The sequence below is a fragment of the Cupressus sempervirens genome, chromosome 6, assembly GCF_028749045.1.
Source record: "Cupressus sempervirens isolate cs-2001-9-10 chromosome 6, ASM2874904v1, whole genome shotgun sequence".
Lineage (NCBI taxonomy): Eukaryota > Viridiplantae > Streptophyta > Pinopsida > Cupressales > Cupressaceae > Cupressus > Cupressus sempervirens.
Window position 1 is genome coordinate 336,857,607 of NC_143123.1, and position 144,179 is coordinate 337,001,785.

The 144,179-nt window shown below is 35.8% G+C and overlaps 1 protein-coding gene across 1 annotated transcript; it reads left to right on the forward strand.

The window, feature by feature from the left end:
• Positions 1-23,204: 23,204 nt before the first annotated feature.
• On the forward strand, positions 23,205-106,589 carry LOC149552522 (syntaxin-22-like). Its single transcript, XM_089788107.1, has 7 exons — positions 23,205-23,689; positions 61,702-61,795; positions 62,617-62,756; positions 62,977-63,051; positions 105,588-105,745; positions 105,838-105,938; positions 106,033-106,589. The coding sequence occupies exons 1-7, from the start codon at positions 23,502-23,504 to the stop codon at positions 106,096-106,098; spliced, it is 822 nt and encodes a 273-aa protein (XP_089644233.1). The 5' UTR covers positions 23,205-23,501; the 3' UTR covers positions 106,099-106,589.
• The last annotated feature ends 37,590 nt before the right edge of the window (positions 106,590-144,179 follow it).

Consider the following 144,179-nt stretch of genomic DNA (forward strand, 5'->3'; position numbering starts at 1 on the left):
AAAAACTAGTTTAATGTGATATTTGCCCATTCTTGTTTCTGTTAACTTGAGAGTCTTCTCCATTTCTTTGAGCTTGTTGATATGATTATTTGTAGACTCCCTATTATTAGGAACAAAAATATCAGTGGACTTGAGCATGTTACATGTGTAACTAGTATTAGCAGGTATAGTAACTTCTAATCCTCGAAATGGAAACTTGACACATTGATGGTATGTTGAAGGTACTACTTGCATTTCATGAAGCCATGGTCTCCCTAACATTATATTGTATGTTAAAGGAATATCAAGGACCTAACAAGTAAGATCTCTTTCTATAGGACCAACTCAAAGAGGCAACACAACAAGACCTAAGGATTTGTGTTATACTTCATCATAAGCTTTGATGGTTATTTTGCAATGAGGACCAATAGACTCTTCATCATAACCAAATTATTTGAGAAAAGTAGCATAATCAATATTAAGACCAACTCCTTTGTCTATAAGCAAGTGATGAACAACTTTTTGATTTATCATGACTTCAATATGCAACAATTAATTATAAGGATGACTCAATGAATTATCATCCTCTTTAGAAAAGGAAAAATAATGAGGTGAGGTAAACTAACCTACCATAGATTTGAACCTATCAAGATTAATATCTTCAAGTGTGCTTGCCTCATTGAGGGCTTTTTCAAGAATCTACCTATGAGTAGGCAAGATTTTAAGTAGTTCAAATATTGTTATTTGAGCATTAATTCGTTGCAATTATTCAAGGATACTATAGTTTGCATCTATAGAGGATGTTGTGATTTTCGTATTTTTAGTAGATGGACCAGCAATAGGTTTATCTTTATGTTGATCTACCTCAGGAGATGAAGGTGCATGACCTTTGAATACTATCTTGGCATGAGAACATGTAACAACATTGGCACAAGATTGCAACTATCCGTGATCAAATCTAAAAGATCTAAAACATCTTTAGACAAATGGAGTCTTATATTTCATATTGTTGTGTTTTCCTTTAATTGTGATAACATCACAATGTTCAAAGTCTAAATTTTTATCACAATGTTCAAAATCCATAGGTTCAACCATGTTGATTATGTCATCATCATTGGTATATGTATAGTTGACCTTGTTACTATTTTTTTGTTTAGAGATTCCCCCCTTGTCATAATGTGGAAATAGTTCCTTAAAAGCTTTATGATCTGAATTCTTATTATGTCCACCCACAACTATTTCACCATCATCAATGAGTTCGTGAACCTTATGACGTAGGTTAATACAATTTTTTGTTTTATGAACCTTGATGGTACTCACAATATGCATTCTCATTCCACCATGTGGGTCGTTGTTATGGATCATAAGGACGAGAATTATCAAGTGGAGTAATAATATGATTTTGAAGCAAAGTTTTATAGACCACATTTAGAGGTTCAACCAAGGGTGTGTATTCACATTTGGGTCGAGTAACCCATGATGAGTTCTTTTCTTTGTTTCCAAATGTCTTATTATGTGAAGTATATTTTTAGTGGTTTTAGATGCATTGATGTTATTGTTTAGATTAAAAGCCACCTTAGAAGGCTTGGAAGTGATATTATCAACCACTCCAATGTGTACTACCTCTCAATTTTTATTAACATACTTGGATTTGTCTTTGCTAGAGGTAGACCCTTGTTTGATTTCTTTTTGAAGGGTTAATTCACCTTTCTTTATCATAAACTCTTCTATTCAGATACCTTGTACAATCATGTCCTCAAAGGTATGTGGACCTTGAAGTTGTATTTTGTACCCAAAATCAAGTAAAATATTATGCATGAAGATATCAGTTTTTTTAGTTTTGGGAATTTTACGTGAGTATTTGGTATAAAATTATCGTCATCTTTGGAGAAACGTTAGGAAAGGTTCTCCAATTCTTTGTTTAAGGTTACACAAATCTTGTATGTTTGACTAGATGTTGTATATTGTGTGACTACTGATGAATAACCATATTAGCAATCTCATCAAATGTTTTAATTCTAGTAGGTAATCTTGAAACCATTCCATGGCTTGACCACCTAGACTCTATGGGAACAAATGCATAAGATATGTTTAATTATGCATGAATTCCATAGAAAAAGCAATGAACTTCCTCAAGTGATCCTGGGGATTAGATGTTCCTAAGTATTTTTTATTTGGGTAACTCAAATCCTCTAGTAAAAGGAGCCATATACAAATCCTTGTCAAAAGGAAATGGACAAATAGTGTCTAACATGTATAGTTTAGTTGGTTTATCTTTGTCTTTCAACATTTGGGCTAATTTCTCTTACATGACCTCAAGTTGTTTTTGTAATTTGGAGGTTTCAATTTCCTCTTCTTGTGTGATAGTTATTTTAACATTGAAGTGTTGAGGTAGTTTTGCTCCTTCTTGAGCAAGTTTGAGGAAATATTTTTCTTTCTCATCATGAAGTAAGATTTCCATCATTTTCTAGAAGTTTTTATTGTTATGACATTTCTTTATGGCTTCTAGGGGTATCTCTTAAGCATCCCCATAATCATTTGTATAAGGATCCTTCATCCTTTCATTTCTTTGGGAGTCTTCTTGGTATTGTCTCCTACTATTTTCCCCTATTTGTTGATCTTGATCTATCATTCTAGGGATGTATAAGTTTTATGTTTGTTTAGGTTGTATGGGTGTTTAAAAAGGAAGTTTAGTTATTTTGTTTAGAGACACAAGTGTCTTGTTAATGTTCAGATGTTCTTGGAATAATGGATTCCTAACTTGTTGCAAGTTTATGGAAAAGACTCTTCAAACACTAGTTGGACCAATAGGTGAAAGAGATTGTGAGGACCCTTCACTATACTTGGACTATATATAAACCTAGGAATGACCTCTACCATGATATCTACCTATATCTCTACCTCGTTTTAGCCTATGGGGAGGAAACACATTTCCACTCCTAGTTGCAATAGTCATAGATAATGACTTATGACAAAGTTTGAACAGGGATCACACTAGAACATTATCTCAAAGTAGGTAAGATTTAGTAAGTGTGAAAAATGGAGGACATATTACAAAAATAGTTACTGAAAAATTTCTTCTTGTTTAAGATTTAATGATACAAAGATTTGACAAGGCATTGTCTTATATGCGATGAAGCCCTAAAGTTTATCTCATCAGGGTAACATCTAAGCAATGGAATGGAACCCATGCATAGGAATAAGCTTTTTTGGTCTTTGAATTGAACCATTTGGACTTCTCTAGAGTTATACTAATGAAGTCACTAATATTGAGGAAACCTACACTAATAACATGTAGATGAACCATAGTGGGAGAACAATCAGAATAACATATCTGATAAGTTACACAAGAGCAAAAATGTAAACTATCAACAAGATATACATTGATAATGGAATAAATAGACAAAAATTTTAAATTGAAAAAACATACACTGATGGACTCAATGGAATATCACAACACTATCAGAGAAATAAATTTGAATTCATAAAGGCTCTTGATGGATCAATAAGAATAGATTATACTTGTGGATAACCCAAATGAGAAAGTAAGATCATTGGAAAAAGTCTTCTTGATAATAAATATTACAATAGCTAATGAAGTTGACTAGATAAAATAAACATCTCTGTAATACCTAATGTAATCACCGAAAATGGTCATCTAGACTATTAGCTCCCTTCTCAGCATTTTGGCTAAATTAATTAATTATTTACCTAGGCCAAATTTTTAAAAATCAACATATTTAATTTTAACCTATGGTTTGACTATAATATTCTAAGTCCACATTTGATTAAAAGAACATGTCCCCTTTTAATTAAATAAAAGACCCCATTCTTATAACCCACTTGATGTGCACACATAAAGTTCTATTCATATTTACAAATTAAAAGAAAAGGCTTTTGTCTTGCATGAAAAGTCAACTCTTTGAATTGGTTGACTTGCTCTTACATATGGATCATGCCAAATTTCAACCCCCACCCTTGATCATCCACGTCTTGATCTTGATCTCAACCATCTATACACCTTTAAAAGAGAGAGCTCTCTCCCTCTCTAAGGATCCTGATTTTGAGCTAATGTTATGATGCAAGTTTCTCGAGAGACATTCTTAGAGATTTGTGGAGAACTTCTTGCTTCTTGTCTCATTCTCTCATCATCATCCTCATTCTAGTTTATATGCATTTGCAGTATCTTATCTTTTCTATTCACATTAGCATAGATCAAATAACTTAATAAAAATGGTTGTAATATGTTCATCTTGCTTAGTTTAGTTGCATTCTAGCATAGATCATTCTTGAATTACATGTTTGAGAGATCTTTTGGACATTTACACTCTTTCTCTTGTCTAAAGAATCTCCCATTGCATGGTTTACTAGAAAAGGTTGTGTCTATAAGGCTCAGTTGAGAGCTCTGCATATGCACAGGCACATACCTTTGCACTCCATGGATAGGGAGCTCTAAGCTGACATTCAAGTATTCCAATCTATGGAATACCTTGGCTAGAATATTTAGAGGATTGCACAAACTAAGTGTATATTTTTGGTGCCCATCATGGGGTAGAAAGTCTTGTTTTTACCTCTCAATTTGCACTTTTTTCTTACATTTTCCGCTTGTTCTATCTTTTTTTCTTTGCAGTCATGATTATCATGTGATACTTTATCAGTAGCATACAATAGTTCTCAGTACTATAGTGTGATACTTTACTAGTTAAATTATCATACACCTATACAAAATTCTATCACACTAGTCTATAAAACTCTATCGCTCGATTATAGTGTGAAGTATCGCACATATCGGAAGTATCATCCCACTATACTAAAAAGTATCATACGATATTCTATCAGTAAAAAACTATCACCCAACCTGGAACTTATTTTTGTTTGAGTTCTTTAGTCAAATTTGGTCTTTGACAGGCTTCTTTTCAGGTTTTTCAAAATTATTACTATCTGACAAAGGTTTTACTGCAAGTTTTTACCTTGTTTTGAGACTAACCCCTTGTTGGACTAACATTTCTGCTTGTAGGGTTTCTCTAAACACTTGTAAAGTTTCTCTAAAAAGAGTGCATGTAAAATATTCAAATGAAAAAAAGCTATTAATGGTTGTTTTTAGGGTTGTCTAAAAGCATAAAAATCAAAAAAACAAGTGTGCTTTATTTCCCTTATTTTTGTGTGTGGCAATATTACTAGTTGTTCATCTTTCATAGGCACATAAAACTTGCAATTGGGATCTCTTGGTGGTAGAAAAGTATTCTCTTCACCCTTATGGTGAATCAAAAATCTTGACCCACTTTTAGATTTCAAAAGTAAGGGGCTAATTGAGTTTCTTGGTGTGTTTGGGGGAAACGATTGGAATAGGAGAGTATGCTCTTCACCCCTGTGGTGAATCAGAAATCTTGACCTCCAAAAGTGGATCCATTTTGTGTAGTTTAGAATCCTTCAAAGGGCCTTCTCTTGAGAAATCAAGAGGAACAACCCAAGTGGGGACAAGTGAACTTGACTATTCTAACCCACTATAAACACAAGTCTATCAATGACACAAAACCTTGGTACACATAGTACTTGTCTTCGCTTAGTGTGAGTGTTGTGGGATTAGGACCATGAGGAAAATGCTAGGAAAGAATGCTTAAGGTACTCTTGTGGCCGCAAGGTTCATTACTTGCTACAAGGTAAGGTATCCCGTATTGGGAGCAAGGGGAGTACTATGAATGAAAGCCCTATCTAAACACCCTAGGTTAGAAGCTACCTTATTTTGTCACTCAACATCTTGGTGCAAGAACCGATCCTAGTGGATTACCCAAATTACCCCAATATTTTACACTCACCATTTATGTCCCCTTGGTTATGCTAATGGAATCTCCATGACAAAGCCAATATATCTCATGTGTAACCACTTGGTGTGAGGCAAAGGGGCATCAAGCATGGGCCAAGTTGTTGAGTAATGAACTGTGACCTTAGGTAGTATTGCTTGACATGTGTCTTTGAATGTGAATAGACACGTGGAAACATTCTTCAACATCAAACAATCTCATTAGCATTCATAAAAATTTCTTTTGATATCACAATTGCATGTTGGCAAGGTTACTTTGTCCCTTGTCTAACTGTTTTGTGAATTACCCTTACTATTTTCAAACCATGTTGTTTTTTGCTATAAATTGAGGTCCTATACTATCTACAATACACTCTAGTCTAAAACACTCAACAAATCAACTTGAAACATAGAATTTTTAGGTCTTAAACTACATTTTTCACAGTTCATTGGCCCTTTATTGCACAACCTTATGAGAAATGGAGGACTCAATCTCACATTCAATCTGAACCATAAACTTGGTTTAATCTTGACTGTTGATCGGGTCCAAGATTCTATTGAAAGAGACCCCCGACCTCTGATTTGAGAAGGATGCGCATGAAAACTATCAAATCATTGTTGGATTGATCACTCAAGTGCTTTGCATTTGAATCTGTTTTTCTTTATATGCTCATCATTTAGACTAAATAATTATCTCAACATTATTTTCCTAATTAATTAAATAATTAGTTTCAAAAATTATGATGAGCATATTAGATTTAATCAATATATTTAATTCCCTTTTCATATGAGATGAATTAAGAAAGAATATTGATCCATTCAAACATGACCTCATAATAGAATATCTAATTAATTAAATAATTAGTTTCAACACTTATGATATGTATATTTAATTAAATTAATGTATTTTAATTCCTCTTTTTATGTGTATTAGTTAAAGAGGGTGGATTTAATTTAATTAAAGTACTTAAGACTTATAATTAAATTAACTCAATTAGGAGATTAATTTAGCTAATTTCAACCAATATTTAGGAATTAAATAAAGTATGTGATTAATATAGATTAGTGATTTTCTACATTCTACACTTAGGTCAAGTGGAGATTATCAAAATTAGAAATGCCAAGTACAATAGGACTTAAATTTGATCAACAAATAAATGTTTTAAGATTGAGACACTGAAATTGGTTCAAAATACCAATTTGCCAATTTAGGGGTATTACAAGGAATAGACCTAGAGGGACCAACATGATCCACTAGAGAAAATTGCAAACCAAAATCATCAAACCCTAGACTAGACTCATCATTTACATTTGGTTGGGAAGCATAGGCATGGATGACATTCACTCCTAACTCACAACATGCATCTGAGAGAGATTCCCATCCATATTCACCAAAATCTATACTCTGGATATGAGCTATCAAGTGAGCAATGTTTTCTCTTATCCTTTCTCTCTTTAGATCTCCATGGTCAGATTCATCAAGTTCATGTTGTCTAGAGGTGGAAGCCTCAACATCATTATGGGTGACCATTGATTCTCCCCCTAAAGGAGAGAATTAGGAGGCATAAAATCCTCTTCTTGGAGAACAATAATAGCAAAGGGTGGATCATCATTCCATATTCACCAGAATCTATACTCTAGATCTGGGCTATCAAGTGAGCAATGTTTTCTCTTATCCTTCCTCTCTTCAGATCTCCATGGTCAGATTTATCAAGTTCATGTTGTCTAGAGGTGGAAGCCTCAACATCATTATGGGTGACCATTGATTCTCTCCCTAAAGGAGAGAAGTAGGAGGCATAAAATCCTCTTCTTGAAGAACAATAATAGAAAAGGGTGGATCATCATTCTCTGAGTCACTAGTCATAGGAGTTCTTTTATCAAACCTTGGTGATTCATCTTTGAGGCCAAAGCCTAGTCCAAAAATGTCTCTATTTTTCATCCTCAGTATGACTTAAGGGTTCTACAAGAGCTTTCTTGTCTCCAATGTTTTTCAAAAAAAATTAGCCTTTTCCATAATGCTTCGAAGAAATAGGAGTAGTGACTGTAACCTCCTCAACCTCTTCCTCTTCCCTATAAATCCAATATCTTATAGCTTGACCTTCTTTTTCTTCTTCTAATGGAATAGAGGATTAAACAAAGGTCCCAAAAACAATCATAGTAGAAGCCAAGGGCTTCAATTTATTAAAAGGTTTCCTGTAAGATCTAGGAGAAACCAAAAAAGCAATAATAGATTCTTGAGTGTACTTCCCCATACCGAGACTCATTATTTTCAATTTTTGTCACACTCTTTGAGGGATGGTTTAATCTCATGGGAAGAGTGATTGTGGGGAACTAACATTTTAGCAATAGACAACATGTTGATAGACATTGAATTGTCCCCTGGAATAACTATTTTGATTCCATTGAAAGGGAACTTTATGCACTACTAGTACATTGATGGCATCGCTTGCATGTCATGGATCCATGGTCTTCTTAGCAACATATTATATGCTAGTGGTATGTCTAAAACATGAAATATTGCATCTTTTTCAATAGGACCTACATGGATCTCGATAGCATAATAAGACCTTTAGAAGGACATTCAACCTCATTGTAGTCTTTGATGGTGACTTTATGCCTAGGGATCGATAGCAAATTAACACATGCCTAACTATTGAATAACATTGAAGGAGATCATGTTTAACCCAACACCATTGTGTACCAAGACTCGATGAACGCGAGTATAGAAGATTTGGACTTCAATGTGTAAAGTTAGGTTATGGGGAAGACTAAGTGATTTGTCATCTTCTTAATAGAATGTGAGGTAGTGTGGTGAGGAGATATGGTTCACCATAGCTTGGGATTGCTCAACATCAATATCTATGGGAATATTGGCTTTGCATAAAGATTTGTCAAGAATTTTCTTGTGCAAAGGAGATAGTTCTAGCAACTCAAAGATGGATATTTATATAGAGACTCATTGCAGTTGACTAACAAGATCATAGCTAGATATATCTAGGATAGCCGCTTGTTTGGATGAGGAAGCATTCTTGGGATCATTTACAACTTTGACGACAACCTTGGATTGCCCCTAGTGACAACATTTACTATCTCACCATGCGAAGAGGAGGATTTTACCACCTTAAGAACTACCTTCGGCCTAGTGTCCCTATGATTTTGTTGAGCATTGCATGTTTTTAGGACTACCTTGGGACTTTCATCATCCATGCCATAATTGGGTTCTTGGTCAAATTTAGGACCCATCATGCAAAGATGTTCAACAGGTTCAAGCATGTTTATGGCATTGTTTGCGTTAGTGTAGGTATAATTGATCTTTGCATCATGACTTTTCTTGTTAGCACGGGATGATTCCCCTTTTTCATATTCAAGTAATGGTTGTTTGAAGGCTTTATGATTAGAGTTTTTTACTAATCCATCTGTTACAACTTTTCCTCCATCAATGAGGTCTTGGATAACATATTTGATTTTGAAGCAAATTTCTATATTATGGCCCTTGCTCCTGTGATAGTTGCAAAAATGATCATCTTTCCACCAATCGGGTTTGACGAGTGGGTCATAAGGTCGAGAGTTGTCTAGAAGTGTGACAAGTTTATTTGCGAGCAAGGTCTTTAAGAACACTTTGGATGCTGAGTCATTCATAGGTTGAGTTACAACATTATAGATATAGTAGATGCCAACCATCAAACACTTTAGGTGCCGAGTAAATAGTTTTGGACATAGTTGTTTGTAATGACACAAAATTATATGTAAACTATTTTTGAGCTAACTTAATGATTGTTTTGTGATTCTAGATGATAAGGATGAATCTCTATTGTGGATCCCTATGCAGTGCATGAAACCAATTAGAAAAAGGGATGGATTAAATGACAAAATGGGTGAATCATAATCATTAATTAATACATAACCCTAAGTCTTAGCAATGATCTTGTGCTTTGGCACTCTACTACTAGATAATAGATCACCTCTTTCCTAATGTTTATTTGATCCTCTCTGATTAGATGTATCACATCTATCTTCTAAATCCTTTCCTCTATTCTCCTCTAACTGATTCTAATATGTATCTCAATTCACAACTCATTAGTCCTCATGACATCCTTCGTACTCCCATCCTAGCCTATACTAGCACTAGAGACATGGGCAAGGAAAAATAATGACTCTAATTAATTCATTTTACTCTCATTTAATGTAGTGTTATCACTTATTAGAACAACCTACAATGGGTTACCCCTCAACCTAAGATTCTACCATAGGTGTATAAACATGCTTTGGCTTAGAAAATTATTTGGTTTTATCAAATGTTTGAGACTTTGAAGTTTCTTGTTTTTTTGTAGCATAAATGGCATTAGAAAAGTTGAAGGTTAATTCCTTGGTCTTAGGAGCATCCACTACTCCATTATTGACAACATATTTGTTCTTATTCCAAGGTTTATTTTTGTCTTTTCCATTCCCATTGCCATTTTTGTCTTTGTTCAACACAATGACACCTTTTCTAATAGCAACATCCTCAATACAGTATGCACTTTCAATCATATCATTAAAGGAGGTGAATAGTTGTTTTCTATGATCATAGTAGAGTTCAACTACAAGTGTATTGAAAAAAATGTCAATCTTCTCGATCTCAAGAATCTATCAAGGGTACCTAATGTGTAACCTCCATCGTTGGAGGTATGTAGCAAAGGGTTCACCTTGTTTTTGTTGTATATTGCAAAAGTCCAACATAATAATATGATGTTGAATATTATAATAATATTGTTGGATGAAGCATTATGCAAGTTCATCAAATGACTTGAGAGGAGGTGACAACTTTGTGAACCATTCCATAGCTTTTCCCCTCAAGCTCCTAGGAAATGACCTCATAAGATAAGTGTATTCATGTATAAAGTCCATTCTAAGAGAATAGAAGTGCCTTACATGGTCGTGAGAATCACCATTTCCATCATATTTAGGAACCTCTATATCCCTAGGAAATGGGACCATGTAAAGACTTCTATCGAAAGGAAGAGAACATATTGATTCAACAAAAGAGGTCGTGGGTTGTTCCTTGGAAACTTATAAGTGGGTGAGTTGATTTTTGAGTTCTCCCATTTCCTCTCTCAAGATCTTAGCTTCAATAGGTTCTCATTTTTGGATGATTCTTTGCACATCAAAATCAATAGGGAGTTTCCATCCCTTAGTTTTCATGCATTGAAAATATTGGTAACCATTTTGTTCCAAGGCTTTTAGCATTTGCCTTTGGGCAACCTCGTCTTGTTGAAATCTCACAATGTCTTCACTAGTGATTTCATCATTGTTCTCACTTTCATGATGTGACTATGAGTTACTAGGTGGTGATGGACATCCTCCAACATTTATTCTAGGAGTTATAGGAGGTGCGTTGTTTCCATCATTGCCATCGAGAGGGATGTTATCAAAGGGATCGCTACGGCAACCATGTTTATTTTTAGCATTATGAGCATCAACATCAGCAACAACATCAACCTTAGCTTGATGATATAATATTTCTCTATCAATCATGTGTATGGCTTTTAGGCATTCTTGTTATTTTAAGTAGTGTTTCCTATCTTCAAGAGTCATGGTGAGTGACACATATCGAATAAATTCTCAAAGCTATAGAGTGAGTTATGCCGAGTGTTAACCTCTTGTGGCTTATCAAAGATAGGCTCCTCCACACAAGGCTGTCCAAGAGGATGCCTAGTTGGAGTTTCCAATTATTCAAAGGTGAAATAAGGATGACTCCCTTTACTAACTTGGAACCTAGTCATGACCAGCATGTAAGGGTATGTCTTTATCTAATAAGATGAGGTAAAGCATTTCAAATTTCAAGCTCGTAAGGTCAAGACCGATCACTCAAGTCAAAAATACAAAAAAGTGAGGTGGCTTATCAAGAGTGTTCAAGAATTTATAGCACTAATGACTCAAGCCAAGAGAGTGAGCAAGAAGCTTGATAGCAAGTAGCTAGCGTGGAGAGGTAACCAAATATTGACAAGTAACCATTAGCGATGTTTTTGAGCTTACATTTGATGAACTAGACCCATCTTTTCAACTTAGAACAATACCTAACATGGAGATTTCAAACCAGACTTGGGTAGGATGAAGTGACAACCCCTAAATTAGTTATGACACAAATTTGACTCTATTTTGGAAGCAATAAAAATAGTTGGACGATATTTCTCAACGAAGAAGGCAATATTTGGTTAGCACAAATTATTGTACAATAGATTCTACAATAGTTGGGCGATAGTTTTCTCTTGAGTGATAGACTTCCTCAAACACTGCGATAGAATTCACTACTAGCAAGCAATATAGTTTATAATAGCTACACGATACTTTGACTAATACGGAATATCGTACAATATTTCTCATAAGGTTGTGCAATAAAGGGCCAATGAATTGTGAAAAATGTAATTTAAGCCCTGAAAATTCTATGTTTCAGGTTGATTTGTTGAGTGTTTTAGACTAGAGTGTATTGTAGATAGTATAGGACCTCAATTTATAGCAAAAAACAGCATGGTTTGAAAATAGTAAGGGTAATTCACAAAATAGTTGGACAAGGGACAAAGTAACCTTGCCAACATGCAATTGTGATATCAAAAGAAAATTCTATGAATGCTAATGAGATTGTTTGATGTTGAAGAATGTTTACACGAGTCTATTCACATTCAAAGACACATGTCAAGCAATACTACCTAAGGTCACAGTTCATTACTCAACAACTTGGCCCATGCTTGATGCCCCTTTGCCTCACACCAAGTGGTTACACATGAGAGATATTGGCTTTGTCATGGAGCTACCATTAGCATAACCAAGGGGACATAAATGGTGAGTGTAAAATATTGGGGTGATTTGGGTAATCCACTCGGATCGGTTCTTGCACCAAGATGTTGAGTGACAAAATAAGGTAGCTTCTGACCTAGGGTGTTTAGATAGGGCTTTCATTCATAGTACTCCCCTTGCTCCCAATATGAGATACTTTATGTTGTAGCAAGTAACGAACCTTGCGGCCACAAGAGTACCTTAAGCATTCTTTCCTAGCATTTTCCTCATGGTCCTAATCCCACAACACTCACACTAAGCGAAGACAAGTACTATGTGTACCAAGGTTTTGTGTCATTGATAGACTTGAGTTTATAGTGGGTTAGAATAGTCAAGTTCACTTGTCCCCACTTGGGTTGTTCCTCTTGATTGCTCAAGAGAAGGCCCTTTGAAGGATTCTAAACTACACAAAATGGATCCACTTTTGGAGGTCAAGATTTCTGATTCACCATAGGGGTGAAGAGCATACTCTCCTATTCCAATCGTTTCCCCCAAACACACCAAGAAACTCAATTAGCCCCTTACTTTTGAAATCTAAAAGTGGGTCAAGATTTTTGATTCACAATAAGGGTGAAGAGAATACTTTTCTACCACCAAGAGATCCCAATTGCAAGTTTTATGTGCCTATGAAAGATGAACAACTAGTAATATTGCCACACACAAAAATAAGGGAAATAAAGCACACTTGTTTGTTTGATTTTTATGCTTTTAGACAACCCTGCAAACAACCATTAATAGCTTTTTTGCATTTGAATCTTTTACATGCACTCTTTTTAGAGAAACTTTACGAGTGTTGAGAGAAACCCTACAAGCAGAAATGTTAGTCCAACAAGGGGTTAGTCTCAATACAAGGTAAACACTTGCAATAAAACCTCTGTTAGATAGTAATAATTTTGAAAAACCTGAAAAGAAGCATGTCAAAGACCAAATTTGACTAAAGAACTCAAACAAAAATAAGTTCTAGGCTGGGTGATAGTTTTCTACTGATAGAATAGCGTATGATACTTTTTAGTATAGTGGGATGATACTTCCGATATGTGCGATACTTCACACTATACTCGAGTGATAGAGTTTTATAGACTAGTGTGATAGAATTTTGTATAGGTGTATGATAATTTAACTAGTAAAGTATCACACTATAGTACTGAGAACTATTATATGCTACTGATAAAGTATCGCACGATAATCATGACTGCAAAGAAAAAAAGATAGAACAAGCGAAAAATGTAAGAAAAAAGTGCAGATTGAGAGGTAAAAACAAGAATTTCTACCCCATGATGGGCACCAAAAATATACACTTAGTTTGTGCACTCCTCTAAATATTCTATCCAAGGTATTCCATAGATTGGAATGCTTGAATGTCAGCTTAGAGCTCCCTATCCATGGAGTGCAAAGGTGTGTGCCTGTGCATATGCAGAGCTCTCAATTGAGCCTTATAGACACAACCTTTTCTAGTAAACCATGCAATGGGAGATTCTTTAGACAAGAGAAAGAGTGTAAATGTCCAAAAGATCTCTCAAACATGTAATGCAAGAATGATCTATGCTAGAATGCAACTAAACTAAGTAAGATGAACATATTACAACCATTTTTATTAAGTTATCTAATCTATGCTAATGTGAATAGAAAAGATAAGATACTGCAAATGCATCTAAACTAGAATGAGGATGATGATGAGAGAATGAGACAAGAAGCAAGAAGTCCTCCACAAATCTCTAAGAAAGTCTATCAAGAAACCTGCATCATAACATTAGCTCAAAATTAGGATCCTTAAAGAGGGAGAGAGCTCTCTCTTTTAAAGGTGTACAAATGGTTAAGATCAAGATCAAGACGTGGATGATCAAGGGTGGGGGTTGAAATTTGGCATGATCCATGTGTAAGAGAAAGTCAACCAATTCAAAGAGTTGACTTTTCATGCAAGATAAAAGCCTTTTCTTTTAATTTGTAAATATGAATAGAACTTTATGTGTGCACATCAAGTGGGTTATAAGAATGGGGTCTTTTCTTTAATTAAAAGGGGACATGTTCTTTTATGCAAATGTGGACTTAGAATATTATAGTCAAACCATAGGTTAAAATCAAATATGTTGATTTTAAAATTTTTGGCCTAGGTAAATAATTAATTAATTTAGCCAAAATGCTGAGAAGGGAGCTAATAGTCTAGATGCCCATTTTCGATGATTACATCAGGTATTACAAAGATGTTTATTTTATCTAGTCAACTTCATTAGCTATTGTAATATTTATTATCAAGGAGACTTTTTCCAATGATCTTACTTTCTCATTTGGGTTATCCGCAAGTATAATTTATTCTTATTGATCCATCAAGAGCCTTTATGAATTCAAATTTATTTCTCTGATAGTGTTGTGATATTCCATTGAGTCCATCAGTGTATGCTTTTTCAATGTAAAATTTTTGTCTACTTATTCCATTATCAATGTATATCTTGTTGATAGTTTACATTTTTGCTCTTGTGTAACTTATCAGATATGTTATTCTGATTGTTCTCCCACTATGGTTCATCTACATGTTATTAGTGTAGGTTTCCTCAATATTAGTGACTTCATTAGTATAACTCTAGAGAAGTCCAAATGGTTTGATTCAAAGACCAAAAAGGCTTATTCCTATGCATGGGTTCCATTCCATTGCTTAGATGTTACCCTGATGAGATAAACTTTAGGGCTTCACTGCATATAAGACAATGCCTTGTCAAATCTTTGTATCATTCAATCTTAAACAAGAAGAAATTTTGCAGTAACTATTTTTATAATAATGATACCAATCCAATGTTAGAGTAATTAGATATTTCCTAATTAACTCTAGTTTTCTTAAGCTAAACTTTAGGGCTTCACCACATATAAAGACAATGCCTTGTCAAACCTTTGTATCATTCAATCTTAGACAAGGAGAAATTTTGCAGTAACTATTTTTTATAATAATGATACCAATCTATTATTAGAGTAATTAGATATTTCCTAATTAACTCTAGTTTGCTTAAGCTAAACTTTAGGCATCTAATAATTAATTCTTTTATTAACTATTATGATGCAACCTAGGTTAGACCTTTTTAGGGTTTTGATCTCCTTTATAAGGATGATCTCTTTGTAATTATTAATTTATTCACTTTTGATAATAGCAATCTCTCTTTTTTCTCATCAAGAATGTCCCATTTGTGGATCTAGCAATTCTAGCCTCCATAGCTTTTGCTTCTCTCTTTCTGTGACAGGTGTTTGCATGTAGGTGATTCTTGGGAGCTATGGGGTTGATCTTTCATCAACTTCAACATGGTATTAGAGCTCTAGATCTTCATGCCCCTATTTTGTTTATGAGAGGTCTAGCTTGGCTTCCAGATCTATGCTTTTCTTTTAGAGGGTTTCATTTTCTAGAGGTATTTTGTATTGAATATGGGGGTCACTAGTTTTTGGGTCACTTTGAGCCCAAATAGACATCACTGTTGAGCTTTGAGTATCCCAAAACCCCTATTTTCATATAAAATTTGTCCAATTTGGACACAGTTGAAATTAGAGGCAAAATTATATTGCTTTTAGCTTGGGCACATTTCCCGAGGTGGCAATTTTCTAATTTTTAACATGCAGATCAAGATTTTTCGACATGAAATTTGAGATTTTGGTGCAAAAATAAAGATTGTTGGTATGAAAATCAAGATTTTTGGGCTCACAAATTGAGATTTTTTGATGCACAAATTGAGAATTTTTGCATGTGGGCTGAATTTTTTAGCACACAAATCGAGTCAGTTTTGGTACAAAACTAGCATGCTTCCTGAGGTGATTTCTAGTACTGGTGGGCACATTTTAAAGACATTTGACACGGATCTTGAGGTGGTAATTTTTTTACCTTGCTCTTCCAGCGCTTTTTTTTGACCTGCATGTGGTTTTTTGGCCATAACTTGCTCATCTACACTCTGTTTTTTACAAACGAGATATCATCGAAAAGTTGATTCCAAGCCCATCGTAATGATATAGTTTAATTGGACCTTTGATGCTATTTGGTTCCCAGTTTATGCAGCCAAAGTTAGAGGTTATATTTTGCACTTTGGTAGACATATCTTGAAATATTCTATTTTCTAGATTTTGCTCTAGGCACATCCCATTCAATTTTTTGTTTATTTGCATTCTTATGGACATCTTGGTTATTTCAAATCCGAAGATCAAGTTTGTTGTTTTAGATGATTTTTCATGGGTTGTACTATCTATTGCATCAACCTTAGGTCTCTTTTGATCTTTGTTGACATCCTTTTGTAGTATTTTTGCAAACGCACTGAGATAAAGTACCACTCTATTACATTTCAAGATCTTGGACATCTCTGTGTTTTGTTGTACTCACACTCCATTATAAAGTACCGTGGGGGGTTTCATGTTGGCCATATTCACCATCTTCCATTTTCAAGTGAGTGTTCCTTCCACAATATTAGCCTCACGATGTGTCAATGACACATGCCATTATAGTTGTTTGTACTTCTTTTGCACTCTCAATGTTCTTGGTTCTTCTTTTTGCAAGAATATTGCACTCAATTTAAATGTTCATGTCTTACCTCTCTGCATTATAGGGGGTTATGTTGGTTCTATTGCTTCCTTGGTTTGATGGAGTGAGCTATGTATTTAGTATTTGATCCTATGTACTAGGCGATTGCAATGGCTAGATACTTATGCATTTTGGTGAGATGGATAATTTACCATATAAATATTCTTTCATTCCTATTTTTGGAGGTCATGAAGATACCTTCCATCTTTTATTGATCAATTCTTTAGACTTAGTCCTCTTTACCTGGCCATATTCTATATAGTGGAGGTTCTTCAGATCAACAATTTGGTAGTGTTTGTAGCTTCATGCTTCAATAGGGTTCTTCATGATCATCTTTTGTTCCTATCTTTAGGGACATTCCCTAGTTTGGAGGCTTTTTCATTCCGTCTTTCAAAATTATTTCCATCTCTTTTTGGAGTAGGGGTTTTCCCATGTGGTTTGCTCTATTTCTCCTCTTTGTAGAGATTTGGTTGCACTTGGGTACCTTATCAGGTTTTGTTGTCAAGACCCAAATTTACTTTTAGTAGTAGTTTCTAGGTTTTTAGCTACTCTCTAAGTTTATCTTAAGCGGGAGAGGGGGGGGGGGGGGGGGTGTGTTAGAGTAATTAGATATTTCCTAATTAACTCTAGTTTGCTTAAACTAAACTTTAGGCATCTAATAATAAATCCTTTTATTAATTATTATGATGCAACATAGGTTAGACCTTTTTAGGGTTTGATCTCCTTTATAGGATTATCTCTATTTGTAATTATTAATTCATTCACTTCCAATAATAGCAATCTCTCTTTTTGATCATCAAGAATGTCTCATCTATGGATCTAGCAATTCCAGCCTCCATAGCTTTTGCTTCGCTCTTTCTGTCATAGGTGTTGGCATGCAAGTGATTCTTGGGAGCTATGGGGTTAATCTTTCATCAATTTCAACATCTACATGGAAAAATATTAAGAAAAACTCAAGAATCTATAAGTTTTCATGAAGGTATCTGAACATACATAGGATGCATACAAATAATCTTATTGATGTAAGAAATTTCCAATGAAAATAAATTATAGTCCAAAAATATTGACCTAAAACAATCTTATAGCTATAAATTATAAAGCACAAACATATCAGGAGATCCACCACTTGGAATATATATCAACACCTATATTGGGAAGTTTAAAATAGAAGCACACCTACTTGGTCACAAATAATGCATGTGATTGTATAGAGAAATGCTTCGTGGTATTGAATCTAGAAATCTAAATTTTGTAAAGATTTAAGGTTTTGACAAATATAACTTAAGAGAATTCACTTAAGCTCACAATTAAAGATAGATCCCAACTACTAGGCCATGTTAGGTACCCATGTATAATATGTAAGTGTGAATAAAATGAAATATTCTCATAAAGAAAAAAGGGAGAAAATCTAGTGGGATAAAACCTACCCCCAAAAGAGCAGTGAATACAAATAAGAATAGACAATGATGTAACTTTGCCTTTAACTTCCATTTGGTATCATCTCCTTCGAGAATGTGGGGTACCTTAGACGACACTAGTCCTTTGAAGAATACATGTATTGAGTGACACTCAAGTCAAGTATCCAATCTTGTGATGAATTTATAGTTGACACAAATACTTTCCCTTTTATTTTTTAGTGCGAGGAAGTGGAAGGAATGGAATACTTCTTATTATATAGGTTGAATGCTTCACTATCTATTTAGGGGATATGGTGGCACAATTTCCATATGAGTAGTGTTTGAAGACCTGTTCACATGGCTCATGTTTATGTAGGTACATGGAGGTATACTATAGAAGCTTGAAGATGATGCATGTGTATTCTTGGTGTGCATATATCTTGAATAAAATATCTTGACATCCACTGTTATATATATAAAAAGTGTAGTGTAACTTGATTATAAAGATTAAGCGAGTGATAGTTGGTTGTGAGTTGACTAGTTGAATCAAGGGGTTAGATAATTAATTTATGTGAATTTCTCTATATTTCTATTGACTGTCACTATTGTAAAGATAAATAAACATAACCAATAATATATTGAATAGATTTTAATTTTGACTTGGGACTATCTGTCCTACACACACCATAATTCGAGTCTCATGGTGTTTATATCAAAAACTACATAGAGAGGAAGTAAAAGACAATAAATTTTGGTACTTAGTTGTTAACACTAAAATTTGATTCATGTGATGAGAACTTTCATTGTGGCATGTCAGATTATGAGTTGAACTACAAAATTTGTATACCAAACAAGATTTGAAAGTATATGGTTACACTTGCATTGAACTACCTGATAAAATAAAAAGTGGGGGGCTTGAATATATGAATATTTTCCCAAATATATTTTGACATTGCTACAAATATATATAATAGAAGAATAATATACTATATAGATCAAGTCATACACACTGATCCACTAATATTTTTTGCCTCGAAAGAAAATTTCACCAAGTATAGACATATGTATAGTTCAAATTTATTAGAAAAACCTCTTGGACACAATGGTGAGATTATATTTGGTAGAAGATGCTCCTTAAGATCATTTTTCCTTAGATCTACAAATTTACCTTCCTCTAAACACATAGGATATCTCCAAAAAGGCTATGTAATAAACGCTCTAATGACTCTAATACCATGTAAGAATTTTCCAATAGCAATAAAATAACCCAAAATATAGAGGCCAATGAATTACACAATAACAAGAGAGATAAGATGGAAATGATAAACTGTATTCTCCTCAATATGCAATAATTGAATTGCAATAGATAATAAATAATTATAAATAATGAATGTGTATAATGTAGAGGTGTCTACTAATATAGGAAAGGAAATAAGATACCATGACAAGGAGTACATAACTTATCACCAATGTAAGGTGGAAGCACATGTCCACCAAATGTGAACCATCCTCTATTTTGCAATTAAGTATGCACAATATGTGGATGAAAAGTTCACCAAAGGTGGAGACAACACACAAAGTGGAAATGTTCATCTCAATAATGACCATCACCACCTAAAGTGGAATTTCTCGTACACCACGGGCTAATAAACATGAAAACTCTTAAGAGTCTCAAATGAAAACTACTACATATGCATTGACCAAGCAAGCTTTAGTAAAGTATAATTAATGAATAATTAATTAGACCAAAAAACCTAACTAGTACTTCCTTTGATCATACATCTAAGTGACAAATATGTAAAGTAACAAAGTCTAAGCTATTTTTTGAATCTTCTACTCAGTTACAAACTCAATTAGTCTAGAATTACTCTCTTTGGTTCAAAATTTCAATAGATTATCTATCACCTGACAACATTTATTGCATGAGTTATTGTTATTATTGGTTTCTAATGTTGATGTTCTTGTAGTCACCCAATCAAGTAATATTGGGACTTGTACACCTTTATCTTTGCATGGTTTAATAGTTAAGAAATTGTTAACCACTAGACTTTACAGAGCTCACTTTATTCAAGAAGCACTCTTTTCCAAGAGTTACAAAAAAGACTCATTAATAATGACTTGTGTGATGAAAATCATAGAAACACGCTTCAATTTTTTTTGAAGATAAATGATACTACTCATCATCACCAAATATTATTTCCTTCCTAATTTGTGATTTGTGCCACTCCCACATTAACAAATCTCATTTATCATTTCTAATATTGACTGTACATCATTGAAGTCCATTTTTATTGTGTCTCTCTAGGTACTTGCATGGACTTCTATTTCTTAAAGGACACTTCCACTTTGGACATTACAATTGTTGATTGCCAAAATTTTGTACATTTCAAAGCATGATTTTTGTCATTTACACTTTTGAAAAAAATCAAGACAATAAAATTAAAAACTTTTTAGGATGCATTATGAACAATTTTTCTTAGTGATAACTTAGTTTGTTATAAATGATGATGAGTAAAAGAATATTTCTGTAAAGAATCAATGATGATGATAATTTTAATCTTTCTCTACAATATTTTCAATTCTACAAAATTTATTCTTATAACAATAGTATGCCATTATGTTGTTCTAGTTATGTAAAATGTGCAACTTGCAACTATGTGATTTTACAAGTAAGGATATACAAATTGCTCTAAAACATAGGGCACTCAAAATTGAAAAGAATAAGAGGGATGCGTAGTTAGAGAAGGGTAGGTCCAAAGAGTGCACCCACAATATTACGCTCTATCATTATGTCCATGACATTGGTATTCCACTTTTATCCACTTCTTCTTCATCACATTGTGTCTTTGACGGGGGGCTAAAAACAACAAAAAATTAAAATATAATATTTCCCCTTATTTGCTTCTAGTTATTGTAATCACCCTGTGAGGTTAAGGAGGATGACACCATTGTATTATTTGCGTTAATTATGTTATCTCCTATTGTGTAGTTTTGGACACAAGGATGGACTAATTGGGGTCAATGTCAACATAGACAAAATTAGAAAGAATAGGAGCAATGACTTTATCCATCAACATTAGGCTTATAGATTAAGCCATTGATGGTGGTCATTATTAATTGTTGCATAATGATCTCCACATGATGACATTCTGCAAAAGATAACTAATGTTGATTGCCATCAATATATATTTTCAAGTGCGATCAAGCTAGAATGAGAGGAATTAAATATTTTTTGAGTGATGCAATAATTAAGCTTATAATGGTTCAAATACAACTTCTAAAATTGAAAGCAATCCACAATGGGTTCCTTTGTAGGTTTCACTTGCTCTACAATGAAATGCATGCTTTGTGAAAAGGGGAATAAATCAAATTTTCTTACCATTGCAATTTCTCTTGTAATATTTCTGTGATTCATCATGATATCCGACTTTTCCCTCCATACACTCTTTGGTATTTATTTCTAAATAAATTTTCAACTTTTGGGAGCCTAATTTGGGACCTTCACTAACAACTACAATATTCATGACACTAAGTTATTTGTCACACATAATTGTGACGTGTTTCAACAATAGAAATGATACATGTTAATTATTTAGATAGATGTAATATGTACAATTTATCATTGCCATTCTTTAGTGTAAATATTTATTTTTGTGTAAATATTGAAATTCTCCTCAAACCTATTGTATTGTTATATGTAAAATAGAAAGGGAAAGTTAGATGTAATAAATTATGGCTATATGTTGAATGTGACTAATGTAGAGGTAATAAAAGATGAAATGATGTAAAAGTGCAACTCTTCTTTAGAATCATCAAATTCCTTGCCTTTTAAGAAAATAAGTTTTATTTTAAAGATTTATCAATATCTACTTTAAATTTTAAAACAATTTCATGATTAATACTTAATATGATTACCCACAACCCTTGAAATACATAAAACTTATAAACCATTTGTTACGCACCCAAAACTATGCAATTCGTAATTTTTGTATAAATTTATAAAATACCATGAAATCAAATAATAAATAATGATATTTATACTTTTATAAAAAGAATAAAATTTACACTCACTAAGAGAGTTTATATTAAATTAACCTTACAACAACACTAAAATAGTTTCACAAAATTTATGAATTCTACATTAACATTCACTAGACACTATTCATATAACCCCGTCAAAAGTAAACCTAAAGTGTGGGGCATGTAAATGTCTCCATTGAAGGATGGTAAGCATTAAAGTGATTTCTCCTTTCTTTCCCCAAGTAATAAATTCCAATGTAAGTGAGGCACAAAGAATGGTATCAAAGCAAACATCCTCACCCATAAATTCAAGTACCCATACTAATGAAAGTTGATGATATGACAATGATAATGATACAAAGTTCTCTATATAAACATGGAGTTCATAGCCAAATCTAATACAAATTCTTAGGTAATTTTTAAACAAACGAGACTTAATCCTCTAACACAACTTTGCTGTAATAACATACACTTGCACACTACTCAAATGTATAAAAGTACCCTTAACTAAGAAAAGTGCAGGGTAGGCAATTGTTGGCATTGGAGCATTATTGCAAAAGCAAGGGCTCACGCCTGACCCATGGGTCAAACTAACCCAAGCGAGAGATTGAAGCGTCCAAGTCAGAAGGCGGGATGACCAAAGGCGGACCTTGTCGTCATCTTATATTTCCCATCATCCTCTCTTTCTCCAATTTCTCTGCAATTCGATGTCCGGCAGGCACAATAATAATAATAATTCTTCTCAGGATCGATTCCTCTTCGCAACGTGGGTTGTGATTACTCAGTCGCAGCCTTTGCATCGAAATTATCTGGCAGCACAGTATACATTTTGGCCTGTGTTGCTTTTACTTTGTTATTTCTTTCCAATTATAAATAGAAACACATTTTTGGGGTTGGAGATCTGAAGGCGGCTTGAAGGAATTGTTTGGTGGGCTTTGATTGAGGAAAGATGAGCTTCCAGGATTTGGAATCTGGGCGGCCATTGAGCTTTAGAAGAGAGGGCGTTAATGGACGGCAGGACCCATCTCAGGCAGTCGCCGGCGGAATTTTTCAGATCAATACATCGGTTTCAACATTTCAGCGTCTTGTAAATACCATTGGTACTCCGAAGGATACTCCTGAACTCAGGGAGAAATTGTAAGTTGTAGGATTTATGATAATTCAATTTCCTGCAGCATGATGGTTTGGTTTTCCTTATGTTTTTTATCGGGAGAGTATGTTATCCTATACGGGGGTTCGGCTGCATTTTATTGATTACAAAAACTGGGGGATATTGTTTTTCATTATCACAGTACCTTGACCTTTTTCTCACCTTTCTCAAGCATGAATTGTTTTTTCTGTGTTCGCTTTTGATTTGGTAAATTTCCGAGTCTGGGAAGCCTGGAGCCCGAATGTCATGCCCAACTGCATCTTAATTTTTTAAAGTTATCGATCATTATTTTGGATGATGTTTTTTTACCTCAATAATTTCAACACATAAATATGCTTTATGTGGTTTGAATTTAGGGCCCCTTTTGACTTTTAAGCTCACCCCATTGGACATGACAGTGATTACGTGATACTGATGCACGTTACATGCATGATAGGTGTTTTAGAATAGGGTTTTGGAGTGGACAGGCTTATTATTTGTTAATGGATATTAGAGTTTGTGTTGTTTGGTTTTCTCCCTCTTGGATTATGATAACACTGCATTTTGGTTTCAACCTCCAGCGATGTGCCCCTATTGTTTTGCTGTTTGTTACATTTGGGGGTAAAATTGATCTATGAATTTTCAAGATTACACTTGGAAGGCCATTCCAGGATTCAATTATCAGATCCGTTTGCTAAGCAGGTTCTTGAATTATAGTGTTGCATGTAGTTACCATTCAATTCACCATCAGAATTGGCAAAGTTACCATTCATGAAGGCATTAACATTTCAGTGGCAGTACAAATTTAGTCCAACAATGCCATATAGGTATACAACATCAAAATTAGATGTTCATAGTAAGCATGTCATCGTTCATAGTAAGAAATCCCAAATGTTTGCATGGTAGAATGCACTTAGAGTTGATATGCTCTGTAGTCTGTTTTAGCCTCACTTGACTAGAGGCGCCAAGATATACAAGTATGAAAAAGGTCTCAGGCCATGTTGTCCTTATGCACTCATATAATATAAAACTGGCAAGAGTTGTATTGTCACTATCAGAGTTACTCAACCAGATTGTGGTGGATCTCAGGTGGGCCATTTCCCCCCCTATTGACAGCATTGTTGGGCTGATGTGGACCTTTCAAAATTACTAATGAAATACCTTTAGAAATTGCTAATGAAATCATGGACAATTTGTGACCACATGGGTCTAGTTTTTGCTCCTCATTTCTTACTATGCATAGTAAGTGACATGTGATGGCATGGAGCCCGGTTCCAGTATAGCCAACTTTAATGCTATGAGATCAAGACTTGGAGCATCCTAACATTTCAAATCTATTATGTGTTGAATATCAGGTTTTTTAATCTTGTTTTTCCTTCAAATGATTTTGACAGAGAGAAGTGCAGAAATTTTCATGGGGTAATATACCTAAAAATTCAGCATTTTATTTGTTGTTGAGGAAGGCATTATGCTTCTACTCACCTTTTTTAATGATCACCATTATAATATAGTTGTGAATATGTTATATAGTGTCATGCCTTTCATTTTAAAAAATCAGGGCTTTCATGTTGGCCATGTTAATATGGTTAGTATTTCTTTATGTTTCCAGTTTGAATTTGGACTTCGATTGGTAGTTCGGTACATACATGATTGATAATTGTTAATTTAACATCACTTGTTAAACTATAAATGTTAAAGATAAATCAAAAGGGTTTATATTGTAGTAGTATTATATGGATTTGGGAATCACCCACAGATCAAAAGTCTAAATTTTTTGGGGCCTCTTGGATTGGCCTAGGGAGTGGCACGTCTCAGACCTACAGGCACATTGGTGAGGCTTAGGGTTGGATCCTGTCCAGATGCAAGCCAGATCTAGACTAAGATCAGAAGCCCGCCTATACTGGTCCATGTTTGGCAGAGGTTCCTTGCAAGCCTATTGTATAGATATTTCTGTGTGCTCAACAAAACATGGCTATGATTATAATTGGAGAAACATTGGGCGCAGATTTATGGATTGTATATTCTTTCATCTCAACTTGAAATCTTCATGTCTATATTATTTCCACTTCATAACAACACCAATACTTAAAGTTCGAATAGTTGGGATGTCCAGATTTTCAATTTAAGGCCAAACAACTCCAAATATTGTTTACATAGCCCATATTATATCCTTTATTCAAGTAAATAGGATCCTTGCTTCTTATATCATTGCCTAGATACATAAATGAATCAAACCTAAAATGGTAGCATGTAGTGTACAAAAATAAATAATGTTCACAATTTTCTTTTTTGATTGGTAATTGCTTTTGGCTGGAGCTATGAACCAGTGGGGTCTCATTGGGGGACCCCATCCTCGTGGAGTTATTTGAACCATTGCCAAAGCATTAATGCCTCCCAGATTTGTCTCTTGCTGATCTGTATTTCTCTCCTTATTCGTGAAGTCCTTGTATCTTCATGCTCGTTCATCCTTATCTCTCCATGTCTCCTTTTCTTTCCAAGCTCGAGCGATCCGTCCTTATCTTTGCTGCTACAAGCTCACTTGCTTACTAGTCCATGCTCATTGACTCCTTATCTCTCTTAGTCTTTGTCCTGTTATTCATCCCTTCCATCCTTATCTTTCAAATCCCTTATCACGCCATTCGGTCTACTTGTATCTTCCTACTCTCCTTTCTTCTTTGTTGGCTTCTTTCCATGCAGGGTCCCTTTGTTTTGTCTTCTGTCCACCAATCACTTGAGAACTCCTATGCAGTGGGTCTGATTCAAGACACATGGGCCATGACACTCTAGTTTCTCGTCTAGCAAGTAGTGACCCGTCTTTGCCCTACTTGCACTGTTAGTGGTCAGCGATCTAGCATAGACACCATTAACAACATCTCTAATGGCAGCATGCACACATTCAATTTCCTTTGACCATCGACTGTGGGTGTGACTCTAACTATTAATTGCCCATTCAACAGGCTTGTGATTTACCATCACACTGCAAGGTCATCCCCATTTTTCACAATTATTGACATAATGAAACTAATAAACAATTAAATAATTTCATGTCATAAATTTTTATTTTGCCTCAAGTATATTTGAGTTATGGAATCTATTGCTTCTCTTCAAAAGCATAAAATATGTCCAAATTAGATTTGCAACATATTGATATGAAAATGGTCCAAAGATATTAAACTTAGAATGAACATTGCCAAATGTATACCAAGTTCAGCATTTTTGTTGATGAGAGCTTACTAATGTGGTGTCTTAAGTTAAGATAAAGAAATGTAAAGTCCATTAAATTTTGTTTCATTTCTCCTAGTGCTATTTAGAGTGCAACAATTTTTAAAGCCATGTGTTATGGGTTACATGATAATGCCAAGCGCATCAACATGCTCAGCGCAAAGGCACTAGTATTTTAAAGGTGATATGTTTTCTCGTATTTTGAATTTTCTGTAGATTAGCAAGGACACAAACATAAGACCTTCCATTTGCACTTTATGCAACTCTTACCACTAAACTATCGATCTTCTTTGTCACTAAGCTTTTTGGCAGGGGCCCTTTTACTATTATGATGTAGCCTATTTCCTAGCTCCCTTAATTCACAAGCCGGTCACAAAGCTTCTAATATAGCTCCCTTTCATATTGTTTTTATGTACCAGCTAGGCCAAAGCCCCATTTGTGGCTGGGTTTGTGATGCAAAAGCATCCTTGGGTCGTTGGCAATCTTCCATCACCCAAAAATATTTCCTTCCTGTTTATTTGTTTATTGTTTACTTGAGTAGTTTTCCTGTCGTTTAAGCTTGCAATTAATCCAATAGGATCGTTTTCGTTTGTGATTCAACATACATGGGCCATGACACTATAGTTTCTTGTCTAGCAAGTGGTGACCCTTGTTTGCCCTACTAGCATCGTTAGTGGTCAGTGATCCAACATAGACACCATCAACATCCAACATAGACACCATTAACAATGTCTCCAATGGAAGCACAAACACATTCAATTTTCTTTGACCATCGTTTGTGGGTGCGACTCTAACTATTAATCGCCCATTCAACAGGCTTGTGACTTACCATCATGTTGTAGGGTCATCAATTATTGACATATCAAAACTAACAAACAATTAAATAATTTCATGTCATAAACATTTTTACCTCTAGTATAAATGAGTTATGAAATCTTATGCTTCTCTTCAAAAGCATAAAATACTTCCAAATTGGATATGCATAATATTGATATGACAAAGGTCTAAAGATATTAAACTTAGAATGAACATTGCCACATGTATACCAAGTTCAACATTTTTGTTGATGAGAGCTTTCTAATTCGGTGTCTTAATTTTAGATAAAGAAATGTAAAGTCCATTAAATTTTGTTTCTTTCCTCTTAGTGCTATTTAGAGTGCAACAATTTTTAAAGCCATGCGTTATGGGTTACATAATAATGCTAAGTGCGTCAACATGCTTAGCACAAAAGCACTGACATTTTAAAGATGATATGTTTTCTTGGTATTCTCTATTGATCAACAAGGACACAAACATAAGACCTTCAATTTGCACTTTACGAAACTCTTACCACTAAACTATCGGTCTTCTTTGTCACTGAGCTTTTTGGTTGGGGCCCTTTTACAATTCTAATGTGGCTTATTTCCTTGCTCCCTTAATTCACAAATAGGTTCACAAAGCTTCTAATATAGCTCCCTTTCATATTATATTGATGTACCAGCTAGGACAAAGCCCCATTTGTAGGCTGGGTTTGTGATGCAAAAGCATCCTTGGGTCATTGGCAATCTTGCATTGCGCAAAAATATTCCCTTCCTGTTTATTTGTTTATTGTTCACTTGAGCAGTTTTTTGTTGTTTAAGCTTGCGATTAATCCAACAGGCTCATTTGCTTATGTGATCCTTATGGTGTGGTCTAGGCATTGTGAACTTTCATTGTCTAGCTTCGCATGGTGTTCTGATGATTCCAAATAAAGTAATGTTAAGATTGGTTCGGTTGTATTATGGTCTTCTAGTTCTAACGGCCAGGTCGGCAAGATGCTTCCTACTCCGGAGATTCTCAACATGCGATGCGTGTTGGCGCATTGTTCTATGTTGTAATACGTCCCTTAGATTCTCTTGTATATTCGTGTGACACGATATATTCATTTGGGGATTATACTAACGATTTGGGTCCTAACGTATTGGTTGTAACATGTTTCCTTTCCCTTGGGATTTAATAATCGGATAAGCCGACTTGTAGCTGGCGATCTTGTATATAAGTAGGGTAGAGGTTCTAGTTTAAGGAGTGCGAGGTAGAGCTTGGAAGTGCAAGGCTGTGGCATGAAGTGTGACGAAAGTGATTGAGGGTAGTTTAGAAGCAATTGGAAGGCTAGGTTTATAGTTTGAGGGATGATCTGTTGCGAACTTGCTAGCAGTTGTATATTGATAACGATGATGTAATAAGTGCAATTGCAGGCCAACTTGATGATAATACTATGATATTCTTCCATATTGTGTGCTTTGTTCTAAGTTTGTTTTTGCATTTTTGTTGTTGTTTACTTTAGCTGCAAAGTTAGACATCTCCCTTGGGAGTTCTTTGATCTTGGCTATGTCAAGTGGTATTAGAGCAATATTTTACTTCTTGTTGGTGATTGCAAGCACTTGGAATCCCGTGTTTGACTTGTATCTCTTGTTGTTGTGGAGTTGTAGAAGTGAGCTTCTGATCTACTTCAATTAGAGGTTAAGCAAGGTTGGCAAATAGAAGGATTCACAATTGGAAGATTGAGATCGCACTTGTGAACAACAATTGCGGAGGTTGCACAAGGAAAGATTGGTTGGTTGATGAATTGATAAGTTTTCTGGATATTGAATTGACCTAATTGCTTGAGGTAGGTTGTTTGTGTTAGTAGACTGTTGATCGGATTAGGGAAATTGACACTCATAATTAGTTCTCCAAACCTGAGGAATTGAAGATTGGGATCTTGGTAACCATGTCGCCTAGAAGAATGAATCCTAGAAGACTAGAGTAGATGATGGAAGATTTTAGAAATGAGATTAGGATTGAGATCCAAAATGCTTTAGGTTGGGCTAGGAGAAACCCTAAGACTAAAGATGAATTTGAGGAAGTAGTTGAAGATCTTTAAGAGCTATGATTGTTAAGATTCATATAAACAAATGGGTAAGATTCATATAATTGATGTTGTATGTTTTTTTGGTTCTTTACATTAAGAGGAATTAATAATTTGGATAAATGAATTAGAGGTTTTCTTTGAGCTTGAAGATGTTCAGGATCCATAGAGAGCTAGGTTAGTACGTACTAAGTTAAAGGCTCATGCTGCTTTATGGTAGAAAGAAGTGTAGAAAGATAGGGAAGATAATGGTGAACTAAAGATAACAAGATGGAGGATTTTGATTTCTAGACTTAAAGTCAAGTTCATACAAGAGGACTATGAACTTGAATTGTTTAGGAGTTTACAAAATCTGAAGTAGAAAGATTTGATAGTGAAAGAGTATACTGAGGAGTTTTACAAGATGACAATTAGATTTGGGCGCCAAGAGTCATCCAAGGAAAAGGTGGCTAGAAAGATTTGATAGTAAAAGAGTATACTGAGGAGTTTTACAAGATGACAATTAGATTTGGGTGCCAAGAGTCATCCAAGGAAAAGGTGGCTAGGTACATAAATGATTTGAGACTTAACATCCAGGATGAGTAAAAACTAAAGTATGCTGAGGATTAGTTCAATTGAGGATGCTTATTAGTATGCTCTGAAGGCAGAAGATAAGTTGAAGAGAAAGAAAATCACCCCTAGAGTTAGGGATAAATCAATGGTTGACAAAGTTGAGTATAAATTGGTAATTGAAGATGAACTTGATTAGAAGATTTAGGGAAGGAACAAAAATAATGGAGAATTCAAGGGCAGTTGTATCAAATGTGAGAATATTGGTCATAAGGCCTTTCAATGCTCAAGTGGTTCCAAAGGTAAACAAAGCCCAGTGACACATGAGGAACAAGTGGAGTAGGATGAACTGGTTGAAGAGAAGCTGAAACTGAGATGGGAGAATCTCCAATATTCAAAAGAGTTATGTTGAGTAAGAAGGAATCAGAGCCTATGCAGAGAAGGCAATTGTTCCAATTTATTTGCAAGTTCGGTGTCCAATGTTGCAAAGTGATAATGGATGGTGGTAGTATAGATAATCTTGTATCTGAAGAAATGGTACAAAAGTTGGTAGTAAGAAGACTCAGGCATCCATGTCCTTATGGGATAAGCTGGTTTCAAGATGATCACGTGGTGGAAGTGAAAGAATAGTGTTGGTTTAATTTAAACATTATATTGTACCAAGATGAGATGTTTTGTGATGTGGTCCAATTCACATCTTCTATTCACATGGTGTTTGATGCAGGAGCATCCATGGGTCATTGGCAATCTTGCATCACCGAAAAATATTTCCTTCCTATTTATTAGTTGACTGTTCACTTGAGTAGTTTTCCTGTTGTTTTAGCTTGCAATTGATCGAGTGAACTTGTTTTCTTATGCAATCCTTATGGGTGGTCTAGGCATTGTGTACTTCCTATGTCTAGCTTTGCATGGTGTTTCGTTAATTCCAAATAAAGGTATGTTAAAATTGATTCTGTCCTATGTGGGCTTTCCTCTAACGACTAGGTTGGTGACATGTGATTTACAATGGAGATTCACAACATGCAATGCGTGTTGGTGCATTGTTATTTGTTGTAATACATCTCTTTGATCCTCTTGTATGTTTGCACGATATATTGTACTCATTTGGGGATTATTCTTATGATTTGGGTCTTGACCTATTAGTTGTAACACGCATTCTGTGTCTTGGGATTTAATGATGGATAGCAAACTTGTGGCTAGCGATCTTGTATATAAGTAGGGTAGAGTTTTAAGTCTAAGGAGTGTATAGTAGAGACTGGAAGTGCAAGGTGTGGCAAAAGTAATAGATTGTAATATCCCTTTACGGATATTTTCCCCGAACCCTTGATATTTAAGTGTAGATTCAAATCTGGACAGTAAACCAATACTTAATCTAAATTCCATAACATTAGTCGTTCATAACCAACAAATAAACATACGAGAAACTCCAGAAAAGAAATGCATTTATTTCCTCCAATAATTAGAAGTACATATTAAATCAAGAGTTAACTCAGATAACCATCAAATACGTTACTGTATTTTACAACAGCAATACAATAACATGCTAATAATCCCAATAATCCAATCTTATAAACAGAAAAGACAGTCAGATTGGAAATATAAATTGAACCTGTTAGAAGGCTAGGTTTGTGTCCAACCTTCAAAAGCTTTTTCAAGGGTTTGCATCCTAGAGGAAGTAATCAGCAACTGTTTCCAGCTCCCAGATTAATATTTACTTTGAATATTATAATCTTTATATCCTCACATGTGGAGCTTGTTGTCCCTTTATAACTTTTCCCAAAGTGATGCACGCTCTTTTAAAGAATGTGGGATAAAGCACCTTTTTCATCCTTTAGTCCCTTAAGTGAACATAGTAACTTTTTAAAATAAAGTGACAAAATAAATGACTTTAATAGTCACTTAGTCAGGAAACCATATAATCATCAGGCATTAAAATAGCTGACCAAATGAACTCAGATAATTGCATGCAATAGCTCGTTGGAAAGCTCTTGGCGAGACGCTTCTAAACCAACACTGAGGTACTGTAAATATTGCGCTCTATTTACTTACTAAAAATAGTAAGTATCCAAACAACCTGCCAAATTGCTCCGATGAGTTTGAAATTGGAAATACCTAGGCCAAACTTCGAACTGAACCTTGCAAAGAACCTTTCCACCCCTGAAACCTAAGCGAAGCGAGCCAACGCACATAATTATGATGTCCCAAAAAAATGGGACATTACAAAGCCTCCCCTCTCAAAGATTGCTTGCCCTCAAGCAATCCGCTCATATTTGTAGAAACCAAATGCTAGGATCCCATACTCGCCTTGAGGAAGAGATTCTACTCCTTAGTCGATGTAACTCGACATGCATCATTCCAATGCCCGAATGGCAAAGCAGTACAATAGGAATCGATGTTCCAGGTTCCCAAATCTCACCATAAAGGCACACCAACTGCCATGTTCTGCTACGCTGTGTGCCAAAACCCTTAGTCAACATAAGGGCCTCACTCCATGAGTGACTTTGCGAGTATCGACTGCCAAGTGAAGATGGGAGCTCAACAATATACCAATATCTACCCCAAGATGATAACAACCAAACTCTCCTCCTAGCTCCCCGATGAAAAGCAATACCTAGGGATGCCCCCCCTGGATCCCAAGTGAGAACTTGCGCGCTGTCTGAGATACCTCTGACCAACACCTGTAATATCTGCACCATTGTACCATTGTACCACCTCTGCAATATCTGTACCAATGGTAATGATAGAGCCGACCAATCTAACTCAATCACTATACCACCCAGGTGAAAACGAAGTAATCCTGATCTCTGGATCTCTGATATGTCAGAAGGTTGAAACACACAGATCATAACCCTGTGACTGTGTAATAACACAACATAAACCACTAGATGTAAGATACTATTAGCATCTGGATCCTTGATCACCCAATCAACATGATCCTGGGTAAAGGAAAGAGTGGTTGGTGAATCACCAACATCACGAATGCTAGCACTGTCTCCAATATACTGCTGAGTAAAAAATGTAAACACCTCATGTGGTACGTAGGGTAATGTATGCTCTTCCCACTTAGCTAGAAATAACTCATTGACCCTTGAAGGTCAAATAGAATCAGCGGATATACTACCATCATACAAAAGTAAACCACTAATAGCTGGAATATACCAACAAGTGAAATCACCAATCAACAAGTAGCCTGTGACCATCTCATAAGAGCTAGGTGATAAAACTCTGGGTAAATTGAAAAATCCCTCAGTGCATGCAAAGGATAAATTTGAACTTCCCTCTCCACCATAAGTACTCTTGCTCATGTCAAGGTCTTCATAAAAGGATGGTTCACCATTAGCTGAAAACTCTGAATTATCCCTACTTGTTGTATTACTAACCATGTCCTCCTGTGAAAATGTATAGCTGCTGTCATAAAAATCAGAATTTTTAGACTCAACAAATTGCTGATTAATAGAATTTTTCTCACCATAGAAGATCTCAAACAGGGAACATGTGATTGAATCACATTGTTTGCCTTCACATCTACCCACTTTATGAATTCCTTCAATGATTTGCGTGATTTCTTGTGTGCTTGAACCATTGTCATCTTTTTCATAAGTGGCTGCCCCACTTACTTGATTTTCAGCTTTGTGGATGGAATAATGTGTTAAGCTCAATTGAAGACATAGCTCATCTACCTCACTCTCCTTGTCCCTTCCAAATTTTATTGCTAGATCTCTATCCATTAGTAGTTGCAAATACTCATATTTAATCATTTTCAAAGTTTCAAAAATAGAATGTAAAAGAGGACTTGTGATACCGCAAACGTTCCCATGCCTCTCTTCTATCACAATCTTCCACAAGAGATCCTCGATCAAATTGGAAGAATCATCCAACCTCGTCAACACTTGGACAATCTTGTCCTTTTTGACCAAAAGCATATCCAATAAGTCAAGGAGCGATAATGGTTTTTGACCATCACCTTAAAACACAAGTGGGCTGCTTTCCATAGAATTCTCTGATTTTTCATCATTTAGGGGAACAACAATTTTGGATATATCCTCTAATTGAGCATGTGCTAGATAATCTATCTTGCCAACATCGCGACCCATTCGCTTCTCCTCAATTTTTGACATAATTTCCAACCTCGTATCATCATAAAATTCATCCAAGTTAATTTCCATGTCACCAAATAAGATGTTGGAGTTGCCAACGTTGGCGGTTTGGTCAATTCTACTATCTGGGCCATCAATGTGCTCATCAAAAAGACTAGTGTAAACAGATCCAAGAGATACTTCTGTCTCCCAATTACCTGCTAGTATACTGGTGCCATTATTATTGTTTTGAGTATTATCATGCAAAGATTGCTCTTCTTTTTCAGTACTACTATCAAATTGATTAATGCCTTCATCATGCAAATTCTTGTATCTGTCCTCTGCAAGTAGATCTCGAGCCAATGCATGGTATTTTTTTCTCATCATGTCCGTCTTGTTTTGCAGCTCAAGCTGAAAGTCCACATAGGCCATGAAGGGTAATTCTTTCTGAACTTGTGGAGGGAATTTGTTGTACTTGTCATATATGTTCATTATTTCAGTCCTCATATTGGACTGGAAATTGTGGACAAACTGCTCTTGAGGCCTCATTCAAATCTCAGTTTAAATTGTTTCCGAATTGTAACTGTGTAGCTGGAATGTAACTTCGTCAAACAGTTCTCAGGCCACCTGTAACATCTATACTATTACTGTACGAAGGTTCTGCCAATACTGAGCATTAAAACTTCAAGAGCATGCTGTTACAGTATGATAGCCAATGAGAAGATATGGACTAACAGTCACCAGCATCATACATTCATATTCTTCATACAGCTATTTACTGATATATCAGTAGGGGGTGATAACTGGTAAAGAAAACTCAATCACAGTATTATACTGTTTATTGAATTCATAACGATTCGATGTCCAGTTCACTGTAGGCATAAGAGCAATCTGAGTCAACTGACAATTTGTCAAGCACTTTGCATACAGTCTGATGTAAATCACATAATATGCGCTAGGATGGGAACCTAACAATGATACTCATCAATGTTGGAACTTTAGCAACAAATGCTGGCTCAGTAATGAAGACGCTGCTTCTATTTTTGTCTCCCAACTAACTGCAGTCCTGCTATATGTATGCTACTCTTCAAGTTTGAGCGCAACCCCTGGGAACCCCACACTGCCTCTGAATGCTAAAGTTGCCCAAATCACCAAACACGAGTTTGTAATTCTGTAATGTACTGCTGTTTAAATTTAGATCACGATGTTGACTGTATGGCTGAGGAGGAATTTCATCAAACAGTTCACAGTCCCTCAGTCATACGCAATCCACAATAGATGTATGATAAATGTACAGACCCCCCTTGCACAATAATCTGCTGTAGCAATTGTGCCTCCAAGTTTATTTCCTCTCGAATTGCTGAAGTATTTCACATCCAAACTTAAGGCATCGGTATGGTTTTTTTCTGAGTGCTGTAAGTAATTCCGACTGACCCAGCATGAATGCCAACCCACATTTGGATCACCCTCAACTGCAATCCTGTACCACGACACTAGAAAATCGCCTTCACAGTATAACTGTTCTGAGAGTGGTATGCCGCGGGAATCCCTTAACTAATTTGGAATGACAGGTTTCCTGCCGAACGGAATACTTGAATGGATCTAAGCCAACGTCTGACACTATATTGCGCCAATGCGGGAAGATGGATCAGTCAACCCGTGCATAACCTGGAGAATGCCGAGAACAATATAACGTTGGCATTTTCAAAGTCCACGGTTTTCCAACTGAGAATAGACTGTTATCACCATTTACCAATAAGGTAAACATCCTCAGCCAGGTATATTCGACAGAGTAGAGAAAATATCTAAGCGCCCAGCTATATCAGTCTAACCTGAAAATGACTATGGCCCAAGAGATTTCTGAATGACGTCCAAGTAATAATACCACTGCCAGTGACTTTCTTCGAGTTCCTTCTTCACTATTTTGCTCAGTATAGTTCTTCACAGACTGTAATTGACTGTGCAATGCCACAAGTCACTTCACTTCACGTCCTATCTCAGAACCTTCCGAACTCCTGAACCAACGTGGTGGACTGCCTTAGACGTGATAGGTTGTATGTCTGTAGCCTACTAAGTATTTACACCCGCTCAAAGTGCACTCCCGACCAACTGGACTGCCGTGGATAGAATGTAGAGCATCCAATTAGTTGGTTGTTGGCGGAATACAGTAATCCGGTTCCTCCTCTAACGCGAGTTTATGAAGTTAGGCTGTGAATAAACAGACATGCGTAGACTTTATTGCATATGGCGTCCAATGTCAATACCTACGGTGACACCTCAAAGAAAACCCGCTGTTTGCACAGTGTACCACAAATGCCCTTCAATCGACCATGAAACTAACGGCTTCTGTTATCCATGTTATTTCAATCTTAAAACCATTAACATTTCTAGTCGCCTGTGAAATAATCGTCCTCGACTGCACCTCTTTTTCCTGTCACGAATGCTCACATTGCGGGATGCATGACGTTTTATGAGTCAACTGGTATTCCACCCTGTAATTGCAAGGATTGACATTTGAAGATTCCGACTACAGTCCACTTCGAACTGGGCAGAAATGCTAAGCAAACTCTCTTTGACTGCCGTAACCCACGTGGATATTCCACCTTCGTGCGTGAGTGTCTTGCTGAGATATGCCCTGATGTGTGTTTCCCATGTATTGCCTTGTACAGGGAATTTCGAATGGTTACACTACAATTGGGCAGGGACTTCTATTACGCCCCTGAAGAATCTTAGTGGGCATGTGCTTCCCTGCGGTGGCCCAGACTGTTACCTTGAGTGCTGAAAATTACACTCCAAGATATATTATAACATTTGGATGTCTCAATCAGCTCAAAACAGATATTTCATTGTAAAAAATCCTCCACATTCTCCACTGTCAAATCTTGCTCAAGCAAGATCTTTATTGTGACTTCAGTTCCTCTCCACACACCACGGGAAACTTCTCCAAAGGAATCAATGCTAACACGAGCCCCAGTTTTTAACTCAGAAGAATCGATATTCCATTCTGAAAATGGTAGCAACAATTTGCACTCAAGTTCTTAATCAATTGAACTGCTCACTGTTTGAAATGTGAATATGCAGTTTTGTCACAATCCAACTACCTCTGGCGTCTCTTTTGGGTTATACCCGCTGTACAATGTTGTTGAATCTCTGAATGTCACAGAATATTATTGTCTTCTTCAGGAATGATAACTCCAAACTCCTCTATTCCTAAACAACTAGCCTTCCACAAAATTTATCTTTAAAATATTGTGACTGAAAGGTTGAGGATTTCTTCAAACCGCATAACCTGTAAATTAATAACCCTACAGGCTGGCAGAATACACTAGCTCTGATACCACTGTAATATCCCTTTACGGATATTTTTCCCGAACCCTTGATATTTAAGTGCAGATTCAAATCCGGACAGTAAACCAATACTTAATTCTAGAACATTAGTTGTTCATAACCAGCAAATAAACATACGAGAAACTCCAGAAAAGAAATGCATTTATTTCCTCCAATAATCAGAAGTACATATTAAATCAAGAGTTAACTCGGATAACCATCAAATACGTTACTGTATTTTACAACAGCAATACGATAACATGCTAATAATCCCAATAATCCAATCTTATAAACAGAAAAGACAGTCAGATTGGAAATATAAATTGAACCTATTAGAAGGCTAGGTTTGTGTCCAACCTTCAAAAACTTCTTCAAGGGTTTGTGTCTTAGAAGAAGTAACCAGCAACTGTTTCCAGCTCCTAGATTAATAGTTATTTTGAATATCATAATCTTCATATCCTCACATGTGGAGCTTGTTGTCCCTTTATAACTTTTCCCAAAGTGATGCACGTTCTTTTAAAGAATGTGGGATAAAGCACCTTTTTTGTCCTTTAGTCACTTAAGTGAACATAGTAACTTTTTAAAATAGGGAAATCATATAATCATCAGGTATTAAAATAGTTGACCAAATGAACTTAGATAATCGCATGCAATAGCTCGTTGGAAAGTTCTCGGCAAGACGCTTCCAAACCAACACTAAGGTATCATAAATACTGCGCTCTGTTTATTTACTAAAAATAGTAAGTATCTGGACAACCTGCCAAACTACTCCAATGAGTCTGAAATTGGAAATGCCTAGGCCAAACTTCGAACTGAACCCTGCAAAGAACCTTTCCACCCCTGAAACCTAGGTGAAGCGAGCCAATGCATAGAATTATAATGTCCCAAAAAAATGGGACATTACATAGATTGATGAGGGTAGCTTAGAAGCAATTGGAAGGCTAGGTTTGTAGTTTTGAGGTATGATCAACTGTGAAATTGTTAGCAGTTGTATATTGACAATGGTGACATAATAACGGCGTTTGTAGGCTAAGGTGATGATAATCCCATGACATTCTTCCATATTTTGTGCTTTGTTCTAACTTTGCACATTTCCACCATTGCTTAGACTAGCTCCAAGGTGAAACATATCCCTTGGTGGTTGCGTCAGTTTGTATCCAACCATTTTGGTAGGTTCCTTATTTTGGTTTGGGTGTGGCACATTTCTTTGACTCTTCTTTTGGATTCAATAAATTCAAAAATTATGATGACAGAATGTTGTTTTCTTTTTCTTCTAAGATTGAGTGGAGGAATGCTATGGAGCTTTTAAGCAAGCAATGCATTGTTAATTTTACATTGTCATTCCTCTAAAATTCTTGATAGCGATAAACAAGGCTAATCAATAGCAAGTTAAGATGTGATAACCTTTATTGGTCATGCTTATCCTTATCCCTATTCCATATGTACATGCACCTCTCGATCACATCCCCCTTTTGAAATAGGGTTTTATAATAAATAATGACAATAAAATTAAAATATATAAGAATAAAATTACAAATTATTTATAACTAAAATTTTGTTAAGCTTAATGAATGGTCAAAAGGCATGAGATGAAAAGCTTTAACCCCCTTAAACATGAGATATAAAAGAGAGAAGAGAACTTCATTTGAAAGGGGGAGCGAAAGGAAGAGAAAAGGGAGAGTTGAATCAAGAAAGAATCAATAGAAAAGAAAATAAGGAAGTGACATCTTTAAAAGGCAAAAGTTATGAAGGGTTATGACTCTTTTAAAGGGTTTTAATTATAAAAGGTTGTGACTCATCCAAGGGGTAAAAATAATGAAGGGGTATGACTCTTTCGAAGTGTGAATATTGTGAAAGGTTGTGACCATTGCACATGCAAAGACATAATGAAGAGATGTGACCTCTCTGATACATTGGAAGATGTAAAGGGAATATGGTTTCATTTGAGGAGGGAAGGAAAGAGAGATCAAACAAGGAAAGACAACGTGTACTAAATATGATAAGGATACAATTTCAAAAAACACTACAACTTTTATACTTAACCAATTTGAAGGTATGATGTAGATTGTCTAATGAATTGTATGATAATCATTGGACTTACATCTTATAGAAGATAGAATATTCCACCTTGCTGTTGATAAGCGTGTTATATGTTGTTATCTTGGCTATATCTTTGCTTGTGTATAATGTCATGCCTTGCTAGGGAACTCAGAAAGACAAGGCAACATTAAGTGAAAGTGCAGAGATTTTCTTTTTCTTAAATTACTTAAGTCTAGCTATGTATTTACATCCTAATAGGATTAAATCTGTATTGAACACATTAACATTTAAGATGAACTAAATTTAGAAATCCTTTGATTCATTTAACATGACAAGAGAAAGTAGCGATAAAGAGACTAAGCGCGGTATAACAAATTTTCCTTTCTTTTACAAATGAGGCAAAATTAACACATTGAATTCATAATTTTCAACAATTACATTTTCTAGAACATAACTGAAATATTACATCTTGATTTCGTTTCCCATTATTTGCCTAGAGATGCCCTTCCCAATTACATGAATGCTTACAATATATCTTTTACTATACAAGGCCTTATCAACTTACAATACATGAATAATACTTAATATCTTTACAATTTTCTTCACATAAGACAATATGTAGAATGGAGAGAAATATCTTAACAACTTCAGATGCTCCTTGAATAGATCAGACACGAACAATACCTCAAAATGATTCACCACCCAACCATGTGTATCCACAAAGGGCCACTCCTCCGTGCTAGGAGATAGAACTATTTTTCACACATGGAAAGAAGGGCAGTCTAAGGTTGAGGAACAAGCAACCAAACCAAATAACAACACTAAAGGAGCAACAAAGCAACACAAAACAAAAACACAAGAGAGGTGTTCCCTAGGATGTTGACTAGGTGAGTGTTATTGCATAGTCCCATGTATTGGGGTCCTCCCTAACGGTCATGTACCTTGGCACCCTCATGGGGCTGGCCCTGTAGCTACAATGACTCCGGTACTCCAATAGAACCTATGTGGGCCATTATCCAATCTTTTATCTTGTGTTTAAAGATTATTTTAATCCCATAGCCATTCCCAACCAGTTTTGAATTACATTATGTTTTCTTTTCCAAACTTATCCAAAGGTTATCCATTTGATCTCCTCGACCTGAATCCCATGGTGAGCCAATCATTTAGGACACCTAGGAACCCTACTCAACATAATAGGCCTCCTAGGGTTTAGGATTTCTCATAGACATCTCGCCCCTAGGGTTCCTTTAGGTGTCTTACCTGGGGCCCACACCACTAGGACAAACCCTAACCTTTAAAACAATGATGGAATACAACAAGAGTTTAACTTACATGATGAATCCAAGCATAAAACATGATGTAAGTGTAAGGTATGTTTAACTCTCAAGATCACCAATTGGACATTGGGTAATATTATAGCCCTTCCAAAATTCATCAACTCATATATAGTACATAACGTCCACAACTATGTATCGTATAATTATGAAACCCAAAAATAGATTATCAAACCTATCTTTTTTAAGTTTAAATTTGAACTTATTTAATTGCAAACTTAAGTTAAATAAACTTAATTTATGGACAAAATTAAGGTAAAACTTTATTTAAATTCAACTTAATAAAATTTAATAACTTAATTTATTAACTGATAAATTAAATTCAAATCTTGGAAAAATTTCCTATCAAATTAAGCTAATTTAAAATAGAATTGATTCTTCAAACAACTCTCTCCTGAATTTCTCATAGAATTCAGATAATCACTCCTCACCAATCTTATTTTAACACTCCTCTAGAAGTCTCTTCCTCCCCACTCTCTTTTTGTGATTCTCCAATTCATAAACCATTTGTATGGTTAGGAGAAGTTGCATGAAAATTGCCCCAACCATTCAATACAAATGGTTTATTAATTCATTGTTAAGAAGAGTGGGTTGTATCTAATAAATTATTTATTTATTAATTACCTAATTAATGTTTGTTTCTTTTTATTTAATAGTTATTATATCTTTTTACTCCTAATGATATCTTTATCTTAACCTCATTTTATAATTTACCTATTAATAATTATTTATAGCAATAATGCTTTTAGTAAATTGATTGTATTATAATCTTATTAGATTGAATTAAAAATTTTAAATACTTTGAAATTTTAAGACATTTTAAAATTAAAAATTTTAACATTAGAAATATTTATAAATTAAAAAATTAACGTGGTTGGGGGGCGAGGGGGGATCCACCCCCGCTTCCCCTCCCCTTTAAAATGTAAGAGGGCAATGGGGGTTGAGTCCCATGACCAGCCTTGCCATAGGCCAGCGTGTCGTGAAGATTCCTTCTGCTTGCACATTGTGGCGGGGACATGGGAGTGGGGTTTGTGTCCCTCACTAAAATATTATAATTTTTTTATAAAAATAAAAAATGAATTTAATTATTTTTTTACATTAACTTTTAAATTTAATTAATTATATTAACAAAATATTAAATTGAATTTAAGATTAATTAAAAATGAATTTAAGGTGATACAATGAATTGAGTTAAAAATTCACTTTAAACTTTTAAGTTTAATTTGACATTTCTCGAACATAATAATAATAAAAATTGAAGTACTTAACATTAGACTTTTAAATTTTAATATCATTACTTTTCCAAAAAGCTATGTTACCCGAGGACGTGTTTCCAGCCCTAAGCCTTGAGTTTCAGAAACCTTCCTCGTTTCGGGGACTTGGGGACGACCGGAAACGTTTCCAAGCTGTCCCCACCCAAGCAAGAAAAATTGGGAACCTGTCCTCGGAACTTCGGAAACGGTCAACATGTTTCTAGAGGGTGTTGACCGTCCCGGGGACTTTGTAGCCGTTTCCCATCCGTCCTAGGGACTGCTTGAAATTTCCGATTTTAAAATAAAATTCAACTTAAAAAAAAACATTTATAAATGGTGATTTTCTGCCCATTTGCTGGCCCCACATAAAAATAATAAAATATGTTAATATAACCCATGTTGAAAGATATTTTTTTGGAAGCCGTTACAAAGTTAGCATCCAACTATGACTGAAAATTAAAACTTCAACTTTTGTTCAACAAACCAGACCTGAAAATGATTGTAAATCAAACTTCTATTTGATATTCATATTGCAGACCTAGAAATGATTACTGCTGGGTTGAGGAATTCTCAGATTGTTTTCACTTTTGATAATGCTCTAATAGTAGCAATAATTGCCCAAAAATAAATTGTTGTAGCTGATTACTGCCCAAACAAGATGGTTGCTACCCATCTAGGAAGATTTGGCACAACAAATTTGGTTTTCCTCCAAAACCCAGTAGAAAGGGCTCTAAAGTCTAATCCATGGTAGATTGATTCTCTCATTCGATGTCATCCTATGCTTATGTTCCAATTTTTAAACGATGATTCAATTTGATGCTATGTTCTATGCTGATTTGATGAATGAAATTGATAATTTTAAACTATGTTGCTATGATGAATGTGACAATGTTATGTAATTCTAAAATTCATGAATATATATATATATATATATATATATATAGCCATCCCCTGCCGTTCCCTATTTCAGCCAAAAAAAATCGTCTCAGAAGCCCGTTTCCTCGTCCCCCCATCCCTCGTCTTGAAAACTCGGGGTAACATAGCCAAAAAGTAAATTTTAAGAACCTCTAAAATATCTAAACTTAATTAATAAATAGGGTGTGCTTTAATTTATTTAAAACATTTTTTTTTTCAATTTTCCCAAACCATATACATACTTCCCATTCATATTTAATTTTAATGTGGTAGAGGAATCAATTTAAATCTACACTTTAATACAGTCACATAAATAATTAGCACAGGCAAGCAAATACAAAAAGAAAATTAAATTTTTTTTTTATACAAACATGTATATATACAGGGAATTTGAAATGACAAAAGAGTCTTCTTGAGAATCGACTCCTACATGTGATCTGGCAAAGAAAATCCTTTCCCTTGATCTCTAACTTGCGTCCCTTCCTGACTTTGGATCTGTGCAATCCTTTCTTTGAGCAATCCTTGCCCTTGCCAATGCCCCTTTGCACTAGACTTATGCCCCTATTTATAAACCTTTTGGTAGTTCCAAAGGTTGAGGGTGTTGTTTCTTGTTAAGCAACATCCTCGCCTAATGTTGACTAATGATATTTAAGAAATTGTTTAAATTTATTAATGCATTAATAATTAGTTTCACCCAATTTACATACCTTTTCCATAAGTACCCAGTGATAAATAAATCAAACCACCTCTTAAATGCATTGTTTTAATATATATGTATTATTTAATTCTTTTATTAGCCAAATTTCTTTTTTTAAATATCTAAAATGGGGTAAGGTTCCCAAGGAAATTACTTACCTCATTGGTAACTTGGGGGCCCCTCACAAGCAAGAGGTCATGACTTCCACCTCCCCCCAACTTGATCAAGGATAGTAGGAGTAGTAAAAATAGGAATTAGAAAAATAGGTTTAATGGTATTTTTATTAAGGATAACCAACTAACTCTTATGTACGTACAATATATTTGGGTATGCTCGTCAAGGAAGTCATTACCCTAATGACAACTTGGGACCCCTTTCAACCCGGAGGTCCTGAGTTTTACTCCCACCCCCTACACTAACAAGTCATACCAGAGAGAGAAAGAAGCTAGGAGTGGGCACTTAGTTTTGTATTTTATTTATTTCCTTTATTTTATTTGTTCAAAGCCCCGATATGCATGAAGAATGCATAGAAACTAACATGCTCACGCGAAATAAAAATGTACACACATCAATAACTGAATATATACAGGTATGCATATACGTGTGCACCTATATATGTATAGTTTGTATGTATGATTAATGCACATAGAGAAAGTAAACATCATAACCGTGTGGGCACACTAAAAGTACCCCAATTTTTAAAACATTTAAGTCGCCACCCATGATAAATTCCCTCTAATGTATTCCTTGATTCTAAGAAAGTTTCTATGAAGGATTGAATTGTTTCTGAGCCCAGATATGCAGATGTGGAAGCAAATGGAAGTCAAAGTTCATTTTTTTGCCATGGAGAAGTACTGCTTGAATTTTTCGCAATGGAGTAGTCAACTTGGGGTTTTCCACCAAAGGAAAAAGCATAGTGGAAAACTCATTTTCCGCTACGCCTTTCGTAGTCATTTTCAAATTTTCCATTGGAGAAGCAAATGTTTCATTTTCCACCAAAGGGAAAAGCGTAGTGGAAACCTCATTTTCTGCAATGCCTTTCGTAGTCAAAGTTCAGTTTTCCACATGAGGAGAGAAAAGACAAATCTCAATCCAAAATGAAGATATATGGGGTCTAGAATCAAGATCACTTCATAAAAGTAATTTATGAATCAATCTACATCAAAATTATGCCCCCTACATGGAGGTGGAAAATTGAAGATTGGGTTCGCTTTTCGCACTCAAAAATGGAATTTCAACCAAGCATCAAATCCACAATAGAGAGATGGAAAAGAGCTCTTAATTGATTAAACAAAGAATGATAATCTCACAATGATCTATTGCTTGAAGATTTGGACATCAACATGACATTAAATGTGAAATGGAAAATTCATTTTCCGCTACGACTTTTGTAGTCAAAGTTCAGTTTTCCACAAAAGGGAGAAGACAAAAATCAGATTTCCACCAAGAATGAATTTGAGTGTTATGTAACCAATGACACAGTAACAAAGAAGAAGTATTACTTGCTGATTATTTTCGAAGTGTACCTGTTACTAGAATGTGTGAATTTCACCGCAACAAAAAAAAGCGGAAAACTGAGAACTTGGTACGCTTTTCGACCTCCATTTGAGATTTTCCGTCACAAGCATTCCAGAGAATTACTCCCAAAATTCAGCAGAGAATCAACATGGTAAGCATGGAAGAACATACTAGTAAATTGAAGATATCTGGGTTAAAAGCATGTGAAAAAAAAATGGTCGGGAACTTTATTTTATCAATTCTGATTTTTTTACAATCCTCTAGAGCAGAATTCAGTAGCTCATATCTTTTGACTTAGTGATTATTTTTCTGATCGCTCCGGTTAGAATGAAGATAATTAGGTTTGGAAAAACATATCCAAGGATGAACTCGATCCAATGGTGGAATCAAAAGATATGCCCCCCGAAACATGACCCATTTTTACTTGGCAGCAATATTTATTTTGCTGTCCGCTCAACAAAGGAAAGATTTTGATATTGACTTAACATATTTAAATGTCAATTGGTAAAATATAATTTAAATATGTTAATATATATCATTATTAACTTTAAAAGTTAATAAGCATATTAGTGTTTAAAAGGAAAAATTTGAGAAGTCAAAGAGACAAGATCGGTTATAGAATTGAAAAGTCACTGGAAGAAACCAAATGATTGCTGGAGAATGTATTTATTGTAAAACTTTTTCATTTGCAAAGGGTTCTTCTTTTCTGCAAAAGTAGGCATTGCTGGAGTAGAGGGGAGGGCATTTAATTTCTGTATTTTTGTTTGTGCATGGGAGATTGATATTCAATTTTTGTAACAGATTTGGCTGTAGATTGCAAGCAAATGTAATTAGAGTGTTGTGTTTAAAACAAGAAAGGTTTTTTTATGAATCAGAGTATTTGAGCATCACTTTTTCTGATTACTTTCAATCAGAGTATTGTTATAATCAGTTTTGAGCACTTTCTTGCATTCTTAGTCAAATAATGAATGGGTGATAGATCAGAGAACTGTCATTCGTTCCTGTTGTAAAGATTAGGATGTTTAATCTTCATTTTCATTTCATGTCATTGCATTTGCATAACAAACAATATCATTGCATTACCAATGTCAGGAAGTCATAGGAATTGTGGTTTCTTGGTATTGGCTAGGTTTAGGAACTAAAATCTACGTGAGTTAGTTCTGTCTAGGGCTGGCTTGGTTTTCCTCTTCTGTTCTGGGGTTAAGAACGTACCTAATTAGTTTAGGAACAAACATATTCATTGAATATCATTGATAAGGGAGTTGTACCTTTTAATTTAGAGGAAATCTATCAACCTCATGATAGATTATCCAATTGGTGGTATCAGATTGGTTCTCACAGGTTCGAGCATTTAAGAGTTACATTGGAAAGAACAAATTTATTTACCAACAAATTTTTGGCGACTCCGCTGGGTAGCGGAAAAGAAGATTAGTGCTGAAGTTTTACTTCCTCGGTTTTTATTATTATCTCTACTTGCAAGAGATTGGTGACTCTGTTATTAAAAGGCCATGCCCATTAAAGTTGTGAAAGGAAGAAGGCTAGATCCTTCTTTGATTAAACTTCATCAAACGCATGATCTAGTATTGCGTGATTTGTTTGATGCTTTTAGAGAAATTATTACTCGCGGGAGAAAAATGAATTTGAGCATTGAAGAAGATCATGCACCAGTTCTTTTATGGAGAAATGTTTGTTCTAGGTATCACAAGATGAAAGAGCTGGAGGTAAAAAAGAAGTTATTGGAGCATTGTGAGGAAAGGGGATTGTAGCTAAGCAATGAATTAAAGGTGGATGATGAAGTGGTTTCAGAAGTCCCACCTGATTTTGTCTCCTATAATTTTTCAGTCTTGAGTGAGCAAGAAGTTCAACCAAGAAAGCAAATCAAAAGGAAACCCACATTTGAAGAAATAAATGCTGAGAGTGATCCTAACTTACAATTTCTTTGGATTGCATTTAAACAAAGTATTACTAAAGCTGAAAGAAAAGGATTAAATCCCTTAGAAGATCATCAATTCGTTCTACTGTTAAAGTGTATGATCCAAAGATATTTTAATGTCCAAGATCAAAGAAAAGGAAAATTCATTTCAGCAAATTTGTCGGGAGAAAAACCAATAAAAAAAGAAGAATCTTTATCTGCAAATTGCTTGGTTCTCGGAGAGCAAGAAATATCCCAGTTTCCGTATGCGCCCACTTCGATGAACATGGAGATTCTTGAAGACGGTAATAAAATGGTAAGTGAATATGAAAAAGAAAAAGAAAAATTGTCCATACCCTCTTTTCTTCCTATTGTTGAAAGTTTTAGATTTGAAGAAAATGATGAAGATTATATTTTTGCATAACATTCTTTATGAAAGTCAGCCTTTGGCTTGCACACAAGTAGAATATGAGACTTATAAGTTTGAAGAAGATAATAGAAAAGACGATGTTCAATCTGCAGTGTTAAAATCATTTTCTTTTGTAGAAGATGCCAAGTTGAGTATTTTTGATGAATTGTGTATTGATGAAAAGGCTGAAACATGTTTTGATGAATATCATTTTAAGTCTAAAGATGTGGTTGCAAGGACAGATTTCAGATAAATACCTTTGACGGCTAATGAAGTGGTGCATCATCATAAAGAGGATGAAGAGCCTGATTATATTTTTCTTTGCCACAAAATGGAAGTTTATCAAATCTTGATGCCTGCCCAAGGTGAGCCTTCCTCTACAGTTGATTTAGTTATTGGAGTTTTGAATTTGGATAGAGAGTTTTCAGACTTGATAGCTACTAGAAAGGATGAAGTTACTTCTGTCTAGATTGACCTTATGTGCAATGAAGAATCGTTTTATTTCAGCCTTGATTTGAAATCGGAAAGTGCTATTCAAATTGATTGTGATAAATGTGCATATGATGGAACATCATTTTCAGAACCATTTGAGTATCTAGACTTTGTCAATCTTGTTTCGGATGCTGAAATCTCTATTCAAAATGATGTTTTAGAAAGAGATGAAGGTGAGTATGTACTTGTACCAGATTCATAATCTTTATACTTTTCTTCCTCACAAAAAATGATTGATGGTGCAAGAAGTAATGTGTAGGAAGGCATGGACGAATCAAAAATATATGATGAAGCATGGTTGTTTGGAAGAGGTTTCTGGGCCACATATTTTCAGTATGCCTCTAGATTCACTTTTGATTATGATGAAGTTGCCAAGAGGGAATGTTTTTGGTTTAACTTGCTAGAGCACAATTTTCTTTTCCAGAAAGGTTCATACTTCTCCCTTCCGGTTAATTGTCATGTATGAGTCCATTTCTCTCATCCTTTCCTTTGCTGAGGCCTCCTCACCTATGTTTGTAAATAAGCTTTTGTTTTCACAGTTTTGGTGTGCTTAGCTTAGTATTTCCTGCTTTCTCAGTTTTGGTTTTGCCTTGCTCCCCTCCACCCTCACGGCAAGCAATTCTTTGATAGTCCTATTTGTGCTTAGACTCTGTAGCCCAATGGATAGGCACTTGTCTTTTGCTAGAGATTCTGGATTCTTTATGCACTTTGCAACACATAATCCCCATTTAGAGCCAGCTGTGGGCACACTAAAATTACCCCAATTTTTAAAACATTTAAGTCACCACCCAAGATAAATTCCCGCAAATGTATTCCTTGATTCTAAGAAAGTTTCTATGAAGGATTGAATTGTTTCTGAGTCCAGATATGTAGATGTGGAAGCAAATGGAAGTCAAAGTTCATTTTTTTGCCATGGAGAAGTACTTCTTGAATTTTCCGCAATGTAGTAGTCAACTTGGGATTTTCCACCAAAGGAAAAAGCGTAGTGGAAAACTCATTTTTGGCTACGCCTTTTGCAGTCATTTTTAGATTTTCCATTGGAGAAGCAAATGTTTCATTTTCCACCAAAGGGAAAAGCGTAGTGGAAAACTCATTTTCCGCTATGCCTTTCGCAGTCAAAGTTTAGTTTTCCACATGAGGAGAGAAAAGACAAATCTCAATCCAAAATGAAGATATATGGGTTCTAGTATCAAGATCACTTCATAAAAGTAATTTATGAATCAATCTACATCAGAATTATGCCCACTACATGGAGGTGGAAAATTGAAGATTGGGTGCGCTTTTTGCACTAAAAAATGGAATTTCCACCAAGCATGAAATCCACAATAGAGAGATGGAAAAGAGCTCTTAATTGATTAAACAAAGAATGATAATCTCACAATGATCTATTGCTTGAAGATTTGGACATCAACATGACATTAAATGTGAAATGGAAAATTCATTTTCCGCTACGACTTTCGTAGTCAAAGTTCAGTTTTCCACAAAAGGGAGAAGACAAAATTTAGATTTCTGCCAAGAATGAATTTGAGTGTTATGTAACCAGTGACATGGTAACAAAGAAGAAGTACTACTTGCTGATTATTTTCGAAGTGTACCTGTTACTAGAATGTGTGAATTTCACCACAACAAAAAAAAGCGAAAAATTGAGAACTTGGTACACTTTTCGACCTCCATTTGGGATTTTCCGCTATAAGCATTCCACAAAATCACTCTCAAAATACAGCAGAAAATTAACATGGTAAGCATGGAAGAACATATTGGCAAATTGAAGATATCTGGGTTACAAAGCATGTGAAAAAAGAATGGCTGGAAACTTTATTTTATCAATTCTGATTTTGTAACAATCATATAGAGCAGAATTCAGTAGCTCATATCTTTTGACTCAGTGATTATTTTTCCGATCGCTCTTGTCAAAATGAAGATAATTAGGTTTGGAAAAACATATCCAAAGATGAGCTCGATCCAACGGTGGAATCAAAAGATATGCCCCCCGAAACATGACCCATTTTTACCTGGCAGCAGTATTTATTTTGCTGTCCGCTCAATAAAGGAAAGACTTTGATATTGATTTAACATATTTAAATGTCAATTGTTAAAATATAATTTAAATATGTTAATATATATCATTATTAACTTTAAAAGTTAATAAGCATATCAGTTTTCAAAAGGAAAAATATGAGAAGTCAAAGAGACAAGATCGGTTATAGAACTGAAGTCACTAGAAGAAACCAAACGATTGTTGGAGAATGTATTTATTGTAAAACCTTTTCATTTGCAAAGGTTTCTTCTTTTCTACAAAAGTAGGCATTGCTGGAGTAGAGGAGAGGGCATTTAATTTCTGTATTTTTGTTTATGGATGGGAGATTGATATTCAATTTTTGTAACAGATTTGGCTGTAGATTGCAAGCAAATGTAATCAGAGCGTTGTGTAAAACAAGAAAGGTTTTTTTATGAATCAAAGTATTTGAGCATCACTTTTTCTGATTACTTTCAATTAGAGTATTGTTACAATCAGTTTTGAGCACTTTCTTGCATTCTTAGTCAAATGATAAATGGGTGATAGATCAGAGTACTGTCATTTGTTCTTGTTGTAAAGATTAGGATGTTTATTCTTCATTTTCATTTCATGTCATTGCATTTGCATAACAAACAATATCATTGCATTACCAATGTCAAGAAGTCATAGGAATTGTGGGTTCTTGGTATTGGCTAGGTTTAGGAACTAAAATCTGCGTGAGTTAGTTCTGTCTAGGGCTGGCTTGGTTTTCCTCTTCTGTTCTCGGGTTAAGAATGTACCCAATTAGTTTAGGAACAAATATATTCATTGAATATCATTGATAAGGGAGCTGTACCTTTTAATTCAGAGGAAATCTATCAACCTCATGATAGATTATCCAACTGTTGGTATCAGATTGGTTCTCACATGTTCGAGCATTTAAGAGTTACATTGGAAAGAACAAATTTATTTACCAACAGATTTATGGCGACTCTGCTGGGACTAGTTTTCATTCATGCAGTTAACTGCTACAATGCATGAAAAGGTTGGAAGCCCACCAAAAAATTTGAATGTGGATGCAGAATTTTGTGACAGTTAAGCAGATAAAACTGCTCATGAACTTTGCAAGCTTGACAAACATCATAGGTAGAGTTTTTGTGTGGATGAAGCTGAAAAGTCTGCAAGCATAACTGGCTGGGACGCAGGTATAAATTGAAGTTCAGCAGCAACTGTTAAACTGCATGTAGCTCCAAAAGTCTGCAATGAGAAGAAATCATGGACATGTTCTGTGATGCTACTCAGAGATTTGTATTGACATAGGTTGCACTTCGATGTGGTAATGTTTGATGCACATGCTCTTATGCACATGATTTGACAAAATAATCTTTTCACAGGCAATACTTTCTATCTGGATCACTAACTTTTCTTTTGAAGGAACAGTAAAAGAATGGCTATCCAAACAGGGGAACTGTATTAGTTGCAACCAGCAATCAAGATTCAGAAGATCTGAATCAGGATCACTTGTGGCTTTAAGTTCACAAACTGTACGTGGTATAGAAGCTCTAGAACTACTGTGATATGCTATTTTAGCATGTGAGACCAAATCAGCCTCCCTTATTGTTCTTAGTACATGTGCTGAGCTATCAGCTCTGGGATAAATAAATCAAGTTCTGTCTCAAGAAATTAGAACAGGTTTTGAGATTGTCTTTGTGATATATGCTAATGCTCTTATAACATGTAACTGAATCAAAAAATGCCGTAAAGAAATATCATCACAGGGAACACAGTAATTGCAAGACATAATGAATTTTCTAACAAATCTGTAACCTGATGAGTTTATGTCTGTCAGTACTGTCCTAGCCTGTTCCAGGTGGGAGATTTGAAATTGGGTATGGACATCTGTCAAAGACTCAAAGTGTAAAGGAGAGAGGAATTCATGCTATCGTTGAAACTGCCCTGTTAACATGTATTCAAAACACAGAAGCATAGACAAGGGACATAAATCATTTTGATTTGACAGAATGAATTTGTTGAGAGACACACCTAAAATAGATTCTCTGAAAGGGCCATAAAAATCTTTAAGCACGTGCAGTCAGCGGAGTTATTAAATGTTGTTATAGTGTGAAAGGATATTGGGGACACACAAACTGCTTGACAATTTTCCTTAAACAGAAGTAGTCTGAAAGAGTGCTACCATCAAAGAATATCAACAAAATAGCATACATGCCCAGTACTTTTGCATTGCAACGACTCAGAGTAGGAATGGTGGAGAGATGCATTTGTAAGAGATCGTATGATTGAATGGTGACCATTTAAGCAATAGGGATATGGAATTACTGTCCATCATGTAGCTGTCTCCAAGGGAAATGAAGAAATTACAAAGTTTCTTTTTGTTAACCTGGACATAACACTGCAGATGTCAATAGTTGGATTCCTATGAGCTGTTAGGAAGACAAAATAATTCTTATGTCACTATCAAATACCTAAGTTGCAGGTTTGGGTTTGGGGACGGGTTCGGATTTGGGTACGGGTTTGTGAGTTCGGGAATGGGTTCGGATTTGGGTATAAGTTTGTGGGTTTGGGAAATTTTCTTTTTGCATTTAGGTTTGTGAATATATACAAATATAAATATACACAAAAAAAAAAGAGAGAAACATACATAATTGCAAAACTAAAGCATTTCATAGTATGAATATATGTTGTTTGATCATTCATCAATGTCAAATGTCAAAGATAACATTAAATACTCATTCATTAATCTATGGTCACGATTTTAAAGAAAATCATACATTGAATTACTGTGTTGCAAAAAGATATTTCAAAACATAGACTCGTTCATTAAATAATAAAGTTTGAAATATAATGATAAAAATGACGAGTGTTTAATATTTTATCATTATATCAAAAGGCCCATCAAGGGTCAAATGGGTCATCAAAAAATGGGGGATCAATGAGTTCATCCCCGACTCCAACTAAAACAAGTTCCTCATCATTGGAACCCAAATTGGTACCATTAGCCTCAGGCATTGCTGTATCATCACCATCATCATCCACATATAGCAAGGCTAGGTAGATCCTAGATTGTCATATCCAAGTCAACAGACTTGGGTTCTACATCCCACAACTTCTCTGTCCCCTTCTTGTATTTTGGATCCTTGCGTGACAAGAGGCGCAAGTTGCTGCGAATGAATACCAAGTCCACTACTTTCTTGGCACACAACTGGTTAAGCTTCATTAAGTGGATAAAGGAGTATGTACTCCAATTCTGCTCAGCAACAAAAGATTTCACAATGTAGAGAGACTTCCAACCAAAAAAATAAATTTAGAAATAAAATATAAACTTGGTAGATATACAGGGTAAGTGGCCATAAAAAGTGGGGAGACTTAAACACTTATTTGTGAGAGGATCTTAATGGCAAGAGGATGGAGGTACATAGAGTCTTTCCCTTGTAGGTACAACCATCTAATACCATCCATTCTGCTTTGGTCATTGATAACATCAAGTTATGGATCTTTTCCTGAGACAAACTCTCCAAACTCTCTCTTAACATTTGATGCTGCCTCAGGATCGCTAAAGAGCCTACTAAATGCCTTCTTATACCCACTAGCAACCTCAGGATCTCTGTATGGTGGCACTCTACTAGGTATAGCAAATATCTTAGTGCTATAATACTCGAGGGATAGTGCATATGCCAGGGTGTAAAGGTGTAGTCATCTTGATTCAGTGATGAAGAACAATTGACTCCACCTTTTTGTACAAGGTGTCCTCAGGATCATGCTCTTTCTTCTGAGTGATCTAGAATGTCAAAAGATGTTCATGTAAGTTATCCTGATGTAATGTTTAAAAATTAAAATATCTCAATAAACAAGGATAGATGATTGTATTAAACTTACCAATTTTATTTTGTCTAGTTGCTGTGCATGGCATCATAGATGTCCCCCAAACAAGGCTTATTAGTGTCGGCAAACCAAAGCATATACATGATAGGCTTGGTCAATTTTAATACATAATCCACACAAGTCCACCAATCATCATCCAAGATTACTGCATTTACATTTGGGGCTCTTCTTGTATTCGAGTGCTTCCAAAAACCTCATTGGTTGCTAATAACAGTTTGGGACAATGCATTTTCAACCCTCACAAGTTGTCGAAGGATGATTGTGTGTGAAGCAAATCAAGTTTCAACAACCTAATAACTTGTTAATTGTAAGTTAATAACACATTTTAAATATGTAAACAACACAAAAAATATTTTATTCAATTATGTAAACATGATACAAAATGGTAAATGAAACTAAATAAATTAAATTTTAAAATTTAACTTCAATAATTCCTGATTGGAGAAAGTTTTGAAAATTGCTTGTAACATATGGTGGTTTGTCACAAACATTTGGATCTGCTCACCCTCCTCATATACTCTTTTCACCCATTCAATATGGGTGCCAATTGCTTTCATCACCAAATTTCAAGGAGTGGACAGTGCATGGTGTCCAAAAAATGTGATATTACCATGCCTCTATTAAAGCACCCCCAACCCTAGAAACTTTTGCATTGTCCGTTTATTACTTGGACAACATTATCAATATCCACGGAGTCTATGAATTCAATGAGAATCTTGGAAATAAATTCAGCATCTGTTACTGCCCCTTCACAGTCCACTGCCTCCAAAAACTTAGAGCCCTTGGGGGCGACAATAATCATATTTATTAATGTACAGTTTTTGTTTGCAATCATTTCATCCATTAGACACAATAGTCGCTCCCGTTTGGACCCAATAATCTCTTATTGGTTTGAGAAACTTCTCTTGATTTTTTCTCTCACATATTGATCCCTTTACCCCTAGGGCCTAGAAAATGATTTTTTTCTCGGTAATAAGAGCTTCTATATTGGGCATTGCAAAAATTACATTTCCATATAATTCCCCCACCTCCACCAGGACATTTCTTAAGTCTTGTTGTATACTTCCACAAAGGAGGCCCTTATTCAATTTTGTATTTTTGGGACCCCTCCCCACCCACTGAGCTTTGACTACTCATTGTTGCAATCTTTAACAAAAATGAAAAAACTTTTCAAAAGAAAAACCAAGCTATCAAATAACTAAATGAAAGGTTCAAAGGTTAAAATGCATACCCGGAACACTCAAATACGATTTTTGGAAGGATTCGTGACTTCACAATCAATCTCTAGCGCCTTCTCTTGAATCTTGCAAAATGGAAACACCAAAATGAGAGAGCCAAATTAGAAATAAAATGTGTTTGATGCATTCTAATAGGCTTCTTTTAGGGTAAAAAGAAAAAAATTAATTAAGAAGTATAATTTTGGTGTTTTTAAGTTGGGTTTTGGCCCCATGGGCCGTGGGTTCTTGTGGGGTCCGCCTGGGTCTCTGCCAAAACTGCCTGGTCTCATGGCTGAAGCAACACTTGATGGAGGGTGTAGTATTTTCTGTACTGTTAGAAGCTGCTAGTAAAAATGTTAGACCCTTTATTATTCCCCAAGTTTTAGGTAGATTCTGTATTAAAGTAAATCACAAGTTCAGTAATTTGAGGTACTCATTAGATTAAATGGATGCCTAGCTATGAATAGTAAATTGAGACTAAAAGTAAACCAGAACAGCTTAGATGTATATTATTAAGAAATCTTACAAGATTATCCTTTATTTCAAATGGATCAACATTATACTTTTTCTTGCTCAGATGGGCCTCAGTAAATTACGTGGACCCTTCTAGTCCCATAGTCCGTGGTGCAGACCCTGCGGACCTGCCAGGAACCCAGCGCAAATCCAGACCCGCTACGAACCCGGACCCAGACCCGGCTGGCAGGGTTCTAACCCTGCAACATAGTCAAATACCAAAAAATTGCCTGGAATGCTTGATACTCATGGAAGTAATGCCCTTGCAGAAACTCCTTCCAATAAAGTTCTCATGAAGTAACAAAGCGACCTTAGAGTATGATACCTAAAACATATTGAAAATAGTGCGACAATCACTTTTGTCTGCAGCCTTAGCAATCCTTTGCCTGCAACTGATAAATTTGTTAATAAGCGGGCTGAGAAACTGGATGAGTTTCACCATTCGTTGTATGATGTATTGACATGGACGATTTCTCTGCAACCAAAGGCCCTACGATCGGCGCAAGACCCAGTCATTTGCATCGTGGAACAGTTGCAGGTCCAACAAAAAAGTAACAATACTCTAGTTTTATCCAAGAAGTTGGAAATGAGATATATTACACAGGATATTTATTTTTTGGCACCATCAGTGGAAGAGCTGTTGAAAATAGCAGGATAGATATTCGGATGCAGAGGGGCCATGATAGTGAGCTTGGATGGTACTGAGATCAATGATGTCAAAGTCATCAAGAGGCATTGAAGGATCAACCAAAAAGATGCTGGAAAGAAGTGGAAGTGAACAAGCTGAAAATGGCAGATTTGAATTGACAATCAACTATTGAAGACATAGTGAGGAGACATAATTATACTGACTTGAATATGAAGTAGAATTTTTAAATACTTCATCCTCCTATGGAATCACTTTTCAAAAGGTCAATTTTGTAAAAGTTTGAGTTAGTAAGGAAGTCATACTTTATTTATATTATAATGTTATGTTAAAACTCACTTAAACTCACTTGAAAATGGAAAATTTATAAATTATAAAGTTATTTATTTTTTAAAGGGACTATATAATTGTAAAATATATTTTTCTAGGAGGCCCAACTAACCAAAAAGGTTAGTTGTATATGAGCATAAGGGTCTGTTACGTATTTTGGGATGACGTTTTGGGTCATTTTACACAACTTTGTATATGGAAGAGGTAATGGAGACTTTATGCTCAGTCTGGAAAAATAAGAAGAGATTTTTGTATGACTTTGTGGCTTTGCTGCTCTTTGCAGATTTTATATTATTCTCAAGTCTAGCATGAAATCATTTGTTATCTTTTCCTTATATTTTATGTGAACACAAACTGTTGAAATCTTTATTTATATGTTTATGGTGTAAATAGGTTGAACTCTGTTCTATTTAATTTTGCATCCATTCTTTCTACCTTTTTCCTGTTTTCTCAGGTATACCATGTGGTTCTTTTCACTGCAGCAAAAAGCTTTTGGGGAAATTATCTGCAAACCGAACATCTACTCTGCCTTGTGCATTCCCTTGTCTGCCTGCATACTAACTGCTTTGTCTTATGTGGCTTTTGTGTCTGTTTTGTGCATATCTGCTCTACATGTCGCTGCTGCTTTCGATTTCCCTCTTCAACAATTTGGCAGTTTGTTGTTCACTTTCTTTAATTCTTCAGATGGCCTTTAATGTTTTTGACTGTTAAGTCCTCACAACTTGTTTAGTTTACCCTCTCCTATGACTTCCTTGCCATGGTGCTAAATGTTAGAGTAATGATGAATAAATTCTGAGCGAATTGTGGCACGTTCCAGTGTGTGATACTTTTTTATATATCATTGCATAGGAAAGTCATTTTACATGACTAATGTGGCACTATTATTACTAGTACAAATTAACATAAGCAATTAATGCCCTGGTATATATCATAAAATATTTAATATCACGTTGATGGATGATGATATTGGTTTCTTTAGAACGTCCCTTGTTAGAAGACGTGACATCAAATTTCTTATATTTGTTACTTCCACGATTATGCTTTATTTTAGGGGTTCCTTCTTGGGTTATAGCTATCTGTAGGACATTTGTTTCACCCAGTCCTGTCATAGTTTCTTAGCTTCAAGTTGCCTTTCTATGTTCAGTGCTTGTTACAAATTGTAGATGGCATCGCCCTTGAACTTTAATGCTCCAGCAAAACATGGCCCAAGGACTCACTGTGGCCAGTCAATGTTGTGCTTCCAAGTTGAAAGTAGAGTTCATTATTGTACTTTGTGCAGAGACATTAGATGTTTCTCTTCAGGGGTTAGAGATTGAGAATCACTTAATTATAGATAACCTATGATGATAATTATAGATGACCTATGATGATGGTTCCTTTCGATTGAACCTTTGTATAAGCTTGCTTTATTGTGGAGTTCTCACTCTCATTGGGTTATCCTTACTGAGGCATTCATTTTATCTTATGCCTTCACTATTGCTTAGCCCTGAGTTGTCTTTCTATGTAGAACATTTATTAGAAAATATAGGTGGCATCATCATAAAACATTACTTCTTTAACATCACTGATTCGATGGTTGTGGATTCATTTTGGCCAGCTCAGGGTAATCACCCATTAGTTAGAAACTTAGAAGTTGAGTTGACTAATTGATAATGTTTTCCCATCCTTCTCAAGGTGGTGGAAATGATGATCACTTCTGTTGTAGATATCATTTCTACTATGAGAGTCCAGGAAAAGTCACTTTCTATAAAAAGATTCAAATATTTCTTTTCTGCTTACTTGTATAAGCATGATTAGTGGTTCTTGCTTTTATTTTGGGAAACTATCATTTGTTGATGTAGATCCATAAATGGGTCCTGAGAGGGGTTGCTGATTGTGGCATTCTTTTAGCCCTTTCTCGGAGTTAGAGTGCCATAAAACACAACCTATTCAAATATAGACCTGGGTAGATCAGCGAGATTTTCTCCTTTGAGTAATACTACTAAATTATCTAAATTTCCCATCATTAGACTTGGTGAATGGACTTGCATCTTTGTTACATTTGAGGAACTTTATTGATACCAGATAATATTGTGGAGGCAAGTACAGATTCAGTAGATTATCCCTACTAGTGGTTCCTTGACAATGGATCTTAGGATAGGTTATATGCCAAATACTTGACTTCTTTCTAGGATCATCTAACCTGCTTCCCCAGGTGCTAATGTTCTATCTTCAATTGGCCCTTCTATGATGATAGATGATGATGTTGATTTCTCTGGGTTGAGACTTGGTATAAACATGTGACATCACTGCTCTCTCGCTATTGCCACTTTCATTATTATGCATCATTGAGTGATAGCCCCTCACTATTTATCAATGGTCAATTTTTTTTTGGGGGGTTTACTATTTTAGGTTTACCTTCTTGCTATATAACTTTTTCTAAGTGATAATGTTTACTGTGAGAGCATAACCTCTTAACAAGTTTTCTTCTGGATTTGCTTGTCCAGCTGTGATAAAGCTAGACATCTGGCCCGAAAATTTGACTTCTAAAAGACAAGTCCCCTTTTCTAGGGCTTTACTTTACTATCTTTGGACAAGATTGCTTTGAAGATTATTCATATTGTATGCAATGAGTTCATCTGAAGAGGTTCCCTTCATAACTGATTTCAAGATTCCATTAAGCCCTTTTTTTGCATGCTTTTAGTTTTTAGTATTAGTGTATATTGTGTCTCTGTTTCAAATTTATGCAGATTGGGGTGTATACAGTGAGACCTTCTACTTCTTTATGGTTAGTTTTTCTATTCATAAAATTGCTGGGTGTAATGGCTGTTCTTTTTGAAAACATTCTCATTCCACAGCTCATGCAGAAGTAAAAAACTGGGTCTGTGGCTGTCATGTCTCATCTTTCTTTGGAACCCAATATCATTGTTTCATGAACAGTTGTGTATTCCCAATAGCAAAGCATGTTCTTGGAAGATCCATTTGCAATTAGCATTATAGGAAAAGGTCGATGATTTATTATCTTGGGCAGAGGTGGATCTCATGCTTCTATTTGCCACATGTTTTAAAATTCTGGCTTGCCTAATTAAACTGTTTACCGGACAAATTTGCAGAAATGTGTCAATCAGAGCTCTTGTAAATAGATTGAATAGATCCTTATTTCTAATTAGAGTGGAAGGACATGATTCTCCACAATTGCTCTTGGTCGCCCATTATTTGGAGTCTTCTTTGGATGAATTTTTCTGTTGTTTCAAATCCCACCTCTAAATGTATGGAATATTTGGAGATATAGATTGGGTGACTGCCAGTATGAGGAGATTGATCGGTGACTTGTTCCCTTTTTGCTTTATACTCGAGTCAGAGCCTCCCCATATGGATCTTCCTTTAGGGTAGATGCAGAAATCAACTAGTACTTGAAGAAGTAGTTATAAAAGATGTATTGGAAACTGCAATTAAAATATGATATGATATATATAGTAATTGAAATATGATTTAGTTCTTTGTAGATATATGGACATCATTTGTTGGCAGCCTAGAAGGTACTAAGGTGTGCTTAACACATAGCTGTGCACCAACTAAACAAAAGGCTCATTAAGATGCTGAAAATATTTTAGTTAGTTATTAATATATTATTTTGAAAAAATATCGTTAATGGTCGCACCTATTTGACATTTTGAATCATCATTCTGTTATTGTAATTTGCATTTATAGCTGTTTGATCTGTGCTGTTATAATTTCTGTAAAATTTTCATACTTCTCTGCATAGCTATTGAAGAGAACTAGTGCTGAATGTACTCCATTATTGGTGAACCAGACTTATTAGAATAAGGGAAGTTCATGGCATTGTTAGCTATTATAATTTCTGTAAATTTGTGATACTTATCTGCATAGCTGCTAAGGAGTACATGGTGGCGAAAGTATGCCATTATTGGTAAACCCAACTTATTAATATAAGTGAATTTTATGCCAGTGTTCTTGATAGAAGTTTTGAGTGTCAAGGAAACATTAATACACCCCTGGAAGCTGCGAACCGACTTACATAAAAGAGAGATCCAGTTTTATTGTTTTTCTTCTGTGTTTGGAAAAATGTCCTAGTGGCTGCTTGGTTGGGCGGACTCCCAGCCTTCCCTAGGATGTTGAGAACTTCAGAGACACCCAAGCATTCCCTTGCCATTTTGGGGATGGCTGGGAGTGCCCACATCATCCCCTGCAAATGGAAATATACCTGGGTTTTGTCCCCATCCCCGACTCCCAGAGACTGTCTTAGAAATACAATTTTGTGGGTTGGGGAATGTGTCTTCATGGAATGCTGTATTTAAAAATATATCATGTTATTTTTTAAGTTCTCAAGTCATTTTCCAGACATATCTATGTATTGAGCTTCTGAAGTCTGTAGTGACAACTTCTTGAAGCCTTTATCTTCTATATATGTCACTGTTTTTGTCAAATAGAGATAGATGCATGTCCGTTTGTGTTTTTGCTATAAGTTATTTCCTGGAGTCAAATAGCACACCTTAATATATTTTTCAAACATGCCGAAATTTTCAACTTCTGAATTACTTTTAAGATTTTCACCTGTTGTTATATTAGCTCTGGGAGTATTGGGGTTAAACTTTAAGATTCTTAGGATTTCTCATACATTTCATTCGTATTTTCTGGTGTTCTCAAATTTCAGAGTTACAATTGCCATACCTGTATCTTGTGGCTGTTTATTGTAGAATGATTGATTTTCATTTGACATTCACTCTAATTTTCTTTTTTTCCAGAACTTTAATAGAATGATTGCAATAAATACTGCTTACAGTTCAAGCATCTTCAATGATTGGCAGGCACAAGACTAGGCAACATATTGGACAGATGGTGAAAGATACATCTGCAAAACTTAAAGCAGCTAGCGAAGCAGATCAGCATACAGAAGTTAGTGTAAGTGATATTTTTCTCCATGCAACCTTTTCTCCCATTTTCAATTTCTTGCACTGATCATGGAGGGACCCTGAGTATATATTCCTGCATGTATATAAATTTTATAAATTATCTAAATGATATCTTAGTGAGGAAATGCCATTAGTACTTTTTGGGTCTTTGGTAAGTTTTCTGGTCCTCATGGTGTACTTTTCTGTCTTATTTTATGTTTTTGTATTCAGTAGTATTTTTACCATTTTGTGATAATCATAGTAACACGGGGACACGTCCCGCCCCTTTTTGCCCCACATCCTTGAGACTTGGATGCATTGGGGACTTGGAGACTCTGTCCCCCCTGTCCCCAGTGGCGCCACCAGATTCCGCCACCTACGCCAAGGTGGGGACGTCCCGATGTTGACTATTTGCTGATTCAACTATTTATGTTCAATGTTTGATGTTCTAATTCAATCCAATGATCAAGTATTTACTCTTTTACATCTTTATATCTTAAATTGCAATACATCTTTTCATAACTAGCATTTAAATTACCATATGTATATATATAAACACCCCCTCCTGTCCCCCGCCACCGCCCCCCCCATCTTCCCATTGTCCCCAAATTAAGGCCCCTCTGTCCCCTATCCAGGAAACTTGTCCCCTCATTCCACTGCCCCCCCGTCCCCTAGGGTGGTGTAACTATGATGATAATATTGTTATATGTCATATATTCTTACAGGTTGCATGGATTATAGTTAGTTTTTTCGGAAGGGTGGCCTTCTATTTATCTTTTTCTAAAGTCAATAGTTGAATTATCTCATTCAAAAATTCTATTAAAATTACAGGCTAGTAAGAAGGTAGGAGATGCAAAACTTGCAAAAGACTTCCAAGCAGTCTTAAAAGAGTTTCAGAAGGCTCAACGGCTTGCAGCTGAACGCGAGGCTGCTTACACACCTTTTGTTCCGCAAGCAGTTCTACCATCAAGGTGGGATTATAATGAACATTTCAAACATTTTTTCATGTAATTAATGTATGTTTCAGTTTTAACTCTTGTTAAGTTTAGCTTGTGCTGGAACATTCTACATTTCAGCACAAAATCTCTACATCATAGGGATCTTTTTTCTCTAGTGAGTGGTTTGGTCCTTTGCCACACATTTCTGCTTAAGATTGATTCTGAAAATTTACTGTGCCATCTCTCTTTATAGTTATGTTGCAAGCGAGCTGAATTTAAGCCCAGACAAATCTCAGGAACAGCAAGCTCTTTTAATAGGGTCAAGGAGGTAATTCTTTCCCAGAGTTTAAGTATTTGTATCAGTTGGATATGATATTTTTATCTTCCTGTTTAGCTAAAGAAACCATATAATTAGGCTTCAAAACAAACTAAGAACAATTAATGTCATATCTTGCGATCCTTTGAGTTCTTTGACAAAGTTGTGTGGGATGGGCACAGTTTGGCACTGGTATGAAATAATTTCTCCACTAGCGTGCAATTGGGTGGAATAGGTATGCTTGCATCATCTTGCTGATTCTAAATTTTGTTTGAATTGGTGCTATGCAAAACAAGTTTTCAGATGGGGCTTGGATAATTTCAAATGGTCAATGGAGGGATGGTTGTCAATTATGTCTCCATCTTTGAGATATGAATGAGGTGGTTAAGGGATGACTGTCCCTTGTCTTATAGGTAACTTCTTTTCTAAATAAAAGATTCAAATCTTCTTAAAGGTGGACAAATGATGGCATGGAAAAAAATTATAATAGATTTAGCAGGGCAGCAAAGGGCTAACCGTCCTCTTACTATGCTTCCATATGGAAAGAGAGCTCATGAGCTGTGGTTGCACCTTGTCTTTCTTAACTCTTAGGCACTTCAACAAATAAAGGACAGTTGTTGCTTCTCTTGCCTAATGCAAAGTTGTTTATTCAAAGCGAATGGACTTTAGCTGTCACTTACCCAAGCATAAGCATTTACATATGGGATCATGGGGCACCTTACTTTTGCCATGCATAGTGATTGTAGTTATTTTGGGTCGAATGGATAATATCTGTGATAAATTGGTTTATAACTTTATTGTGTAATGGGTGGGTTATGGATATATCATCCCTTTGTATCACTGAAATTAAAGTTTCTTATAAATATTAAATATACACTGCATTTGTAGATAGGTAGCCATTAACAAATTTGTAGCAAATACATGGGTCAACACCCTCAGCTCTAATTGTCTCTAGCAGGTTGGCTGTCAAAAACCAAACCTGGATGTAAAATTTAAATTAAGTTTCACCCATAAAGTTCACCTGATTCAAGCCGGTCAACCATCAAAGTCTTTTAATTTAATTAGTTTCATGAGGCTTAAGGTATAGTCAAACCTTTTAAAATCCTTTCCACCAACACATTGAAGGCCTTTCTTGCAATTTAAAAGGCCCGTGTCTCAGAAGAACCTCAGTATATCATAGATTTTGTCATTTACAACGACTCTTGTATCATCATATAAAATAATGATAGATTTTCAAGCTGTTAATATCTTCTTCCACCTAGTTAGCTGTGCAGTAGCTTCCCAGCTATTGCTCTCTTAAGAGATCTGTCAATCTGCAAAATATCCTATACAATTTGCAGCATATGTACTACAGGTAAAGCGAAGACCATTGAAACCTTGTTCACTAGTGTTGATCTATGTTTAAATTTGTTGGCCCTAACACTCTTGCTCATCCAAGCACTAATCTAACTAGAGACTGACTGTTTAAGAACTATCAAGGCTTGTTTGAGAATACAGTAAGACTGTTTATAAAAATCAGGGATATTAAAATCTGCTGTCATCTGCTTCCAATTTTTTAAACAGTTATTTATGAGTGTATCATGAAAATCAGAAACACTTTAACTGTCCCATTTCTTGACAGAGCAGCCTTGAAGCAAGGCAAGGTGCCTATTCTTGTGAGATAAACTCCACTAAATTGACATTGAAATAAAATATCTCATTATTACCACTATTGGCAGCATGATTTCTCTCAACGCATCCCCTTATGGACTCCCACCCTTCCAAATACTGGCAAGTACAGAATTAACAGAATGGAAAGAGAGATATCACTTTACCAAAAAGGCTTAATACAGAATTTACCAAAAAAGATATCACTTTGGTGCAAATTTTTCCACTGTCTGGCAGATTTGGCACCGCCTCTTATACATTCCTTCTAATGACAACTTTCCATGGTTCATTATCTTTTAAGGATTTCAAAATCCATTTGTGAATCAAAGCTTTCCGATGAAATTTCAAATGCTTGAGATCTAATCCTCCTCTGTCCTTACTCAAACAACACCAACTGCGCTTGACTGCTTGCTTTGTGTTATTACCTTTTCCATCAGACCAGAGAAAGTTCTTGATCATCTTCTGAACATTGTTGATTTGGCAACTTGCAAAAAGCCAAACTGAAGCATAATAGATGGAGTAATGAAGAAATAGTTTTTAGTCAGACTTGAACTGTTGCAGCAAGAGAAATGTTATTATTTCAGCTTTTTGACTTTTTCTCAATCTTTGAAAACAGCAATTCCCATGTCTCAATGAAGGCTTGACAAAAAGAGAAACCGAGGACATTTCATTTGGCTTGATTTGGATCTTACCATTGCCATCTGAGCTTAGAGAACTAGACTAGAGGCTCAATCAACCAACTCAACATAATAGATTTGGATTCTTCATAAATTTTTGAACCAGAATCTTGAAAAAAATCCCCAATCTATCCATTAGGATATTCAAATTTAGCTCATCCCACAGAGGAAAGTGTGCAGTATTATCAGCAAACTGCATGTTTAACAAGGAACTGTTAGCAGGCCAGATGATACCTTGAATTTTTGGACCAAGCTGCTCAGTTGTTAAAACATGGTACAAAGCATAGTTCAAAAAATCGGTGATATACTGCCAATACCGCGATATTTTGCGGGACGTAGTTGTTCCTGATTTAATCAGGACAGATATTGGGGCCTATATTCTGAAAAAATTGCTGTCAAATATATTACAAAAACTGCCCAATATGGCCAAGGTAATGGTAAAACTACTGGGGATATCGGGCAACCAGAATATGTTTCATTTGACTTTAAAAAAGAATTTAGCGGGTTTTATCCTTTTTGACTTCATTTTTGCATAGTTTTTAGAGACCCGCCGCAGTCCCAGGAAATATCTATCGCAGGTGCCAGGCCAGGTTGCAGGTCGACAGGTATTTCTGCTTTTAGATGATTGCTTTTAGACAGGTTGCAGGTCGACATGTAGTTTCAAAGCTCATACTATAATTTTTAGCTGTTGCCAAGGCCCGACATAGAAGCATAAAAGTAATATACTTGTCGAGTGTAGACTCAATAAGTTTAATCTTTATATGATAAGCAATATTTGTGATTATGTATAGCAAAGTAACAAGAATCGGCCAAGAATCGGAATCGGTAAGGCCGAATCGAATCATGAATCAGCCAAGAATCAGAATTGAATCGCGGCTATTAATCAACAAATTAAAAAAACCCTTTAAATTTAGAGATTTTAACAATTTAAAATTTATTTTATGCACCCTTTATTGAATATAACTTAAACACACTATAATATCATCAAGTAGAAGGTAACATACATAAACATGGAACATAAATGATAAATCAATCACATACGTAACTATGTTACACATAAAATGTAAATTGTAGGCTGTAGCTGAAGTAAATAGAAATCATAGGATCATAATGATTCAAATCATAGAATGTATGTAAGATGAAGATCCATAAGACATAAAATCATAAATGTATGTAAGAATCTAAGATGAAGATCCATGAAATGTATGTCTATCAATATCTGTAAACAAAATGAAAAAACAAGGCTCTAACTCAAGCCTCATCATCATCCTCAAGGTCGGTCGTAGCCTCATCCTCTGAGTATCCAGTCTGCCTTCTCGAAAGACGTCTAATGCAGGTCCTAAAGGACTGTCGAGCCATATCCCCTGCATGTAAGATGGGCTCACGAACAACATCACTAGGGCTTGTGTTTGTGCGTGCGCATGTGTGTCTACCAGTGCCTGAACGTGCTCTAGTTGCCTCTTTTTCCATGGCCACAACCTCAACCTCTCTATCCACTGGTCAATCCACTCATGGTCTTTCTCAGTGAAGACTGGATCCACAACCTCAGTGAACCACTCCGATTCTGGATCAATCTCCTCCAGAATGACTGGAGAGGAGTTAGCGCCCAAAATCTATCTGATCCTAAGACGAAGGTTGTAATGAACAAAGACAAGATCATTCAACCTTTGCATAGTCAACGTATTTCTCCTCTTCGAGTGGATGTGCTTGAACATGGACCAACTGCGCTCACATCTAGAAGTGCTGCTTGGCTGACTCAGAGTAAAGATGACAATTTGTTGAAGTATTGGGGTTGTGGGCCCAAACATTTGCCACCATCTATTTGAAATAAGGGAAAACAAAAATAATTAATCTCATTTACAACTTTAAAATTACATAATAAAAATTTAAAATGCTCAAAGTATAAGTCATAAACTTAAGATTCATGAGTATATTATTTTCACTTGGTTGTATTGTTGTCCGAGCATCTATGGCCATCCTACCAGAGAAAAGTGGTCCTTCTTTATTATTGAATTTGTCTAGGTCAATGGTTGTAGATGCGCTATCCTCATCACTACTCAACCTCTGGATCACTATATATAAGCCAGTGAGAACCTCCTCATCTGCCTTGAAGTTAGGATGGAAACAAAATGGTGGATTCAGATAGTAAGCTGCCACATGGATGGGTCGGTGGAGCTGATTCTGCCATCTCCTATCAATGATCTCCCAAATAGGAGCATACTTCTCCTGCAATCCTACATACTAGGCATTGATGGTCTCCTTGGCCGTATCCATGCCCTCATATATGTAGCCCATAGAGGGCTTCTCCCCATCAACAGTTCGTAGGAGAGATGCAAGGGGCACAATGACCTGCATATAATGTAAAACAATTTTTGAGTCAAAACTTAAATATAAAATAATATAACTAAAAGTAAAACTAAATCATTAAACAATTAAATAATAAATATTAAATACTAAATGGTAAAATACTAAATGTTAAATTGCTAGAAATTTACGTTAAGGATTTCTTTAACAGGTTTCCAAAAACCATCATCATCAAAGATGCAATTCACCACATCTACCCTTGTAGTGGTCGTAGCATAGGAAGATCTAATCCACTCCCGCCCAACAAACATGCTCCTCAAATTGTCCCTTGATGTCAACAAGGATTGCAGTGTGATGAAATTCGAGGCAAACTTTGTGATGCTTGGACGAGCTAACTCTCCGCCTCCTGTGTAGTCCCTCATTGCGCTAAGGACGAACGAATAGATAAACTTGCATATATTTTTTGCCCTTTCAACACATGATTTGATCCATACAAGCTTGCCAATTTCCTCCGACATAAGGTCAAGGCAATGTGCCACACAAGGAGACCGAAATGTGGTGGGGTGCCTCTCCATCAAAAGTTTACCTACAACAATTTTAATTTAATTAGAAGTTCAATCATGTTAAAAAACTTAGAATTAGAAAAAGTTCAAAATTCAAATAAATTTATCTTCAAAACTTGAAAAGTTAAAAGTTTACCCGCGGCAAGATAACTTTCTGCATTATCTGTCACCACCTGCACCACATGTTGCTCCCCCACCTCTGCTATGTCTTCCTCAATAACCTCACATAAGTATGTGGCATTTTTGATATGAGTGCAAGCATCAATGGATTTGAGGAACATGGTATATCCTACAAAATAGTGAATTATCATGGATCATCAACAAATTAGCAATCAACAAATCAAAATTTGAAATATTCAATCATGATTCACAATTCACAATGTATGTAGGAAAGTAGAATGATCAATCGCCTCTATAGGAAACAAGAAAATTGAGGAGTGTTCTATTTCTCCTATCTGTCCAACCATCAGTCATGATGGTGCAACCTTTTTGATCCACTCCTTTCAGTGGTCCTCAAGCTCAACCTTCATATCCTCTACCATTTCATCTAAGAGGTATCCACTCAACTCAGCCTTAGTTGGGGCTTTAAATCCCGAACCACAAATAGCAACTGCATCTATCATGTTTTGCCAATAAAGAGTCCTATCACAAATAGATTATGATCGGAAATTTAGATGACAAATCATTACGTAAGCTTGTAAAGTGAATCTATGATTAATCAATGAATCATAAAACAAGTAGATATAATTTATTTTTTACTTTAACCTTAAAGAAAACAAATAAAAAAGAATTAGTTGCTGCAACAAATGGAATGTTACAAAAGTACCAAAATTTGCAAATTTCTTTTCTAGCAGCATCATGAATCTCCTTGTTCAAACCCATGCCCTTAAGTATGGGTTGTGAGCCACGAGTAGTGTGGGGCACAAAGTATTTATCCAATTTGTTCTTCCGCACTCTAGGCTGCAATAGGTTGGACTCAATCTCAGTATAAGACCGACTAGCACTAACACTAGCACGAGCACTAGAACTAGGATGAAAAGGAGGCCTGAAAGAACCCTCTCTAACACAACCTAGAGATGCAGATGTTGATGCGGCTATGGGAGCATGGGAGCCTATAGCCCTTAATCCTTTAAGTTGCCTTTCCTTATTCAATTTCTCTTGTTTATATTTTTCTAATGCCAATAAACAAGTGCGTTTTGCTGTAGCAGTTTGTTGAGTGCAAATTGTAATATTATGTCCAATTATAGCAGCGATGTGGTATTTGAATCAATACCACCATAATTTATTTCTTTACAATACATACATTTCGTTTGAAATTTGTTTCTTCCAGGAAAGTCTTCGGTATACCTCCAACATTCATCTTTTTACCCATTGTGGAAAATGAAAGTTAAGGCTGCTACAATAAGAAAATTCAAGTAAAACCTCAAAGTTTGAAACTAATAAACAAAAGTTACAAAACAACACACCCTACTTTGCAATTTAGTAAAACTGAAAAAATTCAAGATTTGCAAATGAAAACTAAAAAATTTAACAAAAATTGCATAATACACTAATGTGCAAAAAACAATGAACACATACCTCTTGCAAATGAGTTGAGGAGTGTTGCTATTGACTCCTTCATGCTCCCAATGCAATCTTATGGCCTCCCCAAATGGACTTTTGAACGCTTTGGTGCTCTTCCTTCTTGCTGGTTGCAAACCTGTGGTTTTTCTTTTCTTTTCTTCTTCCTCACTTTTCCACTCTTCTACTCATGCTTAACAATTAGGAGGCCCTTTAGGGTTAAAACAAATAGGAGAGGACAATTTTTAAAAAAAAAAACATGTGTTTTAATTAAAAAACGAGTTCACTTTTTGCCTTGCCGCACGGCCAATTCATGGAATCTATTCATGCGATTTTTTGCATGAATTGCATGAATTGACGATTCATGGAAAAAAATCGGTGATTCGATTCACTAGCTCCAAAAAAAATTGGCATGCCTGAATCGAATTGTCAAACTGGCGATTATGGTGCTTTTTGGGCAATTCTCGGAACTATGATGTATAGAATAATGATAGAAGTATACTATTATATCCAATATAGTATATCAGATATCTATAATATTTGTAGATCAAAATTAAATTGTATTTAATATTTATAATACAATAATTAGTATAGAGTCAAATTAGTATATCTATAACTGTATCTATTCTATTTAATATTTGTAATACAGTAATAAGTATAGAATTATATTAATATACTGTTACTGTTAAAAACTTAAACATATGTCTGTTACTTGTTTACTGTTATAATTTAAATTTTAGATACTGTAATACAGTCTACAGATATTTATAAATTTATATTTTGTATATTACTATATTCAATAATGCATTGAATTATTAATAATTTATTATAATTATTGACTATTGACAATTGTATAACTATAAATTTATAAAATTATATTTATTATTTATAATATTTATAAATTCAGATGTTGTACTTGTTTTTTGGTATATGATTCTATCACTATGTTAATCTACTAAGTTTTAGTTGCTATGAATTACTATTTAACTCGAAAGTTTGATTAATATATGGTGGATATTTCAAATTATTATATATTCTACAAATTTGGTGTGTGTGTGGGCATTTATAAGGAAATCTTAACAAATTGTATATTTTCAAATGTTCAATAAAAGTGCCGATTTATTGCCAAAATTTTCACCAAGTTTTTGCCGATTCCGAGATTTATAAAAATCTTGGGTCGGCCGAGATATTGCCGAAACCAAAATTTTAAACAATGGTACAAAGCTTCAGAGGCAATGACAAAAAGGCCTGGGACCAAAAAGGGCAGCCCCATCCAATGGAATTTTAAGGCAAAACGGGTTCTGAAAGAGACCGAGTAATCTGAGCAGTGACATCTTTATTTTTTTTCCATTTTACTGTAGTTCTCAGGAAATTCAAAAGTTTCAAGAGTGGAGACAACAACGGTCCATTCCACCCTATCATATGCTTTTCCAAAATCTGGCTATAGCATCCCCACATTCTGGTTCCACTTATTAGCCCAATCCATGGCTTCTCAATTGGCGATCAAAATTTTCAAAACTTTACTGCCTCTTATAAAACCCGGTGTGAGTATAATTAATGATCTCTCGGAGAACTCAAAAGTCTTAGCAAAGATCTTATAAGACACACTTGATAAAGTACTAGGTCTCCTTTGGCAAGAACTAGATGATGCCTCTTTTAATTTTCTTGTCCAGGGAACCTTTGTCAATATTTTCCTTATAGTGAAGGCAAGGAGTAATGTCAAATGGAATTCACCAATAGGTGAGTTTATCAAAATGAACTTTGACGGGGATGCAAAGGGCAACCCAGGTAAATCAGGGACTGGATGTATAATTAGAGATATTAAGGGACATGTTTTCGCAGCTAGACTAGTAAATTACCAGATGGAACCAGCAACATAGCAGAGGCAAATGCTCTATTACAAGGTGTGAAATTGGCACTGAAATGGAAGGTGAAAAAAGTTCATATTGAGGGAAACCACAAGTTATGATTTTGGCCGTAATCTCCAGGAATATATACAGTTGGCAAATAGATTATATTGTCAGAACCTTGGAAACTACTCCCTAGATTTGATGAATGCAAGTAGTCATTGTTTAAGAGAGGCAAATAAAATGGCAGATTGGTTGGCTAATTATGAAGTGGAGATGGAAGAAGGCACATTCGAGTTTAATGAAAATCAATTGTTTCAAGCTATCCGAAGTAGCCTATCAAGTAATGAACTGCCTCATATATTAGATAAGTACACTTAGCCAAAGGGGACTCAGGCTATCATCAGGGCAAGTAGCGAATATCAAGTAATAATAATAAAATAATTCAAGTAAAGAAAGCATACTAGTTGTCATTAGATCAGGGTTGGCTGGGTGCAGTTTGGGAAAAAGTGGTGGCAATTATTACCATGGTTTTGGAGGCACAGTAAATCAAGCAAAATTAGTATTGCACGAGGGGGCACTCGTGTAGGTTTTAGGTTTAGTATCTTCTACTCGAAGGCATTGTAAGTGATGATATGGCATATCTTTGAGATAATTCATAATATAATTGTACAAAGGGGTACATATCTAGTAATTAAGACAGAGGATATGAGCTTAAGATCTCATATAAGATGAATGCTTAAGTGGATCTGTCCGCAATAATAATTTTGAGGTGAAGTTTACAGTCTAGGGAAGGGCGATTTGTACTCTATAATACGCTTAGGTGCATAGTATTCTAATGGACTTGATCTGGTATGTGTGAATATCATTTCACTGGATGTAGATGTGACTCAGAACTCATATGGACAGCTATAAGATAAGCAGTGTATTGGGGATGGAGGTACAGTGCCTGGTGAGGTTGCCACAATTCAGATCAAGTGGGTGAAAATCTGAGTTATTAATTTCTAGAAATCCAGATTATAGATTTGGGTGTGTGTCATTCCAGATCATTTGTTCACATGGCTGTGAGTTAATTCATAAATACCTAGCAATAGACCGAATTGCTATTCACCATAGCTATTGTTAGTGAATTTGTAGAAAGGTGAAGGGTTTGGTAAGATTTCACTTTCAGTGGTATCCAACGTTCTGATCATGGATTACAGACCCCTTAATCTGCATATTTTGATTCCCATTCGGCAATTGGAAGTGCCTACCTCAGGCCTGTTTCTCAGTCGGTAGTTTCATCACGCTTTTAAAAAAGTGCCTTGGGATGCAGACAAGGCTATTAGAACAGTGATTGGGGAGGAGGTACTGATTCCAAGGACATGTAGGAGTATTTACCACTCCCAGGTGGTGTCGATCTTTCTCTCAAATTTCTTCGACTTCGTACCTAATTATCAGAGTATAATGAGAGTCACTGACCAGTTTATAAGGAATGATTTTCAATGTGCAGAAGGCTTGGATGTTGCAGCGAGTAGATACAGTTTACTGGATTCAGATGCTTGGTGGGGGTTTGTTTCCAGTAAAATATTTAGATAAGAGATTGGAGTGTGTTTGACTCTATGATGTGATGAAACTTGGTCTTGAAAATCTGGATAATATGGGTTTTCAACATGAGCTGGGTGCTTTCACAGAGGCTATTCCCTCAAAGATAATGGGGATTGCATTTAGCCTGTCTGACGCCATTGCCCTGCTGCTGCAATATAACTTGGGTGCTTGCGGGGGTGGACAACAAATTCCCTAGCTCACACAGTGCTGCAGGCATTCCAATCCAGCTTCACCAGCTACTAAAGGTAAAAAGGTTGCAAATGCCGATGAGGCTGATTCATAAATAATTTCGGACCATGTTACCAAGCTACAAAGTCAGAAAGTATATGTACAGAGTTTTGTTATTTAGGATGCCATTTTGATATAGGGCATTTATTATATGATGTAAATGGAAGGTGTAAGGTGACATGTATAGGATTAGAAGGTCTTAGATTATGTCTTCAGAATATGATCTGCAGTCTGCAGATTTTGGAGCAGTGTGATGGTTTTAGATAGAGAGATATATTATTTACATTATATTGTGATTATGGAGCCATTTTGAATAATGGTGGCATGATATAAAGTTGTAAACACATGCAAATTCTTATACATATTAATAAAATTACAGGTTTCAGACATTTCATTGGGAAAACAAAATAATCCATTGTATATTAGCTTTATAAAATTCAATTGGAAGACCATTTGGGCGAGGGGATTTCTCTTTTGGGATTGTCAAATAGCAAAAGAGATCATCTTTAGTGATTTATTACTCCAATTCTGAAGCTATCTTGTGACTGATCTCCTTTGGGATCATTTTTATATAGTGCGCCCTAGCTTGAACAGAGCTGTTAGTCTTATCATTGTCAGTAAAAAGATGTTTTTAGAAATCATAGAAAAGCTTTGTCGTCTTATCTGTCTTGTGAAACCAATTATCATTTTCGACAATTGGGCCAATAAATTCCTTGGAATTTTTGATTCTGAGGTACATTGAAAAGGTAATTTGTACCCTTGTTCTCGTCCTTTATCCAATTGAATTTGGCTATTACTCTACTCCCCCAAGGTTTGATATCTTTAAGATGCTGCATATGTTCTTCATTGTTTCATTCTTTTTGAATATTATGCTTTGTTATAAGAAACTCATCTTGCAAATTACACTTTAGTCTTCTATCTTAGGCATTGGAGTGGACAACAAAAGGTGTGCAAAAAATGTGCGAATAACGCTCCTCAACCAATAACCTAACAGCCCTACAATTTCTGGCATTGTCTGTTATAACTTTCACACATTTCAAATGCCCACTTTCTCAATGGCTTGACAAAGGATGTTAGCAATAAATTTGCCATCCTTTATCTCTCCTTCACAATCCACTGCTTTGAAAAACATTGCCCATTTAGGGGACACTGTAATAACTTTGATCAATGGGTGATTTTTAAAATATTTTCATCGATTAGAAATGATGGAATCTCTATTTTAGTCCATGAATCTATATGGGCCTAAATTAATCCTCTACAAATTTCACCTCTTTGTGCAATAAGGTGCCACACACCTTATCAAAACCTGGACCCTTTTACCTTTTTGGAGCCCAATTGATTGATTTCACCTTTTTTGGCCAATATGGTGAGCAAACAATATTGAATGCCAATTCATTTGCATAGATACATCTCGCTACGTCTTTATTGGCAATCTCTCTAGACTCATTTTGAAGTGCCATTTCCAGTGGTGCCTTTCATCTCTTATGTGTAGAGGCCACAAGTTGTTATCTGGGTATGGACAAAATTAGATTGCTCTTTGTAGGTTCAAAATAAGAAGTCTTGGTCTTCTTTTTCTTGCTTATCAATATATGCCTAGACTTGTGCATCTAGAAGGCCTACATCATATTTCCTTGACAAAATTTGATGACTTATCTAGGGATCTTGCACAAATGGCTTTTCAGTCAAGCTTATGAGCTCAAATATCAAATTCTACTATGAACATAAATCCAAACATAACCTCCACCACCTCCACCACTTGGAAGCTGTTGTGCCATTTTGACATATTTCTGAAGGGGAGAATTTGGCTATGGTTTGAAGCCAAGTTGGTTCACGGAGCTAGAAATGGTTGGCATTGTGGTACCTAAGACAACAAGTTTAATAAACAATGCATTGAAAGAATTGAAACAAATGAAATTTGAAAAGCAAGAGAGTTATTTGGTAAAAATAAGTTGAGGAAAAAAAAAAGAACCAAAAACCTTTAAAACCTACATCTTTTTAAAGAAATTTTTCTCTACAATCTCCTTGACAATGACAAAAAATGGATGCTTACAAATATATAGGAATAGCACAGCAACCAGCTTCAACTGTTCAACATTCAATCTTCAACTCATTTGTACGATGGCCATCAAGAAAACAAGTTTAGCACTGGAGAAAAATGTTTTTGTTTTTCATTCAGTGTGAAAAATGAGTTTCCTTTTGCCTTTTGGATGTCTTAAATGTCATATTCTAGGCATAGAGGGGCAAGACACTCTTTGGATTTATAAGTCAATATGTCTTTCAAAATGCTCAAAGGTTAGTGGATTGTTGCGGTTGGATGTGAAATTCGGCCCAGTTTTACTTGGTTTGTCCAGGCCAAGCCCACAGGCTGTGGGTTGGGCCTTGTCCAAACTCACAAGGGATGAGTGCCAGATGCTGAACTGGGACCTGGGGCTTTGCCCGGGTGAACTGATAACATAGTTTTTCAGGATCCAATTCACAGTCACTTCCAATATTTCAATCTAAGGGTTTGGCAGTCTATCCTCTTGTTTTTTTTTTCTTTCTGGCACTAATTTTCTCCTTCAACTTATCCAAAACAATCTCTTGAGCATTTTTCTTAAATGGGGCAGGGATTATATTTAGCAATCTTTAGAGGAGGGTTATCACTGGTTTTAGTCAAGCTATCATCTCCATGTTCAGAGTTAAGCTGATTTTTCACATCACAATCTCCAGCGTCATGTTTTCTAATTTCTACTTTCTCATCACTGGGTCACTGCCCCATGAGGGAGGAATTTCATTCTTGGAGTTGGATTCTCCATTGTTAGTAAAACCCACCCCATAGGGTTTGGGTTCTTTTCCAATTCAGATTTACTGATTTTTGTGCAATTCTTTTTTGATGCCCATATGTTTTGGACAAGAAACAGGAGTTTAAGCCCCCAAGGCCTTCAAGTTCATATTGAAAAATCTTATCGTTAAAAAGACTTCAATGAATGCCCTTGGGTGGAAATTCTGGAAAGCATAATCATGTGGAAATCTGACAAAATATTTTTTTACAACAGATCCCAACTTCACAAAACTAAATAACACAATAAAACCTTCAAGACAATACAAAATAATGTGCTGGAGACTGCTAAAAATAGCAATTTTCCTTCCCATGACCCTTGCAACCTGCAAGAATTCTTCTTGTAACACATTAACTTGCAAATTGTTACGGCAGACCTTCCTTACAACTTTTTCTAATTTCCTTTTTACTAAGACAGATGAAATATGGAACCACCTGCCAGCATGAAAGAAAATTGGACACAAAAGAAAGAACCAAACATCATATTGCAACTGACATCCATCCACTTCCATAACTCAATAGATGAATTTAACAAAAAATTCAGACCGCACCCAAAAGGCCTTTTCAAAAATTAGAAATCTGGATATGCAAAAGTGAAGTGAAGTAAATTAGGTGCATGGATTGAGGAAACTAAGCTGAATTATGGATGAAGTCATGCAAATGGTGAATCATTTAAAGTAAGCTCAATGAATTCCATAGTTCATGCAATTATGGTACCACAAACAGCAAACTTCGGTTTTGGATGCAGAAGGGAACTTCCACAACTGCAGTTTGCCCAAATCAGGAGGGAAAAATAGTTAAATTTAAGATCCTCGAAATTGAACTTGACTGATTTGTCAACTTCCTTGGAACCCACACAAACAAGAAATTTACAAACACTTATTTTTAGTTGATATTAATTGAAAATATGCTGCTGACGCTCCTGCAACGATAGGTGAATGCCAAGATGCTTTGGCTTTGGTGTATCTTCCTCATGCCATGTCCACCCTTTGACAGGGTTTTCTTGGCAATAGTGACCCTATGTGCCTTAGCTTATGATTTTCTATTGTAGGACCTGAATGATAAATTGAATCCAAGGCTTGTGAGATCCTCACGCATCCTTAGCATTGCACATTTTCTGAAGGGCCTTCATAAACCCCTTTGTCACATCATCGTTAAAAGGAGTACCTTTATTAGTTCTAGGTGCTGACTAGAAGTGATGAGCATAGATAAGCTGATAACATAGTTTTTTCTTTTTTTCGTTAAAATTAAAAGGGGTTAAAAACTTTATTGAAATTCAGAAAGCACTAATACAAAGAGATCAAGGACCTAAGGTCCCAAGAAAAAACAAAAGAATAGACCCAAACAGAGGTAAGACAACCCAAACCATCATCTATCACCATTCTCCACCCTATCCTCATCAAGAATGCTCCTTAAGTCTAAATGGAGCTCTTGAGGAACCAGCTCCCATTCCTCAATTCTCCATCCATCAGCATGCTCGGAAGCCCATTTCGCCAAGCAACCAGCTGCCCTATTCCACTCCCTTGGAATATGTGCAAAAGTCACCATGTCCATCAAAGAACTAATATGCAAAATTTGTTGCACAATCCTAGCCAATTGCCAATTAACATGCCACTTTCTGTTCATTAAGCAAGTTGATCAAAACCTGGGAGTCAGACTCACAAACTAATTTTCTCCATCCTAAAGCAAGAGCTTTCTCAAGAGCAGCAAGAATAGCCAAACCCTCCACTAGGTTAATGGTCTGAATCCCATCATAGATTAAAAAGATAAAAATCACTGATCCCATAGCATCTCTACCAATCCCGCCAATACCAGCTGGACCCGCATTACCTCTTGAAGAACCATTAGTTTTGATCTTCAAGATCCCCTGGGGGGGCAGCTGCCATCTACCAACCCTGTCAATTTTTCGCTTCTCATGACGTTGTCTCTTAGCCTTGGTTGAGACCAAAGAAGATCCCAAAGTCCCCAATCTCTCTACCAACTCTGTATCTCGTTTCCCCAAAGGAAAGTCCATTTCGCACTTAGCCGGCACTGTCTCTTGAATCATGCCCAATAACCTCTGCCAAATTTGTTGTACTAGCCTCTGCTCTCCACAAAAAATCTTTCGATTGCGCTCCAGCCAAATCTGCCATAATAAGAAGATAGGCCCCACAAACCACACCTCCTGCAGAAAAGGAGCCATAGAAAGGGGGTCGTCCCATCCTTTGCCAAAACTCAATCAAGGAGGAAGCATGGACACAAGGAACTGTCCAAACTCCCCACCAGAAATGCCAAAGTTGCAGAGCAAAGGAGGAATGAAAAAACAAATGAGAAGAGTCCTCCTCATTAGCCCCACACATAACACAAATAGAAGGGCTGTGGAACCCTCTCTTCCGAATATTATCCCAAGTCAAACACTGATTCCAAGCTAGCATCCAGATAAAACAGTTCCATTTTGGCCAAGATAGCTTGTTTCGGACCTTCTTCCACCATTGCACTTTAGATAGAACCATCTTATGGGACACCAATCTGCTATATCCAGAAGCAACCGTGTAGATCCCCTTAGAATTGGGAGACCAGGCAAGAACATCAGCCTCCCGGAGAGAAGAACATCTTCTACTGGAGAGGATGTTTTGTAGCATAGCACACTCCTCCTGTAAATCAACAATTGGCCATTCATCTGGGGACTTCCATTTAGCCATTTCCATTTGCCCACAAGGGAAAAAAGACTTAAAATCACTCACTCGAGACCATCTAGCATCTTGAAACCGCTGACAAAGAAACATTAGGTTGGGGAATTGAGAAATGATTGGGGGATAGCCATCCCAAGAGTCAGACCAGAATTGGGCTTCCGCCCCATTGTTGCAAATCTAGAATAATCCATCCTTAATAAGCTTGGCCCCTTTCTTTAAAGTATCCCAAATCACAGAACCCTTCCCTCCAAGAGGGTACCTGGAAATATCCAGATGAGGAATCCCTAGAAGATACTTCTGAGAAAGAACCATTGCCCAACTCTTATCTTACTCATTACACCACCGCCAGTAAAGTTTAGTAGCCAACGCCTCTCCTGTCAAAGCTGACTGCCTCAAACCTAGTTCCTTGTAATGTTTCGGACTGCACACCACTTCCCATCTAACCAAACTCCATTTGGAGGCCTCCAAGCAGCCCGCCCATAAAAATTGGCGCATCACAGAATCTAGGTCCTTAAGAAAGCCCATAGGAGCAACTTGGAGCATGCATCTGTAAATGGGCAAAGCCTGCACAACTGACTTAATCAATTGGATACAACCAGCAAAGGATAACCAGTGGTGGGTCCAATGATTAACTTTCATCCAAAATTTGTCCAAAATAACTTGCCAAGACTCTCGGGGAAACCTACTCATCGAGATGGGAATGCCAAGATACTTGAGTGGAAGATTCCTAATCTGGAACCTCAAAGTGTGGGCAATCCTTTGTTGAATAGAACCCGAAGTATTGAAGAAGTAGATGGAAGATTTTCTCTCATTAATCTGCTGTCTTGAAGTAGCCAGGTACACATCCAAGACCCTACGGAGATTAGATGCCTCCCTCATTGTAGCCAACCCCATCAAAGCAGTATCATCCACAAATTGCAAGTGAGTTTGCGGGGGTAAAGCTCCTCCCCATTGTAATGACCCTCCTCAAATCTGCCCTCAAAAAATGCTGATGAAAGCTCAAGGAATTTCATCAAACAATTCACATGCAAGGGACGTATGACTGATATAGTATTTCAGCGAGCTTCAAATGACCTTTTCAATTTCCATCAATGAGAATCTTGTGCTAGAAGACTCCAAATGGACTACACATTGGCCTAACATGAGTGTGCTACTAATTTTGACAATATTCAGTGCATATATATGATCTAAGCATGAGAAATGAACACCTGCAGCCAACTAGCATTTTTACAAACAGTTGGTGTGCAAACTAACTAGCTGATAAATAATGATATTGAATTGCTTAAATGACACCAGCAACTATTATCTTCTCAATTTGCAATAAAATTTCTAGTACAATGCTCATGAAATATGGCCAAGACTTTTGGCATTTACATGGATTACAAAATGATAATGCTGGTATAATGCACACTTACAGCTGAAACTTATAACACCCTAAAAAAACAATACTAATAAAGGAACCTGGTTGTAGATAGCTGTAATAATTTTCTTCAATGTTGCTCCTTCTGATTTGCTTTTTCGATTTGCTTTTTCGAATTGCTTTTTCGGTTCTGCTTTTTCGGCCTGCTTTTTCGGTTTCGCTTTTTCGGACTGCTTTTTCGTATCTGCTTTTTCAAACTGCTACTCTGTTGAATCTCAAGACCATATCTTTCAATGGCATCAAGATTTCCAGCTTGAAGGGATTTCGTCCTTCAAACTATTGAGACATAATCTCTAGAAAATTTTCCAATTTTTTTGATATTTCCAAGCATGAATAAATGAGAGCTATCCTCTTTCTTTTAATCCCTTCCTCACTTGCTCCATGCTTCCGTCTTGCCAATGTGGGATAATACATGACTTTTAATATTACTTCTTTTTTTCTTTTTACAAAGTCCATGTATGTACTCAAAAGGGGGACTCTTGATTTTTATAAAGTGACTTTATGAAACATTATAATATTTAATTTAAGTAGTCACTTTACCGTTGTAACTTCAAACATTAAAATAATATACCAAATAAACTTGAAATCCCACATATAATAGCTCATCAGAAAGAGCCCAACAAAACGCATCTCATCCTGTCACTGAAAATTGAAGGCACTGCATCCCCCTATTGGCTTACTAAAAATAGTAAGTCTTTCTGAAAACCCAACAAATGAACTCCGTTTGGCCTGTAATTAAATTTGACTAGGCCAAATAACCTCAGGATCCCTTTTGAAGTCCTGGTTAGCCCTCGGGACCATACAAGAATGGGCTAACGACAACATACCTCCAAACTGGCTAAGTGGGGGACATTACACCCACCTCTAGCCTTGAATAAAACCATAGTCCACATTCTGCTTGATCCATCTCCCCAAGCCCTTTGCCAAAAGAATAAACAAATAAGAGGAGAGAGGGTCTCCCTGACGAAGCCCTCTTGAATCTCCAAAAAGTTCAGAATGCCTCCCATTAATAAGCACCGAGAAAGAGACTGAAGTAACACAACTCCAAACCCATTGAATCCAATCTTCCACAAAGCCAAAAGCACTAAGAGCCCACCGCAGGAAGGACCACCTTACTTTGTCATATGCCTTTGCCATATCCAATTTGATAAACATTGTTTTTTCTTTTGATTTGGCCATAGAATGGATGACCTCAGTTGCAATAACAATCCCATCCAGAATTTGCCTGCCAGCAATAAAACCACTTTGCTCCTCGGAGATCAAATCAGCAAGCCCCTTCTTTAACCTATCTGCAATAAGTTTGGAAATAATTTTGTAGATAACATTGCATAAAGAGATGCGTCGGAATTGACTCAACCTATTAGCCACCTCCTTCTTGGGAATAAGAGCAAGGAAAGTAGCATTTAGAGCCCTTAACATCTACTTATTATGTTGGGACTCATGAACCACGGCCAAGAGATCAAATTTGATGATATCCTAGATATCTTGAAAAAACTCTATAGTGAAGCCATCCGGACCTGGTGCCTTCCCTCTCTTCATGTTAAAAACAACCCCTTCAAGCTCCTCAAGCGAGATATCCCTCACGAGCTGCTGATTCATATCTTCGGTCACAAGAGAGGGGATACATGAAAGAACTTGCGCTTCCTCAAGAGACCTCCCTTGCAAGTCATCTCTAAAGAGGGATTCAAAGTATTGGACTGCCTCTTTAAACATTTCAGGTGAGGAAGAAAGAAGCTCTCCCCTATTATTCACCAATCCTGAGATAGAGTTACCATGTCTCCTGGCTTTCATAGAGTTGAAGAAAAAAGCTGTATTTTTGTCCCCTTCTTGGAGCCACTCAATTCGCGCCTTTTGTTTCCAATACATTTCCTCTCACAGTTCCCATTCTTCAAGCAATTTCATAGCTCGAGCCTCGTCTTGAAGCAATTCATCAGTTAGCCCTTCCTCTCTTATCCTTCTAGTGATACCATCCAAATTTGCCTGAGCCCTTGCCTTTTCATGAAATAGATTCCCATAGTGCAAATGATTCCATTGCTTGAGCTCAAATTTAACATGTTGAAGCAGCTTGGCAAAAATATACATTAAAGTGCCATAGGCTGGTCTACCTTTCTTCCACCAATCAGAGATCAAATCATGCAAAGATGAGTCCTGAAGCCACATAAGTTGGAACCTAAAGGAAGGCTTCCGTAGCACCCGAGTTGATTCTATAGGAAGTTTGATAGGCCAATGGTCCGATCCCCTCCAGTCCAAAATCTCAGAGAAAGATGACCACATCCCTCCAATCCAGTAACAAGAAACTAGGAACCGATTTAACCTTTCTGCAATACAAAACTCGCCACTCCGACGATTGTTGCAGGTGAATTGCTCATTGTTTGGTTTAATATCCACAAGGTTCAAGGATTTGATATTATCTTGAAGCAGCAATGCGGAAGGCTCCAATCTACCAATACCACCCCGCTTCTCAGCCAACTCACAGATAGCATTGAAATCTCTAGTCAAAATCCAAGGATGAAAGGGCAGCATGCTATGAATTAGCTTGATGTGGGACCACAAAGCATGTTTACCTTGGAGATCGGTAGGTGCATAAATATTGGAAAATAATATGACCTCTCTTGTCTCAAGGCAAGTAGCAATCATGGATAGAGAGGATTTGGAGGAAATCCACCAAAGAGGCTGGATTTTTCTAGGATTCCATAAGCAAGCCAAACCCCCAAAAGCACCATGGGCTCCAATGCATTGGCATTCCCCACTTCTCCATAACCTAGGCTTTAGACCTTGAATACTCTCCAAAAATAACTTAGTTTCCTGCAGGAATAGAACATCAAGACCTTGTCTTTTGACTAACTCATGAACAACTTTTTGTCTGGGGCCGCTATTCAAGCTCCGCACAATCCATGACAAAACTATCATTTCAAGGGGCATGAAAAAATAGAATCCAGGGGCTTAACTGCCCCCGACTCCACCAAATTTTCACCAACTAATTTAATTTTTTCTTCCACATCCTTTTTTCTGCTAGATTTAACAAAATTTTCTGCCCCACCCTTCTTAATATCTTTTTGCAAAATACCAAGTTTGGGAGGAGGCTTATTCTTCGCTGCTGAACTTGAACCAATGTGTTGTCCAATAGCCGGAGAATCCATACTTGCAGTTGAAACAATGGCCAAGGGTTCCTGCACCTCAGAAGTCCCCTTTTGTTGATCACCATCCAATTGCCAACATTCCTCCCCTAGGGGATCCATAGTAGACTCAATAATAGGATCATCTTGAGCTAAGTCCACAAGCCCATGATCCAAATTGATCAAACCTAGGTTCACCTCCTGTTGGCTAAGCTCATCCAAAACCTCAAACCTGTTAAAGGTATCATCCTGCCTTTCTTTAAAAGACCTCTTTAGACCCCTATTCCTATTCCGAGCCCTGACCGGAACAAAACCATTAGAAGCCCTTGCCTCATCAGGAGAAATGCGCTTCCCTTTATCTACCTCAGGAGGCTTGATCATAGGTTGTGACGAATGGGATTCTCGAGGTTGATTCCTTGGGCATCTTCACTGCAAATGACCATATTCTCAACAAAGGCAACAGCGAAAAGGAAGAGTTTCATAATCCAATTGCAGCACCCAAGAATAAGAACTTGCACACATCTCTATTGCATTTGGTAAAGGTCTACTAAGATCAATTTCAACACAAATGCGAGAAAAAGTCATTACCTTTTTACCCAAGGTCTGCGATGAAGTACCTATAGGTTTTCCAAGCATAGAGGCCAAAAGATGTAGCACATCCTCTCGACAGCATTCAATCGGAGACCTTGGTAAGTGAACCCATACTGGGACATGATTGGGTAGCTCCTCTGCGGGGTTGAAGCCAACATGCCATGACTTGATAAACAACCCAACCTTATTGTGGAAATAAGGACCTCCCTCAAACACCCTATTACGATTAGCAGTGCAGTTGAAAGTAACCATAAAATAACTGTTTGCCAGCAACATTATCTCCATTTCCCCTTCCGGCTCCCAAGTCCTCCGAGCCTAGACCTCTAAAAATTGCAAGGAAACCCTCATTCCTAGAAACATACATTATAGGGAATGGTGCGAATAGTATTCAACATCATCCGCAATCATTTCCGTTGGGACAATTAGTTTTGGCCTCTCCTTGCACCTCTTGAGACATCCATTGGTCTTCGTAATCTTTGAGCCATTTGATAGCCCCAAATCAACAGTCTCAGAATTTAGAGTGAACAGGTTATTGTCAAAGGTCTTCATCCCTTGGTTTGGAAATTTAGGGCCTAAAGCCGCTCGAAAATCCATGCAGGGGCTCTTCATTGTTGACTCCCCCCTTGGCATCAGCCATTAACATGAACCACTCAACGAAAGAGGGTTACCCTCCCCTCTCTTTATCCAAACCCTTCCAACTTTGACTAGAGCTACCACACCCCGTCTGCCACAACACAAACCAGAGCAGGGCTACTAGATATCCCAAACCGACCTACAGCGTCCACTGCCCACGAACAACGCAGGTCAGCAGACAAACACAAAGCTTTCTCTGCGCCTAGCAAAGTCTCGACCTCTGGATCATAGCCCCGTCCGCAACCCGTCAGGGAGAACCACCCAAAAGTCACCCCTTAATCCACTTAACACCCACCGTCGTAGCACACAGAAAGCACGAGAACAGAGCTAGGGCACGGGTGCTCTAGCTCGAGACACAAACGCAAGTAGAACGCTTGGCCTTCGTTCCGCACCTCTTAATTCAATGTTTGATTAAGCTGATAACATAGTTACACTGCCTTGGGGGACAAGTTTCCGGGACTGGGAGACGGAGGGGCCTTAATTTGGGGACAGTGGAGGGATGGTGGCTGGGGATGGGAGGGGTTGTATATACTATACATATGGTACTTAAAATGTTAGTTATGAAAAGATGTATTGCAATATAAGATATAAAGATGTAAAAGAATAAACACTTGAACATTGCATTGAATTGGAACATCATACATTGAACATAAATAGTGAAATCAGCAAATAGTCAACATCAAGAGGTCCCCCCATCCTTAGCGGAGGTGGCTGAATTTGGTGGCACCACTAGAAGTCCCCAAGTCTCCGGTGTGTTCCTGTCTCCGAGATGTGGGGCAAAAGGGGGTGGGAGGACACGTCCTTGTGTTACTATGGTTGATAGCCCTATGAAGTGAGGTGTTAATTGTGTTCCAGCTTTTTGTGACAATGGAATTGATATGCTTGTTATAGAAATATAATTTAGGGCTTCCACTACAAACTAGCAAAAAATTTTAGAATCCTTTGAAAAAAGATATAGAATCTTAGCAAATATTTTCATTTGCTGCAAAATATATTGATATATTGGGAAATCTTTCCTTTTATTACAAAAATATTAATTTTATTTGCATTTAAAAAATTTTTAAATTGAGAAATTGGTAGAGAATCTTAGCAAACCTTCACAAAAAATAGGCAAATTTGTCAATTGCCATTTGTGAATCATTCCTTTTAATTTTTATTTCCTTTGGAAAACTAACGGTGTGTTGGTGCCGATGATTGGCTACTTTAAGCTTTGAGGTGCGCAAAACTTGTGTCTATAATTCTTGAATCCATTAATATTTTAAATTAAACATTGATTATGTTAAATGAGCCCTTAATTCATTTTCACTGTTATTGATTTTATTTAAATTACAATCTAATGATTTTGTTTGTATTTTTGGCCTATGGAATTTAACCTTAGCTGTTAGATTATAAATCTTCAATGATCCAAATACAATTTTTGGCTTGATGGGCATTAGAGCTCCATGTGTACATTTTGATCATGGAATACAATCCTAGCCCTGAGATTATAAATAAAATCAATTGTGGTTAATAAACATTGGCGATATGGCCCCAAAGTAATAAATAATTATATAATATTGTTGGTGGATTAGTCTGATAAGGTGTCAAATATTGAGGTAAATTTTTGAGTTGAATAAAATAAGCATTGTTTGGGATTTAACCAGGAATCAAATAAAATTTCTAAAAATAATGGTGGTTCTGGTTCCTTTACAGCTTGTATTAGTTGAAGTTTGAAACTTCAATTTCAATTGTTAGTCAATTGGTGAATATTTTCCGCAAAAAAGATCAGTGCTGCAAACTTCTTCACTTGGTCAAGTATGTTGTCATATGTTTCATAAATTTCTCCAAGGCTAAGAGAGCTTGTATTGATATGGATTTGTTCACCAACACAATAGTTGATACAGAAGATATATTTACGAGCAACATGTAAAAACTAAAAAACAGAAGGTAATGATGAATGCTAAAATTTATTGAATTGAAATGACCAAACTAGAAGTTCAATTTTAAATCTGAAAGCAACTTATCAAACATATTAAATTTCTTATTTCATTGTGGATCACCTAGCATCACCAAATACCTTTTGTTATTTTTGAATTTGATTCAGCCCATTGTTTCCTCTCTTGACAAAACACCATGGATTTTAGAGCTTCTTACACTTTTAACATTCTCTTCTACAAAATGAAATAACTAGCATACATGTGGTGGTTACATATAAACATTTGTGCATCAAGGCATCAACCATCACTATCTTTCACCCAATCTACTTGTAATGTCCCCATTTTTGACAGCATCAAAATTTCAGGTATTAGCCTATTATTGTGAATCTGTGATCATCGTAGGCTAACATGGTAGTCAGAGGGTTTTATTGGGGATTGACACTTTATGATGGGGTGTACTTTCATATTATAAATTTATAATAAAGTGAAAATATTATAATTTCATATTATAATATTATAATAAAGTGAAAATATTATAATTTCATTTTATAATTATTATAATAAAGTGAAAATATAAGAATATCTTTTATACCACATTGGGGAGAAAAGTAAGTGAGCTCCCACAAGGAAAGAATATAGGGGGCATGGGAGTTTCTTTTCTTATCATTCTATTATTGTCATTTGCATTTGATGAGTTTTGTGGAGCCAAGGGTTTCAGCATTTGCCACTGGAGAACGGAGTTCTTTTGTGTGCCTCCATTTGAGCTGGTGAAATACCCAGTGAATATGGTATTGGGAGGACATTATACAGGTGTTCTATTCGAGCATATTGGTGAAAGATCCTTCAAGGGGTTGCAACTATTGGAGAAGACAAATCAATCTTTTCATTGTGCCAAATTTGTGACTTAGGGCCAGATTGTGGAGTACGATTGAAGGAATAAATTGGATATGGCTACAGTAATTTGCTGTAGCGCCGCTGCTGCTATAGTGACTCGTTACAGTAAAATCCAAATTTCTTGAGCAGTTTCTAGGTTCCTATCCATTTACATTTGCATTACATTGAGGTTAGATTTGAATATCTTAAGGCATTTGTAGGGATTTAGAAATCAGTTGTGAAAGTCTGTAATCTGATTTATATCAGAATCCTATATCAAGATTGTCAGAAGGGATTAGAATATCATTGAACATCATAGAAGGCGTTGCCCTAATGTCTTATTGTTATAGATGCATATTTTCTTATTTGTAATCAGTGTTATACAAAAACATTTGCATCTTCATTGTTAGATGTTTTGGAGTTCATTGCAAGCATATTTATTAAAGTTTAGTATTTAGAAAGCAATCAGAATTTAGATTTGCAATACATCTCTTGTGTGCAAAGTGTTTGACGAAATTCTCAGGTTAAGAAATCAGAAAATTTAAAATCAGAGTTGCAAGGGATACTACACTACTTTCCAATGTATTTTAATGCATTGTTCAAGTATAAATATAAATACAAGTGGTTGAAAATTATCTTTGTAAGGAGCTCTCAATCATCAAACCAATTAGCTTACTAACAAGAGCTAAATTAGTTACAACTTGCACAATACTAGAAGGCCTCACCTCCTCTATGACCTCTTTCAAAAACTAAAACTAGAAATTCACATCCTCGTATTTCCCAAAACAATCAATAGTTCTAAAAAGGTAGGACCTTACTGAATGTATAGCAATAATATTTTGAGTGGTTGATGTCGAATATCAGTTCTTCCATTCATGATAATGGAGCAACTTGTGTTAATCCATGTTAATTTTATTTCCTCCATGAGTAAGTTCGCTTTGGATTATATTTTGTCGAGGAGAGTCCACAATCTATACTCTCTAGGGAATGCATAGGAGAAAGCAATCAAATAAGAGGATGCAATTGTATAACTCAAACCTTTTTTTTGAACTATGAAGAATACCGCATGAAATGGGATTGCACGGGCATACAATAATTTGGCTACAAAACATATGGCATCCTCTTGCACTTGTAAATATAACAATTGTGGCATTGTATTTTGTCCATATAATGGCCATAAGTGGTATCTATCTTTTAAAATACTCTCTTGCCTAATCCATGCTATCAACATTTGACTTGTTGGAATAGTTATGATGTGGGAGTATATTTAGAGGTAATCTTGTGATTTTGCATCACTCTCCTAGAACAACCTAGTCATTTCAACCTCCTATTCCAAATTTTTTAAAACCTTACTGCTTGTTCAGTTACATCTTATAAATGCTATCCAAATTTTGTATAACCTCAATAGAAATCTGTTTTGCAAATATGACAGCCAATGTTTACTTCCTGTGGAATTTTCAAATTTATTATTACTCAAAATGGTGTCATATTGCATGTATATTGTCAATAATTCAAGTGTAATGTCTTGCTAGAGAACCCTTGTAACATAGGGCTAAATATGCATCTTTTTTTTCGAACATGGAATAAGCATCATGTAACAATGTGCATCACATAGCCATAATTATAAGCAAGATACAACATGCAAGAGAATATGCATGATGAACATCACAAATTTTTCACGATTGTGCACGAGCAGGAGACTAACAAGCACTTCCAAAGGTTCCAAGACAGCTCAATCATATACTTCAAATGGAGAACACATGTTCACGAAACTTGCCTACAAGGATTCAAACAACATCCACGATTTACAAAAGGCGAAGATGGCAAGAACCCACAGCTAAACAAAGATGAGACTAATTTCTCCTCAATATGCATCTTACTCATGTTCATTTTAAATACAGGCAAATCTTCCTAACATGGTTAAACACACATGTTAATTGCCAATTAATCATAAGTATAGCACCCAAGAACCATCATAAAACAAATCCAAAAGCATAAACAATTCACTCGCCTTCCAAAACTGATTGAAAAAGCAAACTGGGAGCAGATGTGAAATCAGACAGGTGTTGATTGGCAGTGGAAACATCGATTCACACAACTACATTCTGACTGGCAAAATTTTGAGAAAAAAAGTCTCAGACCAGTGAATTGAATAGACTGATTCAGGTTGCAGAAACGCTGATCTTCATAGACGCTGACTCAGGCAGAAACACTGGTCTAGAAAATTGACTGAAAATATAAAGGAACAAAAGCCAAAATTTAAGCCAACACCAATTTACGACTAGTAAATATCTAGTTCCACATTGGGTGTTGAAGATTTTAGCTGCGATAGAGATCTTTGTCTCTGATTTTCTGATTTTTATAACCATTAAGGTCATCTTCAGCCGAAGAAGATATTTGAGACAATATTAAATATAGAGACATGTGTCATATGTCATGCAAGAGGCATGCGTATGAAAATATGAAGAGTTTTATATTTGAAAAGTGAAGAGATCTTCAATTATATAATGAAGAGTCTCTCTATTTTGTATTTATAATTTTATATTGTATCAAGGGAAAACCATTTACTCAAACATTTTCTTGATCAATAAACAGTGATATTTATGTTGTGGCTGGGCTTTTCCCTTCAAGTGGAAGGGTTTTCCCAGGATAATCTTGTGTCGCTCTATTTTATTTTTGCTCTTCCTTTTGCTGTTTATCATATTTTTGGGTTAAAACTCAACACCAGGGAGTGTCGAATTACATAGATTGAGGCCATAATCACTTGATTGCATCGATAAATACATCAATAGCGTAAAGGAAACTAAGCTACAGATCATAGCATTAGGTCATATTCATATATCAAAGTACAAGATGAAGGAGATACATTCAGCCCTCATGCTCATAATCTCTGTCTTTGGAAGAGTATGCCATCTCTACACCAATCCCTAGTAGTGGTCTAGTGCAACACCACCCTACCATGTGGAACTCTTAGGCCCAACCCACCGTGCTTGCAAAGATAGTGAGCAGGCCACAAACACAAGGCAAACACGCAAGGAGTGGCAAATACAGTACCAAATAGCCTCATAAGAAAGATACAATGACCCAATGCAATACACATAGATGCAGAATACAAGATACATGGAGAATACTCAATGTGTAGACTAACGTCCAAAGCACAATCACAATACCACATATCACAACACATCAAGATGCTACTCATTGCTTCTAGACCTAGACATGAGAGTACCAACCATAGGGAGTATATCTACTTGTTCAAGTCAATATTGACATTTGGGGCTCAATTACCATTTACCACCTGCTCGGGTCACTTATCTGGGGATTCAATGGATTCCACTACCTACTTGGGTCAATCTTTGACATCTAGGAATTCCAAATTATTCTTGTTTAATGTTTAAGTGCTCTTCAATCATTATGTTTTCTCTTTTTAGGAAACTCCTTCACGCTTCTACTATGGCCAGTTTTGGGTCGGGGTCCATGTAAAGGAGCTACTCACATGCCTACTTAACAATACCTTGTCCTATGGCTCAACATTGCATGACGTAGAGCAAACAAGAAGCTTGTCCACTTGTCTATACCAAGGACATATGCCATAAAAAAAGCTTGTCATTTACTTGGTCCACACCAAGGACGGGAAATCAGGGACTTCGTTCACTTGATCTACACAAGGACGACATGTCCCAAGGATTGTCCACACGGTCTACACTGAGGACCAAACACAAAATACATCATCAATATGGTCTATTCCAAGGACAGTAAACAAATGAACATCAACAAGCACAAGGCAATCATTGGAGGAAAAATCCACTCCAAAACCACTTGAGGCATGCAAGCCAAGTAAACACAAGCATAAGCCAAATAACACATCCCTCAATGGGCCATTTCACCAAGAGCATGGATTCCCATGGAATCCGTCACACATCTTGTAAGAACACGAGGAAGACTCGCAATGTTCAAAAGCAACAAATTATTCAAATTTCGGCAAATTTGGCGAAGCGTTGGAAATGGCATGTTAGCATATAACAGGTAGATTTGAATGGTGATATCAAATATCTAGAATGTCCTCAACTCAATTTGTTCCACAATCTTATTACAAAGTTGGAGTACTACAACCTCCAATCAACCAATCATGCCAAACAAGTTTTGGGCAACAAGTAAAACAAGGCGAGCTCAAAACTTCCCAAAGTCGAACATCATAAAAACTCACATAAGTAAAACCCATTTTCTCTTAGGCACCCAACATCAAATTTCTACAATAAAATCTCATTTATGGGCACATGGAAATTTGAGTAGCATAACAACTTAGTAACTCACAAAGTGGGAAATGCATAAATGTTCATACAACCCAAATGGGTGATGAAATAAAGCAAGATCACGAGGGAATACTAATTCTCATTCCACTCAACTAATACTATTAATTTCATTTGATTAAATAAAGTAAACAAAAAATGGTGAGATGCCCTATCTCATACCAAATGGAGAAAAACCCAAAAAGAAGAACGAATTTCCAGAATTCAATGGAAATGAATGAGATCTTCGGCAAAGCGGAGCAACCTTGGCAGGAATCCAAAGAGCTGCTACTCGCAAAGATTTGATGCCCCAATCAAACACAAAGTGCAAAAACATGATTGTGTCCAATCAAATTTGGAGCAAAATCCAAATTCTCACAAAAGACCAAAGTGAGAAGTCATTGAAAGGAGTTCACTTTTCCAACATAAAGGCACTTTCAAAAGTGACTTTGAAAATAAGTCACTTAAATAATTTAAGTGAAGTATTGACTTTCCCCAAAAATGAGTAAATCAATCCCAACAAAATGGAATTCAATTACGACAAATTAGCTGATAAATTAAATATTAAATTCCCCAAACACATTAAATTTGCATTCAATCAAATATCTTGCACAACTGCAAATTTCTAAATGTACAGCTCTGGCAGAATGTGTCTGTGTAATATCCTTTCTATGGCTGTTATCAAAACTTTATGGAATATGTGCTAACATAAGTCGATTTCATAATTACAAAGAAACTTTATGTTATTGGCGACTCAAGAAGTTATTTTTGCGTTGACATAAATAGCATTGTTTACAACAATAGATAGAAGATATTAACTGAAAATGCAGCAAACAATGGAAGGGACTTCTAACTCACTTAGGAAGACCTCTTAACACACAGACATAATCTTGATACAAGTAAACTTGGAGTTAGCGTACAGACCAGATTTCATCAAGAGGAGGGTACCGTGGTTGGGAATCAGTCCACACTTTATGAGATATTAGAATTTAAGATAATTTATACACAACACATTATTTGACTTTAACACTTTGAAATAGTGACTTGTCAAATAATTATAATCACCATGTTATGAACACTATCATAACATATATTATGATCTCTAATTGTCCAAAACAGTATCTAGAGTAATCATATTGCATTCATTATCAATGACTTCAAGCATATTTGGAACAAAACTATCATAATAACAAGCCTATTATTTGCAAGATCGTCAACTTACAAAGATTACCTTCTATCTGTTCGTTATCATGGTGTTTGGCAAAGTCTAGCCCAAAGTACCATGATAACAGGTCTACCATTTATAAGATCGTCGTCTTATAATGGTTACCTTTTGTTTATATATGTCAATGAAAGATCACCACCTTTGATTACATATCATATGTTAAATAGTACACACCATGTACCTAGTCAGAGGGTTGCACAAAGGTTTTCACCTCAATTCTATCTCATAGAGAAGAACACATTACAATAAATTTTACTTATTTCTCCTGATAGAGAATATCATTCACAAAGGATTGTACCTCAAAATTCTCCCTCCAAACAATGATCCTGGGAAGTCTAGTTACTCCCTTAGAGACTCTCTTCACCCACGAATTCTTGTCAGACTCACTCTGAATGTGATATTAGTTTTTTGATTTTCTAGTGTTAAGTCATCACTTCCTCATGATATACATAGAAGTAGGCCCATCAACATTATGCAGTGACACAGAAGTAGTTTTAGACTCCCTTTGAGTATTAAACTTTTAAGTTCCTGTGTTGTCTTCGAAGAAGTGTCATACTCCCTCTTAATGTAGAAGGATACTCATAATTTCAATCATTAAAGATATTCACTTCAATATCTGGATCTTCAAACGACTAATGAATTCTTGTCTACACAATATTTGATAGCATGTGTAAAGTACCAACCTTCTTTTCCCCCAAGAACATCCTCAGACGAGTACTTATTTGCCCATGAGGGTCATGGAACATCTCCTTACTAAAGATGATTCAAGTGGGAATGAAACATTGGTTATTATCCCCCCCACAATGTAAATTTCCCATTCTTATATCTATGATCCCATTCTTATATCTATGAACACTTTTGCATCACATCAAATTTGGCGACTTCTTTCTAAGTTACAACTCGCTTTTTTCATCCATAGAAGCTCCAAACATTCATTAAGCTTAATAGTAGAAGCAAACACGTCCTTCCATTTTCTTGAACTCATCCATGATTCTTAATCTCCCTCTTTTTTCTTGCAAGAACATTCTCGGAAGAAAGATGAGGCAAAATAGCTCCTACAACATAATTATATTTCTCATTAATATTATCATGATTCACATTGTAATTCATTAATCGTTATATAATTTCCAATATAGTATAGATCAAATAAATGTAAAATTTAAATGAATATATAAATATATACATATATTTAATATATATGTTTTAATCTACACTTTTAATATATTATTTCCATAAAGAGAAGGTACAAATAATAATTTGCATACCTTATCGGCCCCATTTTCCATTACCTTAGAATTAATTATTACCATTTATATTCTATTTGCAAGAACAAAATATCTAACATTCTAATAAATATTGTATTTGCAACAATAAATATACATACTATTACCTATTTATAATCGTTGATTAAATCAATTATTCCACTAGTTGATGCGCTACCAACGTCAGTCATACGCAAGCACAACAATGTTTGCACATGAAACAGTTAGAGGACACGCTGCTTCGACCTCCTCTTTTATGAAATTGATGTAATCATATCCCCTCACAGAATACGCATTTGCACTTGCAGTCAACTACTTCTCAGATAAGAATTTCCTCTCTACCGAATCCAGTAAAATCGAGGCATCACAATCATCGATTGAATCAAATTCACATTATTTTGGTGAACAATATAGATTGCCGCCTCTCCATATCTTCTCCATGGTGCTCAGAATGGGCACTTGCAAGGAATAATCTGGTTTGCAGTTGAGTAGTTGATAAAAGAAATTATGCTTCCTAAGAATGCAATCATCCTTCTTTGAAACCCTCACGTGGCTTCCTAGTATGTGCCATGAATTAGAGAAGAATCTCATGCACAACCCATGATTTTCAGCAGAGAATAATGCCCAGCAGTGGTGACAATAGCGAAAAATTGCACCAATAATGACGTCCTCAATCCAATGTACAGATCGCCCTTCAATGGCATCTTAAACATATGTCATTTGGTAATTAAAGTGCCTAGGAATTTAGACCAAACACCAACCTTCCAGCTGCCCAACTTGTGGTGTCTAATTTGCAGATAATTAAGATGGCTGAATTTTAGAATACTGGTCACCCAGTTCACAGAGATTTATGGACGCTTATTGTAGAACAATAATCACGAAACAAGTTCTCCATTGCATTGTCTTCCACCAACAGTGATCATAGTATAAGAAGCCACCAAATTCAGAATACAAAAATCTTTGTATATGTTGTGATTCAAAATCTTTGAATATTTACTGCAGTTGAACTTATTTGAGACGATTATCACATACAAGTTTGTAGATTGGCTCTGATACCATGTTGTTTTTCTAGGGCCGTTTCTGCAAATGTAGTAACATTGCCAATGTGATTGATGTGTTCCAAATGCAGATTTGAAGACTCCTAAATAAGAGAGGAGGAGACATGTCTCTATAGTTAATCATCATTAGTTAATAAATAACCATATGTATAACTCATCTTTAAGCATATATATATATATATATAATTCTTATCAATAATATAAGACATAAAATAATGTTCATATAAATCATGAATACAAATACTCAATGTAATGAGTATATCACTTTGATTGATGCTATACATCAACAAATTAGATACTCTTTGATGGATCTGTTATGCAGCTTCTTTGCTTTGATCTCAATCACCTCAGTTCAAAACCAGCTTCCCTTCCCCATCAAGTGGGGGCAATCCAATGGAATGCACTAAATGCTGACCAATTGCCTTCTTGAGGTAAGGCACGTGGAAAATGTTATGAATTCTACTATCATCTAGCAAGTTCAGCTCATAAGCAACCTCTCCAACCCTCCAAGTAATTTGATAGGGACCATATAATCTAGGCTGAAGTTTTTCGGACCCACTCTTCTTCAAGGAGCTCTATCTATAATGTTGGAGACGAAGGTAAATCATGTCCCCTAACTCAAAATTCCTCTCTATCCTATGGTGATCAGCGTGCATCTCTTGATTGTGAGCCTGAAAAATGTTCTCCAGAAGAGATCTGAGAATGTCCTGTTGATCCTGTATCCAATCTCCAGCTAGTGGTGCTCCGCTGTCCTATAAAGCCAGATCTACAAACGACAGTGGTTCGCTGCCATAGAGAGTTCGAAATGGTGTCATCTAGATGGACATGTGGTAGGAGTTGTAGCAGTACTCCCTTAGATATAACCATTTAACCCAAGCTCTTTGTTGCTCCACTACATAGTTCTGGAGATAACCCTCCACGCATTTGTTTACTATCTCAGTCTGCCCGTCCGTTTGTGGGTGGTAACTTGTGTTGGGTGCCAATTTTGTACCTGCCAATTTGAATAATTCTTGCCAAAAAGTGCTAAGAAATTTGCTATCTTTGTCGCTCACAATGGTTCGAGGGAGACTGTATAGAGGAAAATCCTTTCGAAAAAATAACTCGGCTACCTAAGAGGTTGACCAATCTGCCGCTATAGCATAAAAGTTAGCAAACTTAGTCAATCTATCCACAACCACAAAAATGGAATCTGTGCCCTGCACTCTCGGCAATCCTGTAATGAAGTCCATGGAGATATTCTCCCATTTCTGTGCTGGAATAGTGAGAGGCTATAATAATTTGGTTAGAAACTCGTACTCCGACTTGTTCTGCTGACAAGTCAGGCATTCTCTGACATACTAAAGGACATTGTCCTTGAGGCCCTTCCATGAAAACCTTTCTCTGACCTGCTTATAGGTTTTGAATAAACTTGGGTGTCCCGATGATGGTGCATTATGAAGAGTCTGTTTAATTTTTTCCTTGAGCTTAGACTCTGGTATGAGATAGATGTTATCCATACAAAAAATCACATCATCGATTACCTTGTACTTGCTGTCCTAGAGCTGCCATCCATGATTTGACAAGCTTGAGTATTCATAGAATACTCAACTAGTAATTGAGGCTTCCAATCTGCCGATATCTCTAAAATGACACAACACTGCTACTGAGGGTCTTCTGGAAAGTGCATCAAAAACTATATTGTTCTTACCCTTGACATACTCGATGTCAAAATCATAGGCCTGAATCTTGCTGACCCACTTTTGTTGTCCTTCATTGAGATCCTTCTATTCTAAGAAATATCACAAGTTGCTGTGGTCTGTATTAATCGTGAATTTGCCACCCATTAAGTGCTATCTAAACTTGGCTAAAACATGCATAATGGCTAGCATTTCCTTGTCATAGGTGGGGTACAATCTCTCACTATCCTTGAGCTTCTGACTCTCATAAGCTATCAGATGTCTATCCTGCATTAGCACTGCGCCAATTCCGCTCCCTGAAGCATCACACTCTAAGACAAAAGGGTGAGAGAAGTCGAGAAGTGCCAAAATCAAGCATGTGCTCATCACCTTCTTGAGCTTATTAAAGGTCTCCTCTGCATCATCTGTCCTCTTGAATGCCCCTTTTTGTGTGAGATCAGTAAGGGGAGTTGTTATCTGAGACAAGCCTCTAGCAAACCTTTTGTAATAAGAGCAAAGATCGAGGAAGCCCCTCAAATCTGATACGTTCCTCAGAGGTGGCCAATCTAGGATTGCTTGTATCTTTTTCTGGTGTACCTTAACCCCTGATGGAGCCCAAATTTAGAAGCTCAATTTTTGTCTAAATTTAAGAGATAAGGCTAGAGATCAATGTCTCATCTTCAGATCGTAACAAAGATTACTCACCTCAAAAAGGATCTTGTTTACATACTCCTATTAGGATACTATGAAGATGTGAAATTTACATGCAAATATGAGCACAAAATACTGAATTTATACATTATGTAGTGACATAAAGGCCTACAACAACAAAATTGAAGGAGTTTGATTTGTTCAAGGCACGGTGAACAAAATGATGAGATAATTGGGTCAGTATGAATAAAAACAGATTTCATCATTCCAGTTTTGGAAAGAGAAACGAGTCTATATCTTCTGGATGCATATGAATATCATAGATGGAGTTCAGAGATTTCTTTTGTTTTCCCATGAAATCAAAACATCACAATTGTTGGAAGATGACAGACTGCTGTATGATACTTCATGAACATTTTCAATTCATTCTGCTCCAAAAATACTTTTAAATAAAGGTCATGAAGAGTACTGCAAATTATGAAGAGAAATTGTCATCCATATTGAAGCTCTGGCTTCTAGAAAATATGAAGGCAGGAGAAAGATAAAAAACATTAGTAGACAGTTCATCAACTAGTCAACACATTCCATCTTTGTTTGCCCAGGGAGCTGGCACTAAATTATATAAAACTCGACATTTCTCAAATGTCCATATACTGTCAGGATTCACTCAAGAACCATTATCATGTTGCCGCTAATGTCCATGCCATGTGTGTGTCTACAAACAAAAGAGACGGCATGCTGGAAGGCACCAGAACAAGCACACAAATTGCATCAGGAGTTGGACGGTGAAATCCGTGGAAGAAACAAAGAAAAATTGGGAAGCCAAGCAAGGAGCATACGAGTTTATGCAAAGCAACAAAAGTTTCTGTGCGTTGAACATTCAAGAATCTCTAGACAATCGGAGCATGACTATAAGAAGGATTTCGCTTCTGCAAATTTGGCCCACCTGTTTGACGGTTTGTAAGGAGCAATACATATACTCAATGCCAAACGATACCCCTGAAAGTCGAAATCATAGTCTTTCGAATATGGATCATTTGGCGGATGTAGAATTTGGAAAGAAAGTTGCACCAAGCATTCAAATCGATGTTATTCAAGGAGTTGTTAGAGGTTGGAAAATATATGCAGGAGAATGAAATATCATCGCCAGAAATATTGAAAAGACCAAGACAAAGACAAAGAGACTTACGACAAACATCAAATATTAAAATGATACTCATCTGCAATGTTCAGAAGTAAAGTGATTATGATAAGCAAAATTATCACTTGATAAAGTATATTATTAACTGTTGTAGAGTTTCCAATAATGTGATTAATTAAAGAAGAGATGCGATCACTAAGGGTTTATAATTTATTTAATTAAAACTTTGTTGTTCAGAAGAAAAGTCATATCCTTTCATAAATGAAAGGACGCCTTACTTCTATTTCCGATATATAAATATGTAAATCTATCCAACAAGTAATATTCAGACATCAAGATCCGGATTCATACATTCACAAGAAGTATATTATATTATATTGCATGGAGGAATAAGGGCTCAATATGGCTTTGTAATATAAACTCTATTATTTTATTTTAATAATAAAATAAAATGTTTGTTGTCTATTATTAAAAGTGTGGAGATTTAAACTACAGGAATAGTCCTTTGTAATTATTTTTGGAATTCTGTATACAATTTAAACGTCAAATAAGTGGGCACGATCATTTAGCATTTAAATTCGATCATCACAGACTGTGTTAAATATTTAATTGTTTCCGCATCTGTGTCCAGTTTGTCTCCTTACTAGAGGAGTTAAAGTTCAATCTGGACTAATTCAAGGTTGCGTATATATTTGATTTGTCGCATTTTGATTATCAAATTATTGGCAGTTATAAGTGTGTAAAACATTATAAAGTTGTATATGAAAATTCACTGAAGTTGACTCTATTGCTCGGATGAGCAGAGGCACTGGTCTTTCTATTATTGAAGTCAGAAAATCTATATATTCCTTCTACAAGCATCAGATCCATTATTAAAACCTTATACAATTTAAATACTCAGCATCCAATTTTCATTTTGATCGAGTTCAAGGACCTTGCCAGCCGAAGAACTTAGAAGTTTAAATTCGCTCTAGAAAAGCCTTGAACCAGACAGTCAGCGTTTGAGGTAAAGGTTTACCCGCTTGGGTGTAGCAAAGTTTGAAGTGCAGGGGAACCGAGAAGTATTCCCGTTCGTTGGCCATAATTGATTGAGAAGTCCTGTCGGAGAAGTGGCAGGCTCTTGGATTTCCAATCTGCGGTTTTGGGAATCAACAACCCCATCTGCACCAATCACGTGTCCAAGGTAAAGAATCTCAGTCAATCTGAACTCACACTTCGATTCCTTTACAAACAATGAATACTCCTCCATAATGCTAAGTACCTCAGCTAGGTGCTGTAGATGCTCCTCCCAAGTTTTGTTGAAAACCACGATATCATCAAAGAATACCAACATGCTCTTTCTTAAATGTCTTCTAGAAATATGGTTCATACATGATTGTAATGTGGCTGGTGCATTGGTGAGCCCTAATGGCATAACCAAGAACTCATAGTCTCCGTAGTGGTATCGAAAAGCTATCTTATGCACATCTTCCTTATGAACCCGTATCTGATGGTATCCAAATCTAAGATCTATCTTCGACAAATAGATTGCCCCGTGTAATTCATCTAGTAACTCATCAATGCGAGGAATAGGGTACCTGTTCTTAGTGGTCCTCTTTTTGAGAGCATGGTAATCAATACACATGCGAAGAGCGCCATCCTTCTTCTTCACCAAAACTACCGAAGAAGCAAAAGGGCTAGAGCTAGATCTGATGTGTCCCATGTCCAAGAGTTCCTTAATCGTCCTTTCTATTTCCTCTTTGTAGTGCTTGGGATGACAATAAGGAGTGGTAATGACGGGTTTGGCGCCCTCCTCTAACTCAATGATATGCTCAAACCCTCTATCAGGGAAAAATACCTGGGGGCATGTCCTCAAAAAACCTCTTGTACTTATCAAGCACTGGCTAAATGTCAATGTGAAGCTGCTGCCTTGATCCTAATGTAGCCTTAGAGGAAATGAAATAGTACGCTGCCCACTCCATGTCATCATGCCTCATCATAGCCTCCATCTTGTGAGCTGTGAGCTGAAATTACTTTAGGTTCACCCTTTGGCATGGCCTTGAGAATCACCTGTTGACCATCTTGTAAGAATTCTAGCTGCATCTTATTATGATCAACTATGTACCTACCAATAGTCTACAACTATTGTCTTCCCAACATGGCGTCTAATCCATCCAAATCAACAATATAAAAATCTGCCTCTAGAAGAAAGTCATCAAAGTGAATTGAAAGCCTAGACACTTTCCCTGTACACCTCAATCTATCGCCTCCTGCCACTCTAACTTCTAACTCGGGTATGTCATCAACTTGTAACTTTCTCTTTGAAACCCAGTGTGTGCTTATGAAGTTATGTGATGCACCTGCATCTAAAAGACGTACAATACGTTGCCCTCCAACTACACCCTTCAAGCGAAAGGGGTGACTTGTGGGATCGCTTGAAACGAAAGCTATTATAGGGGATTGTTTCGAAGTAGATTCTTTCTTCCTCTCTTTAGGAGGTTGCTCCTCACTTTCTTCCTCATTGCTGCCATCAACTTCGCTGCCCCCCTGCTGCTTGTCCTCCTCTTCTGAAAGAACCTTGACATAATGTATTTTACCTTTTCCAAGGCATCTGTGATTTGGTGTCATGGCTCCCTACAAGTGAAGCATAGCTTCTTCCCCCTGAGTTCATTCTGTGTCTCAAAGTCCAATTTGGGAGGGGAAGTCTTATGCTGATTCTTGTTCTTTTGGAACAAAGTAGAACCCTTACAAGGTTTCTTAGGAGGCTGTAGTATCAAAGAAGGTGAGTCTAGATCATGTGCTATCTTAATAGCATCATCCAATGTATTTGGTTTAAAGACCTTGACCAAACCTCTAAATTTGTCTCTTAAGCTCTCATTGAACATCATTACCTTATGCTGTTCTGTCATATCTAGAACCATAACCGAGATCCGTTGAAACTCATCAATGAAGTCATCTAAAGATCCACCTTGTTGGAATTATGCCAAATCCCTTTAATAGACCTCAATGTCCTTCCTGTCAAAATGAGTGGTCAACTTAGAGCTGAAAGTCTCGTAAAATGTAATGAGACCATGATCCTGGGCGACTGGTCAATGATGCCACCAATCATATGCTGCTTCCTCCAAATTGCTTGTGGCAAATCTAATGGCTTTCGTCTCCGGTATGGGCTTAAGTGTCAGGTAGGTGTCTAGCTTGTGAATCCAAGCTCTAGCAAATGTCTTATTGTTGCCATCGCAAACGGGGAGGGATAACTTGTTCATGGCGTGCTTCAAGTCCTTATTCTATGCCCTAGGCTTTCTATCCTACTGTGGTCTCTCTGTCTCCCTTTCTTGATTCATTTATTGAACAAAGGACAAATTCTGCTTAATTGGATCTGGGAACAGGTCCCATTCATCATACATAGCCATAACATTATCTAGAAGTAAGCCTGCTGCTGTAGGTGGAGCTACCTCCTCGGCATTATTCTTAGCAAAAAGGGAATCAGCGGCCTGTCAGTGTTCCATGTGAGAGCCTAGCAGCTCGGGGTGATCCTGCCACACTACCGCCTCTGCTGTGATGACTTCGGGTTCGCCTTTGAATCGGAGCTAGTTGTTGCATAGTCCTTGTAAGTTGCTGAAGTGCAGTAGCAATATTATTCTGTCCATGTCTAATAGCTTGCAACATTTCCCTCCTTTCCCGTTCTTGTTCATTCGCATCATGAGCCATTTGAGTGACTTGTACCTGTGCAACCTGTTCAACTTGTTCAATCTATGTGCTTGTCTCAAAGGTTAGCTCCTCATCAGCCGTGTAACTGCCCTCAATATCAATCTGATCTGACAATCTTACCTATTCAGGTCGGATGTGACTAAAATTATAGGGTTTCCTATTCATGCTATCTATCATTTTTATATTTTAACCAGACTTCAACTTCAATAATTTACCCACAAGTTGGTAAGTCATGTGGCTTTGATACCACTTTAATATCCTTTCTATGGCTGTTTTCAAAACTTTATGGAATGGCTGCTAACATAAATCAACTTAATAAGTCCAAAGAAACTTTTATGTTATTGGCGAATCAAGAAGTTACTTTTGCATTGACATAAGTAGCATTGTTTACAACAATAGATAGAAGATATTAACTGAAAATGCAGCAAACAATGGAAGGGACTTCTCAGTAACTTAGGAAGACCTCTTAAGGCACAAACTTAATCTTGATACAAGTAAACTTGGACTTAGCATACAAACCCAATTTCATCAAGAGGAGGGTACCACGATTGGGTACCGGTTAACGAACACTGTCTAAGATGCTTTCGGAATGACTTCCATCATGGTTCCGAACGTTGCATACTGGCATCACCCGAGCACCACTATACGTATAAACACTGACCGCTGAGCAAGAACCATGGAAATGTAGTCACCAATCTCCACTAGTAACCTTCTGTCACGAGGGCATTGGACTGACTGTTTTCTGAGCTGCTGGCTTCAACTTCTATCCACCAAGCTGATATCCGTACACCAATGTTTTGGGCCCAAGTACCTTTCTCTCGGGTGACTCTTCGATGTCCACCTGCCATAATCCCAAGATTTCATGCTGACAATAACATGCTACCTTTGATACCAACCTGGATAAGTAAGGTGAGATACTAGGGCTACGTTCAGCCTCTTGATTCTCCTTAAGGGGTTTCGTCCTTAAGAAAACCAGTCACATTTAAGCAATTAGGATTATCCTAAATATATTGATAAATTTCATGGTGCCAATCCCAATGAAGCTCCTTGCTTTTATAACCTCGATATGAGGGGAAATACAAACAACTAGGCAATATGGGATAAAAGCCATTTTCGTCTTTTAGTCACTTAAGTTACTTTTGTCATAAAATGACTTTAATTCATAAAGTAATTTTATAAATCATCTTTATAAAATAAAATGACTTAATTAGAGAAAGCTCCACAACTTAAATATCTCCACAATGAAACCAAATGGAATCCTGTGACTGGTTGGCATCCTCAAGATTAATGCTGTTAGCCTATCCGGATGGAAAGATAGACCAACAAGGCGTCAGAAAGCCTAGCGTGGAGAAGGGGACATTATAGTTTGGTGCTTGTTCATTGAAGCACACAAGCATCAAGTGTGGTTGCTCACAATACAAATAACTGAAGCACATATAATATAACAATAAAATGCCTAATGGAACATTGACACTCGAGTGACACTATCAGACATAAAGAATGTTGTGGCACTGGTTGTCCTATTTTCTACTACTCAATGTACATATAATTTAAATAAACATTGCATTTAAATTAAACATTTCATTTAAAAGTAAGGTATTTAAATAATCATTTATATGCATATAAGGCATAATATAACGAAGAAACCAATAAAATTGTCCTGATAACATAATCGATAGTCTTAAATGCTAAATACATCAAATATCATCATAAAACATCATGTCACATTGATAGCATCATCATGCGGATATGGTCAAAACTGTAAATAACAGCATAATCTAACCATCTATCACAGCTAAAGATACAAATGGCCAAAATAATGCATTGTCATCGAATGCATCCCATCATGCAATATATCTTGGATTAAAAGAATCATGAAATGGAATGCAGTCACAGAAGGCACTACATGAAGGGCATGGAAAAGATTTGGTGCAGCAGTGCTTGTGCTTTTTAAGAATTTATTCCCTTATGTTCATTTTGATTTGATTCCGAGAATCTCAAAACTGAAATTTGTGATGTCAAATTACACAAAATAGAACAGACAAAACCAGAAATAAAAATAAATACAAAAACAAGCTAAAAGAAGTGATTATTGTTATTTTCGACGATTCTCAATATCAAAGGTGACTATGAGCCTGCAAATCTTCTTCTGGCATTTTTTCCTTTCTTTCCTGATTTCATTTTCACTTCTCAGCTGCAAACATAAGAGTTGGTAGCAAGATATATTTTAGGGCAATGGGTTATGTGTTTTAAGTTGCAAATTTGTCTCAGCTCCCTACCCTTCTATGTTTCTAAATACTAACTGATTTTTGATTCTGCCATTGGGGATATGTATGACCACTGCCAGGGACAATCAAAGGATTTCTCATGTCCCCTGAAGTCCTGCTGTCCTGGGGACGGGCGGGGATGTTTGTCCATGTAGTCCTGGTAAAACCAATACTTGTATACTGCCTGTATGGACTTTGGTTTCTATATTGTGTGTATACAATGACTCCGCGCCGCAGTTGGCAATTTTTAATTTGACTTTTTAATATGCAATCACTTTTAAACCTCTGTAATTTGTCACATTTCTTGTTTCTGTCCACTTCACAAAGCAGCTTTCAACCAAGCAATGAAAAACTGCCTACTCTACTAATATTTATTTGACTAGAACCTAACTGATAATATTGTAGAGTCACCAACCCTACATTTCTTGGAAACTTCATCAAACCTTCACTTCTATTGACTCAGACAAGGGAGTATGATATCTGGGCACAATATTCTTATTAGTTGATTTTATTAAATGAGAAGCTTTCATTGAATTGGCGTGATAGGAAGCAATAGATTGCATAATAATTAACTTTCTTGTCTTAGCTTTCATGAGTGCAATTTTCAGTTTTGTCAATATTTATATGGAATTTAATCGACCCATTCATGCGCTTGTTTATACTGTCACTTGCATTTATGCAATTTCAATGTCTTTGTTACATTTTCCACCTGTATAAAATTTACAGGAATGCAGTCTTAGTTTATTGGTCATTTTAAACTTTGTTGTTATAACTTATTTTGAGTTCCATTTTTATATGTATTATTTTCATTGTTTTGACAACTTCTAAGCTTCTCATGATCCATGTAACCTGGAAATGATGCAGGCAGGAAGTTCTTCAGTTAGAGAATGATGTTGTGTTTAATGAGGCCATTATTGAAGAACGGGAACAAGGGATAAAGGAGATTCAGCAGCAAATTGGAGAAGTCAATGAAATTTTCAAGGATCTTGCAGTTCTAGTTCATGAGCAAGGAGTGATTATAGGTGAAGAGTGTATTTCTTGAATTAATTGATTTTGTTTTCTTATAGGTAAAGCCACTTTTTAATAAAAATTGATGATTGATTTGCTAATTCAGATGATATCGACTCTAACATTGAGAGCTCTTACTCTGCAACTGCTCAAGCTAAAAGTCAACTTGCTAAGGCATCTAAAACCCAAAAATCCAATTCATCTTTGGTAAATATCTTGTTTCCATTTCATATGCACTTCTTATTATTACAGGACAATGTATCAGCACAATATCATGACATAACATACCTTTCTCATGCAGGCATGCTTGTTGCTGGTAATTTTTGGTGTCGTATTACTCATTATCATCATAGTCCTTGCAGCATAATTGGCAATGTGTTCCCAGCGCAACAATTTAAATCTTCCTTTTTAGAAGCTTTGGCAGTCTCTGCAGATTGGTAGGAACAAAATTGGATATGTTCTTACCATTTCTTCAGAACAGTTTTTTGATGTATCTGAAAGCTGGGTTCATTTGCACCCCAATGCCGTGTAGTCATCATTTTTTCAGGTTGGACAAACGCTATTGGTTTTGTTACACATGGTATATGCTCTGAATCATTTTGTGGTGAAGAGGATATGGAAAAGTTAAAGAAGTTTGTAATATAGTTTGTTGCCATTTGATTATAGTGTGTAATTAGTATGCAAAAGGTTGCTGTCCATAGTGTTAAATAACAGTTAACATTTATAATTTGTACGATCGTAGTTATTCTGCTATTGTGAGCCACTATTGAAAAAATCCGTGTTGTGGTCTCGTGGAAGAAGAATTGTTTTTTTTTTTGTGATTTTTTAATTTATGAATGAATAATATGGTTTTCTGCATGCTACAATCTAAACAAGAGAGGTGCACTTGTCTGGTTATTTTACATATAAAATGTTCCTCCATTATTTGGTACAACCTTTGTCCATTTGATCTCGAAATGTTTTTACAATCCTCGCAACAACGAGGTACTTGCATGTTAGCAACATGAAAACATACAATGATTCCATATGTATATGCTGGTTTCTTTTGAACTTTGCAGATGTGTTTCAGTCCATCTGTACCTCATATGTCCTGTGCATCCCTATGGTTGCATTTGGTGGAACATTGTTTAGATCGTTTGTTCTACACAGAATTATTGTTGTCAAAGGCATTTCGGTTCTGCACTAAATAGACAAGCAGATTTATGTTTTACCAGATTGACTACCATGGGATTATTGAGTTTTATTTGATCAGTTAATAAATGGTCAGCCCGCTGTCGGTTGACAGATTTGAAATGCCTTACATTTTTCTGTGTAATAAAGAACTAAATGAGATTCTCATAGAGATGAATAGCAAGTTGAGAATATTTTTTTTAGTTACACGTCTATTTGAAGCTTTTAATGTAAAAAATACCAAAATTTAGCAAGTTTTAATCCTCAAGCCAAGGACGACATGATGTATGCTGATGTTGTGTGCACTTGTTTTTATGTCAATGTGCATGCTGATGTCTCATTCGATTCAGAAAATAGTGGATGTACTCTCGTTAGCAACCTATTCATGAAGACTTTCTTTAGGCTGCTTGGCATATGAGTGCATCATAAATTTGTAATCCATTCATATGGCGATCATATGGTCAATTGAGCATGTGAAAATTACAAATCAGTGAAATAAGACATTCTTATTTTGATTAGAAAATGACTTCAGTCATGATATCTACTCTAGCTGTTGCTCCACGATTTTCAGTTTTTTTTTTTTGGGAAAACGTTTGCTTCTATGTTTGGTTTGATCTTAGTAGAGCATTTCTTACCTTCAGTGTCTATTGCTTTGGTTTGGTGACTAGGATGGCTCTTTACTCGTGGAACTGTTTTTGTTTGATGAAGAGGGCAGGCTACCCTCAAACAAGCCGCCTACAATTTGAATTAAACTGACTTCATTTGGGAGAATGATGCAGAAGTGATCAAACTTCAATATATCCTCAGGTGAGAGCTCAAGTTGTGAAAATTAGAGGCGAAGACATCATATGGGGGCCTCAAATTTGAGAAGACATTTGTTGTTAGTTGGAGCAGTGTGCTTTTTTTTTTGGATCCTCAGTTCACCTATTTGAGCTTAGACCTTGACTATACTTGATCTTACTCAAGCGGTCATCTTTTCTTATGAAAATGCATCCAATTGGCTGAGCTCATTCTATGTGTGCTATTGTATTTGGTTTGGTAAGGAGATGTGCTATGCCATAAACCTAAGTTCCCAAAAGTGAAAGACTAATGAAAGCATTAAAAGGAGATGGAAAATAAGGGAAAACAATTTTTTCTTGGCACATCAATCTAATTAGAGGGCATCACGACATCATTTGCATCACAACTTTGTATCTTTGTCACATGATGTATTCTTTTGTGTGAGCTATGTTGTACACACTAATATAAAATACCATCCTTCTTTGAAGTGTCATTGATGACATATGTGGTGTAATCCTTTTGTACTTAATAAATTAGGAATAATGTTGTGAGAATTGGTGCACGGATTGAGTTGAGACTTAGAATGTATGTACAAAACTACTATTGGCGAGTATCTAGTTGATGCTAGCAGGTTTCTCCATGCCCAATCACTATCATATTGTAGTAAGTGGTTCATCATTAGTTGTTTATGAACCTTAGTACTTGGTCTTGTCACAATTTACCGTTCTTGGTGCAACATTGACTCTATTTTCTATGTGAGTGTTTTTGATTATGGTTAAAAATAGGTTTTGAAGCGACTTGAAACCTTTTAATAAAAGTGGTGATACCAATACACACAATTAGACAAGCGAAAGCATCAAAGGCCAAGACTGTAAGAGGCTACCTAGAAGATAGAAATGGAAAATGTTAGCCAGAAGCCAACAAACAGAGAACCAAATAGAAAGAAAATTGGATAAACTAAGACAAAAAGAAAAAGATTAAGCCAACTTCTTAAGAACCTTAGAAATCTCTACCTCCAACTTGGTCATGTCCAACATAGTCGTTTTACGCACTTGAGCTTCAATTGGGAGTTTTTAATGTTTCTTTTAAGATTTCCCCTAGTCTTCTTCTTGGGTCTGAAGATTTCTTGACCTTTATTTGGATCAAGCTCAACGATCAATGTCTTTTGATGCTCTCTAGCAAGAGAGTTGACTAGCCCATTCAATGTTTCCACTGTATTCTTTATGCTCTCGTTGCTTTGATTCATGGCAGTTTGAATGATGTCTTTCAAACTATTCATCTTCTCTTCCTTCTAAGACCTTTTAAGCTCATGATTCTTTTTCATTATTTGAAGGGCATCAACAAACTTTTAAAGATGATCTACCACAATTCTTCTCTTCAATCATCCAAAAATTTTGTAGTATGGTATACTAGCTCCATAACTATTTCCCATGTTACTATATTGCATTTTACTAACCACTAAGGTATCCAAAACATCTATTTTGTTTCCAAGAGCTCTCTACTTTATCTTCAATTCTTTGAGCTCATGAAACAACCATTTCGACAAGAAGGAATTTGGGCGTTCTGTCTTGCCAAACCCAAAACATCACAATAGTCTTCACAATCTAGCTTGAGATGGTGAGAGTCAACTTTAAGCTCCAATAGAGACATACCACCATCCTCGATGTGAGATGCCTCCCTTTCAAAGTGGTGTCACTAGCAACATGAGGGGAGTGTACTTGAATTTCAACCACGAGCTTTTACTCCTTGTAGTAAATCCTTTGCCTCCTATTTACCATTTTTAGGTTTTTAAGTTTTAGCAAGTACACACTCTCTAGTAGCGGATGAAGAAGTGACATCCTTCTTACCTAGAGATTTCCCATTAGCTAGAGTAGGAAAACCAATACCCTTCTTGCCCTTCCTAGAGCCACCGACCCTAATTTTAGATTTAGGGGTTTGATTTTTTTGAAGGTACATAATCTTCCTTCTCAGAATTGGTGTTCTCAGCCTTCCCTTTCCCCTAGCTTTGGCTTTAGGCTTTGGAGATCTTTTAACTTTCGAAAAAGGAACACAATTTTCTTTGCCATAATCAACTTTCTCTTCTAACCCCTCAATACTAGTATCTTCATTTTTAGAAGTAGAAATGAGACTAGATAGGACAGGGAGGGCTTTGAAATACTCATAAATCAATAACAAACCTTTGTGCAAGACATAGTTTTTATATGGGTTCTTGTGACGATATGTGCTACTAGCTTTGAGAGAGGACCATAAATAAAAAATGAATAGAAACCTTAATGTGATGCCAAAAGTAATTAAGTAGAACAAAGTTATCCAACTATTATCACAATTATAACTTAACCATATGAGTAATATAAATTGAAACCACAAGAAGATACTCATACACAATAACACCAGATATGTTAATTAGGGAAATCCTTGATTAGAGAGGAAAACCCTGGTGGGGGTGGTACTCGCAAGATGATGTACTAATATAAATGTTCCTTGTTAGAGGATGGACCCTCTTAGGAGTCTATGAATACATTCAATACATATGAGTCCCTGTTGGGAGACTTTGAATCCCTGTTAGGAGATTTCAACCTTCTTAGGAGTTGCAGAAGATAGCTGGACCCACTGCCCAAACAACTTCAAGGACAAGACCAATGAACCCACTGTCCAAATGATCTCTGTATTATTCCTTGCATAATAATAGAATTGTACTATACCATTCCTTCATCTTCCTCTATCTTGTCAACCTGACCTCTGCTTCTTCTGATTTTGTAACCATATCACAAATCTCACATCCAATAATCTTTTGGATCACTTACACGCATTTAGTAAGCACTCTACTTCTTTTTGCACTTTACACTTCATACAACGATCACAATAGGCTACAAACAAGGAAAACATCTTTCCTTTATACCATATCTTCATAATAATTCCTTGAGTCGGCCTTGAGGCTTTTCCAATTAATTATAATAAGATAATTAATTAATTACAACTACAATAGCACCATCGGCTCACAGTCTATAGAAAATTTCACATGTGTGATACTAGGGCTTGCGCTCTCGTTGATGTCATCAACTAACTATCCTCTGTCATTGCTTGACTACACATCTTCTCATTGCATCTCAGATGTAAGATAGTGGACAAACATCAAGAACTGCTTCCCTAATACTCTGTCTTTGAACTGCTCTTTGTAAATCAGGTACATCTTTGATACGTCTTTGACTTAGACTATGCACTTAACCACGTCATTATGACACTGTGCTGAACATGTCCATAATTGCACATCACTAGACAATCAAACCATTGTCCGTACCATTAAGATCTTTGTTTGCTACTTAGCTAGTCTTTACATAAACCATGCTAGGTTGACACCAACGACAAACACAGTTATAAATGCAACATGTCAATACTCTCCAATGCTTACGGTACTCCCCCAAAGTAGTATCATTAGCATTCATGCTAACAATCTCCCCTTTTGGCATTGATGGCAACATAGATGAAAAACCATCTAAGTTCCAAGAATACTAAATAGTGTTCTACTGTTGCTGCTGACTAGCATTAGTTGTCCACCTGCTAAAAGGAATCTCAATACAACAAGTGCACAACAGGTGCAAACTCCTACTTCTTAGACATCAGTTGTTTACTTTACACCAAAAAATTCACAATACATTAGATGCATATTCCAACTTCCTTTCATGAATCTTTCTAAATCTCTTTAAAGAGATATCTCTCCTTCATGCATATTCTCTCCCCCATACACAGGAGTTGTTTTTCCATGCACACTCTCCCCCACTGCTTAGGATATGTTTTTCATGCATAATCTCCCCTGGTATCAATGCCAAAGAATTCAATTTCAGAGTTACAACATACCAATTGTTAAATACCAATTGCTAATATGCTGCACCAAGTCTTCAACTAGCTCGGGTGTCCAAAGACACTATTCAATACCAAATACCAAGACTCCTTGGTGACTCAGATAATCATAGATACTCTTCCATACGGGAAGCATCAAAAATCAGTCTAGGCTAACAATAGTGCTCTGTACCACTGACTTGATGCACTCTCTGCATCATCTACTTAGAAGTAGGTAGGGGCATAACCCCAAGCATACCTCTCAAGTATTCAAATATATCTATAGGCAAAGGCTTCATAAAGATATCTGCAATTTGATCTTTAGTACTCGTATACTCCAATTTGATCTCCTTTTCTGCTGCTTTCTCTCTTAGCACATGCTACTTAATAGATATATGCTTAGTCTTAGAATGCAATACAATATTCTTAGACATAACAACTGTACTTGTGTTATCACAGTAAATGATAACAGGTTCTTCAAACTCAATTCTAATATCCTTTAGTATCTGCTTCATCCACATAACTTAGTTACAGTTATTTGTTGTTGCAACATACTCTACCTCAATAGTACTCTGCGAAATGCATTTTTGCTTCTTGCTTAACTAAGAAACCAATCTTCCTCCAAGAAAGAATGCTCCACCACTGGTGCTCTTTCTAGCATCCATACTGCTTGCCCAATTCGCATCAGTATATGCACATAGAGTGAAATCACTTGATTTGTCATATCAAATTCCATAGTTAGATGTCCCTTTCAAATAGCTGAATATTTTCTTTATTGCTGCATAATGATATTCCTTAGGATCAACTTGAAATCTTGCTACAATCCCATCCACATTTGTTATATCTAGTCTGGTGTGAGTTAGATATGTAAACCTCTAATCATGGATATGTACTTCTTCTTCTCTATTGTAGGTATCTCATCTTTACTAGATAACTTGTGACAAGTTATCATAGGTGTACTAACAGGTTTACAACTTTCCAAACCAAACCTTTTCAACAAATCATTCAAGTACTTAGTTTGAGAAATGAAAATATCATCACTATTCTGCACAATTTGTAATCCTAGGAATAACTTCATTCCTCCTATCATGCTCATTTCAAACTCATTCTTCATCTCTTCAACAAACTTATCACTTGCTTCATCATTACCTCCAAAAATGATGTTTTCAACAAAGATTACTATTATTAGCAAACCATTCTCAACTTCTTTCAAATACAAGTTATTGTCTATTGTGCCTTTAGCAAATCCAAGCTTTGCCAAATAATCGTCCAACCTTGCATACTAGGTTCTAGGTTCTTGCTTCAGACCATATAAAGCTTTTTTTAGTCTACATACCATGTCTTTGTCTTTTGATAAAAGAAAACCTTCAAGTTGCTCAATATATACCTCTTCTTCTAGTTCTCCATTTGGAAATGATGATTTAAAATCTGATAAACCTTGAACTTCTTATTCGCTATATAAGCCAAGAACATCCTTACTACTTCCATTTGAGCTACAGGTGCATATGTCTCATCATAATCTATGCCTTTTTGCTGTGAATATCCTTTGCATGCAAGTCTAGCCTTGTTCCTCACAACTTCGCCTTGCTCATTCATCTTGTTTCTGAATATCCATTTGGTTCCTATCACATTCTTGTCTTTAGGTATAGGAACTAACTCCCATGTATCATTCTTCACAATCTGATCTAATTCTTCCTTCATTGCTTGAATCCAATGATCATCTTTATATGCTTCATCTGCGCTCTTAGGCTCAACTTGAGATATCAAACATATCTCCTTATTTACTTTGTTCCTTGACATCCGACCTTTTTCTTTGCTTCCAATTATCTGCTCACGAGGGTGATTCTTTGTCAGATTCCTGTTAGAAGTAGGAGTTGAAATCTCAACTCTTATCTCTTCTCTAGGTTTAGATCTTTGCTTTCCTCTTTTCTCAGCAGTTAACACATCATTCTGCAAATTGTTGTTAGTCTCAAAGATAACTTCAACATTCTGTCTGACAATTCTAGAATTATCTTCTTCTTTATTTGAATTATAATCTACCATCTTTTCCTTAGTTCAACTTTTTCATCGATCCTTACATTTGCGCATTCAACTATTGTCTTAGTTCTATAGTTAAAACATAACATACCTTCATCACATCTTGGATCAAACTTACCAATATCATCATCTCTCTTAATGTAGCATTTGCTCCCAAATATATTGAAATACTTAACTAACGGTAATGACCAAACCATAATTCATAAGATGTCTTGTTTATACCTTTTCTGATCTGTACTCTATTCAGAGTGTATACTACTGTATTGACTGCTTCTCTCCAAAATGTATTAGAAACATCATTCTCAAACAACATTGCTCTTGTTACTTTTGCTACTGACTTACTCCTTTTAGAAATCCCATTCTACTCAAGTGTTCTAGATGAAGGTGGTTGCCTTTTGATTTCATTCTCTTCACAAAATATGTTAAAATTCTCTAGAGGTATTCTCCTCTTTTATCAGATCTCGAACACTTTATCTTAACACCAAATTCATTCTCAACTCTATTCTTAAATATCTTAAACTTCTCAAAAGCTTTATATTTCTTTTTAAGAAATGCTACCCACATCATTCTAGTTAAATCATCAACAAAAATCATAAAATACCTTTCACCATAGAATCCTCTTGTTCTAGAGGGACCACTCAAATTTGTGACATCGATCTCTAGCTTCTCTGTGGTAGTGAATTTTTTGCTAGGAAATGATACTTTCTTCTATTTAGCCAAATTCTTTACACACAACATTAGCAAGCTTTGTAATCTTAGGCAAGTCTCTGACTGCAGAAGTGTTACTAACCTTCACAATATTGTCAAAGTTTATGTGACAAAATCTTCTATGCCACAACCAACTACTACCCACTTTAGCTACCAAACATATCATTTCAGTAGGATTCAACTGAAATACATTACCTCTAGATCTAGTGCCAGTTCCAATTAGTTCACCATCTTTGTCTTTGATAATGCAGGTTTTCTCAGTGAATTGCAACTGATAACCCTTCTCCACCAACTGTCCAACACTCAACAAGTTATGCTTCAATCTATCAACAAATTAAACATCATTAGTGTTAGTATTACCATCAAGAGTAATGGATCCAACCCCTGACATATGACAGACTGCACTATTATCAACTCTAACGATACCTCCATCATGATTCTTGAACTTCACAAACTTATTCATATCTCTAGTCATGTGGTGTGAACAACCAGTGTCAATTATCCAATCACATTTCTTTTCCACTTAGAAAATTAAAGCTCTTTCTTCTCTAATTTCTCTATCAAGATCATCTTCCTTGATAGCCACAAATCCCAATTCATCATCACTTTCACTTTGACCTTTCTCATCAGATTCTTCATCTCCATTTGCATACAAACAATTTCTATCTCTATCTCTTCTAGGCTTAAACTTACCCTTATACTTTTTTTTTTCTCTCTTTTAGGACATTTAGATGCATAATGACTAAATTTGTCATAAGTCTAACATTTAAAGATTTTCTTGCCATCTTTTTCTCTTCTCATAAGAAGGGCTATTCCTTCCTCAATCTTCTTGTCTTCATCAGATCTGTTGCTACTAGCAAAGTCTCCACATGTGCCTATACTCCTTGTCAGATTAGGCCAAATGTTTAGGGCACTGAAAGCTATTTCTACTCTGGCTAGATCTCTAGCTTGTCTTAGATCTACTTTTGCAGATTCTAATCTTCCAAGCAACATTTAGTTTGTGAAATCTTTAGTGTAGGGCATTACTAGTTGAATCATCTGAGCTACTTGCTTGAATGGTGGTTTCAAAATTTTCAAGATCTTTCATATTACTTCATCTTCTTCCTTGGTTCCACCATGAGACCGAATTCTTGCAACAATTCCTGATATTCTACTAATATAACTACTTACAGATTCATCTTCCATTATTTTAGCATCTTGAAATGCATATATCTAATTTTGTAATCTCATTCTCTTTGCATGTTTATCACCTTCAGAATTAGATTCTAATGCTTTCCAAATTTCATAAGATGTTTCAAGTGACTTTACCTGATTCTACTCAATCTCTGGAAGAGCTATTAGTAGAGCTTCTCTTGCTCTAATGTTACATATGAATATATCTCTTTCTTCTTCATTGCATCCTTCTAGATTTTCTTCTTCAACGATTGTCTTCTTACTCTTTATCAAGATTCAATATCCCAGATCCATGCACAACAGACGAGTCTTCATCTTCTCCTTCCAACAATTATAGTTGGCCCCATCAAATCTAGGACTATCCTTTCTAAAAATATTTGCCATCGATCTCCCAAAGCTGTTAAGCTTATCCTTCAAGGACCTAATGCTCTGATACCAATTGTTAGAATATATAGTCTACTAATAAAACTGAGGGGGGGTGGGGTGGGGAGGAGGTGAATTAGTTAACCAACTATTATCACAATTATCAACCTTAAACAAACTTAACCATATGTGTAATATAAACTAAAACCACAACAAGATACTCATACACAATAACACCAAATATGTTAACTAGGGAAACCCTTGATCAGAGGGAAAACCTCAGTGGGGATGGTACCCAAAAGATGATGTACTAATATAAATGTTCTTTGTTAGAGGATGGACCCTGTAGGAGTCTATGAATACATTTAGTACATATGAGTCCCTGTTAGGAGACTTTGAATCTCTATTAGGAGATTCCAACCCTGTTAGGATTTGTGCCAACCCTATTAGGAGCTATGGAAGACAATTGGACCCACTGCCCAAACAACTTCAAGGGAAAGACCAATGGACCCGCTGTCCAAATGATGTTTGCATTATTCTTTGTAGAGTAATAGAATTGTACTATACTGTTCCTTCCTCTCCCTTTGTCTTATCAACTAGACCTCTGTGTCTTTTGATCTTGTAACCAGATCACAAATCTCGCATCCAATAACCCCTTAGATCACTTACACACATTTAGTAAGCACTCTACTCCTTTTCACACTTCACACTTCATACAATGATCACAACACACTACAAACAAGGAAAATATCTTTCCTTTATACCATATCTTGATAATAATTACTTAAGTCAATCTTGAGGCTTTCCCAATTAATTATAATAGCACTGTCAGCTCACAGTCTATACAAAACTTCACACATGCGCTATTAGGGCTTGCACACTCACTAACATCATCAACTGACTGTCCTCTATCATTGCTTGACTGTGCATCTTCTCATTGCATCTCAGATGTAAGATAGCAAACAAACATCAGGAAGTGCTTTCCAAATACTATGTCTCTGAACCGATCTTTGTAAGTTAGATACATATTTCATATGTCTTTGACTTAGACTCTGCACACTTAACCACATCATTAGGATACTGTATCAAACATGTCCATAACTGTGCATCACCAGACAATCAAACCATTTTTGTACCATAAGATCTCTTTCTGCTACTTAGCCATTCTGTACAAAAACTATGCTATGTTGACACTAGTGAAAAACATAGCAATGAATTTAACATGTCAATACTGTCTAATGTTTAGGATACTCCCCCAAAGTAGTATCAACATTCATGCTAACAATAATTAGGCTCTCGAGTCAACAAGAGGCCATTGTAGGCACTAATCAATTCGGCTAAGTGGTTTGTTTGGCTTCCACAAGTAGCTCCACAACCAAAATGAATATTCCATTTATGTCTTGTATCAGTTCCCCACACGGAGTTGACCCAAGGTTGCCCTTAGTTGCCCTATCAAAGTTAAGTGTCACCCAACTAAAAGGTGGAAGAATCTAGACAAAACCATCTCTAGAGCTCTTCAAAGGTTTAAGGGCCATTAAAATGTCCAACTAGAAGCCACCCATTGGTCATAGTCCTTATAGATCAAATTTCCTTTTATATTTAATGGGCATACTTACAATGTTTTTCACTAATGGATATTTATATTTTCCAAATTTTTAGCCTATCTCAACAAAATCTATTGTTATGCTCCTTCCATATGCCTCCAGCCACATGTGAGGAAATGGAGGATGAAAACAACTTTAAAAAACGCATGGAAGTCAGAGGTTTCCACTAAGACTAAAATCGAATTGAGATTCCATAATTGAAACACCTTGTTCCAAATGTTGGCAAAAAGGGTAGTGATTGGCAAGGTGAAGAGTAGATTCATCGTCAACCATATACAAGTAGCATCTATTAGGAATACAAAAACCCTATTTCATATATTATCAGAGGTAAGAAGTTTATTCTATAGTAGGATCAAAGTGAAGATATTCACTTTGGTATTAGACCCTTATTCTAAACTTTACCCCAAAAAATACCAGATGGGGAGCCTTTCCAGAACATGCCATCCTATCCCTTTTTTTGATACATTAAGTACAAATTGACGAACACTAAAGGGGTAGAAGATGAGGACTAATACTAGTTAGATAAACTCAACCAGTCATTCTCCAAGTAGTCACCAACAAACCTTCCAAATTTGACTTTACAGGGATAACTACAAGCCTTTTTTTATGATCTTCATTTGAACTTTTAGGAATAACATCAAAAAGAGAATTTTGAGCATAACCCGTTCAAAGTATTATCTATCAATAAGAGATAAAAATATAAGTTAATCACCACTCTACATATTTCATTTTCCTTCTCAATCCTAACTTCAATCTTTAAAAGAAGTTCTAACTTGTTTTCTTGTGTTAGAGAGTAGTTGTACATAGGGAAAATCAAGTTTTAGAATATGAAACCTGCAACCATAAGAAAGTAGTTAAATCATATTCAAATTGCCAATCGCTCAATGAAGCTTTAAAATCAATTTTTTGCATAAAAATTATGAAAACATAAAATTACAAACTTCCCTTTATTTGTGCTCATTGTTTTTGTTTCTTCTCAATAATTTTATGTTGCTCTTATGGAGAAGTGCAATAATACAGATTTGAAAAGTATGTTCAAGATAATAACATGAGGGTACTCAAAATGTGATTAACCAAAAATGGACAAAGAAGGCCATTATAAGAAAGCTGTCTTGGAAACGAATGATCACAAAATATGAAACAAACAACAAGCAAGAAAGGAAGAGCCAATAATCAACAATAAAAGCTCAATAATAATTTTTTTTTGTATATTTCCCTCAAAAAGATGAAAGGCCATTTATATAATAAATTATTTGAATAAAAAATAGAGCAAGGCAATAAAGACACTTAAAATTAAAGGCAAAAGAAAAGACAAATAAAGCATAAATAAATGAGTCTATTCATGCAAAAGGGGGCATTACCACGTAATGACATTTAATTAAATACATGTGAACATTATTTAATTGTAAATGCCAACTTAATATAAATATGATAGATGACCAAGCTAAAATGATAAAATGATAAATAAATCAAAATAATTTAAAAAATAAAGTAAAATGATGTAAAATGAACAAAAATTGACAAAAATGAAAAAAGATGACTAAAAATGGGATCGAGGGTTAATGACCATTTTTACGTGTCTACATTTTTTCCCATCTTTGAGACAAAGCGATTATGAGTGTTGTTTCAAAGGAAAAAGAAAGATTGCATTAAAAAGATGACAACTAACACAAAAAGCCAGAAGGGTGCTCCCTCAAAAAAATGGATCAAACTTGAAAAGAAGAGGCCAAATTTTGAAAAATAAAGCCATGAGCACAAGACTGAATTGAAAATTGGATTTAGTGAAGAGAAAAACAAGATAAGCCGAGAGAAAAAGAAAATCATCAGGGAAGGACACATACGAAAACAACAAGGGCAACCAAAAGAGAAATCAATCGTTTCCTTTTTGTATTAGTGCTTTGCTTGTCTTTTATAGAGCTTTTTGATATAGAAAATTGAATGCATTGTATCATGAAACCTATAAAGTTAACACAATCATGTGATCCTTTTTTAATGAGATTGAACATAATGCAGACAAGGAATGCCCTAATCCACTCTAAAAGACATACATCGTGGGCCAAGGTACATACCCCATAATTCTATGAGAACATCACATAAACATAATACAAAGCCAAAATAAAGGACCCTGACCACTCTCACCACTTAGTGGCACCCTCAAGTAGCATAGTAACACTGAAAATCATAAAATTTATGACAAAATAAGACAAAAAGACCATGGAGTATCTAGGTCACTCTCATCACTTAGTGATATCTATAGACACCTAAAAATTGGCAAAGAATTAAATAGTGCAAATTTTGATCAAGGGGCACAAATCAGAGGAAAACAATAAACTTTCAAATCAAGGATTGCATCAGGTTATTAATCAATCAAATCACCTATCAAATTAAAAAGGACCTAAATCAAATTTAAAAAGAGGAAAAACAATTCACAAAATCATAAAATGAAATTTAAAAAAGAAAAAAAAAAAGGAAAAGACAAAAGTTGAAAGTAAATGGAACATTTATTAAATCAATAAAGCCATTTACCCTCACAAAAGTGAAAATCCTCCTTTTTACATTTAAAAGAATTGGAAAATCCTCTTTTATCCTCACAAACTAAGTCCGTTGGACTCTTCCTCTTGGTACCTTATGAGATATTTAAAGTTTCACCATTATCCCCCTAGTCAAAAGTGAAATCTTGATCTTTACCCCAACCTCTTCTGAAATCCTATAAATAGGAGGGAAATCCAAGAGCAAAAGGACCAAAGGTTTAGGCATCTGCACTATAGGCACATTTAGAGTTATCATCTTTTAGCATTGTTATTATAGTGAATTCATGTCATTTTGATATCATTCTAGCATTTTTTTCATGTTATTTAGTATCATTTAGCACATGTTTAGCCTATTGCATGCTCATATCATAATATTCTAGGGTTATTATACTCATAATTTGTATTCTCACATAGATCTTGCATAGACATTTGTAGATCTGCAATCATAGCATACTCCCATTCTAGAACTGTCAATGAGAAGCTTTATAACAAGATCAAAAAACTTTCAAAGATGTTCCCAAGCTCACGAAGACCAAATCTATAATTTTCCTAATGCTGTAGTGCTTTTAAATATTGTTTAACGCTTCCGACTACTCTTTTAACACATTTGAAGTGTTCTGTAACACTTTTAAAGCTTTCTATAGTGCATTTTCCTTATCTTACAATGCATTTGTAGTATATAGTAGTTCTTTTCCATTCTTAAATAATGCATTTGATTATTCTTGTAGTGCATTTACATCTTTTTGTGACACATATGTTGTTTTCTGTAGCACATCTGATATGGGTTATTTGTCATCGCATCAAACATTTAGATTTGATTGTTGTTTGTTTGTAGACCTATTCTAAGCTGATATAAACTCTCAAGTTGCCAAAACCAAAAGGTAGGAATGAAGCCCCTCAAAAATGCGTCTAGCTTTTGCTAGCATAAAACCAGGTAAGTAGACATAGACCCTCGTCAATTAGATTGCAACATTTCCAAATTTGTAATCTAGTTTAAGTAGGAAGTTTGATCTCCTTGATCTAATTGGAAGTAGGCCTATGCTCTCAACTCACAAGAGTTGATCAGGATGCCAAACCTTCTGTGAGGGTCAGTAACAATCAAATAACAAATGAAGAAAACACCTAGCTTAATTAGAAGCCCCTTTGTCTTCTGTAGTTAAGGGCTTGGAATTGAACAAACCTTGTCTATCGTGTTTGGGAGACAAAGTAGTACAATTATGCTCTCACTCTTCTAGAGTGATGAGATTCCCAAACCTACTTTCAATTTCTACTTTTCTTGCTTTTACTAGCTAGATCATTTGGATGTAGAAGGGCTACCTAGCAAGATTTTCCTTAGTAGGGCAGGTGAGAGGGAATGCCTTCCAAATCTTGCATTCTTAATCGAATGCAAGCCAACTATGTTTGAAATATAACCTTCCTCTAGTGGTTTCATGAGAGATTGCCAAACCTCCCTAACATTGGTGGGAAGCTCTCTATCCCATAGATGTAAATTCAAACATCATTCACCAAACACTAAAACCAATAGTCACCAACTTTAGACAACCTTGTCAAGAAGCTATTTCTATTATTTTTCTAGGTGTGTGTGGGATTATTTCATTTTCATTTCTACTGCAGGTGTTTTTGGATGTGTCTGCCTTAATACATAATAATTTCAATTTTTAAGACCAAAATCCTTTCCAGAAGATGCAACAAAAAATTGATACGAAACAAAGCTCAAAAACTATCGAAAAACTTAAAATAGCACAACCAGTTCTCAAAACAACACAATTGACTTATTCTATAACACTTTCGCATTTTGAAACAATGTATATGGCTGAAACAACAATGCATTTGAATGATTAAATAACACATATGCCTTGTAGAAAAATGATTGGTAAAGTACAAAATAGCCCATTTAATCATTGAAATAATGCATTCAAGACTTTTTGTAGCACATCTGAGGAAAATTCTAAAACAAAGACTACCTGCACATGCCATTTGCATAAACAAACAATAGATTTGGACACCCTTTTTCCTTGTCGACATTCAACAAAAATTGAGAGATTCTGAAATCGACTGTCGCCATTTTCTTTAAACAAACAATTTTCTAACTCCAACAAAGATTCTCGTTACTTTAGCCCCACATATCAAGCTAAAAATGACCGGAAGCACACATCCGTTCCCTACTCGACTTCAAAAGAGATTGAATTTTATCATTATCAACACTGTCAAACATCTTTTTCAAACATAGCTTGTTGCTTAATCAGCTACAGTCTAAAAGAAACCCTCATATTATCAAAATGCAAAAGAACTATAGGAATCCCATCTACATCTCATGCCACTGTGTAAAACTAGTGTTTTTGTGAAACCAAAATGATCACCTATATGAGTATGTGGAAGAATAGCCAAGAAAACTATGAATTATACACAATCTTCAAACCTCAGTGAGCCTGTTACACCTACCAACTATTCCTCAAATACAACTACCCATGAGTCACCCTTCTTCAACCAGAGCTTTGAGCCCTCTTTCGAAATGGGTTTATCCAACACCGGGATGAGAAAAGTATCGAAACCAAAATCAAAGATTTTTAGAAAAACCTTTAGCTAGTTGATATCATGGAAAATATACTCAAAAAACACAAAGAATGCTACTTGCTAGGTTTAGCACAATGAGGTGCAAAATTACCAACTGATTTTGACATTTCAAATCTTAAATGAGATGAAGAAGAATCACCATTAGATATTATTACACAGAAGTTACAAGACTTACAAATAAAAATGGAAAGGATGAAAAGAAGGAGAATCCAACCTGTAGAATTCAGCCTTGAGAAGGTGTATCCCCTTCCATTCAACAAAAGTATCACCTTTACACCTTTCTCGTAGAACATGCAACTACCAAAATATGATAAGTATTTTGGTACATCCAATTCTCAAGATTGCCTTAGACAATTCTATACTCTAAGTATGGAATTTTTCCATGACACAACTTACCTAATGTGACTATTTCCTAGAAGCCTAGGAGGGAAAGTCATGGAGTGGTTCTCCAAGCTACCCTCCAACATTAAGTCCTTTGATTAAATGACCTCAATTTTCATATCACAATAATTCTATAATATCAAAAGGGAAGTTACTATGATTGATTTATGCAATACCAAACAACTCCCTAAAGAGTCATTCAAACTCTTCTTGCAAAGGTGGAGACATACTTTTGCAAAGTACCATAGAGATATCTCAAACAAGGAGAAGACAAACATCTTCATCAATAGCTTCTCAAAACCAAGGAATTACTAACTGCAACTTCAAGATCCTAAGGACTTTAAAACTACATTAGAAAATGCAGCCAAAGTAGAAGATACCCTAATAAACAATGATATCATCAAGCTATCAAAAGATGGCAAAGGGTTCTCAAACAACTCTCCCCAAATGCACAATTCATTTGATCAGTTAGTTGATAAGAAAAAGTCATGGTGGAGAAATAATAACAAAAACATAGTTAATGATGGGTTGGTTGAAGCTAATCATGTTAAACCACAAGCTCAACCCCATCCAAACCAACAATATCCTATCATCAATAATACCAATGTGAATACTAGACAAAACCCACCTAGACAAGATGATGTTCATCCATTTTATCGATGCAACATGACTACTCCTTCAATGTCAAATAAAAAAGTAGCCTATAATCAAGCTCCTCCCCCAATAGCATACCAATCTTTAGATATACCTAAGGAATATACACCTATTGGGGTGTCATATGAGAGTGCATTGCAAACACTCTTAGTTAATGAACTCATTGTACTCCCTAAGGCCAAGCCCTATGAGCCACATGTTTAACCAAAATGGTGGAGTGACAAGCACTTTTGTGCCTACCACTAAAATAGGGGGCACTTAACCAACAACTATTATGCCCTTAAAGGAGCTATACAAAAATTGATCAACTATGGAACTATTGAAGTGAATAACCTCCGCAATAATGAAGGCCACATAGGCTTAAAAAAACTTTTTATGAGTCATGAGAAGGGTGAATACTCTAGAGAACATTAGAACACACCTTCCAATGACAAGGTTAATTATGCTCATCATTACAATAATACTATCAACATGATCTCTGGATTTGATGATGCCATAAATATCATAATAATTAAAGACAAAAATAGGAAATAATCATCAAACACTCTTACTCAAGGTCAAGCCTCTAAAGTCATTCTACTAGGGCCCATAACTAGTTCAGACCATGCAACTACAAGTTTTATTGTACCTAAATTTATTCTAGTTAACCAGTTACTAAAAACTCCTGCCCACATTTCTTTCTTTGAACTACTACAAATATTGCTTGAACATAAGGAAATCCTTACCAAAGCATTAGTATAAAATAACATGGATGTTAGTAGAATCTAAAACATGATGAGTAACCTTGTCGCCCCTTATTTTGTATCTTTTTTAGCACAAGATGACATGTCTGTCATTCATCCACAAAACTCTCCATTGCACATTGAAGTGTTTATTCATAGAAATAGAGTTAAAAGAGCCTTGGTTGATAGTGGGGTAGGACTAAACATTGCACATTGAATTTGGTAAAAGCCCTAGGATATACAAAGGATGATGTGGACCCCAAAAAGAAAATCACCATTAAGGCATATGATGATGAGGAAAGATCCTCCAGGGACATGGTCATTCTATCAATAAGGGTAGGCCTTGTTGTAAAGGAAACTATTTGCCAAGTCCTAGACTTAAAATTGACCTACAACATCTTGTTAGGTAGGCCATGGATACATGACATGTAGGCCATCCCATCCACCTACCATCAATGTTTAAAATTTCCTTACATGGATCAAGAGTTGACCATACTAGGAGATCAAAACTACGCTCAATACTGTAACACTTTGGTTCCTCACAATAGGGAAGAGGTGAATAGTCCAAAAAATATTGCTAGACAAACCACATCAGTTGATACCTCCACATTCATAGGACTAGACAACAACCACTTATCTACATAAACTAAGGGTAAAGAGAAAGTCAATTGTTTCAGTTCTTCCGTTCCTTCACCATCATCATCAAAAGACTATAAACAATCATATTATGAGGAAATGGATGGGCTAATTATAGAGTTTGATAGGAAATTCAAATTACAATGCAAAGGCATAGGAAAGTACTCTATCTCATTATTTGATCCTCCACTCTCTCCAAGATCTCACTGTAAACCATCTTCAACCAGTATGCCCTACCACACACATTTTGTTAAAGAAAGTGGTGAGCCTTCAAGTTTCGCAGAAGAAATCAATGAACAAATACAAAATATTGATATTTCCCCTCACCTATATGAAAAAGGTTTTGATTTAATGAAAAATATGGGATATATGGGCGTTAGTCCTTTAGGGAAAGGGAAAGGCATCGTCGAACCCTTAGTAGCACAGTTCAAGTCTAATAGATCAAAAATATGGGTAGGTTACTTTGAACAAGACAATGCATGATCACTTCCAAGTCTCATTCTAAACACAGTGATTCCTCCTCTTCCATCTTGGTGTGGGTGCCCAAAGAAAGAGATGGTAATAACCTGAAAGAAACTAACACCAAGAATGTAAACCTATCATTCATTGATTTATATCATCTAAGAGAACCATCCATGGACACACTTAATATGGAGATGATGATGATTTCACCAAGTGGGAATTTTAATCATTATTTGAAGAGTCCATTCATGAAAAATATGTGATTTTGTTCACATGCCCACATCCAATAGTTTCATTGCACAAGGATCAACATCTTGTTCAGACTTTACTTCACCGAGAGCCAACACACATTAGAACAACTTAAGGTCTGATACAGAATAGACATGTCACATCATGTCATATGAGGATGAGGAACCTATTGATGGGTTTCAATTTTAAACTTTATTTCCTAACTTCTTTCTAGTAGAAGTCAAAGATGAGTACTATGAGCCCACTCGTGAGCTCTACTTTTCCTAATACTTTAGAGGAAGCACATGTTATAGACTGATATAATGTATGAACCATCAAATGAGGTCATGTCTTTAAACCCTACCAAATCCTATCCATATTACAAACCACTCTCCTCAGTCCATCCTGAACTCATTAGCTGAGATGCAACTGACCCTCACCATCTTCTCAATTTTGACACTAACCATGATGTTTTCATTTACCTTAACATGGTTGAACCATCTCATTCACAAAGAATAGGAGAAATGCACATAGATGGGTCTGATATCAATCATGCCTGTCATACCAGAACAAGCTAAGAACATGAAAGCATTAATGACCAACACCAGGTTATAGTTGATTTTGAGAAAAAAATTAAAATAAATAGAAATGACGCATTGAATGGTGAAAACCCAACTGTGGCACCCACGAACGAGATGATTGATACCTTACCTGAGTACTCAGAGGAAAGTCATCTATCCTAATTGCACCTATAGAAAAAGTCAACATTAGAATAGAGTAGGAACCAAGGGTAATCCATTTGGCACAATATTTAAACATAGAAGAAAGAAGCAAATTCATTTGCTTCTTCAAAGAGAGGCAAATAAAATTTGCATGGTCTTACGCAGACATTCCAAGGTTAGACCCAACTCTAATCCTTCATCACCTCAACATTTCTCTAGAGGAAAAGCCAATTAAGAAAAAAGCTAAGGAAAATGCATCCCCACATAGCCTTGCTAGTCAAAATAGAACTAGAGAAATAACTCAAAACTAACTTCATCTGAACCTTAGCTTATGCATCATGGATCTCAAATATTGTGCCTATCTCAAAGAAATATGGTAGCATACACATCTATATTGATTTTTGGGATGTCAATAAAGCATTTTCTAAAGATGATTTCCCCCTTCCCAACATCGACATAGTTGTGGATTTAATAGCGGGCCATTCAATGTTTTCACTCATGGATGTATTTTTAGGGTACAACCAAATTAGGATAGCACTAGAGGATCAAGAGAAAAAAACCTTTTACTTGTGCATGGGGCACATTCTGTTGGAATGCCATGCCTTTTAGCCTAAAAAATGTAGGGGCCACCTATCAACAACCATGAACACTATCTTTCATGACATGATACACACTTTCATGGAAGATTATGTTGATGACCTCCTCGCCAAATCTCATACCCAAGAAGATCATCTTCCTATCTTGGACAAGATATTCACCTGCCTAGAAGCATTCAAAGTTTGGTTAAACCCTAAAAAATTGTACTTTTGGCATGAAATATAGCAAACTCCTAGGATACATTATTTCTACCAAAGGGATTGATCAAGCTACAATCAACATGCAACCTCCAAAGAACTCGAGTTAGTTGTGTTCTCTCTAGGGAAGACTTCAATCACTTCATTGCTTCATCTCTCAATTAGCAAAAAACTATGCACCTTTCACTCTCCTTCTCCACAAAGACATAATTTTAAAATGAGATAATCAGTGTCAAATGGCCTTTGATCTACTCAAAAACTACTTGATGAATCCACTTGTGTTGGTGCCTCTGATACCACATAAACCATTATTTCTCTATATCTCCCTAACAAATAAATCAATTGGATCCCTCTTGGCACAGGAAAATGATCAAGGAAAAGAAAGAGCCATTTATTACATCATTTGAACCTTGGTCAATGATGAGATGAATTAGACTTTTATTGAGAAGGCACACTTGGCTGTAATTTTTCCTTCACAAAACTACTCCACTATCTTCTGACACATAAAGTTAAGCTCATCTCAAAAATTAACCCTCTTAAGTATCTTCTTAGCAAGACAACATTAACAGGTAGATTGCCTAAATGGGTAATGATCCTGAGTGAGTTTGATATTAAATATATCAATTGGGAAGCTATAAAAGGACAAGCCATCTCTGACCAATTGGTAGATGCACCCATAGAGAGTTTGAATCTTATCATAGCTGACTTTCTAGATATGTACATTCTTCAAATAGAACTGGTCACTTGGAAGTTCTACTTTGATGGTTTTTACACACACCATGATTCAAGTGTTAGTATTTTGTTCATTAAGCCCCTAGGCGTTACCATCCCTAAGTCCTAAAAACTACTTTTCCCCTATACAAACAACATGATATAATATGAAGCCTTGGTTTTAGGCCTCAAACTAGCCTTAGAATGGAAGTTAACAACACTAGAAGTTTATGGGGATTCTCCGCTGATCATTAGTCAGGTTATAGACATATATCAAATGAAGGATGAAAAATTTATTTCCTTACAAACATACAATTGACACCCTTAAGACATGCTTTGTTCACATTACTTTTGAAAAAATTCCTTGAGATAAGAATAGAGCAACATATGCTATGGCCACCTTTTCCTCCTTGCTTTAGTTACTAGATCAACATGAGCAGTATGAGTTCTTAGTAGAAGAGGTGGTTCAACTTGCATTTACTCAACCTGATTCCATCATTATCTTCCATTTAGACACATTCAATTCTCTTTGGTATGACTCACCACCACCTACCTTTGCAATAACACCATTCCCTCTAACCTCTCATGAAACCAAAGGTGTAACTTCATGTAACAAACCTTGCATTACACTTTGGTGGCTGATACGCTATATAGGAAAGGTCTTGACGATAATTTGTTTAGATGTCTTGAAAAGGATGAGTCTACAGTCACTCTGCAAGAAGTCCATGTAGGCATATGTGGGTCACACTCCTATGGGTTTACACTAGCAAATACAATTCTTAGGATGGGCTATTTCTAGTCAACCATGGAAAAGTATTCTATTGACTATGTTAAAACTTAAAAAAAAGTGTCAAATCCATGGTAATCTTATTCATGCACCAACACAAGAACTCAACCCCTTGGTCACAACATGTCCTTTTTATAAGTAGGACTTTGATTTGATTAGAGCCATCCAGCCACCTTCCTTTGATAGACATATATGGATTATCATCACAATTGAATATTTCACCAAATGGGTTAAAGAGGCACTGCTTAAAAAATCTATGGGAAAACAAATATCTTCATTCATACTAAATCATATCATTTTTTAGTTTGGCATACCTCATGCCATCCTTAAAAATAATGCCTTATATTTTAAAAATAAAATAGTTGATGAGTTATGTGATTTTTTTTACATTATACACCATTCATCATCGATCTATTATCCCTAAGGCAATGGCCAAGCAGAGGTCACCAACAAGAACATTATCAAAATTCTTAAAATAACTATCAATGATATTGGTAGAGATTGGCATTTACAACTAAATCCTGCCTTATGGGCCTACAAGACAAGTGTTCAAATGCCTACAGATGCCACAACCTTCTCCTTGGTTTATGGTTATGAAGCTATTCTTCCATTACAGGTTGAGATCCCATCTTTGAGAGTTACCCTCTGTGATATCCTTATCAGATGAAGACTATAGAGTGGCCCATCTAGAGAAGTTAGAACTATTAGAAGAATATCAATGTACAATGCATGAGCATCTCAAAGTGTATTAGAATAGGTTGTCCAAACACTACAACAAAAAGGTGAAACCCCATGTTTTTCAAATTGGAGACCTAGTTCTCTGAGAAAACCCTAAGAATTGGGTAGCTAGAAAGAAGAAAGGAAAATGGGAGGCCAATTGGATTGGTCCTTACATCATCATAGAATCCTTTGGAATTGATACTTATATATTTTCAAATTATGATGGAGAGGAACTAGAAAATCCCATCAAAAAAATCCATCTCAAAAGGTTCTATGTCTAAAGCTTTGAAGAAGCACCTCGTCGCTGAAAATACCAAAAAAATCAAAACACCAAAAAAAAAAAAAAAAAAAAAAAAAAAACCACCAGTACAAAAGGAATGCGAAATATCAACTTTGGTTTAAAAGGAGCAAGAGATAACACCTTTGGACTTCCCTAAACAACATAAGTCCTTCAATGTATAGAGACAACCAATCATGGCTTAAACAACCCTCTTAGAGACAAATTTTGATTTTTTGTGTCCTCTTCACTTCATATTGCCACCCTATGTAGCACAATGGATTTAATTTGACACATACCCAATTGAGAAATACTTGTGGGTTACAATTCAATAGTTAATGAGCATTAGACATAGTTCACTACAAAAGAGACAACTAACAAAACAACAACAAAGGGAAGACATGAAACTCAAAGGAAATAGGGAGGCGAATTATGTTGTAAGACGTCAGAGACATGAATTATAGGAAAATCAATGCACATCTCAAATATCTATGATAACCAATCATTCCCAATACCCATTTTAGCCTTCATCAAATCCATTTGAAGTCCCAAAGATCCTTTGTTGCCTCCATGGTCTCAATTATAGCCCTCCGAGTCCACTTTTAACCATTGCAACCCATTTTTGTTCTCCTTGACTCTTTATGTGCTCCAATGATGTCCCAGTTATCTCCATATTCCAAAAAATCTCACTCACATCCTCCTTCCAATCCTACAAGTTCTAAAAATTGTCAAAAACATTCAAAAATTGTTAAAAGTTGCCAAAAACATTTAGAAGTTGTTTAAAATTGCCAAAAACATTCAAAAATTATTAAAAATTGTCATAAAAATTCAAAAATTGTAAAAAAATGCCAAAAACATTAAAAAATGGTTAACACTTGTCAAAAACATTCAAAAATTCTCAAAAATGGTCAAAAACAGTCAAAAAATCTTGAAAATATCAAAAATAACCCAAAACTAAGGCCAAACATTGGAAAACTCATCCCAGACAGTCTATTTAATTTTTCATAAATTATTTTTGTATTTTTCAAACTGATGATCTATTGATTTCATGTTGAACTAGTGTCCATCTATAATTGCTGCTCCTTCAGGACAAGTTTGTGTACCTCGATCGATTTTATATGAAATCAATGGTGAGGCCCATTATATTGAAAAATATTTAAATATTTTGTGGCATATTTTATTTCCCTATTACCTTAGGAAAAAATAATAAACAAGAACACCCATTTATTAAGAAGCAGTATAGTTATATCTTGAAACATCTCGCTAGGCTTTGGAAAATCTGACACAATGCAAATAACTAATAAAGTCCCTGCAGAGTCCCTTATCTTTGGTCCTGTTAAGAACAACAACTCCTAACATATTTCTAGTCTTATTTATGTTGCAAAGACCATGATTATTCTAGAAACCTTTCAACAAATATACCAATGCTATTCCAAAAGACCCAGATATCCATCAGACTCTTTCATCATCATCTAATAGGGGCTCAGAATCAATAAGCTTACACTTGAGAGACCACAATGCCCTCAAATTATTTTTAAACCCTCAATGTCTTTTTAAGCCTCCAAAAATCCTTTGTAGGTCTCCTTTTTAAGGCCCCATTAGTGCCTTTTTAGGCTCCCGTTAGCGCCTTTATAGGCCCAAACACTTTTTAAGGCCTCATAAGCACCTTTTTAGGCCCCAATGCCTTGTTCAAGGCCCCTCTAACACCTTTTTCAACCGCTAGAGCCTTCCATAGGACCAAATGCCTTTTCACAGGCACTATGAGTATTTGTCTCATCACCTACCTAGAGAAATCTGAACTTTGGCTTTCAGCTTGTCTACAAAGGCTATCAATATATACAAAATTTTTCCTTGCAATTCATGGTTTAACACTTCCTACTTTTTTTCACCTTGGGCATTGTGGCTGTCAAAATATCACACAATTTTGTACTCATATTTTATTGAGAGCCCACACCAACATTCGGTTCCCACACATAAGTGAAGGTCAATCTTCCTCTAGTTATCCCATTGTTCTCACTTTATGAAGATGGACAACCTTCCAAATATTTGCAAACAACTCCAAACACATCCAAGTATTCCCAAAAATTTCAAAAATATCCACATGTTCCTAAAATACCAAAAACATCCAAAATGTATTCACAAAATATCAAAAACAGATATGACAATGTTTATTATACATTTTCAATTTTAGCATGAGCCATAGTTACCCCTTTTGCTTGCCACAACAAAAAACACACTTTTTATTCTATTATGGTGGCAATGACAATATTACATTCAAATAACATCTGGTAGATAATTTATTCTAGCCTCCCTTGTAGAGTTGTAGGACATGGTGTTTGATCAGGGGCATTTTGCAAACCCAGTTCGAAAGGATGAGGTCCCTAACATCAATCCCCCTCGCACCCACACAACATTCATGTTAATTAGGAATCTTCCAATGTGCAATTGGGCATTTAGTATTTGGGTGAATTCCTTATCCACAAACTGAGTCTCTTATCACTTCTCATTCAGGAGAGACTGATGATAAAGTCCCATATAATAGGTAGCTTCTAGGTGCACTTTCACAGTCTGTTGCATATCAACAAACACATTCTCCACTAGCTTGTTTATCCCTAGTATAGTGATTGCTCATTGGGCAACATCCTGCTCCTATTGCATCTGGTTAGTCGCCATCCTCCAACACTCCACATCTAATTTTGCTTCATGCAATCGCTACTATAATTGCCTCACCTTTAACTCACTCAATGTTAATCTCTCATGTAACTACAATGATAGAGTATTTGATTTTGTAATAGCCCCCCTAAAAGACTCAAACTGCACCTGCAATAACACTAGTTCATTCTATGCACTCTTCAAACCCACTTACACCATTTTCAGTGATTCCTATAGTCTTTGCACTCGTGATCACTCTGCCTATAGGCCTACATAATTTCCCTCTACTTGTAACTATTCCACTCACAGTTCCACTTCCAACAACTACACTTGATCTCGTTCAAAATTCACTACCCCCTGGAGTTACCTAGCTTCTATTGGCACTCCATCCTTGTCATCTTTCTCCATCAATCCCAACAAAAAGGTGACTTCTTTCTTTGCATTTTCCACTGGGACTTTCTCCATGACTAGCATTTTCCTTTAATCCACCACCTCACTTTTCACCTATGCTCATCCCTTTGCTTCTAGCAGTGGTTCCACCATACTCAATCCACCCCCCTCTTCTTCCATTGACTTTTTCCCCAGAATCTTGAGGCTAATCAACTAACTTACTACACTCATTAACTCCCCCAAGATAACATCCTCTACCATTCTTTGAGCTTTTCCCATGGTCTTCTCTAGAGAATCCATTCCCCCCACCTCCAGTGCTGCCTTTGACATGCTCTTTGTTACCACAGATAGACTATTCTCTTCCTACATCATCATTTTATCATCCTATACCACTTAAAAAACCTATTTCCTTGCACTCCTTGACAACATCATTAATACTAAAAATGGTGGTTCTTCCACCTTGACTCTTGAACCCTCAGGTTGTGCTTGCGCTAGTCTCACCTAACTTGATTCATCCTGCTCACAAACTTATTCTTGTAGTTCTAACTGATACACCTATTCTCTATAGGTCTACCGAATGCACTTTGACCTCCATCCTTTTTTCACCCATTCTCCCTAGTTAACATCACCTTCCTATTGCAACTAATCTAGTGAATCCGAAATGATTTCACTTACACACTTCCTTAGACTTCTCAATAAATTCAATGGATGTGCTATGCCTTTCACCAAGCTTCCTTTTGTCTGCATATTATCCACCTATTTATGGCCATTACTTACCATGCTTCACACTATCCTAGCCTTGCCACACATTTGATATCTGCATCCCATTTCCATAGTACTAGGTACACTTAGTACTCAGCTCTGACATACCTACACCACAACATTTACCGACACATATCTTCTACCACAATCACTGGATCCCATTGCTGAATCACCACTAACACATCCCATGCTTTTTTGCCCAAATTCTAAAATGGTTACTTCCAAAAGGAATTGAACAAACTTGACACTATTGCACACAATTTTCAGCACAAATGGTTTGCCAATAATGATTTTTCCTACTATTATGAACTTCTAGTACCTGGATGATGTACTTGACTAGAGGTACCAGGATGAAGTCATGATATTTCATTTGCCCTTAGTTTTTCACTATTTTTCTCCAGTGATCCTTTGATTTTACACATTATTGGTGTCTACTTGTAAGTTCCTCCTCTCATCTAGAAGGCCATGTCTACCTCAACCAGTTTTGCAGATATCTTAGGTGAGGTTCTTTATCTGACATGTGACTATTTGCCTTCCCATTTTCATTTACTGTGGCTATAACTTTTGTTTTAATAGTTGCCTTATCTTTCATGTACATTGCTTGTGTTTCATTGTACTTCTTAGCATGATACAATATTCATATCACCATAGTTGAGCTAGTGGTGGTTGTACTAGGTCACTTTTTACTAAATGCTCTATGATAACAGTTAATTTGAATCTCTTTACAAAAAGTGACAGTTAGTTGCATTCATCTAGTTCTCATTTCATCTTGGGTATCTTAAAAACAAATGGTTGGCACATCAATCATGATTACACAAGAAATCCTACCCAACATCATTCCACAGGCCGACAACATAATTTGACATAAGGAGGGATGAATAACTAGGGCTAGAGGCACACCCAACTATCTAAACCACCTTGCAAGAGTTAACACAATGAAAATACAACACATAAAATAACAACCAAAGGAGGAGGAAGAGAAAAAACTTATTGATTCATCAACTAATTAGCATACATGCCTAACTATAAGGCCTTCTGGGTTACAACCATATACAAAATATATTCAAGATCAAAGATCCAACATCAAATTCATAGCTTCAGATACATATGTAACAAACTTTCCAAACTTTCATGTTTTTCTCTAGAATCCCTCCAAAACTAACTCACTCTAAGCCTAAACACTCTATATATGCTTTCTAAAATGACTTATAGATCATTCTAGAACATTACATAAGAGGAAGGCTGGCCCAATAATAGTTTAGACACATCCCAAGAAAAAATCTTAAAATAAATGTCACAATCAAAATAAATTCCATAATTTGGCTCACAGAAATTACATCCAAATGCTGACACTTGGCATAAACAAGAAAACTTGGCTCATGAAGGGTCACTCAGCATACACTAGGTAACTTGACACATGAAGAGTCACTCAACATACACTGGGTAACTTGAGACATGAAGGAACACTTGGTCAACACTAGATTGCTATAGTAACTCGACATCCACTAGAGCTATAGTAACTCAACATCCACTAGAGCTATAGTAACTCAACATCCATTAGAGCTACACTAATTTGGGATCCATTAGAGCTACAAAAACTTGGCATCCATTAGAGCTACATTAACTAGATATCAACATGCAGAATGAACACAAATAAGCAGGATAATAAGGCAACCCAAGAAGCTCCTGCATCAGACAATTGGGGTTGAAAGAAGTGATTCTCCTAAATAATTGAGATGTCACAATCTAAGTTGAATCCAAGTCAGATTGAGAAATCCATGAAGCATCTTCAATAGGCCTGTTCTTCCAGTTTACCAAATATTCATAGTAATCTTTTCCTCTTGTGCTCTTGCCAACTCTTTGATCGAATATCTGTTTAACTTTTTCAATCTACTTCTTAGGATAATCTTTTGATAAAACTTCATCATCTAACTCACGATACTTATACAAATCAACAATATTGAATATAGGAGATATATCAATGTCATTAGGTAACTCAACTTCATAAGCATTACCACTATCAAACTTCTTCAAGATCTTACAAGGTTCAAATTTCTTCATCTCTAGCTTACCGTATGTTCCAACAAGAAATATTCCTTTTTAAAAATGAACCATCACCTCATCACCAACTTAAAAATCATGATGTCTTCTAGACTTATCAATATTCTCCTTATACTTTTGATTACTTTGTTCTAACCTCAACTTCACTTCCTTATCCAAAGACTCCATAAAATCATAAAATTCTACTCCTACAACACTTCTCTTTTCTTCACCAACAACATCTCTCACATTTGATATACCTCTACGGTACATTCTAGTAACAATCTCAAAAGGTGTTTTCCCTATAATCCTATTCACATAATTGTTATATGCAAACTTAGCTTGTGCCAACACTACTTCCTAATTACTTGTCTTATCTCCAACTAAACATCTCAACAAATTACCCAAGCTTCAATTCACAACCTTTGTCTGTCTATCTATCTATAGATGGAATGTAGAACTAAACTTCAACTCGATACCCATCTTCTTCCACAAAGTCTTCCAAAAATAACCAACAAACTTACTATCTCTCTCAGAAATAATACTTCTTGGTAATCCATGCAATCTCACAATCTCTTTAAAGAAAAGTTCAGCAATATGCTCAACATCTGATGTCTTCTTACATGGTATGAAATGAGCCATCTTAGAAAATATGTCCACTACAACAAATATAGAATCATACCCCTTCATTGTCTTAGGTAGTCCAAGAACAAAATCCATACTAATGTCACTCCAAGGTTTCTCAGGAACAATAATAGGTGTATACAAAACAATATTCTGACTCACTCCTTTTGCAACTTGACAAACTCCACAACTCTTTACAATTCTCTGAACATCCTTATACATTTGTGGCCAATAATACTTCTCTTTCAACAAACTCAATGTCTTATTAATTCCAAAATGTCTAACCAATCCATCACTATGCTTTTCCTTAATCAGATTCAACCTCATAGAACTTCTAGGAATACACAACTGAATACCTTTGAACAACATACCTTCTTGAATGAAATACTCATCATACTTACTTATGTGATATGTTAAATTTGGTGCTTTTCACTCTCTCCACACCTCAAAAAAATTAGGATCAACATCGTACAACTCTTTCATTTCATCAAAACCAAGAAGTTCAATCTTCATTTCAGTCAAAAAAGAACGTCTTCTACTCAATACATCAACAACTCTATTAGTAACTCCACTCTTGTGCTTAATCACAAATGTAAAATTCTGAAAATACTCAACCCACTTCATATGTCTCTGATTCAATTTATGTTGACTTACCAAGTATTTTAAAGCTTTATGATTAGTATACAACACAAACTCCTTAGGAATCAAATAATGTCTCCACTTCTTCAATGCTTGAACAATAGCATAAAATTCTTGATCATACACAAAATATTTCTTTTTAACATAATTCAACTTCTTACTAAAGAAAGCAATAGGTTTACCTTCTTGACTCAATACAACTCCTATTGCACTACCACTTGCATCACATTCAACTTGAAATACCTATTGAAATCAGACAAAGCCAATACAGGTAATTCAACAACCTTTTGTTTCAAAGTCTCAAAACTCATATCAACTCCATGTGTCCACTTAAATTACTTTTTATCCCCTCTCATTGTCTTAGTCATAGCATTACAAATAGAGCTAAAATTTCTAATGAACTTTCTGTAGAAACTAGCCAAACCATGAAATGATCTTACCTCACCCACATTCTTAGGTTTAGGCCATTTCAAAATTGCATTTACCTTCTTAGGACCCATTTTCAATCCATTAGCTAAAATCACAAATCCCAAGTACACAATCTCCTCTTGCATAAAAGAACACTTTTTTAGATTAATCAACAACTTTTCCTCTTTCAACCTTTGCAATACTTGTCTAATATGCTCAAAATTTTCTTCCTTAGTCTTATTGAATATCAAAATATCATCCAAATAAACATTCAAAAACTTACCCAAGAATATTTTCATAACTTCTTTCATCAACCTCATGAAGGTACTAGGTGCATTAGTCAAACCAAAAGGCATAACCAACCATTCATACAAACCATCTTTTATGTTGAAAGAAATCTTCAATCATCACCCTCTTTAATTTTGATATGATGATAGCCACTCTTCAAATCAATCTTGGTAAAATACTTTGCTCCACTGAAGCAATCCATTATGTCATCCATCCTTGGCATAGGAAACCTATATTTCACTATAATCTTGTTAATAGCTCTAGAATCAGTATACATTCTCAATTCTCCATTCTCCATTCTTTTTAGGTGCTAAAATAGCAGGTACAACACATGGACTCAAACTTTCTCTGATCAAACCCTTTTGCAACAACTCATGCATTTGTCTATTAAATTTTTCATTCTTTGTAGCGGTCAATCTATATGGTACTTTGTTCGACAAATTAGCTTCAGGAATCAGATCCATCCAAAGACTTATACTTCTCATTGGTAGTAAACCATCATATATATCCTCTACAACAATCTCTAAATATACTCATTCAATAATTTTTTAATTTCTTCTGGTACTTTTTCAATACTACTAGCTGTCACTTGGTCATCACTGACTGGCACTTAGTTAACATTATTTTTTGGCACTTGGTTACTATTGACACAATTCGGTCTCCTTGGAATTATAGCAAAACAAACTTGATTCTTTTTCATTTCCTTTTCAAATTGTTTCCCATAAAGCATGCAAATTTTTACAGTAGTACAATTAACCTCATCTGAATTTTCAATTAAAAGCAACAATATTTGTGTCTTCCCATTCGCCCAAAGAGTATATTGATTCAATCTTCCATCATGCATAGCATATCTATCATATTTCCAAGGTCTACCCAAAAAAATATGACAATAATCCATAGGCATAATATCACATATAACTTCATCAAAGTAATGTCCAATCTTGAACTTCACAAGGCATTGCTCACTTACCAATATCTTATGCTCATCTTTGATTCATGAAACATGATAGGGTTTAGGATGCTTCAATCTCTATGATTCCAACTTTGAAACCATCTCTTTTGGTGCCAAATTTGTAGAACTTTCACTGTCAATGATCACTTTGTAACATTTTCCAACCATCTTACATCTTGTCTTGAAAAGACTTCTTCTAAACATAGGTTCCTCATCACTTCCTTTATTACATAAGGTTATTCTCACCATCATATTTTCTCCAACTTCAGGTCTACTTGGTGAACTCTCAATGTCTCCTTGAATCACAATATTTCTATTATTCTACCCACTTTTAGAAGATCTACATTTGAAAGATCCATGTATTTCTTTACCACATTTGAAACAATTGCCATGGAAACAACCTCTAGGATAAGAATTACCTCTTCCTCGATAAGATCCAATAGCTCCTTGGTAAGAACTACCACCTTTCCATTTAGTCTTTTCTTTTTCATCATTCTTCCATTTAAGTTTTTCTTTATCATGCATAGAATTGTTAGATATACCACCTTCTCCATAAGATCCACCTCTACCTCTCTAGAATCTACCACCTCTACCTTTTTCTCTTTGTTCATGCTTCTTTGTCAAGATATCCTCAACTTTCAAGGCATATTGATATGCTTCTTCCACACTTTCCAACTTCAAAAAACTTATTTTATCTTGAATTTCAAGTCTCAATCCATTTATGTACCTTTCAATTTTCTCAACATCATCATTCACATGTCTAGATCTAATGCCCAATCAATAGAATTCCTCAGTATTCTCTTTCACAATCATGTCCTTTTGTTTCAAATTTTGCATGTTTCTCAACAAGCTAACTTGGTAATCAGTAGGAAGGAATTTGTTCTTTACTTTGATCACCATCTTTGGCCAAGTTTTGATCTTCTCCTTTCCTCTCCTTTGTCTATTAGTTTGCAAATGCTCCCACCATAGTGAAGCATGACCTTTCAACCTAGTAACTACAATCTTCACTTTCTTATTATCAAGAGTGTTCTCATAGTCAAAGAACTTCTCCATATTTGAGATCCAATCTAACACAACATTGATATCCAATTTTCCATCATAAGGAACAAATTGTACAAAAAGCTTTGAATTTTTCCAAGACAACACTCTCAACAACCTTGCTTTAGCTTTTTCTTCTTCAAGTTTTAGATTAGGGTTTGGTGCTACTACTTCATCATCACTTACATCATCTAGATGCACTCCTCTCATCTGGGCTATCTCCATAGCATCTAATCTGGTTGCAATCTATCTTAGTGTATCTAATGTTGCATTATCAACATTTCCTCTACCTTGAACCATCTTTACAAATTAGGTTCCTACAAGATCATAACCCTCTACAAGTTATAGGTCAAATTTGTAGATCTACAACCCTACAACCCAATTCACTTAGGGTTCTATATGATCCAATCACCACAAGGATGAACCTCAAGCTCTAATACCACCTGATGCAAGGAGGGATAAATAACTAGGACTAGAGGCACACCCAGCTATCCAAACCACCTTGCAAGAGTTAACACAATGGAAACACAACACACAGAACAACGACCAAAGGAGGAAGAAGAGAAAACACTTATTGATTCATCAAATAATCAACATACGTGCCCAACTATAAGGTTTTCTAGGTTACAACTAGATACAAAATATATTCAAGGTCAAAGATCCAACATCAAATTCATAGCTCCAGATACATATGCAACAAACTTTCCAAGCTTTTGCATTCTTCTCTAGAATCCCTCCAAAACTGCCTCACTCTAAGCCTAAACATTCTATATATATACTTTCCAAAATAGCTTACAGATTATTCTAGAACATTACATAAGAGGAAGGCTGACCCAATAATGGTTTGGACACATCCCAAGAAAAAATCTTAACATAAATGTCGCGATCAAAAAACAATCCTGCGAGTCAGCTGATAGAAATCACGTCCAAATGCCGAAACTCAACATAAATAGGAAAACTTGGCACATGAAGGGTCACTCGACATACACTAGGTAACTCAACACATGAAGAGTTACTTAGCATACATTGGATAACTTGGCACATAAAGGAACACTCGATCAATGCTAGATTGCTACAGTAACTCAACATCCACTAGAGCTACAATAACTCAACATCCACTAGAGATACAACAACTTGACATCCATTAGAGCTATAGTAACTTGGTATCTATTAGAGCTACAATAACTTGGCATCCATTAGAGCTACAATAACTCAACATCAACATGCAAAATAAATAAAAATTAGCAGGATAACAAGGCAACCCAAGATGCTTTTGCATCACAATTTAGGACTAGTTACCCAATGATAGACAACAACATCGACATCCAAAGTGAGCTTTTTGGAACTCAACTATTATGGACTTCACCTCATCACCATGCATTCACTTCATTATCCCATTATATTAATTTCACCTATTGCATTGCATGGCCTTTGAATCTCAAACAATTCCTATCACTATTTCCTCTTATCGCATTTCATTCCTCATTATACCACATCATCTACTACATTACATGACCTTAAAATCTCAAACAATTTTGGTCACTATTAATCACATTATTTACCATATTCTATGCATTCATTATTCCACCCTTCTTACTCACACTTCCTTTGTGAATTTCAAATCTCAAAAGTGAGGTTACATCTTTTCATATAATTTCATCACTGGTATCCTTTATTTCTCATTGTGTCCTCATTTCATCCATTATCATTCCCAATTTATATTTCTTATCCATTTCTTATTTACCAACTTCATTTTTGTTTCTTTTTATATTCACTTCCTACTTCACTTTGTTAGTTTATTTCTCATTTTTCATTTTTACTCTATTATTTCATCACATGCCATCTTCATCACATATCACACATTAGATCCTTCCTTTTTATTTTTACCATTTCCTTCCATTTTTTACTTTCATTTGTATCATTTTCACTCATTATTATCATCTCAATTCACATCTCATTTATACATTCCATTAAATTTCATTTCCTCTGTCGTCATCACATTTCATTCATTCATGTCATTACATTTCATTTCATCACATTTCATTTTACCACATTACATTTTTATCACATTTCATTTTATTACATTTTAGTTCATTTCATTCCATCACATTTCATTTCATCACATTTCATTTTACCACATTACATTTTTATCACATTTAATTTTTCCTTTCTTGGAATTTCATTTCATCTATTGCATTTCATCACATTACATTTCCTTTTATCACATGTCATGATTACTACATTTCATTTAATCACATTGCACCACATGTAATCACATTATATTTCATTTAATCACATCACACCACATTTAATCACATTACATCTCATTTCATCACATTCCATTTCATTCACCTATATTTCATTACATTCATGCCATTACATTACATTTTTGTTCATTACATTTCATTTCATTTATGCATCTCATTACCTAACAATTTCATTCACACATCTCATTAGCACATTTCAACCATACATGTCATTTACCTACTTCATTCACTATCCACATATCATGCTATCCTATATACTACATTAATCATCCACAATACATCAACATCTACCACTATCATATCAATTTAATCACAACGTCTCATACACACAAGAGTCCATGATACAACAAGTGCAACATCAGAATATCTCAAAGATCGGATAATCATATATGAAAAGGATAGTATCAACATGAACATCAAAAGGTCCCAACATGTATCAACATAAACATGAAAAGGTCACAAAGTACATCCACATAGACAACAATAGGTCCTCATCAATGATACACTTGATAAATCAATAAAAGTGCGATACAAAATGATAGACAGATCAACCTTGTGTCTCAACATCTACATCATCTATTTGTATATGATTTGGAGGTCCCTAATTATTGGGGGAACTGATCTCATATTGAGAAGCCTACTCTATGGTACCTATCATTAGTGTGATAGGTACGGTTGTGGTCATCTAACTAGTCGTAGCCCCATCTACCCTCAGTGGAAGTGGTGACAGTGGTGGCCTTGGTGTCATTGCAACTATAAAAGCCCATACAATACTCATCAAATTGCTCATCCATGCCTCCATGGAACTCATCTAAGTTTCTATAACTAATGACCCAACTAGTCTCTCTGGTGGTAGATGCCCTTGTGGTGGCACTTGTTGCTACCCTTGTGGTTATAATCTCTATGCACCTAAAGTTAAAACTTGTATCCATGACCTCAGTCGTTGAACAAACTACACGTCATTAGGTTTTTGGAAATATAGATGGAGTAACTGAGAGGGATGTGAATCAGTTACCACAAAAAAAAATCCACAGATCCCTTAGATGTTTGATAAACTAGTTACTACTATCACTCAGTAAACATACAAAAAAATGCTGTAACTTGGTAGATGTAGTGTATGTTAACTTATTACTAATTTTAAAAATTCATAGTGATTAACATGCAACCATAAAAGAAATAAAATGAACACATGAGACACTAGATTTAATGTGGAAACCCAATATGGGAAAAACCACCAAGTAACTAGTTACTGATTTTCACTTTTTTGAAGTGAGCCCTGTTAGGAGCCAACCTAGTTAAAGTTTACAAAACACATTGTTAGGTGTGACCTTGTTAAAAGATTTAATCACCCTATAAGGAGTGGCCTTGCTAGAGGTCTTTAGAAAAATTCAATAGAATTGTCACCTTGTTAGAGGATTTAAAAATGGCTGTTAGACCAACTCTGTGAAGAGATTTAGGAATCATTGCTACAATGGTGAGAAAGTAACAATGAAAATGACCTGAATGAGATGCAACTAAATTGGTGATACAGATATATCTTCTGCTCCACTAAATCCTCTTTGATCAAATAAAACTTTGCTGCTCCTCAAGGATACTTGACCATCCTTCAAATTTTGCTCACACTTTCTTCTTCAATCAATACACTTGCATGTTCACTCATTCATACATTAGAATTCTCAACTTGACCTTCCATATATACCTTACAAATTGTCAACTCAACTCATTTACAACTTACACTTACCAATAATCATTACATTAGTTGGCTACAATCATTACATAAAATAATTAAACTTTATTTTCCAAAACAACAAAATCCTTCATTGGTTGACCTTGCTCGGTAAACACTACTTCAGAACTAATTTATTGAGTTAACCAATAGAGGCTTGGTTAACACTGTGAACTCTGCAAAATCTTTTGGAGATTGAGTAAATTCGATAAACACTAACTTTCCTTTGTTAACCTTGTGAGCTCGGTTAACACTGACTTCTATCACAAAATCCTTTGATGCCTGAGTTAGCTTGGTAGAAACTATTTCCACAGAGTAATTTCTAGGAATGCTTGGTTGACTCTAAAATTTTCTTTGCTGACCAATTGAGCTCGGTAGACACTAATTGATTACTAATATGACATTGTAACATCAAATATAACACACAATTTGACAATTGTATCCAAAAATCTCCCTCTTTGGCATTGATGGCAATACAACATGTCATAGCACAATGAAATTTGCAAAAAAGTCTTTTTTTGATAGAAATTTTTTCCCTCTTAGATTTTATGCCATAAACTTCTCTAATGCTATAATCTCCCTCTGTAAAGGAATTACATAACTTCTTTTCCAAACAAAAAAATCTCCACAAATAAATTCAAATTTCAAAAAGATATGATAGTAAACTCTCCCTCTTTGACAATACATGCCAAAGACAACACATACCAAATGGGTATCAATGTACCTTAAGAACTAATTTATATGCAATGTTCCCATGGCTATGCTGCATCAACTGATAGATCTTCAACTTG

Bases quoted from the DNA above. Each gene is read 5' to 3' on its own strand.
- LOC149552522 (XM_089788107.1), top strand. From the start codon at position 23,502: ATGAGCTTCCAGGATTTGGAATCTGGGCGGCCATTGAGCTTTAGAAGA. The intron at 23,690-61,701 runs GTAAGTTGTAGG...AATGATTGGCAG, and splicing joins CCTGAACTCAGGGAGAAATT to GCACAAGACTAGGCAACATA. The intron at 63,052-105,587 runs GTAATTCTTTCC...GAAATGATGCAG, and splicing joins CTTTTAATAGGGTCAAGGAG to GCAGGAAGTTCTTCAGTTAG.